At 43.2% G+C, this 144,179-nt stretch overlaps 3 protein-coding genes across 5 annotated transcripts; 1 reads left to right on the forward strand and 2 right to left on the reverse strand.

Annotated features, from left to right (window-relative positions):
• Nucleotides 1-870: 870 nt before the first annotated feature.
• On the reverse strand, nucleotides 871-73,935 carry RNASET2 (ribonuclease T2). 2 transcript variants are annotated; one of them, XM_054490547.2, is made up of 9 exons: nucleotides 73,790-73,935; nucleotides 27,181-27,241; nucleotides 22,567-22,622; nucleotides 20,701-20,758; nucleotides 16,572-16,642; nucleotides 10,809-10,922; nucleotides 5,962-6,007; nucleotides 2,913-2,987; nucleotides 871-1,158 (listed from the first exon to the last, which is right to left on the reverse strand). In XM_054490547.2, the coding sequence occupies exons 2-9, from the start codon at nucleotides 27,211-27,213 to the stop codon at nucleotides 955-957; spliced, it is 657 nt and encodes a 218-aa protein (XP_054346522.2). In that variant the 5' UTR covers nucleotides 27,214-27,241; nucleotides 73,790-73,935; the 3' UTR covers nucleotides 871-954. The 2 variants fall into 2 exon arrangements, with proteins under 2 accessions (XP_054346522.2, XP_054346521.2); XM_054490546.2 differs by lacking the exon at nucleotides 73,790-73,935 and adding an exon at nucleotides 30,596-31,599.
• LOC129038037 (putative uncharacterized protein encoded by LINC00596) lies at nucleotides 19,202-20,680 on the reverse strand. Its single transcript, XM_063666832.1, is given in 2 exon segments — nucleotides 19,202-19,860; nucleotides 19,862-20,680. Coding segments are annotated over 2 exon segments (507 nt in total). The 5' UTR covers nucleotides 19,979-20,680; the 3' UTR covers nucleotides 19,202-19,470.
• CEP43 (centrosomal protein 43) lies at nucleotides 61,088-117,193 on the forward strand. 2 transcript variants are annotated; one of them, XM_054490540.2, is made up of 14 exons: nucleotides 61,088-72,664; nucleotides 72,752-74,406; nucleotides 74,955-75,008; nucleotides 78,049-78,103; nucleotides 78,580-78,668; nucleotides 79,122-79,259; nucleotides 85,709-85,789; nucleotides 88,404-88,463; nucleotides 97,227-97,453; nucleotides 99,601-99,713; nucleotides 101,376-101,444; nucleotides 107,396-107,435; nucleotides 108,629-108,725; nucleotides 114,682-117,193. In XM_054490540.2, the coding sequence occupies exons 2-14, from the start codon at nucleotides 74,305-74,307 to the stop codon at nucleotides 114,754-114,756; spliced, it is 1,200 nt and encodes a 399-aa protein (XP_054346515.1). In that variant the 5' UTR covers nucleotides 61,088-72,664; nucleotides 72,752-74,304; the 3' UTR covers nucleotides 114,757-117,193. The 2 variants fall into 2 exon arrangements, with proteins under 2 accessions (XP_054346515.1, XP_054346519.1); XM_054490544.2 differs by lacking the exons at nucleotides 61,088-72,664; nucleotides 88,404-88,463 and having other exon boundaries at nucleotides 74,192-74,406; nucleotides 99,604-99,713.
• The last annotated feature ends 26,986 nt before the right edge of the window (nucleotides 117,194-144,179 follow it).

Raw genomic sequence — 144,179 nt, forward strand, 5'->3', positions numbered from 1 at the left:
AGGCCAGGAGACACAGGAGAAGACAATGCTAACAGGTTGTCTTAACAACACATGGAAAGCTCCACTGCACAGCCCCCAGACGCCTCACTCCATGAGCGAAATCCCTGCTCGGCAGGCCGAGACCATGGGTGCAGCAGTCTGCCTGACGTGACAGCCATGTCATCACATATCTAGAAGGTAAGGGTACCTCTGGTTCTGGAACACACAATGTAGGCACATTTCGCTGGGGGCTCCATGTACGTTTCTAAATACATATCAGTGCAGGGACCTGGCTACCCTCTGATAAAGAAGGAAGTGAGGCCTGACAGAAACTGACCTTCCAGTAACCCGGAAGAGACTGCTCTGATGGAGACAGGGGCTGGCTGCTCCGTGAATACACCCAAATCTCCTAGGGCAGGAGGGGCAAAGTCACTGTTCTAGGACACGCCTGTGACCACACCAGGCCTCCAACAACGGAGCTAAGGAACGATGTCCTGGGGCTCTGGCCACACAGAACAGACCCAGTCTGAGCTAGAGACACCCCCCAGGCCCACCAGGCATCAGCATGGGTTCCATGCGTGGAGCTCTTCGTCTTGACAGGGTCCCTGTGCCAAGAAGGCAACAGGCTCCGAGGGGAAAACTTGAGCAAGAGAGTCCCCTGAATGGGTGCCATCTGTCTAAATTCCAAGTATGCCTGCCTGATCTACCAGGGCACTGAAGAGCTTAATAGAGTAGAAAAAAACAATCTGTGAGCTTTATCCAAAGCACAAAACAGCCACTCAGGCGTGGGAGAGCTCCTTTCTCCCCGTGTACGCCACACGCACGCACTCTACATGGACCACAACATCCAATTCACAGGCATGGAGGGGAAACAGCAAAGCAAACAGAGACTTCACTTTGGAGTTGTTTTTTAGAAAGCTGCAGTTTGTGACTTTCTCTTGCTTTTTAAAACAGAATATTTCCCAAACTTGGGCATCAATGCTTGGTCTTTTTAGGTGGGGGATAGAAGACTGGGCCATCTTCACAGACCCTCAGACCCCGGCTCTCGGCGGCCCCATTTGCCAGCCAGACTTCCTGCTTGGGGGACGGCTGCTCCCCTGGCTCGGTGCAGTTTTGCAGCTGCTGGTCTTGCTTAGTGAGGCACAGTTCTATCTGACCAATTGTCTGTACTTCCTCATCCTAAAAGTAAACAATGAAAGACGCTTTAGAATTCAGATCTTGGATTATCATCAAGGTCTTATGATCATGAACTTGTAGAACTTGAAGATAACAAAAGCAGAGGCTCCACACCACAGGTTCAGGTTCCAAGAACGGACCCCTTCATTTAGCAGAAGGCTGATGTGCACTAAATTGGAATGGGTGGCCCCAGGTTGACAAGCTTGTGGGCAGTGGAGCTGGGCTCGGGGGTTGGATCTCCTGGTCACCACCAGAGGCCAGCCTGGTGCCCTGGTGAAAAGCCTCTGCTTTTAACTTAGAGAAAATTAACAAAGTTACACACAGATACAACAGCACTCAACATACCTATCAAGATATTAGGAGAAGAAATGGTTTTTGTAGGCCAAAAGGGCAACAGTACCCTATTGCTAAAAGAACAGGTATATTCTTGTTAAAGATCAGCAAGAAGACAAACCCTGTCCTAGCATGCTGTCAAGGAACCATGCTTGCTCACACACAGCACGTGCTCACACAGACACACATGCATGCTCACATACACAGATGTGCAGGCCTGTGCACACATGCAGAACATGCCCACATGTGCACACATACACACACAGCACATGAACAGGTTCATATGCACATGCACACAGAGGCACAGGCCCATGCACACACACAGCACATGCCCACATACATGTACACACATGCACACACAGGACATGCCCACATACATGTACACACATGCACACACAGGACATGCCCACATACATGTACACACATGCACACACAGGACATGCCCACATACATGTACACACATGCACACACAGGACATGCCCACATACATGTACACACATGCACACACAGGACATGCCCACATACATGTACACATGCACACAGAGGACATGCCCACATGCATGTACACACATGCACACAGAGGACATGCCCACATGCATGTACACACATGCACACACAGGACATGCCCACATACATGTACACACATGCACACACAGGACATGCCCACATGCATGTACACACATGCACACACAACACATGCCCACATACATGTACACACATGCACACACAGCAATGCACACATGCATGTACATACATGCACACACCACACATGCCCACATACATGTACACACATGCACACATAGCACATGCCCACATGCATGTACACACATGCACACACAGGACATGCCCACATACATGTACACACATGCACACACAGGACATGCCCACATACATGTACACATGCACACAGAGGACATGCCCACATGCATGTACACACATGCACACACAGGACATGCCCACATACATGTACACACATGCACACACAGGACATGCCCACATACATGTACACACATGCACACACAGGACATGCCCACATGCATGTACACACATGCACACACAGGACATGCCCACATGCATGTACACACATGCACACAGAGCAATGCACACATGCATGTACATACATGCACACATAGCACATGCCCACATGCATGTACATACTCACAATGCACACACAGCACATGCACACATGCATGTATACTCATGCACATACAGCACATGCACACATGAATGTATACTCATGCACATACAGCACATGCACACATGCATGTACACACTCATGCACACACACCACATGCCCACATATACAGACACAAAAGCACAAATGCAAGTCTGCCCCTGGGAACTGCATGGTGAAGACAAGGCCATCAGGAAAGTAGAGCCTGTCTTCTTGAGAAAAAAAGGAAGACAAAACATAGCTGTCCAACCTGGCTTGGTGGAAGGCACTGGATTTTGGGTATCACTCCATATACTCTGGCGAGGGCATCTTTAAAATCTGCAACCTGATTTTAAATACAAGTGTATTAGAAATTAAACTTCAACAGAAAAGATCTGACAGTTCTGGACTATCCCGAGCACAATAGTGGCAGGGTCCTGCTCTCCCCTGGCTGGCAGGGACGGGACCCAGCACAGGTGTGAGAATGATGCCCCCACCTCCACCAGCAAAGCAGAGGATGCTGTCAACCTGGGCTTCATCCCCAGACCACAAGCTGCTCGCTGAGGCTCTGTTTTTCTCTCTGCTCCTGTTTCTCTGGAGAGCGGAGCTCTCCTCCTCCCGGTGTCTTTCTGGGCCCCGAGCTGTCTCACCTGAAACGCCACCTGCTACAGTCACCCTCATCCACCAACAACTACTCTGCCTTTCGTGGCCCATACAGCTTTCTCAGCCCTGTCCACTCTGAAGTCTCTCTCTCCCCCGACCCCCTCCCCACGGTGGACACATTCTCCTTCACAGAAGAAAGGCCCTGGGACCCCTCAGCTACCGGTCCCGAAACTGCAAACCTAGATCCCCGTGTGCTCCAACCTCCTCTTGGACGAGGGGCCTCCTCCTCGCACTACTGAGGGAGTCCTCCCCCACTGCTTCTGCCTCATGCCTTCTGAGTCAAACCTCCTAGGAGGACACCTGCATCCTCTCAGCCTCGTGCTCTGGCTTTGGGGGGCACCGAGCTGGGGTCACCAGCTCCAGCAGATGCCTTTTACCCCTTGCCTCAGACACTGTCCACTCCTTCCACGAAGCTCTCCTGTGGGCTGCTCCGCTGACCGCCTGGCTGCCAGCTGCCATTCCTGCCCCATCTCCTTGGCCTCCTTCTTCTCCTTCCCTTACGGCGAGTTTTCACTGCCTTCCATTGGAAGCCGTCTTTTCCACTCCACGGCTTCCCTCCCATCCAGAACTCTCTTCCTGGACTCTGCAGAGTTCCAATTTGAACAGTGCAGACAGCTCCAATTCGAACTGTCCACGCAGGGTCTGATCATCCTCCCCTCTTGCCAAGCTTCTGACACCAGCAAATGTCACTCCTATAGAGGCCCGAGGCAGGACCTCTGCCTCTCCCATCCCCCTGTCCCAAACGGCCAAGTCCAAGCTCCCCACACTATCCCTTCCTCTCCAGCTGCATAGCCATAGGCCCAGATTCCCCCACCATGTGGCCTACTCGGAGGGTCTCTGTCCCTAGTCTCCCCCCAGCACCACAGGGACAGCAACAAGCAAACACCCCGGCCTACTCAGAGCTCAGCGCTGCTGGAGGATGAGGTCCTCATGTCTATGGCTCTCACCCGGCCCCTTCCCAACCCTCCTGCTCTGCCCCTGAGCCCCCTCAAGAGGCAACTGGTCCCGTATCTCCCAGCCCCCAGCCCCCAGCTCTGCTCCACTGAACCACTCCCCTCAGGGCCTGGACAGGCTGCAGGCCTCCATCTCAGCAACGTATTTCCCAGGAAATGTCTGGGTTGGCAGCTCTCCTGGGTGCTCCCGCAGCCCTGATTTTCCCATAAAACAGAAGGGTGGATAAGTGGCTGGATGCTGGATGCAAAGGCAAAACATCTCTCCTGATGATAAATCAAACTCCTTTCAAAGGACAGGACTCTGAGTATCCACCGTGCTGTTTCTGATGCCCAACCAAGCACCGTTAGCACCTGGAAGCAGCTCAGCAAATGTGTGGTCGCTGTGGCTTTTACCACCCTGGAGTCAGTTCCCTGAACACCAAGTTCTGGGCAAACATGGCAGGCACATTCCCCTCATCTGTTCGCACGAGTCCAGGTGAGGACGGTGAGGGCCCTGCAAGCGATCATCTTACGGCTTCCTGGGGTTGGGGTTGTGGGGGAGTCTGGAAAGGGCTGGTAGACTCCTTCCTCAAGTCCACTGCTCCCCACACCCTGGAAAAATGGCTGCACAGGTAAGCAGACACCACTGAGAGCAAAGACACTGTTGCCAATTTATTTCACAAACTGTCAAGATACCAAAATAATTGTTCAACATCCAGCCATCACCCCAGAACTACTAAAATCAGTGACTTTCAACCTTTTTCTAAATCCACAACCTGCGATAAATACGAAAACTATCTCAAAGAATCTGATATCTTTCTCTAAGGCAAGAGTCTGCAAACATTCTCCGTAAAGGTCCACGTTGTAAATATCCCGGGATTTGTGGGTGACACATTGGTCTCTACTGCAACTACACCATGGGAGCACAAGCATCCCCAGGTAATAAAGGAATACAATTTTGTTTACAAAAACAGGCAACCAAGAGTTGAAAACAACTACTTTTTCTTTTTTTTTTTAAGAGACGTGATCTGGCTGTCGCCCAGACTGGAGTGCAGTGGGGCGACCATGGCTCACTGCAGCCTCAAAGTCCTGGGCTCAGGCAATCCTCTGACCTTAGCCTCCTGAATAGCTGAGACCACAGACACATACTATCAGGCTCAGCTACTTTCAATTCTTTCTAGAGGTCTCACTCTGTTGTCCAGGCTGGTCTCGAAATTCTAGCCACAAGCAATCCTCCAGCCTGAGCCTCCCAAGGTCCTGGGATTTACAGGCGTGAGTCACCATACCTGGCCAAAAGCAACATTTGTATATGCTTACCAGCTAATAACATCTTGTCATGCATGTCTATAGTTTCTTTTACCATAAAACAAATCACAATTTTATCATGAAAACAAACCACAAACAAATATAAGACTATGTTATAAAAGTGAATGTGACTCTTCAAACTGCAGATTCCACCTACTCTGCCGGACCCTGAAGCACACGCTTCTCACAAAAGGAGCCGTGAAATCTGTGCTTCCAAATCACAGGTCTAAGCAGCCTTCAGCTCATACTCAACATGTGCAGGAAAATAAAATGCAAATAAAATCTGTTTAAATGATAACATTTAAGTAGGAAGGGGGTTTGCATTGGGGCACTTTACAGCCCATTGACTCAGAGGCTGAAATGGCCCTGCTGGAGGTCCCGGGAGATACACACGAGAAAAGAAGCAAAAGCAAGACTTACTTGGTAGTAATTGATGGATGGTTTTATCCCCAATTTTAGGAGCACACTAAAATTTAAATTAAAAAAAGTTAGCTGTATAACGAAGGTCCATTTTCCTTTCTTGTTCTTTTCAGATATCATATTTCATGGTAAAAATTAAGACACTCTTAAAGGAAAGTGCTTTTTTTCTATGACTTTATGCAACAAATGTGTCAACATGGACAGCAAATACATGGCTCCCAGTCCCCGCCTTCCCCACCCCTTAGCACACACACTAACTGCTCCAGGCAGGCACCCTTTCCAGTTCCTGACTCCTTCTGAGCATGGGAGCGCTGGGACCACCACCAAGTGCAGCTGGCACACACAGCACCACCCATTTGCCTCACCTGCTTTAAAAGACAGCAATTGAAATTGGATTCCAGGCTTATCCTGGTAAACTGCATTTGGTCAAATCTTTAAACACAGTCATGCTCCACATTACGACATTCAGGCAGTGAAGGCCTTCGTGTACGAGGGCGGTCCCATATGACCACATTTCTACTGTGCCTTTTCTATGTTGAGATATGTTTAGATATACAAATCCTTACCACTGTGTTACACACAGGTGCCTACAGTACTCAGTACAGTCACATGCTGTACAGGTTTGTAGCCTCGAAGCAACAGGCTATACCACAAAGCATAGGTGTGGCGTGGGCTAGGTAAGTGCACTCCAAGACGTTCACATAATGACAATTTTATACCCCATCACCAAGCAATACATAACCGTATGTTAAGTCCCTACAGCTTTCAACCACCTCCTAAAGCATTGCTACACAGAATCCTACCAAACTACCATATACAGAATTCACTTATTAAATTATAAAGGTACATTGTAAAAATTCTGAATCATTCCAGAAGAATATCCTAGTTCCCCATCAAGCCTTGGTAGAAAATTCTAGATCACGATCACAGAGTGGACACAAAGACTTAGACATCCTCTGTGGGCAATAACTTATTGTCAGACTCTCTTGGCCACAGATTTCCTGGAACAAGGACCGAGATGCCGGGCCAGGGTCCTTTCAGCCCCAGACATTGCCCGAACCTACAGGTCCTCGCCTACCCTAGCTGTTGGTGTTGTATGAATAACAGGTTTCAGACTTTGCAGTTAAAAAAAAAAAATTTAAACTAGCTTATTAATTTTTTAATATTTATCCTAAGTTTCAATGATCCTATTTTTGATATATTGAGTTTAATAAAATATTTTTGAAATTAATTTAACCTGTTTCTTTTTGCTGCTTTTAATGACGCTACTAGAAAATTTAAAATGACATCTGTGGCTCGTGTTACATGTCTATTGGGTAGCATGCTCCTGACTTGCGTGATCAAGGGAATAAGGCAAAGAGAGAAAGATGTGGGGAAATGCAGCACCTAGCCCAGCATCATGCTTTCTGCTGAGTTGAGATGAGCTCGACACTCATCCCAGGTCTTTATCTGTGGGTACTCTAGCATGTGCCATCAGCTCATCTGTGTCTATGGGAACCCTGAGAACTTTGCTTCAAGATGATTTGTGGTTTTTCAGGTTTGCTGCCTTCATATTATGAAGTGAAGAAAAAAAATGTTAGTTTTTTATTCTATTTTATTTTATTTTTTTGACAGAGTCTTGCTCTATGGCCCATGCTGAACTGCAGTGGTACGATCTCGGCTCACTGCAACCTCCGCTTCCTGGTTTCAAGAGATTCTCCTGCCTCAGCCTCCTGAGTATGAGTAGCTAGGATTACGTGCACCACCATGCCCGGTTAATTTTTGTATTTTTAGTAGAGACGGGGTTTCACCATGTTGGCCAAGCTGGGCGTGAACTCCTGACCTCGTGATCCACCCGCCTTGGCCTCCCAAAGTGTTGGGATTACAGGCGTGAACCACTGTGCCTGGACTGTTTCAGTTTATGATAATTTGAAAAGCCAACCTATGAGAAAAAGATAATTTGTGATGCCAGTTTACAAGGAAAAATGAGGGGGTCTTAAATTTTTACTTCTTAATTTTATCTTTAGATTAAAATGAAGGCACTAAGAATTATAGATTTCCCTTGGAGAAACTAAGAATATAATTTTCCTATAATTGTTCTTTATAGGTTTTAGCAAACATACTCTCAGTAGTGCTTTGCCTTCGCAGGCCCTCAGTGAACATTTACTGAATGAATGAATGAATGAATGAATGAATGAATGGAGGACGCAACTTTCCCATCTACAGCAATGGTAGGGCAGCACTGGGCTCTGCTGAATCCCTACAGGGACTCCAGGACTTAGAGTTTTGCAGGTGTTCTGTGTGTGTGTGTGTGTGTGTGTGTGTATACGTGTATGTGTGTGTGTCTTACTCTGTCTAGTGTTGCTATACAGGAATACCTGAGGCTGGGTAATTTATTAAAAAAAAAAAAAAGAGGTTTATTTGGCTCAGGGGTCTGCAGGCTGTCTGAGAAGCATGGAACCAGATTCTGCTTCTGGAACCTCAGGAAGCTTCTGCTCATGGCAGAAGGCAAAGGGGAGCTGGTACAAGATCACACGGCCAGAGAGGAAGCCAGGAGGTGGGGGTGGTGCCAGGCTCCCGTTAACAACCAGCTCTCTGGAGAACTGAGTGGGAACTCGCTCACCCCTGCAAGAGGGCATTAACCTATTCATGAGGGATCCTTCCCCACAACTCAAACACCTCCCACCTCCACACTGGTGATCAAATTTCAACATGAGATTTGGTAGGGATAAACCAACCACATCCAAACCATAGCAGGAAAGCTACTGAGTTTCAACAAGTGTAAGTAGGAGCCACTTAATAAACTATTTGTTGGATACAGAGATGAATTATTTAGATAATTGGTTTTAAAATTTTCGGCAGTATCTATTTATCCTTTCTCTGTTTGATTAAATGAACTGGTTTATGGAGTCAGCCTGGAAAACACCAGCACTCTGCAGCAGGGTCAGGACTGTGAGACCTATATTTTGAAACAGAGGGCATCTTTCTTGTCATCTCCAAAGTGGGTCCTACCCTGCCAGTCTTTCAGCAATGTCAGACTTTCTTTTTAATTGCAAGTCTCCTGTGCTCCAGGAGCTACCCAAGACACTCTCTTGGTTAATCCTCATAATGACTTTTTTTTTTTTGAGACAGTTTTGCTCTTTTTGCACAGGCTGGAGTGCAATGGCACGATCTCAGCTCACTGCAACCTCCACCTCCTGGGTTCAAGCCATTCTCCTGCTTCAGCCTCCCAAGTAGCTGGGATTACAGGCATGCACCACCACACCTGGCTAATTTTTGTATTTTTAGTAGAGATGGGGTTTCACCATGTTGGCCAAGCTGGTCTTGAACTCCTGACCTCCGGTCATCCACCCACCTGAGCCTCCCAAAGTGCTGGGATTACATGCATGAGCCACCACACACGGCCCATAATGATTTTTGAACAGCTAATTAGCTACATTTTTTGGGTGAGAAAATGTTTCCTAAAATATTGCTCTTACTGCAAGAAAGCAATGCTTCCTCTATTAAAAACCTAAGATTAAATTACATAGATCAAATTATATACACAAACTATATACAAATCAAAGTGTATAGGTCTGTGTACGTTTCTTAGTGTATGTACTTGGTAGTGCAGATTTTAAGAGCTAGAAGAGACTTCAGGGTTGAGGGCAACCTATCCACTTATTTTACAGCATGGAAAAAAGATCTAGAGGTTAGATACACAAATTGTATAACTAGTTAGTGTCAGAACCAGGATGAAAAGGCACACCTAATGCCACGAGCTCTGGGAGGTGATTTTTAAAAAAGTTTATTCACAGGGCATTCTTTGATGTAATCTTGATCCCCACTAACCGTGCCAAGCCCCTCTTCCATCAGCGCCTGAGCTCTAACCCACCCAAGTCGCAGCTGTTAGACCGCGTTTCATCAGATGACACAGCAGACCATCTGTGTGAGACGATTTTGTGCGTTGAGGAGGCAAAGCACATGTCTAGATAAGCAATGGAGATTTATTCATCTTTTAAGCAGTTTTGATTCAGAAACCTTAAATACAGCTGATTAGCTAAGGCTCCTGGTATTATTCTGATTTGAAGGAGAATTGCTCTAAAACAAGCTGCATAAATTCCAAAAGCAGCAACACAGAGGCTGTGCAATTGCCTGTCATGTTTTTCACAACGAGTTCACTGGTTTATTATGACCTCTTATGATGAAGGTCAGTGAGAGCAGCTAAGACACTGACACCCTGAAACGTCCCGACGGAGACGTAAGGGCACACCCTGGCTCTCTAGCAACCAGATTCGGACAGTGAGTGGGCTGGGTGTGGCACTCGGGAGGCACTTTGTTTTACAAGTCAACTGGCTCAAGTGGTGACAACATATTCCCCTTCTCAAGAATAGAGGTGAGGGCAGGCAGGGACGATTCAGGCAGGTTTGGGTCATTTCTGGGGCTTAAAGAACCCTGGCCCACATCTCTTTCCTGCCTGCTTGTTCCAGGAGCTCTGCGGCAAAGACCTACAGACTTCCTGAGGTTCCGTCTTTCTAAGGAAACGACCTGTTAATGTACTATCCTTCATCAGGAATCATGGCTGAGAACGGCACATGCCGGTTAGAGTCCTAGTTTTCCCTACAGCCGACTCTGATGATGAGATGGTGCCCAGATGGGCATCCCAATACTCTGCACCCACTCTGTGTGATCGTGATGTAGAATGATCCAGAAAGGCTTGGTAGGCCCAGAACATTCCTCAGGAATGATCCCACTAGCCGAATAGTGCACATGCAGAAGCTGCTGGAGGGCAGTGCGGTCTACACCCACTCCCCTGGATCCAGCCGTCAGGCTTGGGCGACAGCAGAGATCCCCACTGGGAAGTGCAGGTGGGGGAAGGGCGCACCCACCTGTTGAGGTCCAGCTCCCTGTAGAGTTCCAGGCTTCTGCCGAAGTACTTCTTCTGGGAGCTGAGCGCGTCCACCTGGGCGGCACAGGTCCCATGCTTTTCCCACTCATGCTTCCTGTGAGGATTAGAAAAAACCTCCACTTAGAAGTAGTGAAACAGGCTGGGTGCAGTGGCTCATGCCTGTAATCCCAGCGCTTTGGGAGGCTGAAGGGGGTGATCACCTGAGATCAGGAGTTTGAGACCAGTCTGACTAACTTGGTGAAACTGTCTCTACTAAAAACACAAAAAATTAGCCGAGTGTGGTGGCAGGTGCCTGAAATCCCAGCTACTCAGGAGGCTGAGGAGAATCGCTTGAACCCAGGAGGCAGAGGTTGCAGTGAGCCGAGATCACACCATTGCACTATAGCCTGGGCAAGAGACAAACTCCGTCTCAAAAAAAAAAGTGAAACTGATTCCCAATTAAAATGCTCAAGCATATTTTCTCTTAGCACAGACTATTCCCATGCAGTAGGCATGTCATTTCTTTTACAAAGTAGGAAGGATAAAATTCCTTATTTGCAACATAGGCAATTATTTCAATCCCCCACGATTAAATCATCAGTTTCAGTTCACGTCCACAATTACAGCTTGCTCAATTAACAACAAATCAAAGCTGAGAAAAAAGAACATGCTGCTGCCCCAACCCCCACTGATTCACAAAGCAACGTGTGGTCTCCTGCAGTGAGTGGGTGCTTCGCAGCCAGGGAATTTCGCAGAGTGGCACAAACTGTCATTTCTAAGCAACCAGCCATGGAAAGGCAGGACAGCTAATTACCAGGAAACACCTCAGGCCCATTTTCCATTTCAGCTTCTACAAATTATAGTTTAAGCATCCATTCTACATAGAGGACAATAAGAACAACTGAATAGCCTATAACCAAAGGGCTGCACATGAACAGCAATTTGTATTCCAGAAAAATGTGGTCACTGATAATGATTCCTGATATTTTACTGCAGATTAAAGGTTTACAAAAATCTTTCACATTCTTTATTTGGTTCTCAAAACTCTGCAAGGTGAAAATATCACTGCTAGTTTAGAGACAGGGAATGGAAGCCCAGAAGGGCCAGGGGACTTGCTGAAGGTCACTCAGAGCCTGCCCTTGAAGGCCACGCTCAACTCCAAGGTCAGCGCCCTTCCCACTGCACTGGGCTGCCATCCAATCAACTGCTGATGAGACTGACAGCCACCTTCAGAATGACTGGCGTGTCACTCAGATGTTTATCATCGTTAGCATGAAAAGACAAAATGGGAATCAGATTTCCTCAGCTTTATTAGTGATGAATTCATGACGTTTTAATAAATAACATTCATGCAACCACTTATAAAGCACTTATATGCAGTCTTAAAAATACAATCTAAATGTGCATTAATTCATTGGCAAAATTCATCCAAAATACTAGTTTTAAATAATTCCTATCGATTTAAGTCTCAGAAAGTGATGAAAAGTTGAAAACAGGAACAATAAAAGTGGATGAGTAACTGTCTTCATCTAGAAGACTTTCCAGAGCGAATTACCTGATAACTTCCTATATCCTATGAGGTAGAAAAAGGAGATTATTTTAAGCTAATTGAAATGTAACCTGAATTCCAGGTGACTTAGTTTCTATAAAACAGGGGTAATTCTGCAGGTGAGATGAGGTGTGCTGAGCCCTTCCACATGAATGAAAACAGTTCCTGGCTCAAAATAAACAGTAAATGTCAGCCATCATTATTCCTGGAGTAAGCTTAACTCAACAGATGTTGGAAATAGACTGATATTCACGGAGCTCACGACATTCACTCACACTTCACTTGGACTGGATCTTTTTTTTTAAGAATCAAAACGGTCAGTCACCAATGCGAAGTGACTCAGCGTGTTGCCCTCTGTGCTGAGAGATGCCCTGACTCACCCACCAAGCGCAGATGCAGCCAGGAGCGGATGTCCCTGGCTCACCCACCCACTGTCACCCGGCCCGCTCGGCCACAACAGGCAGCCAGTCCTCGGGGCTGGTTATGCCCAAAGACACATTCCATAGCACTGCTGTGACACCTTCCCCTGCCCAAGGAGCAGAGGTGGAGAAGCCAGAGGCCAACCCCCACGGAGTTAGTCAGGTGACTTGAGTGATAGGCACAGGACTGGGTGACACAGCCCAGACAGGAGCTCCTCCCTAGCTGATATTTTATATTTAGGAGCACTCAAAAATATAAATATTAATTTGTGTATGAGATTTATCTTTTTCATTTAGAACCAGTTTTTTTAAGTGTGTAATTCAACTATCAACCTGAAAAGTTAAAGTAAGTCATCTTGCCTTTATCGGAGCACAAAAATAAATGCATACTTTGCCCATACTGTTTTGATTAAATGCTCAAGACCCAGCTCACTGAAGGCCTTTACATGTTTACTGATTTATTTTAAGCCATTTGGTTAAAATCTGACAGACTCTATCATGGAACATTGTAACAACTGGAAAAATTCTCTTTCACTTAACTCAGTTACCATAAACTCATCATCTGAAGTACACTGTGAAGTGACATAATTTTTTTTCCTATCTTCTTCCATTTCAACTTATCATGGCCATTATTTTGTAGTAATTTTCTAGAACACAGGCTGTGCAGAACAGGTGACTGAGACCTGAAACATTCACCACCCGAATTTTCATTAAGAGCGGTTCTCTGTACTCGGGGTGATTCAACGCACAGATTGAGGGTCCATGAACCCTAAGGCCACTTCACTGCCACACCGATGAACCAGGAAGAGGGACATCACTTCCATTTCATTTTGTTTTCAAAAGCTTTCTTCTAAACTTAACTTTTAATTTTCCTGAAAATTAATCTTCCTACCTAAAATTTGATGGGTTGTAATCTGAATTATAAATTGCAATATTGAAGTGGGATAGAGAAAATAATTACCTTCAGTTAATATAATGTTAATACAAGGAATTCAACGTTATGTTCTTTAAAAAGCCATGATTTTAAAAGCTATCTTGAATTCAACATGGCATTTATGTCCTAGGCTTAGCTTCTGCTGAACTTAAAGGTGCTTCACTATGACTGAGGTCTCAGACTCACATGCTAAGTCTCTCTTTCTCTCCTCCCTAAGTCATAGGCATGAGATCATCATCTTAGAAGACAGCTTTTTTTTTTTTTTTGAGATGGAATCTTGCTCTGTCGCCCGGACTAGAGTATAGTGGCACAATCTCGGCTCACTGCAACCTCCAACCCCTGAATTCAATTGATTCTCCTGCCTCAGCCTCCCAAGTAGCTGGGATTACAAGCGTACGCCACCATGCCCAGCTAATTTTTGTGTTTTTAGTAGAGATGGCATTTTGCCGTGTTGGCCAGGCTGGTCTCGAACTCCTGACCTCAAGTGATCCACCTGCCTTGGCCTTCCAAAGTGCTGGGATTACAGGTGTAAACCACTGTGCCTGGTCTCTTTTTTCTTAATGTATTTCAAGACAGGACCACAATTTCCTTAAGAAATATTCTCTCCTGTCTGATATGGACTAATTCTTAGATATGCAAGCATTTGACTTTGTTGAGCCTCAGAAGAGAAAATTTGTATCTTTCTTTTATTTTTTTTTTTTTTGAGACAGGGTCTCACGCTGTCACCCAGGCTGGTTATCACCCCAGCTGATCACAGCCCATTGCAACCTTGATCTCCTGGGACCACAAACGCACAATACCACATCTTCCTGACTTTTTAAATTTTTGGTAGAGACGGCATTTTGTCCTGTTACCAGGCTGGTCTCAAACTCCTGGGCTCAAGCAATCTACCCGCCTCAGCCTCCCAAAGTGCTAGGATTACAAGCATGAGCCATTGTGACTGGCTGAGAAAAGTTTTAAAGCAAAGTAATAAATACCAAATAAGTTAGAAAACAGGCTTATAAGGTAAATTCCACTTGTTTCATTTGTTTATACACTGGAGAAAGGCACCAAAAATGCCATAACAGAATCATATCTCATAAAAGGTTGTTCAAACTGCTCAGCCCCAGAAGACAGATTCTGTTATCTTGCTTCCCACAGAGTTTCCACTTCAAGCACTTCATCACGCTCCCCACACCTGCTCAGACAGTAATCAAGCAATTCATCACACTCCCCACACCTGCTCAGACAGTAATCAAGCACTTCATCACTCTCCCCACACCTGCTTAGACAGTAATCAAGCAATTCGTCACTCTCCCCACACCTGCTCAGACAGTAATCAAGCACTACATCACACTCCCCACACCTGCTCAGACAGTAATCAAGCACTACATCACGCTCCCCACACCTGCTCAGACAGTAATCAAGCACTACATCACACTTCCCACACCTGCTCAGACAGTAATCAAGCACTTCATCACACTCCCCACACCTGCTCAGACAGTAATCAAGCACTACATCACACTCCCCACACCTGCTCAGACAGTAATCAAGCAATTCATCACTCTCCCCACACCTGCTCAGACAGTAATCAAGCACTACATCACACTCCCCACACCTGCTCAGACAGTAATCAAGCACTTCATCACGTTCCCTCACACCTGCTCAGACAGTAATCAAGCACTTCCTCACGTTCCCCCACACCTGCTCAGACAGTAATCAAGCACTTCATCACACTCCCCACACCTGCTCAGACAGTAATCAAGCACTACATCACACTCCCCACACCTGCTCAGACAGTAATCAAGCACTTCCTCACGCTCCCCACAACTGCTCAGACAGTAATCAAGCACTTCATCATGTTCCCCACACCTGCTCAGACAGTAATCAAGCACTACATCACGCTCCCCACACCCGCTCAGACAGTAATCAAGCACTTCATCACGCTCCCCACACCTGCTCAGACAGTAATCAAGCACTTCGTCACACTCCCCACACCTGCTCAGACAGTAATCAAGCACTTCATCACGCTCCCCACAACTGCTCAGACAGTAATCAAGCAATTCATCACTCTCCCCACACCTGCTCAGACAGTAATCAAGCACTTCATCACGTTCCCCACACCTGCTCAGACAGTAATCAAGCACTTCGTCACACTCCCCACACCTGCTCAGACAGTAATCAAGCACTACATCACGCTCCCCACACCTGCTCAGACAGTAATCAAGCAATTCATCACTCTCCCCACACCTGCTCAGACAGTAATCAAGCACTACATCACATTCCCCACACCTGCTCAGACAGTAATCAAGCACTACATCACACTCCCCACACCTGCTCAGACAGTAATCAAGCACTACATCACGCTCCCCACACCTGCTCAGACAGTAATCAAGCACTACATCACACTCCCCACACCTGCTCAGACAGTAATCAAGCAATTCATCACTCTCCCCACACCTGCTCAGACAGTAATCAAGCAATTCATCACTCTCCCCACACCTGCTCAGACAGTAATCAAGCACTACATCACACTCCCTACACCTGCTCAGACAGTAATCAAGCACTACATCACACTCCCCACACCTGCTCAGACAGTAATCAAGCACTTCGTCACGCTCCCCACACCTGCTCAGACAGTAATCAAGCAGTTCATCACACTCCCCACACCTGCTCAGACAGTAATCAAGCACTACATCACACTCCCCACACCTGCTCAGACAGTAATCAAGCACTACATCACACTCCCCACACCTGCTCAGACAGTAATCAAGCACTTCATCACGCTCCCCACACCTGCTCAGACAGTAATCAAGCACTTCGTGATGCTCCTCACACCTGCTCAGACCGTAATCAAGACAGCAATCAGAGGCTGGGACTTACCAGAAGCGGCTGCGATTGGGAAATGAGTGAATTACGTCAGGCCAGTATGCCTTCATTTCTGGCAAAAGATCCTATGCATTAAAAAATAAAATAAAATAAGTCTACGCAGGATCTTAATAATAAACTCAAAACCTAGAAGGTAAATTTGATAAACTGACACCAAAGAATTGAGCTCTGCTAATTAACAATACTTTGGTGAATAAAATAATCCTATACTTATTTTGTAGGAAGTGTTTGTTAAGATATATCTACAAGTGCAATTTGAGTAATCACAAAACTGCACATGAAAATACAAGCTCTTATAGGTGAAGGGATAAAGTGTACACCCAAACAATTGAATATTTTCAGCAACAAAAAGCAATGAGCTGTCAAGCCATGAAAAGACACTGGAGGAACTACAAACATATATTGCTAAGTGAAAGAAGCCAATCTGCAGAGGCTACATACTGTATGATTCCAATGATGTGACAATTTGGAAAAGGTAGTCTTAAGAGACAGGAATGAGATTCACAGTTGCTGGGGGTTCAAGGGGAGGAAGAAGGGGAGGTATGGCTCTGGGGGTTTAGGGCCAGGAGCTGCTCCAGACCACACTGGGTGGGACTTGCTCTCCTGCATTTGTCCAAAGCCACACAACTGCACAACACAGGAGTAAACCCTAATGTTAATGCTAAACTTTATTTAATAATAAAGTATCAGTATCAGTTCATTAATTGTAACAAATGTAACACACTATAGAAGATGTTAACGACTGGGAGATTTGAGGCGGAAGCGAGTGAACTGTCTGTAATCTCCATCCAATTTTTCTGTAAACCTAAAACTGTTCTAAAAACAACATTGGCGGGGCACGGTGGCTCACGCCTGTAATCCCAGCACTTTTGGAGGCTGACGCGGGCGGATCACGAGGTCAGGAGATCGAGACCATCCTGGCCAACCTGGTGAAACCCTGTCTCTACTAAAAATGCAAAAATTAGCTGGGCGCGGTGCCACATGCCTGTAATCCCAGCTACTCGGGAGGCTGAGGCAGGAGAATCACTGGAACCAGGGAGTCGGAGGTTGCAGTGAGCCAAGATTGTGCCACTGCACTCCAGCCTGGTGACAGAGTGAGACTCCATCTTAAAAAAAACAACAAAAAGAAAACCATCAATTAAAACAAACAAACAAACAAAGGACAAGCTCTCCGTTTCCCAGAGAAGAGCCTGTGTGAGCTGGGCAGCCTGGGCACCGGTCACGCTAAATCCAACAGAACTGGAGTTTACTTTTCAATTTCTACACACCCTCTACACCAAAAAAACCCAAAAAGGTCAGTAAAAAGGTGCTTAACAAACTTCGGATAACTTCACTTTCCTTCCCTTTCTCCTGTTTTCCAGCACCCTATATGAGGGTCCTTTTCTCACCTCATTTGTAACTCAGCCCCACCCCACAGCCCCTGCCTGTGTGGGCACAGCTCTGTCCCCCTCCTCTTCCCCTCCAGCCCCCCATCCCACCTCTCCTGCCCCACCATGCTGGCTTCAGCCCCATCAGCTCTCCGAGATGACCTAGGGCATGATATGATTGAGTGTGCAAACTGGGCTACTTCCGTTTGGGACAATGCAAAGTTGTTCCTACTGCTACACAACAAGGAAGCCAGGACTACTCTGAGGAGCAGCGGCTCACACCACCACAGACCCATGACCCACCCACGCCCCCACCCAAAAAGCATTTCAGCTTTCCTGTCCTGGATGTCCTGGGGATATGCAGTCCCATGGTGCCTCTTCTCAAATCTCTCCACTCCTGGGTTTCCGCCTTTCCCAGCAGGCACACATGCCCCTTTTCCCCTGGCTGTTAACACGGGGCTCCACCAGCACTGTCCCCTCCGCCCACCAGGCCCACACCTGTCAGCGCTGTCCCCTTAGCCCGCCCACATCCGTCAGCCCTGCCCCCTCACCCACCCACGTCCACACCTGTCAGCCCGGCTCCCTCACCCACCTACGTCCACACCTATCAGCCCTGCTCCCTCACCCACCCACGTCCTCACCTGTCAGCCCTGCCCCCTCACCCACCCACGTCCACACCTGTCAGCCCTGCCCCCTCACCCACCCACACCCACACCTGTCAGCCCTGCCCCCTCACCCACCCACATCCACACCTATCAGCCCAGCCCCCTCACCCACCCACGTCCACACCTATCAGCCCAGCCCCCTCACCCATCCACGTCCACACTTATCAGCCCAGCCCCCTCACCCACCCACATCCACACCTATCAGCCCAGCCCCCTCACCCATCCACGTCCACACCTGTCAGCCCTGCCCCCTCACCCACCCACATCCACACCTATCAGCCCAGCCCCCTCACCCACCCACGTCCACACCTATCAGCCCAGCCCCCTCACTCACCCACATCCACACCTGTCGGCCCGGGCCCCTCACCCACCCACATCCACACCTGTCGGCCCGGCCCCCTCACCCACCCACATCCACACCTGTCGGCCCGGCCCCCTCACCCATCCACGTCCACACCTGTCAGCCCTGCCCCCTCACCCACCCACGTCCACACCTGTCAGCCCGGCTCCCTCACCCACCCACGTCCACACCTGTCAGCCCGGCTCCCTCACCCACCCACACCCACACCTGTCAGCCCTGCCCCCTCACCCATCCATGTCCACAGACCCATGTCCATCCCCATACCTGTCATTTTGATTCACCATCCTCATGCTAACTATGCCTAAAGCCACCTTTCCTCTGACCCTGAAGATCCTCTATGACACCACCGGGAGGTCTCAAGGGCACTTCAAACTCAACGTATTCTGAAGTGGCCTCTTCATCACGCCTCCCCAGAGCCCATTCCCTCAGTGAGTCCTGGAGGAGAGGAGGAGAGTCTGTGGGAGGAGCTAGAGACAGCACCAGGCTCTGGGGTGTCCCTTCTAAGACTCATGGCAGTCCCCAGCCTCTTGGCTCATCCCACTGAAGGTCTTTATGGGGAGGAAAAAGAAAACAATTCCATTAGAACTTGTGGGCTGGGCGCAGTGGCTCACGCCTGTAATCTCAGCACTTTGGGAGGCTGAGGCAGGTGGATCACCTGAGGTCGGGAGTTCGAGACCAGTCTGACTAACTTGGGGAAACCCCGTGTCTACTAAAAATACAAAATTAGCCAGGCATGGTGGCGCATGCCTGTAATCCCAGCTACTCAGGAGGCTGAGGCAGGAGAATTGCTTGAACTCGGGAGGTGGAGGTTGCAGTGAGCCAAGATTGTACCATTGCACTCCAGCCTGGGCAACAAGAGCAAAACTCTGTCTCAAAAAAAAAAAAAAAAAAGAAAAAGAAAGAAAAGAAAAAAAGAACTTGTGATGGATTTGCAACTAATGACCTTGGGAAATGTACCATTCCTAGGAAGGACGCACGACTCCGCAAACCTTCAATTCTACTGCACATTTTAAAGAAGGCCCCAGTTACCACCCCCTCCCTGGGGTCCAGGACCAGTTACCCTGGTATATACTGGTTACACACAAGAACTGTTGGCACCCCTAAGGAAAGATGAGGGCGTGTGTGTGAGTGAAGACTCCGTATGACATATAAGGTATGGGTATCTCAAAGGAACACCTCTGCTAGTATCTCTAATAAATTCCCGCCCTGTGAGTTTTCTTTAATCAAGCTCTTGTACTGGAAAGGCCCAGCATGTCCACGCTGCTCAGAAACCCATCCACCAGATAGGACAGCCCCAGGCCTGTGCTCTCTGAGCCTCAGCTGTCTGGAGATGCCTGGCAATATAGCACACCGACCAGATTCCCATGGTGCTCATCTGACCCAGGAGTCCTGGGGCCTGGGACGAGGCGGGGCTGGCGGGCGAGCGTCAGGATCCGCACAGGGCTGGCATGGGGGAGCGTCAGGGCTTGCTCCTGTCGGAACCCCTCGCTCAGGCCCCTCAGGCAGTGGCTTGGGCACAGGGCAGGGGAGGGGAGGAGAGGGAAAAGGTCAGTTGGTGTAATTTGTGGGATTGAGATAACAATACTTACTAAAACAGCAGCAAGGGCTCAATCCTGGTGAATACATTCATGACCCCTTAATTTTAAAGATGACTTTGAAGGTACACTTGTGAAGAAAAGAGTTAATCTAGGTCAACACTCTGCAGTAGAAATATAATTAAAAGTCAATACCTTAATCTCTTCTAAATTGAAGGGCCAAGATCTATTACATCCTTCACTTTTATCGGGCCTGAAAATTCAAATTTAAAAAAGAAAATAAGAAGTATTAGTCTTGGTTGGGGTGGCTTCTACGTGAACTTAGAAAACACTTTCATTAAAGTCTGCAAAGAATAAAAAATGAAATTCTAATTGGGAATTCCTTATCCCATGCAGGATGCTTAAGAAAGAAGACGCAGGTAAGAGTAGTCAGAGTTCAAATTTCTTTAGAAGAGAAAAGAAATTGTGTTAAAGCGTCCAGGAGTAATGCAGACAGGCCGCTGCTTAGTAAAGGAAGCGCAATGGATGGCCTAGTAGTACCGAGGAGCGGGGACTCTGGGGTCACCCCCGGCTGGGTTGACAGCAACCTCTGCTGCTCCCTAGCACCGGGACCTAAGTAAGCTGACCCCCGGCCAATCTCTGCGCCACAGATCCAGCATGAGAACAGCGAGAGTCTGTTCCTTTCAATGGTGAGGAGGACTCCAGGAGATGACAGATAAAACATGTCAGAAAGTACCTGGCATATGGCAGAAGATCAGCTAGTAGCATTTTCATTTCATTTTCAGTAGCAAACGCACTTACGCTGTCTAGAACTTTAACTCCATCCTCACACATCTAATTCTGGACTTATCAACTCTGACTCTTGAGTGCTGCTTACTCCGCAAGGTCACCAACTTCCTAAGACCCCGACCCCTCAGAGCCCCAAAGAGGCCAGGGAGGAGAGTGTCTTCAGCGTCAACAGCTGGACCAGCATGTGAAACCCGCCTGATTCCATCCACTGGACCGGACAGCATTGCAAAGCTTCATTCCAGCCTCAGAAACGAAACGGCCATGATGAGCAGAGGCACAATCAGAGCATTTGCTAACAGCAGGGGAGAGGACACCATGCAAGGTCTAGGAAAGCCAGGAGCTCCAGAGACAGGAGGTCAAGGTTATCTGACCAGACAGAGAAGAAAGTGAAACCCGAAGCCAAGTACCTACATCCCAGTTTAACTTGTTTTCCACCAATCCCTTGTCCTAAGGAGCCAGGAGGCACCAATTAAGCTAAAAGGGCCCTTTTCAATCCCGGCATCGAGGCAGTGGGACAAAACCGGTCCTTCAGATGGGGCGATTGATGTGCACAGTTCAACGTCACAAGTATGTCCATGTTAAATAGAAAAGGATTTACTAAACAAAAGGCAGACAAAACCAGAATAATAAATGAGTGTCTCTGAAATGTGTACAAGAGAGATACGCACATTTATGTATTTTCATGTAGTTATTTATAATAAATCCCAAGAAAAGAACAAAATGAGAAAATTAAAATGTAGTGACCCTAACATGTACTGAGAATCTGTAAACACTATTTTAAAAAGTGTTATTGGCTGGGTGCAGTGGCTCACACCTGTAATCCCAGCACTTTGGGAGGCCAAGGCGAATGGATCACCTGAGGTCAGGAGTTCGAGATCAGCCTGACAAACATGGTGAAATCCTGTCTCTACTAAAAATACAAAAAATAGCCGGGTGTGGTGGGGCATGCCTGTAATTCCAGCTACTTGGGAGGCTGGAGCAGGAGAATCACTTGAACCTGGGAGGTGGAGGTTGTAGTGAGCCAAGATCGTGCCACTGCACTCCAGCCTGGGCAACAGAGTAAGACTGTCTCAGAAAAAAAAAAAAAGTGTTATTGTTCTATGAAGACAGAATTACAGAACGAGAGAATCAGGGTTCTGCTAGAAAGAACCTGGTCTATTGGATAAACTCCTAAAAATAAAAAACAAGAATAAATATTAAGACTACATTCAAGCTAGGGTTCCCAGTCAGCGAGCCTCTTCTGCCTAAGATTTAATTGTGTGAGACACTTGCCATAGTCCATGTATTGTCCAGTAATCCGGAGGGTCTCTACAGTCGTTTTGAATTTTCTACGAAGAAAATATAACAAGAAAATGATTGGCTCTTTATTTATTAAAATACACTTAGAAACCCTATTAAAATACATTTAGCAACTAGTTGCAACATATGCCAACGAGATACAGGTACTGTGCTAATAACACAAGCTAAAACCAGTGCTAGTTCATAATAAATTGCTTACAACAATACATCCATGAGGAAGCTACACTAGGGCTGGATGTTCTAAGCCAAACCTCAAACAACTGACTTAACAGAAACAGCCATTTTTGTTAAGCCATTCCTCAAATATTTGACTTAACAGAAACAGGTGTTTTTATGGGCCAGGCGCAGTGACTCACGCCTGTAATCCCAGCACTTTGGGAGGCCAAGGTGGGTAGATCACCTGAGGTCAGGAGTTCCAGACCAGCCTGGCCAACCTGTGAAACCCTGTCTCTACTAAAAATACAAAAATTAGCTGAGCGTGGTGGCACCCGCCTGTAGTCCCAGCTACTTGGGAGGCTGAGGCAGCAGAATCGCTTGAACCCGGAAGACGGAGCTTGCAGTGAGCCGAGATCGTGCCACTGCACTCCAGCCTGGCAACAGAGCAAGACTCTATCTCAAAAAAAAAAAAAAAAAAAAAAAAAAAGCCGTTTTTGTTAAGCCAATCTGATGGAAACACTCTCATTTGCCCAGAGATAATTTGCTTAACATATACCCGAAAATACATGTTTAAGGACAAAAGGCTGACAGTACCCTACTAAACTAAAGCTTGTTCAGGTACCAAGTCTAAATAGATTAGTGAAATAATAAGTATCAAAAAATTTGGAGCCAGAAAAATAAAAAGGTAAGAATAGGAGTATATCCTTAATCACCATCATATAGATAAAGTAATAGAGAAAAAAAAAGTCAGCATTTTTTAAGGACCTTCAAATTGTTTAGCCAAAATGGAGTTTTTCCAAAATAGTCATCCAGAAATATATGTGGGCTATGGGAGCGGATGAAGCACGGGGCATGCCTGGCCCAACACAGTGGGGGCAGCAAAGGAAAGCGCAAGTCTGAGCCCAGAGGACCCGCCCGGGCACCAGGGTCCATCCCGCCCAGCGCTTTCCCCGAATTTGCCTTTTGTGGGAGGCAGCTTCAGCTCACAGTTGATCTGGAAAGGAGGGGGAGTCTGGGTCAGCTGAGAGGTGTCAGCTACTGAACACCTGAGCAGCAAAACGCCTGGAAACATAGCAATCTCTAGTATTAGAAATGAGCTAGACTGGGCCAGGCGCAATGGCTCAGGCCTATAATCCCAGCACTTTAAAAGGCCGAGGCGGGTGGATCACTTGAGGTCAGGATTTCAAGACCAGCCTGGCTAACATGGTGAAACCCCGTCTCTACTAAAAATACAAAAATTAGCCAGGCGTGGCGGTGGGCTCCTATAGTTCCAGCTCCTCAGGAGGCTGACGCAGGAGAATAGCTTGAACCCGGGAGGTGGCGGTTGCAGTGAGCCAAGATCGCGCCACTGCACTCCAGCCTGGGTGATAGAGCAAGACTCCATCTCAAAAAAAAAAAAAGAAAGAAATGATCAAGGGCATAATCTGAGCCAGATAAGCGAAACTGCATTTTCATTTGTCAACAGAAAAATCAGTTGAGGAAGAAGAACAGAAAGTCCTTACTGCTCAGTGCTAGAGAAAGAGGGTCAGAGGCCAAAACCTGTAACTTCACCTCTGCCACTCAACTCTATCCCTCAGGGAACCTAGTTCAAAGCCAGAAGCTGGTCTCCTTTCCTGGAGGCAATGCGGAGAGCAAAGCCTGCACCTTTCCTGGAGGCAATGCGGAGAGCAAAGCCTGCACCACACGGGGCTCTGAGGGCTCTGCACAGCACTCAGTTCCCAGGCCTGCCTGCGTGGAGCTGTGGGAAAATCCAGGACACTGGGAACCCGACAGGCAAACTGAGCACCTTTGACACAACCATCTCATCAGAGGGGGCACCAGGGACAGCCCTCACTGCCTAGGAGGACACCTGGGCTGAAACAGAACCCCTCACCATGGCTGCCCAGTAGGAAATACACTCCTTAACAAGGACATTTTGCTACAGATTTTTTTTAAAATCTTGTTTCTGAAGCCTCAAGGCAAAGATGTGCCTCCACGCATATTTACATTCAGTGTGCAGGGACACACTCACATTTTGTCATGTAAATGCCTCCCTGAATGCAGAGGAGCCTGGTCTCAGGCCCTGGAGGCAGATCCTTCAGTGTGGGTCAAAGACAGCGCTTAAGTTCCAGCTCCTCCTCCACGGTCCTTCCTTCTTCCTTTCATAGGAACCAAGGACTCCAGCAATCCCTCACTATCTCAGAATGCCAGCTACACTCCCAACAATTGAAAGTTGGTGCCAGGCAGCTTCCGGCTCCTCCTGTCCACTGCCCCTAACCCAAGGCAAGGAAACAGCACCAGGAGCGCAACATTAAGTCTGCAAAACTGAAAACGGGGCAATCTCGTGTATAGAAATGAGCAAGAGCATAATTTGAGCCAGATAAGCAAAATTTCATTTTCATTTGTCATCAGAAAAATCAGTGAGGAAGTAGAAGAGAAAGTCATTACCACTCAGTGCTAGAGGCAAAACATAAAGCCTGTGTGCTCCTTACAGAATGTGGAGCTAGCTCAGCAACACGATCAAACACTTCAGAAGTGTGCGGTGCACACCAGGGTCAGCTTGATACACTGAGCAGGGTACGCCCTGAGGGGCAGATCCAGGCAGCGTCCTGGCTCTGGGTGCTCCAATGAGAAGGGCCTGGACACTGACGCCCTGAAGGGATGTGGGGCATGGAGCAAAACACAGCCAGATGATGAGGGGCCAGCCTGGAGGGCCGCGGGTGCCATGGGTGCCAAGCACAGCAAAGGAGGCAGGGAAGCTCTTGGTTCCTCTTCACTCACAGGACATGTTAATAAAATGTCCAGTAATGTCCAATACATGGAGGGATGTAGGGACCAGCCCTACAGGGACTGTGGGTTTTTCTCCTCATGTGCAGAGATGAGAGATCGTCAAAATAAAGACACAAGACAAAGAGATAGAAGAAAAGACAGCTGGGCCCAGAGGACCACTACCACCAAGACGTGGAGACCAGTAGTGACCCCGAATGTCTGGCTGCATTGTTATTTATTGGATACAAGGCAAAAGGGGCAGGGTAAGGAGTGTGAGTCATCTCCAATGATTGATAAGGTCATCTGAGTCACGTATCCACCAGACAGGGGGTCCTTCCCTGTATGGCAGCCGAGGCGGAGACAGAGAGAGGCCAGCTTACGCCATTATTTCTTCTATGCATTTCAAAGACTTTTAGTACTTTCACTAATTCTGCTACTGCTGTCTAGAAGGCAGAGCTAGGTGTACTGGTGGAACATGAAAGTGAAACAGGAGTGTGACCGCTGAAGCACAGCATCACGGGGAGATGGTTAGGCCTCCAGATGGCTGTGGGCAGGCCTGACTAATATCAGGACTATCCACAAGAGGTGGTGAAGCAGAGTCTGCTCTAACTCCCCTGGGGAAAGGGAGACTCCCTTTCCCAGTCTGCTAAGTAACGGATGCCTTCCCTAGGCACTGAAGCTACCACTAGACCGAGGTCAGCTAAGTAATGGTTGCCTTCCCAGGCACTGGCGTTACCACTAGACCAAGGAGCCCTCCAGTGGCCCTGTCCAGGCGTGACACAGGGCTCACACTTGTCTTCTGGTCAACCGTGCACCTTCAGCTCCTATCTCTGTATGGCCTGGTTTTTCCTAGGTTATAATTGTAGAGCGAGGATTATTATAATATTGGAATAAAGAGCAATGCTACAAACTGATGATTAATAATATTCATATATCATCATATCTGTAATGTATTTCTAGTATAACTGTTCTTATTTTATATATTTTCTTTATTATACTGGAACAGCTTATGCCCTCGGTCTCTTGCCTTGGCACCTGGGTGGCTTGCCGCCCACAGAGGGAAGAGACAAACTAAGGCTTGCTGTGGGTTGAACCGTGTCCTCCCAAAAGATATATCCCTGTCCTAACCCCTCCTCCCATCTGTGAACACGACCCTACATGGACACAGGGTCTTTGCAGATGTCATCAAGAAGAGGTGATACCAGATTAGGGTGGGCCCTAAATCCAATTACTGGTGTCCTCATCAGAAGAGACAGAGAGACACAAAGTGGAGAACACACCGTGAGGGAGAAGGCAGAGACTGGGGTGATGGGTCAGCCCAGGAACGCAGAGGACCATGGGTCCTTACTAGAAGCAAGCAGAGAAACGGAACAAACTCTCTCAGAGCCCTCCAGGAGGAACCAACCCTTCTGACCCCTAGGTTAAAACTTCCCCTTCCAGAATCATGAGAATAAATTCCTGAGGCTCTCAGCCACCCAGCTTGTGGCACTTTGTTACAGCAGCCCTGTGAAGCTCACACACAGCCCTTCTGGGGGCAGTCTCTGCAGGAGACACTGCCCACCCGCCAGAGCAATGCCCACCTCCTGCACCAGCAGCGTGGGTGCCCTGGACGGGCACGTGCACATAAACCCCTCTTCACAGGGCTCCCCAGGCCCCAGGGCCCGTCAAGGCAGAAACACTCACCTCGCATACTGTCTCAGGCCAGTGCTGAACCATAATTAGTTTTTTCCACTCATGGTTGTCACTGTTAAAACACAAGAAACTTGTTTTTCAAGAACTTTTTTTAAAGTTACAGAAAAAATTCATCCACCCATCCATCCCTTCAATCATTCATTCAGCACTGAGTGCCTGTGGGATGAGGAACACTGCCTGCCCTGCTGCTGCACACACTCCTGTGAGGAAGGTGGTAAACCCCTACACTAAGAAGGCACATGTGGTGGCGTCCAATGCTGAGTGGCAGAGAACATGAATAGGATAAGGGGAGGAGGGGAGAGGAGGGGAAGTGGAGGCAGGGCAAGCTAGGAGTGCAGCCAGGGAGGGCCTCACTGAAGGGAAGCCACTGAGCCACGAAGCACCTTTCTCCTAAGGATGCTCAAGAGAAACGCAGACCCACGATCCCTCCCCTGCATTCATGAAACCCATAAAAGCCTGAAACCTGGTAGTTTTTTGTAATTCATTTGGCAACAAAACATAACCTGAACTAGCATAACGCTATTTATCGTCACTACCCCAACTCAGTTTTTAGACTTCACTTGCTCCTCTGCAGAATTTGTGTCATTTGATTTTAGGGTGCTACTTCAGATGCCACCAGGACTGTTAACTTGAACACGGTATGTGCACCACATCATGAATGTTATTCAGGACATGGTATGCACGCAGCACTGCATCACACGTGTTACCCAGAACATGGGGCCACACTGGATCACAAACCTGAACACTGTGAAACTCATCTGACTCTAAGACTTCACAGAAGCCACTGTGGAGCTGCAGCTTATTCATGGGAGGAGGCCTCTAGCCAGAACTGCAAGACTTAATGAGACTGAAGTAAAAAGCGCAGCTTGCAAAAAATACACATGGAAAAAGCCAGCAGCAACACAGGAATACAAGTCAAGCAGACACTTCAGGATAAATCAAATTTCAGAAGAGAAGATTCCAAGTAAAAAGATCAAGTTGTCACACATTAGCTTTTGTAAATAATTAAGTCCTGTTGAATTTGTATAGAATTTATAGTTAAGATGGTATGAAAACTTAGTTGTACATTGGAACTAATTATGCAAGCTCTCAGTATAAAAGGAAAAAAGGGTTCAAGCGTGGTGGCTCACACCTATAATCCCAGCACTTTGGGAAGCAGAGGCGGGAGGATTGCTTGAGCTCAGCAGTTCAAGAGCAGCCTGGGCAACATGGTGAAGCCCTGTCTCTACAAAAATCAGCCAGGTGTGGTGGCATGAACCTGTAGTCCCAGCTACTTGGAAGGTGCTGAGGCAAGAGGATAGCTTAAGCCCAGGAGGTGGAAGTTGCAGTGAGCCCAGATCACATCACTGCACTCCAACCTGGGCTACGGAGCCAGACCCTGTCTCAAAAAAACAAACAAACAAACAAAAAGGAGGAGCTGCAGGGTGAGAATTAGAGCTGGTAAAGCATTTTTTACCCTTGGGTGCAAAAACCCTATTTTACATAGACAGAAACTGAGGCTGGAAAGCTTAGCAACACCCAGAAGTGAGACTATCAATATGCTTACAACAAAACTACCAAGACTCAGACGTTTCTAACTAACTCTCCATCTAAAACCAGGGAGAGTGGTGTGACTGCAGGAGACCCCCTCCCACACACGTGCCCTCCTCCCCTATTCATGGAGAAAGTAATGGAGAAGCTAAAGAAAGTCAAAGAAGAAAGAAAAATCACCAAGGTCTCAAACCCAGTTAGAACTTGGGAAAATGCCCGCTGACCTATGAAGCCCTGGTGGTCTGAATCAACCATGTTCTCGCAAATCTTGCCTGCTCAAGTTTGTCCGATTATATCAGCTGCATGAATTATGGGCTGGGGTGGGGGATCCACATATGACAGCCTGTTTTATGCCAACGTTTACTTCCAGCCAGACATCATTCCAAGTACATTCTGTACCTTAACTGATTTCTCCTGAAGCCAACTCTATGAGGCAGACTGTTACTATTTCTACTTTACAGACGAGGAAACTGGAGCGCAGAGAGCTCAAAGGTCCCACACCTGGGTGTGAACTAGCAGTTCCCACTCAGCCAGCACGGGCCAGCACGCCACAGACTTCCCCAGTGAGAGGCTCTGAACCTCATGGCCAATAAATAAGGACATAAATGTAGGTCTTTTTCAGAAAATACACTTTCTGGAACACTGAAATATAATGCTACCTTTTAATGTATATGATTAAAAATATATATCTAAGGTGTTTAAAAAGTAAAACCCTGGCTGTGTGCAGTGGCTCACGCCTGTAATCCCAGCACTTTGGGAGGCCGAGGCGGGCGGATCACCTGAGGTCAGAAGTTCGAGACCAGCCTGGCTATTAAAAATACAAAAATTAGTCAGGCGTGGTGGTGTGCGTCTGTAATCCCACCTACTCAGAGGCTGAGGCAGGAAAATCGCTTGAACCTGGGAGATGGAGGTTGCAGTGAGCTGAGGTCACGCCACTGTACTCCAGCCTGAGTGACAGAGCAAGACTCTGTCTAAAAAAATAAAAATAAATAACAAGTAAAACCCACCTTTTCCACACCTGCTATGTAAGTAAGAAATCCTTCTATTAACCCGATCATTACCCAAATAGAAGGAAACATGGTATTCAAATATTGATATCTTCCACAGAATTAAAGTCGGAATTCTTTGCAGCACCGCCTGTTTACCCCTAATTAATCTGGGCGGCTGCCACACACACACACACACACACACACACACACACACACACACGGAGGGCGAGCCAAGGGAAGGGATTCAGAACAGGATACTCAAAAAGAGGAAGAACAGTCGTTTCACCACCCGCCGCAGTGAAAGCTAAAATTAAGTGTCCCCTCCAGGACTTCGACCTCTGAGAGAACTTCGAGTGCAGGAACAGTGCTCCACCAAGCCTGCCACCTGCTTTGTCGCGTCCTAGGCTGGGAGCCGTCTGTGGGATCAGTTTCCAGTCCAGCTCCAGGCTGGAGCGTACCCAGGACCTCACCCTACCCCCTACTCCTTCCCAGGGGTCACCCCGGGGAGTGTTCAGGGCTCCCCCCCAACCCACTTCTTCCCAGCAGTCACCCCGGAGCGTTACCAGGGCTCCCCCCAACCCACTCCTTCCCAGGGGTCATCCCGGGCGTGCTCAGGACTCCCCTCATCGCACTCCTTCCCAGAGGTCACTTCTGAGTGTGCTAAGGGCTCCCCCCAACCCACTCCCTCCAGGGGTCACCCCGAGGCGTGCTCAGCTTCCCAACTCCTTCCCAGGGGTCACCCCGGGGCGTGCTCGGCTCCCTCCGCCCTCCCCAGTCGCTGCCCGGGGCTCAGCGACCGCCGACCCCGACAGCTGCAGCCTTCACCCCATGGAAAGCTCTAGGACCCGGCTCCCACGCTCCCCACTTTACCTCACAAGGTAACTCACCGCAGGCGCTTGTCTGCACCGCCCAGGCAAAGCAACGCCAGGTAGAGGCAGCCCAGCAGGGCCCCACGCAGGGCTGCAGGGCGCATGGTGCCGACCCGCGGAGAGGACGCTGCCAGCTGCCCCTCCGGCCCCCACTTCCCACCTGCGGCCGGAGGAAGACTTCCGGGAGAAACGCTGTCTCCGAGACCCCGCGCCGCCACGCTCCCTCCGCTGCAGCAGCGGCCACCGGGAGGAGCCCTGGGACGGCCTAAACCAGTGTCTCGCGGGCCCCGCGCCGGGCTCCGGGAATGGCCGCAGCAGCCCTGACGATCCGGGCCCCTCGGAGCTCCCCTTCAGGGTCGTGCACCAAGCGCGCACGTCCCGGGCTCTGCTTCGCGACCCACAGCGACCCCAGCTCCTCCGCGCTGCAGCCACCGTCCGCCCACAACCACGATCAGTTGCCTTCCTCCCAGCCCAGGGCGCCCGGCGGGCCGGCACCGCAGCAGAGAGCCACGCCCCCAGGACGGCACGCCCCCGCCGGTGGACACGCCCCCCAGAACGGCACGTCCCCGCCCGGCGTTCACGCCCCGCCCCGCGGTTGGCTCGGAGAGGCGGAGGCCGGAGCAGCTCCGCGGGCCTTGCGGCCGTGTCAGGCGGCTGTGTTCCTTCGCCACGCAGGCGCCCCGCGCCTTTTCCCGCAGCTCTGCGCCACTCCCCCACTCCCGGGTCCGAACTAACCTGGACCACCCGTGAGGACCGCCCTCGGGGGGACCGCCCGTGTCTGCGCCATCCCCCGCCAGCAAGTGGGCGTGCGGGCCCCAGGGCCACTCTACGCTCCAGGGACAGCCCCCAGCCCAACCCGCGCACCCCGCAGGCCCGCGGTCCGTCCGCGCACGCCGCACCCGCTTTCAAAAACTGCGCCTTGCAAGCTGCCTGGGGAGCTCCTGACTGCAGATGGTGCTTGGCCGCCCAGGCTCCCCGCAGCCTCCCGCCACCTCGGCGCTCCACTGCGCAGCCCGAGGGACGGCTCCAGAATTAGGAGGGGACCTACTCGGGCCACTCCCCTGGAAACCTCTCCAGTCTCCCCGTGCTAGGTGCTGGGAGCACCAACATTCCTAGAAGGGCCTGGCCCTCACCCAGCCCTGGGCCTCACCTGCCCCTCCCCGCGGGCCCCAGGAGCCCGGAAGTCATCTCTGTGGGGGCAGCAAAGAGCCGCCTCGGGGCGCGACCTGGGAAGTCATCTTGTGAGGGATCCCCTCCCAGAGGGACGGGCCACCCCCCACGGATGAAGGGGACTTCATGTCAGCCCCACCTTGGCGTAGCCAGGCCCAGTCCCATAGGCCCGGGCTCCTCCCCCGACACCCTGGCCTTCCCAGCCCTTCAAAGGCACGGGTTTCCCCGCAACCCCCGCCCCGCCCACGGGCTGTGCACCCGGCCTTGTCTCTGCAGATGTTTCTCCTTTCTCCCTTCCCTGTCCGCACACCCACAGCTAGTTAAGGCCATTCCTATTTACACGTCGAGTAAACTGCGCCTTCCTCGGGGTCCTCCGCCACTGGTAACTGTCTAAATAGCAGGTGGGCCTGTAGCCCGCTGTCCCACAGGCCTGGACCTTGCCTGCATGCATTACCATTTTTTGAAACAAAATATTTAAATGATTGATCTGTCTTTCCCTCGACTGCAAGGCGAGGCACGTGTCTATTTTGCCCACCTTGAGTCCCCGCCACTGAGCACAGTGGATGGGGGACAGTCAGTGCTCAATAAAATGCCACCTGTGGAACAAATGGGGAACGGCTGACACCTCCTTAGCTCCTCCAGGACCTCCTACAGGTCATGGTGTTATTCTCGTTCTCCTTTTCCCTAACGACTTATTTGTTTCTTTCCGGCTCCTTTCATTCCTTCTTCTCAAGAATATAGGCACACGCCACAGTTCTTTTTCTCTTTTCTTTTAAGCTAAAAAAATAATGTTCTTAAAAGTACTTCCCAGAATCCTCATTTTCCTTTCAGTCACAGTCCGGTCTGTTTAAACATCCCCTTGTCAAGGAGGGCTGTTGTGACCACTGCCAAATATAAAGCAAATCTGGATTCGGGGAGGAGTGGCGTTATGAGGACCATTATTGCAGGGGCCTGGGGGTCTTTTGTCTCTACTAAAAATACAAAAATTAGCTGGGCGGGGGTGGCACGCGACTGTAATCCCGTAGCAGGAGGAGCCGCAGACAAAACTTCTCAGACACCGAGCTATAGAAGGAAGGGCTTTATTCAGCTGGGAGCATCGGCAAGTTACTGCCTTAAAATCCAAGCTCCCCGAATGCACAATTTCTGTCCCTTCTAAGGGCTCACAACACTAAAGATTTCACATGAAAGCGTCGTGATTGATTTGAGCAAGCAAGGGGTATGTGACGGGCTGCATGCACTGGTGGCCAGAGAGAAACAGAACAGGGCAGGGAGTTTCACAATGTTCTTCTATACAATGTCTGGAATCTATGAATAACATCAGTCTCTAAGTCATGAGTTGATTTTTAACTACTAGGTTTAGGCCAGGCAGGCCCAGGTCCGGTTTTGGGCCTGGCGCGGGGCTGCCTGTCTTTGATTTCACTTCCTTGTTTTTTTCTTAAAACAGGTACTGAGTATAAAACAATATAAAACAACATGAGAGGTCTCTCTCTTCCCTCAATCCCAGCTACTCCGGAGGGTGAGGCAGGAGAATCGCTTGAACCCGGGAGGCAGAGGTTGCAGTGAGCCGAGATCGCGCCACTGCACTCCAGCCTGGGCGACGGAGTGAGACTCCGTCAACAACAACAACAACAAAAAAACAAAGAATGAAAGAAAGAAGAAAGAAAGAGAGAGAAAGAACGAACTGGGAATGGAGAAGTGGGATGAGAACCTGCCTTCATAGGACATTAGATCAGAGAAGGTTGACCCCGTGGCCAGCCTGTTCTCAGGGGGGACTGACTCAGGCCAAGATGAGGCCAAAGGTCCTCAGCCTTGGGGCAAGAGAGGAGCCTCACCAAGTTTGCTTAACAAGTGTGTTATTCCTATTGATTTGGCTCATCATTGATGAGGCGAAGAATGGGAACTGGAGGATCTGTGTCTGGCTTTGTCCTAGGTAATGGGTAGGGGGTGGAGTGAGGGGAGCATCCGTCACTTTTTTTTTTTTTTTTGGAGACAGCACCCAGCCGCATCACTCTTATCACTCTTATCTATGTTATGTGGGGAAGAAGGGGGTCTCTCGCAGCAAGTCATTTTCCACAACTCACAGAGAGGAGATTTTTATCAGATAAATTCAGCAGTGTCCTACCCAGCCTGAAGGAGCTACCCAGTCATTTCCTGTTGCACTTCCTTGTTTATTTTCGACACAGCTCTCCCCACCCCTGAGAATTCCTGTCACTTCCTCCTGTACTGCCCACTCCTACTTCCCCACCCCCACGTCGGAAGCTAATGAGGAGCTTCAGGCCCCTCACTGGCATGGGCCCCACCAAGACCCCATATCTCATTCCGTATTCACAATTTTACCTTCTTGTTCTTAAAGAAGGACATCCAAATGGAAAAGCTCTCAACCCCCCAAAACTTGGATGTGAACCTGGAGCATCTGTCATCTGTCTTGTTCACTACTTGTCCACCTACCAGGATCCTAAACAGAACCCTATGTGGGAAAGAGGCGGCGGCTGTAAAGGCTGGCTTTGGCTCCGGAAGCTGCCCAGCTTTACAGAAACAGGGCTCCAGCATCAAGCAGGTGGTCAGGGGCCAGAGTGGGAATTACATTGACTCCCACAACGTAGTGTAAAAGGGTACAAACTATGAGGTTTAAAAGATGCTGCTGGCTTGTATAGAAACATGTCCTCAGGAGAGGGGAGGCTGACAGGATGGCAACAGCCATGTCTATGAACAGACATCCTTAAATCCTTGTTAATTCTGAAGAGACCAAGATACTTTCACCACACAACCTCTTTTTGGCTTTAGCCCCAGGTTTCCTGTTTCCATGCCAGCTTTTCCTGGGTTGTGCTACAATAATACACCGCCCCCAAATCTCAGTGTCTCACTTCAACGGAAGTTGATCGTTTGTCATCCATTTGCTCACATTCCATGCTGGCTATGCGTCAGATGCCACTGTGGTCCACGGTCTTTTTCACTCTGGAACCCAGGCTGTAGGAACAGCCCATATCTGGCGCTGGCCATTCCAATGGCAGACCAATGGCACAACTACACAGTTTAGGATTCTCAAGCTCTAAAAAGCTTTGTCACACTTGAAAGAATCTCACCTTAAAAACTCCTTTGCATTCTGAATTACTTATTTGCTGAGAAAGAGAGGCCAGCTGCTGGGTTTTTCCCTGCTCTTTCTCTTCTTTTTCTTTTTCTTTTTTTTTTGAGACAGAGTCTCACTCTGTCAGCCAGCCTGGAGTGCAGTCAGTGGCACAATCTCGGCTCATTGCAACCTCCGTCTCCCAGGCTCAAACAATTCTCCTGCCCTAGCCTCCTGAGTAGCTGGGATTACAGGCGTGTGCCACCACATCCGGCTAATTTTTGTATTTTTAGTAGAGACGGAGTTTGACCATGTCGGTCAGGGTGTCCCAGCACCTCTGGCCTTGCCATGCCAGCCTGGCCACTGTGGTACACATTTTGTGGAACTCTTTTATTCTGAGCTGTGGCCATGACAAAAGGAGGACAGGAGAGAAACAGAAAAGACCAGTCATGTGTTTCTCACAATATAATTTGTTCTTCAAGTGTGACTTAACTGATGGAACCAGAGGGAAAAAACTTTTTGGAACTGGACAGTAAGAATAAATCAGATCAAATAGCATGCTATTATGAAATGTGAAGCAAAGCAACATATTACATTTAATCATGGATGTCAAATTTTCAAAGCATATTTACTCTGAAAAAGGAAAAGAAAAAAAACCCATGAGTTTACACACACACACACACGCACACACATACACACACATACTCATATACACGTGGATATTAGGCTGCTTAGTTGAGCTGTTTTACAATTATTTATCTTAAAAAATAAGCAAGGCATTTTAGACTTCTGAGATTTTACTACATAACTGAGCTGTTTTACTTTAGATAAGCCCTTCTGCCTTACAAATAATAGTTTAATATTACATTAACAATTAATTTTGGCTGGGCTCGGTGGCTCACATTTGTAATCCCAGCACTTTGGGAGGCTGAGGCAGGCTGATCACCTGAGGTCAGGAGGTCAAGACCAGCCCTACCAACATGGTTAAACCCAGTTTCTACTAAAAATAAAAAAAAAAAATTAGCCAGGCATGGTGCCAGGTGCCTGTAATCCCAGCTACTTGGGAGGCTGAGGCAGGAGAATCGCTTAAACCCAGGAGGCGGAGGTTGCAGTGAGCCGAGATGGCGCCACTGCACTCCAGTCTGGGTGACAGAGCAAGACTCCCTCTCAAAACAACAACAACAACAAAAATTTAATAGATATTTAATAAGTATTTTTTTAAAAAAATAATTTCAACTTTTATTTTAAATTTGGGGGTACATGTGCAGGTTTGTTACAGGGGTATACTGCGTGATGCTGAGGTTGGGGGTATGTTCATCCTGTCACCTGGGTAGTGAGCATAGTATCCTATAGTTAGTTTTTCAACTCTTGCTCTGCTCCCTACCTCCCTTCTACAAGTCCCCAGTGTCTACTGTTGCCATCTTGTCATCCATGGGTAACCAGGGTTTAACTCCCACTTAAACGTGGGAGTTTAAGTTTTTTTTTTTTTTTTTTTTGAGACGGAGTCTCGCTCTGTTGCCCAGGCTGGAGTGCAGTGGCGCGATCTCGGCTCACTGCAAGCTCCGCCTTCCGGGTTCACGCCATTCTCCTGCCTCAGCCTCCTGAGTAGCTGGGACTACAGGCACCTGCAACCATGCCCGGCTAATATTTTGTATTTTTAGTAGAGATGGGGTTTCACCGTGTTAGCCAGGATGGTCTCGATCTGACTTCGTGATCCTCCTGCCTCAGCCTCCCAAAGTGCTGGGATTACAGGTGTGAGACACCGTGCCCGGCTGCCTAGCTAATTTTTGTATTTTTAATAGAGATGGGGTTTCACCATATTGGTCAGGCTGGTCTCAAACTCCTGATCTCAGGTGATCCACCTGCCTTGGCCTCCCAAAATGCTGGGATTACAGGCGTGAGCCACCGGGCCCAGCCTAGCTCCCACTTTTAAGTGAGAACATGTGGTATGGTATTTGGTTTTCTGTTCTTGCATTAATTTGCTTAGAATAATCCAGCTGCATCCATGTTGCTGCAAAGGACATGATTTCATTCTTTCATTATGGCTGTGTAGTATTCTTTGGTATATACATACCACGCTTTCTTTATCCGGTCTACTGTGGATGGGCACCTAAGTTGATTCCATGTCTTTGCTATTGTGATTAGTGCTGTGATGAACGTGAGAGTACATGTATCTTTTTGGTAGAATGATTTGTCTTCTTTTGGATAGATAGCCAGTAATGGGCTTTTTTTCTGGGTGAAATGGTAGGGTTTTTTTGTTTGTTTGTTTTGAGATGAAGTCTTGCTCTGTCGCCCAGTCTGGAGTGCAGTGGCACGATCTCAGCTTACTGCATCCTCCACCTCCCAGGTTCAAGCGATTCTCATGCCTCAGACTCCCGAGTAGCTGGGATTTCAGGCACCCGCCACCATGCCCAGCTAATTTTTGTATTTTTTAGTAGAGATGGGGTTTCACCATGTTGGTCAGGCTGGTCTCGAACTCCTGACCTCAGGTGATCCACCCGCCTCAGCCTCCCAAAGTGCTGGGATTACACGCATGAGTCACCGTGCCTGACCATGGTAGTTCTTTTAAAATTCATTGAGAAGTCTCCAAACTGCTTTCCACGGTAGCTGAACTAATTTACATTCCCACCAACAGTGTAGAAATGTTCCTTTTTCTCCACAGCCTTGCCAACATCTGTTGTTTTTTGACTTTTTTTTTTTTTTTTAAACAGGGTCTCACTCTATCACCCAGGCTGCAGCGTAATGTCGTGAACGTTGCTCACTGTGCCTTGACCTCCTGCACTCAAGTAATTACCCTACCTTGTCCTCCCGAGTAGCTGGAACCGCAGGTACACACCACAGCGCCTGGCTAATTTTTAAAAATTGTTTGTAGGCTGGGTGCGGTGGCTCATGCCTGTAATCCCAGCACTTTGGGAGGCCGAGGCGGGCAGATCACCTGAGGTTGGGAGTTCAAGACCAGCCTGACCAACCTGGAGAAACCCCATCTCTACTAAAAATATAAAATTAGCTGGGCATGGTGGTGCGTGCCTGTAATCCCAGCTACTTGGGAGGCTGATTCAGGAGAATTGCTTGAACCCAGGAGGCGGAAGTTGCGGTGAGCCAAGATCACGCCACTGCACTCCAGCCTGGGCAACAAGAGCAAAACTCCATCTCAAAAAAAAAAAAAATTTTTTTTTTATAGAGATGGAGGCCTCACCATGTTGCCATAGCTGGGGTTTTTGACTTTTTAATAATAGCCATTCTGGTTGGTGTTGTGGTTTTGATTTGCATTTCCCTAACAATCACTGATATTGAGCATTTTTTCATGTTTGTTGGCTGTTTGTATCTCTTCTTTTGAGAAGTGTCTATTCATGTCTTTTGCCACTTTTTAATGAGATTATTTGTTTTTTGCTTGTTAAATTATTTAATTTTATGGTAGATCTTGGATATTAGACCTTTGTCAGAGGCAAAGTTTGCAAATATTTTCTCCCAATTCTGTAGATTGTTCACTGTGTTGATAGTTTCTTTTGCTGTGCAGAAGCTCTTTAGTTTAATTAGATCTCACTTGTCAACTTTCATTTTTGCTACAATTGCTTTTGAGGACTTGGTCATAAATTCTTTCCAAAGGTCATTGTCCAGAATGGTGAGTCCTGGGTTTTCTTCCAGGATTCTTATAGTATGAGGTCTTTTAAATATTTAAACCATCTTGAGTTAACTTTTGGTGAAAGATAGGAGTCTAGTTTCATTCTTCTGCATATGGTTAGTGAGCTATCCCAGCACTATTTTTTGAATAGGGAGTCCTTTTCCTATTGCTTATTTTTGTCAACTTTGTGGAAGATCAGATGACTGTAAGTATGTGGTATGCTGCTTCATTTCTGGGTTCTCTACTCTGTTCCATTGGTCTGTGTGTCTATTTTTGTACCAGTACCATGCTGTTTTGTTTACTGTAGTCTTTTTTTTGTTTTGTTTTGAGGTGAAATCTTACTCTGTGGCCCAGGCTGGAGTGCAGTGGTGCAATCTTGGTTCACTGCAACCTCCGCCTCCTGCCTCAGCCTCCTGAGTAACTGGGACTACAGGTGTGTGCCACCACACCTGGTTAATTTTTTATATTTTTAGTAGAGACGGAGTTTCACTATGTTGGCCGGATGGTCTAGATCTCTTGACCTCGTGATCCACCCAAGTCAGCCTGCCAAAGTGCTGGGATTACAGGCATGAGCCACCGAGCCCAGCCTACTGTAGACTTGTAGTATTGTTTGAAGTTGGATAGTATGATATATCTAGCTTTGTTCTTTTTGCTTAGGATTGCTTTAACTACTCAGGCTCCTTTAGGTTCCATATGAATTTTAGGATAGTTTTTTTCTAATTCTGTGAAAAAATGATGTTGGCAGTTTGATAAGAATAGCATTAAGTCTATAGATTACTTTGGGCAGTATGACCATTTTAACAATATTGATTCTTCCAATCCATGAGCATCAAATGTTTTACTCTTTGTTTGTGTCATCTATGATTCCTTTCTTTTTTTTTTTTTTTTGAGATGGAGTCTCGCTCTGTCACCAGGCTGGAGTGCAGTGGTGCGATCTCAGCTCACTGCAACCTCTGCCTCCCAGGTTCAAGCGATTCTCCTGCGTTAGCCTTCTGAATAGCTGGGACTACAGGTGTGCACCACCATGCCCAGCTAATTTTTCCATTTTTAGCAGAGTCGGGATTTCACCATGTTGGCCAGGATGGTATCGATCTCTTGACCTCGTGATCTGCCCATCATGGCCTCCCAAAGTGCTGGGGTTACAGGAATGAGCCACCACACCCAGCCTCATCTATGATTTCTTTCAGCAGAGTTTTATAGTTTGCCCTGTAGAGATCTTTCACCTCCTTGGTTAGATGTATTCCTGGATATTTTATTGTTTTTGTGGCCATCATAAATGGAATTGCTTTTTTTTTTTTTTTTTTTTGAGATGGAGTCTTGTTCTTGTTGCTCAGGCTGGAGTGCAGTGGTGCAATCTTGGCTCACTGCAACCTCTGCCTCCCAAGTTCAAGCAATTATCCTGCCTCAGCCTCCTGAGTAGCTGGGATTACTGGTGCCCACCACCACGCCTGGCTAATTTTTGTACTTTTTAGTAAAGACAGGGTTTCACCATGTTGACCAGGCCAGTCTCGAACTCCTGACCTCAGGTGATCCGCCCGCCTTGGCCTCCCAAAGGGCTGGGATTACAGGTGTAAGCCACTGTGACTGGCTTTTTTTTTTTTTTTTTTGAGACAGAGTCTTACTCTGTTGCCCAGGCTTGTGTGCAGTTGTACCATCTCAGCTCACTGCAGCCTCCACCTCCTGGACTCAAGCCATCCTCTCGCCTCAACCTCCTGAGTAGCTGGGATTACAGGTGCCCGGCACTACACCAGGCAAATGTATTTTTAGCAGAGACAGATTTTCGTCATGTTGGCCAGGCTGGTCTCGAACCCCTGACCTCAAGTGATCTGGCCACGTCAGCCTCCCAAAGTGCTAAGATTACAGGTGTGAGCCACCACACCTGGCCCTGGAATTGCACTCTTGATTTGGCTCTCAGTTTGTACATTATTGGTGGATAGAAATGCTGCTAATTTTTGTGTCTTGATTTTGTATCCAGAAACTTCACTGAAGTCATTTATCAGTTCCAGGAGCCTTTTGATGGAGTCTTTGTGGTTCTCTAGGTATAGAATCATATTATCAGTGAAGAGAGATACTTTGATTTCTTCTTTTCCTATTTTGATGCCTTTTATTTCTCTTGACTGATTGCTCTGGCTAGCCCTTCCAATACTACGTTAAATAGGAGAGGTGACAGTGGGCATCTTTGTCTTGTTCTGGTTCTCAGGGGGAATGCTTCTGGCTTTTCCCCATTCGGTATGTTGGCTATCAGTTTGTCATAGATGGCTCTTATTATTTTGAAATATGTTCCTTTGAGGCCTAGTTTGTTGAGGGCTTTTATCATGAAAAGATGTTGGATTTTATTTGAAAGCTTTTCCCATGTCTATTGAGATGATCATATGGTTTTTGTCTTTAGTTCTGTTTATGTGATGCATTACATTTGTTGATTTGTGTATGTTGCTGCTGGATTTGGTTTGCTAGTGTTTTGTTGAGGATTTTTCTGTCTGTGTTCATCAGGGATATTAGCCTGTGATTTTCTCTTTTTTTGTTGTGTCTTTGCCAGGTTTTGGTATTAGGGTGATTCTGGCTTTGTAGGATTAATTAGGGAGGAGTTTCTCCTGCTTGATTTTTTGGAATCATTTCAGTAGGATTGGTACTAGCTCTTCTTTGAACATCTGGTAGAATTCAGCTGTGAATCCATCTGGACCAGGGCTTTTTTTGTTTGGCAGGTTTTTTATTACTGATTCAAGTTTGGAACTTGATATTGTTCTGTTCAGGGTTTCAATTTCTTCCTGATTCAATCTTGGGAGGTTGTGTGCTTCCAGAAATTTATCCATTTCCTCTAGATTTTCTAGTTTGTGTGCATAGAGGTGTTGATAATAGTCTCTGAGAACCTTTTGTATTTCTGTGGTATTGGTTGCAATATTGCCTTTGTCATTTCTCATTGTGCTTATTTGGATCTTTTGTCTCTCTCGTTTTCTTTGTTACTCTAGCTAGTGGCCTGCTAGTCTTGTTTATCTTTTCAAATAACCAGTTATTGGTTGTGTTGATTCTGTGTATGGATTTTTGCGTCTCAATTTGGTTTAGTTCTGCTCTTTTAGTTACTTATTTTATTCTGTTAGTTTTAGGTTTAGTTTGTTGTTGTTTTTCTAGTTCTTCTAGGAATTATATTAGATGGTTAATTTGAGATCTTTCTAACTTTTTGAGGTAGGCGTTAAGTGCTATAAACTTTCCTCTTAACACTGCTTTTGCTGCATCCCAGAGATTTTGGTATGTTGTATCTTTGTTTTCATTTATTTAAAATAATTTTTTAATTTCTGCCTTAACTTTATTGTTTGCTCAAAAGTCATTCAGGAGTAAGTTTTTTAATTTCCATGTAATTGTGTGGTTTTCAGAGATCTTCTTGGTATTGATTTCTATTTTATTCCACTGTGGCCCAAGATTGTGGCTGGTATGATCTTGATTTTTTGAATTTATTGAGACTTGCTTTATGGCTAAGCTAGTGATCAGTCTCGATGTATGTTCTGTGTGCAGATGAGAAGAGTGGTTGATCAGTGGAGTGTTCTCTAGGTGTCAATTAGGTCCAGTTGGTTGTGTCCAATTTAAGTCCAGAATTTCTTTGTTAGTTTTCTGCCTCAGTGACCTTTCTAATGCTGTCACTGGGGTGTTGAAAACCTCTGCTACTATTGTATGGCTGTCTAGGTCTTTTCATAGGTCTAGAAGTACTTGTTTTATGAATCTGGGTGCTCCAATATTGGGTGCATATATATTTAGGACAGTTAAGTTTTCTTGTCTAATTGAAATCTTTATCATTATTTAATGCCTTTCTTTGTCCTTTTCTACTTTTGTTGGTTTAAAGTCTATTTTATCTGATATAAGAATAGTGACTCTGGCTTTTTTTTGTTTTGTTTTCCATTTGCATAATAAATATTTATCCAATCCTTTACTTTGAGCCTATGGGTGTCATTATGTATGAGATAAGTCTTTTGAAGTCAGCACTCGGATAGGTCTTGTTTTTTCAATCCAACTTGCACTCTGTGCCTTTCAAAAAAAATAAAGATAGGATCTCACTTTGTTGTCCAGGCTGGTCTCAAATTCCTGAGCCGAAGCAATCCACCCACCTCAGCCTCCCAAAGGATCACAAGCATGAGTCACTGTGCCTGGCCATGATATTCTTTATAAAATTTTATTTTTCTTGATACAATTTATTTTGATTTTCTTTATAAAATTCATCTTTTTGTCATTAAAGTCCTGTTTTGTACTGTCATACGTTTGACCTCAAATTCCATATCAGTTAATACACATATTGCTACTCCTGCCTTATTTTGTTAAAGGGAACCCTGGTTCTTTTTAGTTGAAATTTGTATTTAGAGGTCATAGTCCTGGTCCAAGGGGTGCTTCTTGCCCCTGGGTTGGTCCTTGTTTCTAACACTTTTCAGCAGATAGAGCTAGGAAACAAAATTTATTTGCTAATTTGTTCTATTTATGGTTTTTTTCTTTTTCTTTCTTTTTTCTTTTTTTTTTTTTTGAGATGGAGTCTCACTCTGTTGCCCAGGCTGGAGTGCAGTGGCGTGATCTCAGCTCACTGCAACTTCTGCCTCCCAGGTTCAAGTGATTCTCCTGCCTCAGCCTCCCGAACAGCTGGACTTACAAGTGTGTGCCACCACGCCTGGCTAATGTTTTTGTATTTTTAGTGGAGACAGGGTTTCACCATATTGGTCAGGTTGGTCTTGAACTCCTGACCTCAGGTGATCCACCTGCCTTGGCCTCCCAAAGTGCTGCGATTACAGGCGTGAGCCACTGCGCCCGGCCTTGATTTATGTTTTTTTAAAAGAAAATATATCATGAGTCCATATTGACGTTTATAAATCAAATTCAGGAATAAAAAGGCTTTCTTATTTTGTTTCTTATTTTGTTTTCTTATATTGACATATCTTTGCATTTTCCTTTAATCTCTTTCAAGCATTTGGCCACAGATTAAAAAGTGGAGTCTCTTTAGTCTAAAGGCTATCTTGTTCCTTCTTCAAAATATAGTTAGTCATTAAAGTAATTTACTTTTACTCTTGGAGCTGATTTTGGCTTGGGAAGCTAGTTAAACCACAAAATTGTTTACCTGGACTAGATTAAGATGATGACTTATGACTTGTCTTCACTAGCTTGAAGTAAACCAGATGTCCTCATCATTTGGCTTTCATTATTGTCCTAATAAGCCTGTGTGTGGGATGGCTAATTGGCTCATCACAGTGTTAACCTTCTGTACATGTCTGTTAATATCAACATCAAACAGAAGCATCGGGGGAAAGAACATTAAAGGCAGGTACAGGGGAAGAGATTGAAGGTTGCTCCACAGCAGACAAGGAACAGGAATAGAAAATGCACCAGAACGCAAAGCCAGCCATGGCGCATGGCTCAGAATACTAGAAATTAGGCTTTTCCCCAGTCTAACATCTCTACTGGTGTGCTAACCTTTCATCTTAGCATCTCTGCTGGTAGTTTCTGCTCCTTCTGCCCTTCACATCCTCTTCATTTGCCAAAATGCAACTCATATTTCATCTTTTTCTTGAAACTTAGCACAATCTAAGCTGATCTGGATCAGCTACTTCAAAATGGAGCAGGGGTGGGGGCTCCAGCAGCAGCAAGAGCAGTTTCAGAACTAAGGGCGTCAAATAAGGAACAGATGTGGGTTGTTACAGATTGGGAACGGATGTGGCTTACAGATTGGGAATGGATGTGGGTTACAGATTGGGAACGGCTGGAAGGTTGTTTACTGTAATTACGGGCAAGGAGGCAAGGTAGTTAGGCTTTGAAAATAAAGGACAAGAGGAACCTTTGAAGAGGAACTCACTGTTTCCAACAACGTTTAGAATCTTGCTAGGATACAAATGCAAATTATTTTTGTCTCATAGAAAAGATAATTTCTGAAGTTAAGTTTTAGTTCTCTGAAGGTGCATTAACCAGTTTTGTATCTATCAATCTCATTCCTCATCTTTCTTCAGAAAATAAACAATGTTTCAGGTTATCTTTGAACTAGCTTTATCACCTGATTTTTTCCACATCAGTATTAAGTCTTTGACATGCACTTACATTGCATCCTCATACATTGGTATGAGGATTGTGTTTTACAACTTCTTGAAAATTATACTTTGATAAATAAGGGAACCATGACATCTGGAAATCATTGCAGCAGGTAGCTTTGTGTGCACCCCTCCAGCCCCCAGGAGAAGCAGAAGGCACCTGTCAAGAGTAAGGGTTGCACACTGGGGCAGAGGGAGGAGTACAGAGGAGCCTTCCCTTAGCAAGATGAATCACTTTTGAGAGAACTCACCTAGGTTACTGTAAGCAGCCCCACTGTCTAGGGACAGAGACATTTCTTGTTGACATTTAAAAGAAAAACCTATACATCCTTGATATGGAGGCTTCGGGTGGGACAAACACCAGGAGCATTTCTGCCCCGGGTCTGCAGGGGTGGGAGGGATGGTGCTCTAGGACAAGCCGAGCCCAAGCACTGGGTAACATCGCGGCTGAGCTGAGCAGTGAAAAGGGAGGGCTATCTCTGTGGCAATTTTGAAACAAGGTCACAAATTATTGGACCCTCTTTTCATGGAGAGATGGGGCCTGTGTTCCATCCTTCTGAATCTGGTAGGGCTGTGACTGCTATAGCCAACAGTGTATGTCAGAAGGGACCCTAGGTGGCTCCCATAAAGGTCCCATCATAAAAGTCCCACCCTGAGCGCAGGAACACTCACCCTCAGAGCCCTGAGATGACCGCTGTGAGGTGTCAGGTATAAAGAAGCCCAGCCACACAGACAGGCTGCATGCAGGTGCACCAGGGACAATCGTAGCTCATCTCACCCTTGGGTGACCCCAGGGCAGGCATGTGAGTGAGGAAGCCTGGGGCCTGCTCTGGCTGCACCAGTGACCTCAGACACTCAATTTTTTCCAGCTGAGGCCACAAACATCATGGAGCAGGGACCAGCCCACTCTGTCTCCTAAGAATTCTTGACCAGCAGAATTCATGAATATACAAAGCTTTGGGGGTTATATTTTAAATAACTTCATACTGAATAAAGTTGACCCTCAAGATCAAGATTCAATCTCAGCATTACTAACACTTTGGGCTGTAATTCTCTGGTGTGGGGTGGGTGGGCGCACTGCCTTGTGCGCTGTAGGATGTTTAGCAGTATTGCTGGCTTCTATCCACCAGATGCTAGGAGCACTCCCTACCCAAGTTGTGACAACACAAAATGCCTCTAGACATTGCAATGTCCCCTGAGGACCAAAAGCTTCCAATCGGGAACGACTGGTCTAGATCCCTGGCCTCAAATGCTCCCGGACACCTGCCACACACCCAGTTTAGGAAGCCAACTGTGGCTGGCATTGCACCGTGGTGTAACAGGTGCCTGGGTCCTTGTAATCTCCCAGGATAGAAATCAAGAGAGATCACCAGACATAGTAGCAAAGAGAGTTTATTTTAGCTTGTGCACAAAGAAGTCAGCACCAAGAAGGAAAAACGAATAGGCTACTCCTCAAGGGTAGTGTGTGGGTTGGTTTTATAGGACCTTTCTCTGTGAAGGGTTATGTCAGGGCATGTTTAGGAGGGTTTTTCTAGTGCTTGAGTACTTACTGGCTTAACATTTTTTAAAAAACACATTGTGTGCAGTAGTAGCGTTTTAAATCTCAAACTCCTGACCCCAGGTGATGCACCCAGCTCAGCCTCCCAAAGTGCTGGGATTACAGGCATGAGCCACTGTGCCCTTCCTACATTTCTATTTTTATTCTACCAATAATTTTTTTTTTTAAAGTCAGCTTGTTTAGCAAAGTTATACTTAAGTCAGGTGAACTTGAAAATTGCTTTAACTTATTTACTTTATTTATGAGTGCTCTTTTAGTTATAAGCCAATTTGGTAGACACAATGCATAACAATAGGTGTACATACAAATAAACACATCTAGACATGTAGACCCACACATAAATGAAAAACCAACAGCTTGGAACCTTAGCTGTGAGACAGCAATACAAGCTTGTTGGCATTTACTTTGTCCCAATAGATAATCCAACGAAGGCTGTGAACCAAAATTTCAGGTAAAGCAGTCTCCATGGAGCTTGATTTTTCAAGACCAAACCTCTCCAGATTCCAAAGAACACTGGGACCAAACAGCACCAAGGAGCATGTCATATGTTAACCAGGCCCCCTGCTTAGAACAGCAGCACCAAAGGCTGGATACATGCAACACCATCCCACTTTCCCATTCAACAGGAAACTCCAGATTCCAAACTATACTGGGGCTAAACAGTATTGCAAACCTGAGAGAAAATTCTAAGGGGGGCTTAGTACTAGACCTCAAAACCTCTGCCGAGAGCACCCCCTTTGGAGAGGTTGAGATTTGGAGGATCCTCAGGGTGTCCCCCTATGGGGTCCAAAAGACTGTAAGACATCTCTGACCTTTCTCTGCATTTTTCCCTCCAGAGCCTACTATGAGCTTGATAAGCACAGCCCTGAACTGTAATGATACATAGGAACTGGATGCTGGGTGGGCTTTTTTGTCCTTAGATAGTTGAATAGGACAAGGAAAGAACTTAGCATAAGAAAAGGTTTAAGTCACCTGAAACAAGTGTGAGTTACCACCGCCACCATAGGGATCAGGGACCACACCTGGAAAAGATAAAAAAAAAAATGTCATTCCCCCTTCCGGTTAGGGCAATTATTCCCATTCACTCTTTGGCCTTCAGGCGATACCAGGGAGTGACCCCAGTGAATTGCCCTCAATTTCCAAGAAGCAACTAGGAAACAGCCGCTAAAAGACTGAAAAACAAACAAAGGAAAAAAAAAAAAAAAAAACCCACTCAGGTCCCTTAAGTGAATAGGATGGTGGTGGTTAGGCGCCTCCACATGGAAACCCCTTATTTCACTGGTCACAGCCAGAAACCTGCAGTTGCTTCCATGTTTCTGCGCTTCCCACCAAGCGTCCTGAGGTGGAAAGGAACAGAGAGAGAAAGATGTCCCTGTATGTAAAAGGAGAAAGGAGAAAAATAAATCCCAAACTTTGGGCCTACCTTCTCCTGGCTGGCTTGCCAAAATATGTTACCGGTGGAGGGTGTCCAGGTTCTTGGTGTCTTGAACAAAGAATTGGACAAAAGGCACAAACAAAATAAGGAAGGAATGAAGGGATTTATTGAAAATGAAAGTACACAGCTGGGCACAGTGGCTCAAGCCTGTAATCCCAGCACCTTGGGAAGCTGAGGTGGGTGGATCACCCTGATGTCAGGAATTCAAGACCAGACTGGCCAAGATGGTGAAACCCCGTGTCTACTAAAAATACAAAAATAAGCTGGGCGAGGTGGCGGGCGCCTGTAATCCCAACTACTCGGGAGGCTGAGGCAGAGAATTGCTTGAACCTGGGAGGCAGAGGTTGCAGTGAGCCAAGATCAGACCACTGTACTCCAGCCTGGGTGACAGGGCAAGACTCTGTCTCAAAAAAAAAAAAAAAAAAAAGAAAAGAAAAGAAAATGAAAATACACTCCACAGTGTGGGAGTGGGGCTGAACAGAGGGGCTCTAAGGCCCTGTTACAGAATTTCTGGGAGTTTAGATACCCTCTAGAGGTTATATTCCATTGGTTACTTTGGGTACACCCTGTGTAAATGAAGAGGATGAAGTAAAGTTACACAGTCTTTTACTTGGCGTGCGCCCTATGGAGAGGATATTTCCTGTAATAGTTGAAGTGTTAATCGCCCTTATGTTCCCTGCTTCCAAAACCTATTTTCCTGCCTCAGTTTGGATCTGTGTTCCCCGACCAAATCTCATGGGGAATTGGAATCCCCAGTATTGGAGATGGGGCCTGGTGGGAGGTGATTGGATCATGGCGCAGAGTTCTCATGAACACATTAGCAGCATCCCCCCTTGGTACTGTAAAGTGAATGAGTTCTTATGAGATCCGCTTGTTTGAAAGTGTGGAGCACCTTCCCCTTCTCTCTCTTCCTCCTGCTCCAGCCATGTAAGATGTCTGCTTCCCCTTTGCCTTCCACCATGATTGAAAGTTTCCTGAGACCTCCGGAGAAGCAGAAGCTGCTATGCTTCCTCTACAGCCTACAGAATCGTGAGCCAATTAAACCTCTTTTCTTGCCAGGCGCGGTGGCTCACGCCTGTAATCCCAGCACGTTGGGAGGCCGCGGCAGGTGGATCACGAGGTCAGGGGTTTGAAACCAGCCTGGCCAACATGGTGAAACCCCGTTTCTACTAAAAATACAAAAATTAGCAGGGTGTGGTGGTGGACGCCTGTAGTTCCAGCTACTGGAGAGGCTGAGGCGGGATAATCGCTTGAACCCGGGAGGCAGAGTTTGCAGTGAGCCTAAAAACAAACAAACAAACAAACAAAAAACTCTTTTCTTTATAAATTAGCCAGGTATTTCTTTAGAGCAGTGTGAGAACAGACTAATGCACGGTGATCATTTGGATCTAGCTGCAAAGAGAAGTTTGACGTTTGCATTCATTGAGCCCTTTTAGAAAAGATCAGGCAGCTAACTGTTGGCAAGGGTATAGAAATTTGTGTGCTGGAAATCAAAAGGCCTGAGTACCTGTCCATATTTCCTGCAACTTGAGGGATCTCTGTATAGAAATTGAGAAAGAAAAGAAACTTTATCCGAGGAATGCGAGCCTGCTATAAATTATAGACCCACAGAGGCATGAGAGTGAGGCAGCAGTCCATCCCACCTCCCCCCTTGAGCTAAGTAATCAGCTCTTGAAGCTGCTTGCTATGTGGGCTCTAGACCAGCTGCCACCACAAGCAGCTATCAACTAACCAAGCAAGGCCACTCACTGGACACCATATCCCATACCCCACAGTTCACCAATGTATAGTCAATTGTTAATCAATCTTATTTGTCTAACCAACGGGAATTCCTGACAAACAGCTGTATCAGCCCACCCCCTGTCCCTCTTATTGCTTTGGAAAACCTGCTTCTAACAAAGGCCGAACAGAGCTCATATCCAAGGTGACCTGGGTCTGAGTCTTCCAGGTGGCTGTCCTCTCAACTCGGCTCAAGTAAACTTTTTTTAACTGTTATTTTAGGTTTGGGGTACATGTGAAGGGAAACTTGCATCACGGGGGTACTTGTCGTACAGATTTTTTCATCACGCAGGTACTAAGCCCAGTACCCAATAGTTATCTTTTCTGCTCCTCTCCCTCCTCCCACCCTCCCCCATCAAGTAGACCCCAGTGTCTTGTTTCCAACCTATGTTGTTCATGATTTATCATTTAGCTCGCACTTACAAGTGAGAACATGTGGTATTTGGTTTTCTGTTCCTGTGTCAGTTTGCTAAGGATAATCGCCTCCAGCTCCATCCATGTTCCAGCAAAAGACATGATCTTGTTCTTCTTTATGGCTGCATAAACTCCTTAAAATTATATTTTGTGGCTGGGTGTCCTAGCACTTTGGGAGGCTAAGGTGGGTGGATCACCTGGGGTCAACAGTTCAAGACCAACATGGTGAAACCTCGTCTGTACTGAAAAATACAAAAATTAGCCGGGCATGGTGGTGGGAGCCTGTAATCCCAGCTACTCGGGAGGCTGAAGCAAGAGAATTGCTTGAACCTAGGAGGTGAAGGTTGCAGTGAGCCGATTGTGCCATTGTACTCCAGCCTGGGCAACAGAGCAAAAACTCCGTCTCAAAATAAATAAATAAATAAAATAAAACCAAAGTATATTTTGTGCCTCAGTTCCTTCTTTTAGGTCAACAAAATAATAAATTATTTATTGGCCGGGCTCAGTGGCTCACGCCTGTAATCCCAGCACTTTGGGAGGCCGAGACGGGTGGATCACGAGGTCAGGAGCCATCCTGGCTAACACAGTGAAACCCCGTCGCTATTAAAAATACAAAAAATAGCTGGGCGTGGTGGCGGGCGCCTGTAGTCCCAGCTACTTGGGAGGCTGAGGCAGGAGAGTGGCATGAACCCGGGAGGCGGAGCTTGCAGTGAGCCAAGATCGCGCCATTGCACTCCAGCCTGGGCGACAGAGTGAGACTCCATCTCAAAAAAAAAAAAAAAAGAAAAAAAAAAGAAATTATTTATCATTATTAAATAAGAACCCATGGATGTAATGCTGCTGTGTGCAAACCTAAACGTCAGTCATATCGTGGAGTAGAAAAAGAGAAAGTTGAAGTTCTAGACCCAGCTTTGCCCCTTACTGGCCTTGGGTTCTGGAGCAAGCCACCTGGTCTGAAAGTGGCTCTCCTGGGCTATGACAGTGCATAGTACAGCCTGCTCTGTAGGGCTCACCAACCTGCAGATAGGAGCAAACAAAGCCATGCACAGGAAGATGCAGGCAATGCACGGTGTTAGTAAAAGACCATCTCAGAAATAGGTGCCACTGTTTTCCTAAGCCCAAATGGACTAATCAGCCCAGACAGCCCCCTCACTCATACCCATGTTGAATCAGTCCCAGAAACACTGTCAATTCCAACTAAGCAATGTCCCTTGATTCTGCACTCTCCTCTCCAGCTGCAGGACCAGTGTTGTGGGTTTCTTTTACGTGCTTGAGAAACACCTCATACCTTGTTGCATAAACCAGTGATGATGTTGTCATGCCCACACATTGTGAGGGTCTGGAATTCTAAAAAGGCCCAGTTGGGATAGCTGCCATTGCTCCACGGTGTTTGGAGCCTCTGCTGGGAAGACTCACTTGGTTTCAATTTGTTCAAATGGCTGGGCCCTGGGACAGCTGGAGCTGGAGAGTGCACATACTGGGTGAGCCCTTCCTCCCACATGGGGCACTGGGCTGGGATGGCAGAAAGACAGGCCCAGCTGAGATGGTCAAACACAGCCCCACCCCCATGTGGCCTCTCATCCCCCAGAACCCCCCATGTGGCCCCCCAACACAAAAGTCCCCCCATGTGTCCTCCCCTCCACCAGAGTCCCCCCAGCATGGGGGGGATCTCTGGGATCCTTCTGAAGTAGCAGCTGGATTCTGAGAAAAATCTTCCCAAGACGGGCCTCCAGGGAATCAGCACTCCAGCCATTTTCCAGCCTCCTTGAGTCACAGGATATCACCTCACTCTGCTCAGTAGCTGGGGGCATCGCCTTTCTTTCTTTATCTTTTTCTCTTTTTTTTGAGACAGAATTTCACTCTTTTACCCAGGTTGGAGTGCAGTGATGCGATCTCTGCTCACCACAACCTCTGTCTTCTGGTTTCAAGCGATTCTCCTACCTCAGCCCCCTGAGTTGCTGAGATTACAGGCACCCGACACCACGCCCAGCTAATTCCACGCCCAGCTAATTTTTGTATTTTTAGTAAAGATAGGGTTTCACCATATTGGCCAGGTTGGTCTTGAACTCCTGACCTTGTGATCCGCCCGCCTCCCAAAGTGCTGGGATTGCAGGCGTGAGCCTCCGCGCCCAGCCCGCCTTTCTTTTAATGCTTTGATATCTGGCAATTCCTTTTCTTATTTCCCTGAAATGAATGCCTGGCTTAGAGTAGGAAATGAACTTGTTGAGTGAATAGATTGGTGAAATGACTGCAGTGCTACCATGTTGAGAAACATTTTCTTTTCGGTCAGCATACACATGTATGTGTATATGTTGATGGGGGTGTGGGGTAGGTGTATATATGCATGTGCACGCCCATTCATGTATATCTTCCAGGCACTGTTTTGCAGGACAAACTCGATGACAAATAGAAATTCCTCTCTGAATTTTTCATCCTTAGGCATTTTTACAGCATTCCTTTCTATTTCTATCCTGGCTTAGACATTGGAGCAGTTCTTAGGATGCTTGCTGCAGCCAACAGACAAAAGGAAAAGTGACTTCTCTGCACTTTATGATTTACATCAATTTTATGTAATTAAAGTAATTTAGAGCTGAGTTTCTGAGCTTATAATTAGAGTTTTAAAGCTTATGTAAAGCTGCTCTTTCAAGGAGAATTACTTCTTAGATGTAAGAGCAGATTTGGACAGAAGCATTTGGATTCTGTCAAAAGACATTATTTTGTGTGTATCTGCCTACTGTGAATACCGACACAACTTCCACACTAAATTATGACTATAGCTTCTTGAAATGTCACCAAAAACAATGTGATAAAAATGCAAGAATATGTCCTGTTTAGTGATAACCTCTATAGTGAATTTCATTGGGTAAAATTAAAATAATCTACAGGAAGACTGTACTTATTTATGAGTCAGTTTCGAGAAAACATTCGGAGGAAATGATTGAGTCTTTTCACCCTCAATTTGGTGTTTTAAAATGCAGGCAATTATCATTTTTTCGGTCTCTTGGGAATTTAACTATTACACAACTTATTATCCCATACAAGTATTCAAATATGAGGCTGACTCACATATACTGTTTCACGTTATTCTTCTTTTAAAATTGAGAAAATTATTGAATTAAAAATTCATAAAATACTTTCAACATTACTGTATTTCTACCAGTTTTATTTCTTCTCATTAAAAATCCAAACCATTAGCCTTTTGCAGAGAGCTAAGAGTTGACTCTATCATACAGCTAGGATATATATTTACGTGATTTATCCTGGAGTTGACTGCATGTGATATATTAGAGGTACTCTCATTGAGAATGTTTGTTTTGTGCCATGCGTGGTGGCTCACGCCTGTAATCCCAGCACTTTGGGAGGCCGAGGGGGTGGATCATGAGGTCAGGAGTTCAAGACCAGACTGACGAACATGGTGAAACCCCATCTCTACTAAAAATAGAAAAATCAGCCGGGCATGGTGGTGTGCACCTGTAATCCCAGCTACTTGGGAGGCTGAGGCAGGAGAATTGCTTGAACCCAGGTGGCAGAGGCTGCAGTGAGCCGAGATTGCGCCACTACACTCCAGCTTGGGTGATAGAGCGAGACTCCATCTAAAAAAAAAAAAGAAGAATGTTTGTTTTGTCTTAAATAACTGAACTAAACATATATGTATATACATGATGTTTATATAGAAAGAAGGGCTAGAGAAATACCCTGAAAAAAATTTCCTTTTACTTATTTTCAAATGTTTTATAATGAAAACATCCTACTGTTATAAAGAGAAATATCACTTAAAAATTAAAATCCAGAAATGCAAAACTATATCATCTGGTTTCTTCACGTCAATACAATTAAAATTCATACTTCTGGCCAGGAACGGTGGCTTGCACCTGTAGTCCCAGCACTTTGTGAAGCTGAGGCGGGCGGATCACCTGAGGTCAGGAGTTTGAGACCAGCCTGGCCAACTGGTGAACCCAGTCTCTACTAAAAATACAAAAATTAGCCAGGCTTGGTGGCAGGAGCCTGTAATCCCAGCTACTTGGGAGGCTGAGGCAGGAGAATTGCTTGAGCCTGGGAGGTGGAGGCTGCAGTGAGCCGAGATTATACCACTGCATTCCAGCCTAGGTGACAGAGTTAGACTCTGTCTCAAAAAAAAAAAAAAAAAAATCATACTTCTTAGCTGTTCTAGGATGCTAGGCACATTAAAGGAGTAAGACTTGGTTACCGATTGAAAATAAGTCATAAAATTCTGACCAGTAGGACAAAAGTATACACTTAAAAATGTTAAATCAAACCCAAAAGTTAAAATCTTTTGAGCTGTATGAAATGGCTGATTATCTATCAAAATAATGCTTTTGGCTGGGTGAGGTGGCTTATGCCTGTAATCCCAGCATTTTGGGAGGCCGAGGCAGGTGGATCACTTGAGGTCAGGAGTTCGAGACAAGCCTGGCAAACATGGTGAAACCCCGCCTCTACTAAAAACACAAAAGTTAGCCGGGTGTGGTGGCAGGCGCCTGTAATCCCAGCTCCTTGGGAGGCTGAGGCAGGAGAATCGCTTGAACCTGGGAAATGGAAGTTGCAGCGAGCCGAGATCGCGCCATTGCACTCCAGCCTGGGCACCAAGAGCAAAATTCTGTCTCAAAATAATAATAGTAATAATAATAATGCTTTCATTGACTGCAAAATTAGTTCCTTTGTCATGACATTTGGGAAGTCAGTATCTTTGTCACGTGAAAACTACTATAAAATATACATACTAAACATAAGAAGCTAGCAAAAACTAAAGAGGGTAAGTATAATATTTATTTCACTTCATACATTTTAACTTGATGAGGAAACATTTTTATTATTTTATTTATTTTTTTGAGATAGAGTCTAGCCTTGTTGCCCAGGCTGCAGTGCAGTGGCATGATCTTGACTCACCGCAACCTCCGCCTCCCAGGTTCAAGCGATTCTCCTGCCTCAGCCTCCCAAGTAGCTGGGATTACAGGCTCCCGCCACCAGGCCTGGCTAATTTTTGAATTTTTAGTAGACAGGGGGTTTTCTCCATGTTGGCCAGCTGATCTCGAACTCCTGACCTCAAGTGATCCACCTGCCTCAGCCTCCCAAAGTGCTGGGATTACAAGCGTGAGCCACCATCCACGGCCAAATCCTGGTTTTCAAAACAGAGAGGATAACACAATTAAATATATCATATGATTATTTATTTGCTTTAATTGACATTGCACACACTCATTCTCAGAATAATGATGCCATCACTATCACCCAAAATGATTACTGAAAGGCTAAAAAGACATTTTTCATATGCTCTCCCAGTGCCCTCCTCGTATGTCTTCAGAATGGTGGTGTATCTACATTGTCAAGTCATGGATCTGTTGCATACTAGCTTCTCTTTTTTGAATCCATTGATGTACTAGGAAATGTTTAACAAGAGACTCTCCAGAAAAAGGGGGAAAAAGCCCTGATTCATAGCATTTTGCAGCTTTCCATGGAGTAAATACTTTCACCACTGGTGAGCTATCAAGGTGACATTATTAAATGTGGATTTCGGGAAAAGATGTGCAGAAGCTGACCCTATCTCCACCATTTGATACAATCGATGTAAACAACCTCAAAAGCATAGATAATTGTAAAATGTAGTAAAATAATTATGAAGCAATGTGTTTTTAGTGTTTACTGTTCTTAATATAATTTATTTAAATGTATGTACATTTATATACTTTAACTGTTCATGTCTATGTTTAATAACCAACTCATAAAATTCTTGAAAAGTTAATTGGCTCTCATAAGCTTGTCCAAATTGCCTCCAGCAAACAGCTGGTCATATCTATAGCTGTATCTACCTACCCACCCACTCAATATTTGCCATCTGTCTTTACGTCAATGTCTCTGCAGTCATTGTGACTGTTTGAAACTTGTTCACTAGTAGATTCCTTAGAAATAGCTTATGGTAACTGTATTTCCTGAGTCTTTGCATTTTGGTAACAGTTTGCTGCTTTTATACTTGAAAATTATTTTGGCTTATCTTTACTTTCCTCGAGTATCTTTTTTCATTTTATTTTTTATTTTTATTTTTTTAATTTTTTTTGAGACAGAGTCTCACTTTGTTACTCAGGCTGGGGTGCAGATCATAGCTCCCTGCAGCCTCAACCTCCTGGGCTCAAACGATCCTTTCAGCTCAGCCTCCTCAATAGCTGGAACTACAGGTGCATGCCACCATGCCTGGCTAATCTTTCGTAGAGATGGGGTTTTGCCACATTGCCCAGGATGCTCTTGAACTCCTGGGCTCAAGCGATTCACCTGCCTCAGCCTCCCAAAGTGCTGGGATTACAGGTGTGAGCCACCACACTCAGCCTGAATATGTAACTCCATTTTGTTCTGACATAAGGCATTGCTGTTGAAAAATCTGATGTCAAACTAATTTTCTTTCAAAATGTCACTAGATCTTCTTTTGGTGGGGAAAGGAACCCCAAGAAATTTTATTTCTTCCCTCTTTCCCTTTCTTCCTTCTTTCCTTTCTCTTCCAATAATTTTACTAGAATGTCTTGGTATTGGATATTTGGACTCCATTTTCCAAGGTGTATAGATAATCTTTCAATATGTCGTTTCAAGTATACGCTTATTTCAGGAAACTTTTCCTGAATTATACATCTTGTTTGTTTGGATCTATTCCTGTTTATTTTATTTATTTTATTTTTTTGAGATGGAGTTTCGCTCTTGTAGCCCAGGATGGAGTGCAATGGCATGATCTCGTCTCACTGCAACCTCCGCCTCCCAGGTTCAAGCAATTCTCCTGCCTCAGCCTCCTGAGTAGCTGGGATTACAGGCCTGCACCACCACGCCCGGCTAATTTTGTATTTTTAGTAGAGAAGGGGTTTCTCCGTGTTGAGGCTGGTCTTGAACTCCTGACCTCAGGTGATCCGCCTGTCTCGGCCTCCCAAAGTGCTGGGATTACAGGCATGCGCCACCGTGCCCAGCTGATTTTATTTCTTTAGGAACTAATATATCTGTGTGTGTGTGCACGTGCACATGTACACATGTGTACAGAGTCTTCCTTGCCTGTTTCCTGTATCTGTATATCTGTCATTTCCTTTTAAATCTTTTTCACCTTGTACTAATTTTCTACTGCTGCTGTAGCATATCACCATAAATTTAGTGTCTTAAAAAACACATTTATTATCTTACAGTTTTGCCTTTCAGAAGCCCACCATGGGTCTCACTGAGCTAAAACCAGGGTGTCAGTAGGTCTGGATTTCATTCTGGAGGCTTTAGGGCAAATGTTTTCTTCCCTTTTCCAGCTTCTAGAGGTAGTACACATCCCTTGGCTCATGACCACTCTCATCCATCCACAAAGCCAGCAATGTACCATTTCTCAGACCGTTTCTTCCATAGCTGCATTTCCTTCATACCACGGCAGTCGACTCTCCACTGTTAAGGACCCATGTGATTAGGCTGGACTCAGCCAGATGATCCAGGATCAGGCTTCTCTCTTGAGATCCATAATGTAGTCACATTTGCTGTCACTTTGCCATGTCAGGTGACACAGGCACAGGTTCTGAAGATTAGGATGGGGACATCTTTGGGTGACTGTTATCCTGTACCACACGTCTCTTTTATAGCCTCATATTTTTTCATCTTTTAATGCATTATCAGTTCTGTTTATTTGCTCGTGTTTCTTTCTCTCTTCATTTCTGATATGTTTTTAAAATTTTTACTTCTTTTCTGAGTTTGTCATCTCCTTTCTGTATATTTCTAAATCTGACACGTCATCTTTTCATACCTAATGTCATTTTAGATGTTTATTAACTTATTTCAAAATATTTTGGTTTTCATCTGTTTTGAAGCCATGGCTTCTGTCATAATTTATTTTCTATAGAAATTATTTTTTATTCTTTTTCTTCATAATGACTTTGTATGGGATTTACCCTTAATTTTTTTGGTACTCATCTTCATGTAATGCTAGTTTTCCTGACTTTTAGAAAGGAAGACTTAATTAGGGTAGTTTTTCTAATTTCATGGCGCTCCTTTTTCTTTATTGATTCATCTCAAATTCAATAACAATTCAATAAGTTGGCCCTTGATAAGCTGATTCAATATCTTATCTGGATGAGAAAAGGCCTAAGAATAGCCAAAGAATTCCTGAATGAGAAGAATAAACGAAAGATTGCCCTATCAGATGTCAAAACATATTATACAGTTTTAATAATTTAACACTGTTATTAATGTAGTTATGGAAACACATACAAATGAAACAGAATGGAGAACCCAGGAAAAAAACTGACATATATCAAGCTGATTTATGTTAGTGTCAGCATTGTAGCTATCTGGGTAAAGAAGCGACTCCTCAATATAAGAGATGCTGAAATAATTGGTTATGTATGTGGGAAAAGATGAAATTTGATACCTCCCTCACTCCATACACTAAATTCCAGGGAGATTAAGGATTCAAATATAAAAAGCAACACTTTTAAACTTTCAACAGAATGTACAGAATAGTATTTATAGACAGTAAGTTTGGTTTCTGAATACCATTCTCCACTAAAAGGAAATAGAGATCCGTGGAGAAATGGCTGGCTCCAGAGCTGGGAGAGGAAAGACCACGGGACTCTGTAAAAGGACACAGGAGTCAGAAGGACACCAGCCAGGGCTGGGACAATCTGAGCAGCAAAATAAACAATAAAAATAATGGATTATAACTCACTGAGTAAAATAGGAGTCTATACACCAAACTGATGTAAATAAATAAATAAAACAAGAAGGAAAAGCTCTTGTTTAGAGTAGATGCCAACTAATAAATGTAGATGTTATGATGAAGTAAAACAAAACAATGAAACCTTACTATTTTGCAGCCATCTTATTAGTAACTGATTGAAGAAAAAAATTTTTTTTTTTTTTTTTTTTTGAGATAGAGTCTTGCTCTGTCGCCCAGGCTGGAGTGCAGTGACGTGATCTCAGCTCACTGCAACCTCTGCCTCCCAGGTTCAAGCGATTCTCCTGCCTCAGTCCCCCGAGTAGCTGGGATTACTGGTGTGCACCACCAAGCCCGGCTAATTTTGTATTTCTAATAGAGACAGGTTTTTGCCATGCTGGCTGGGCTAGTCTCTAACTCCTGACCTCGGGTGATCCACCCACCTTGGCCTCCCAAAGTGCTGGGATTACAAGCATGAGCCACGGTGCCCAGCCAAGAAAAAAGTTTTCAATGGATGCTATATTAGTTACCTACTGCCATGCCACAAATTACTCCAAAACTTAGTGGCTATTTATTATTTATTTTTGGACAGTTTTTGTGGGACAGGAAGTTGGGAATGGCTTTTCTGGGTGATTCTGGCTTGGGCCTACTCATGAGATTGCAGTCCAGATGCTAGCTGAGGCTGCAGTAATCTGAGGGCTTGGTCAGGGTTATGGGAGTACCTCCACGGTGGCTCACTTACATGGCCATCGGCAGAAGGCCTCATTTCTTCACCATATGCACCTCTCCAAATGGCGACTTGAGTATCCTTACGACATGACCTCTGGCTTCTCCAGAGCAAGCGCTCCAAGACAACAAGGAGGAAGACACAGTGTCTTTCTTTACAACTTAGCCTCAAAAGTCAGACTGCATCACATCCTCAACATCCTATTGGTTACGTAAGCCATTCCTATCCAGTGTGGGAGAGGACCACACAGACATGTACTTATTAGGAGATGGGATCACTGGGGCCATTTTGGAGGGTGGCTACCAGATGCTAAAGTTGGTGGAGAAAAGTTTGATGAGGGAGAGGATATTCGCGTAGTCTCAAAGTGTCTCATATTAATTACAAAGAGGAAATAACAGTTGTACGATGAAAAAACCTCACACATGCCACTTAACCAAGTGGCCAAAATTGGTATCACCAATAATGGGACAAACCAACATCACGGGCTTCTTATCCAAGTAAACATCATGTATGTGGTATTCCTGCCAAAAATGCATAATGTAAATCTAATCCAGAGAAGACACTGGGTAAACCCTAACTGAAAGGCATTCTACAAAACACCTGACCTGTACTCTTTTAAGAACAGCAATGCTCCAGTAGACAAAAACAGGCTGGAACCACTCCAGGTTAAAGGATACTAAAGAGATGTGACAAATGATGATACAGACTGAATCAAGAACTTGGAAAAAAACATGACTATTAAGGACATTATTGGAGCAGTTGGTAACTTTTGCACATGAACCGTGGATTCGTTAACAGTAGCTTTGTGCTCACCAGTTCACTGATTCCCTGAGAGTTGCTTGTTAAACAGCAAAGCATGTTTTGAGCTGGTTGTTAAGCTGTTGATAACCTGAAATCAGCCATCATGAGCCACTTACCATGGTATTTTGGGAAAACTCTCTCAAACTGTGTTTTTCCTCTGCTCACAACAGCAATCATCAACACAGAAGACTCCTGTGACCATATGTGTGGGAACTTCTCCCCACAACCAAGAGGCAGACACAAGCTGGGACCTCCACCCAGTTCCTTCACTATCTATCTGGAAGTAGCATCAGATCCCACAGATGGAGGGCTCAGACCCCAAGACTGCCCTCACCCCCAGATATCAGTTGCAAATCTGGGCCTCGGGAACTTCTGATTGAGCTTCAAGTTGGGGTTCCCACGACCCCCTCTTTGGGTTTGATTGATTTGCTGGAGTGGCTCACAGAACTCAGGGAAACACATTTGCTGTTTTACAATAAAGGATATTACAAAGGATACAGATGAAGAGATGAGGTGCAGAGGAAGGGGCTCAGAGCTTCCATGCTTGGGGCGCCACCCTCCAGGAACCAGGAACCAGGAACCTCCATGCTTTCAGCTATCCGGAAGCTCTCTGAACTCAGTCCTCTTGAGTTTTCATGGAAGCTTCATGACGTCAGCATTCCTTCCCCCAGTGTGTACGGCAGGACCCTCTCTGAAAAGTCTTAAGACGCACAGTTGGAAAGGTGGGAGAAGATGGAATCCTGCCTTGGGGCAGGTGAAAGGAGGGCAGGAGAGAGATTCTGTTTCTTGAGGCCTGCCCCTGCGGCCTAACACACCCCACATTTTAATAAAAGACCGTAACAAGGGCTATGGTAGTTATGAACCAAACTAAACCATCACACATGGGAACTGGCAAATGTTACAAATCAGGTCCTCTCTCCCTCTCTCCCTGTCTGGACAGTGCACCAGCTTGCCACTTGGCAACGGTATTATAACAATGCTGTCTCCTGATTTAGATAAGTGTAATGTGTGGAGTAATGGTCTTATTCTTAGGAAGACGTGGTAAAGTATTTAAGGGTAAGGGGATCTGATGTCTACAACTTAATCCCAAATAGTTCAAGATAGATAGGTCAATAGACTGAAAGAGAAATTGATCAATAGATAAAGTTAATATGGCAAAACTGTGACAACTGGTGTATCTGAATAAATAGGTCTTTGTAGTATTCTTGCCATTTTTCCTGTAAGTTTGAAGTTTTTTCAAAATAAAACGTTTTTTAAAAAACCCTCCAACAGCTAACGTTACCTGGGTTATTAAGTCTAATAAACATGACTGACTTGCCCAAAGTCATATAGAACATTAATGTTTGGTCCAAAGCTATCATGACACCTTGAAGTAGCCTTTTCTGAAAATATTTTAAATTTCTTTAAAATTTCTTGTGATCAAATTAATGTGTGAATATTTTTTATATCTAAAAAATAATGTTACACGTAAACTTTGAAATTAAAAACTAACTTGGTATTTTGTTTGGGCCTGATAATTCCTGGCTGTAGGGGCTGTTCTGGACAGTGTAGGGTATATAGCAGTATCTCCGGGCTCTGCCAACTAGATGCCCGTAGCAGAGTGTCCCTCCCCCTACCCACAATCAAAATGTCTCCAGACCTTGTCAGATGTCCCCGATACAGTTCTAGAGTCAGTGTGATATAACAAAGTCAAAAGGGAAAAGAAGGCTGGTCACAGTGGCTAAGGTGGGAAGGTCGCTTAAGCCCAGGAGTTCAAGGCTGCAGTGAGCCGTGTTTGCACTACTGTGCTCCAGCCTGGGTGACAGAGCAAGACTCCTTCTCAAAAAAAAAAAAAAGGAAAAAGAGGTAAAGAGGTTGGCAATATGTGCAATATACATACATATGAAAAAAAATTTAAAGAGACCAAGGGTTTTTCCAATGGGTATATCCCAAACTTTGTCTTGTGTGTGTGTTTAATCCTTTTGTGCTCTTAGAGTTATCTATTAAATCAGTCCAATATTCTATTTCACACACATTTTAGAGAATGAATTTATAACCATTTTTGGAATTTAAATAGTACTTCCATCTAATGGTGTTAATCAATTAATTCCAGCCCTGATATACTGGCCAGATTCTGAGCCTGAATGTCAGATATTGAAGTAATGGGAGTTAAAATAGTGAGTCTAAAGAGTGAGTTAACCACAAATCAAAGTAGTTCTTCAAGAAGGAGCAGTACAGAGCTTCCGACACATGGAGAATGTGCATTTCCAAGGTTTGAACGTACCATATATGGCTATGGTACCAGGCCTATGGCTTTTGAACCAATGAATTTTTTGTATACATGCACTTAGCAAAACAATAATTACATTTATAAAGGGGGCCAGGCATTGTAAAGCTAAATAAATAACAAAATCCTGAGAGAATTAGTAGAAGAAAACACTTTCATATTGTTCTCAGCATTTATTTTAAAACATCTAATTTGAAGGTATCAATTAACATAGCCAGTTAACTGATAATACTAGCTATCCATTTTCCCTCTAAAGCAGCCTCGTTGTCTGGGATATCAGCTGAGGTTTTTTGTCTCATGGCCACAGAAATCAAGAATGCAGACACACAAAGGGTGAAGTTAGAGAAGTTTAATAGGCAAAAGGAAAAGGACAGCTCTCTCTCACAGAGAGAGGTCCCAAATGGGTTGCTGTGCTGCAGTAAAATGTAAGGGTTTTTATAAATGAGCTAGTAGGGAGTGGGTATCTTACCTACATAGGGCATGAAAACCTGGTTAGGACCAGGTGTGTCATCTGTATAGAGTGGAATCTCTGGCAGCCCCCACCCCATTCTTTTCTCATGCAGGCAGGCTCTTAGCTTGGGCTACTCCACACTGCCCATCTCCTTCCACCTTGCGTGTGCTAACAAGAAGAGGGGGAGTTTCCATGCCTTGTCCCGGCTACCTCCTTGCAGCTGCAGGCATTCCCCCCCACCCCACCATGCAAGCTTCTAGCTAACCTTAGTGTGTCCCTGTCCAAAAACGGGGAAAGGAATGTGCTCATTAAAGCCTACTGTTTTTACTGGGACCCATTTATGTAAGTTTGGTGATTACCCAAGAAACTCTCCCTCTGTGCCGGAGATGTTTATCTACATTACACAGTCCAATCTTCCAGGCTGCTCTTTGTTAAAAGAGAAGTGATTTATTTGAACTGCCTGTGGTTAGAATGGAAGCAACTTCTGAGCTGGTTTTTGTCAGAAGGAAAGCTTTTGCCAGGGACTCTTTCACCCTATCTACCTACCTAAATTATTTCTATCTCCTGTATTGCCTCTACCCATCTTAGTTCTCTGGCTGAGGTCCTGTAAATTAGACTGGCCAAAGACAGGTTTGTAGCATGACGAGCCGCAGACAAAACCCCTCAGACACCGAGTTGTAGAAGGAAGGGCTTTATTCAGCTGGGAGCATCGGCAGACTCACATCTCCAAAAACCGAGCTCCCCAAGTGAGCAATTCCTGTCCCTCTTAAGGGCTTACAACTCTAAGGGGGTCCACATGAGAGTGTCGTGATCGATTGAGCAAGCAGTGGGTATGTGACTGGGGGCTGCATGCACCGGTAATTAGAGTGGAACAGAACAGGACAGTGATTTTCACAGTGTTTTTCTTTTTCTATAAAATGTCTGTAATCTATAGGTAACATAACTGATTAGGTCAGCAGTCGATCATTAACTACCATGTCCTGCCTTTAGGCAAAGAAGGGGAAGGCAGAGTTTTTCTTTTATTTGTTTCTTCTCAATCATCTTCAGCTCAAAATAATCCTTATGCCAAAGAAGCGTATGTTAGGGTGGCATATTCTGGTGTAACATCTTTGTCTCAGCAGACAGTGAAAAATAATTTAAAAAGCCACCTTCTCTGCCCGTTGTCCTGCTGCACACTGCCCCCTGGTGGCCATCGTTTTGACTGTTTTTGGTAAGGTAGCTTTTCTTTTTTTTGCTTTGAGACGGAGTTTCGCTCTTAACGGCCCAGGCTGGAGTGTAATGGCGCATCTCGGCTCACTGCAACCTCCACCTCCCCAGTTCAAGCGATTATCCTGCCTCAGCCTCCCAAGTAGCTGGGATTACAGGTGCCTGCCACCACACCCCGCTAATTTTTGTACTTTTAGCAGAGACGGGGGTTTCACCGTGTTGGCCAGGGTGGTCTCGAACTCCCGACCTCAGGTGATCCACCCGCCTAGGCTTCCCAAAGTGCTGGGATTACAAGTGTGAGCCACCATGCCCAGCCCAGAATGACCTTTGCTATCTCTTGCCTTCTGCATCTCTTCATTCAATCATTTTCTCTTAGTTTATTTAATTCTAGTCAATTAAATTAAATTCTATAAATATGGAGAGAAAGCAAAATATCATGAAAAGAGCATGAGTTGAAAACCAAATAGACTTGGGTGGTTCATCTCAGCTGCTACCTGTGTGTCTGTGGGCATACTACCTAGCTTATTGGAACACTGTCTTATCTGTTAAATGGAGTTGTTTAAAAATAACTCAACATGCTCAGATTATGGAGAAAATGAAATTAGGTTGTATATTCAAAACAACTAATAATAGTTAATATTTTTATGATGTTACGATTGAGATTTTGAATACAATCTACTATCTAGCTATACATATTCACATCTACAGAGATTTTCATCCTAATTTACAAACAGAAAACTGAGGCAGAGAGACATTAGCTAACTTGCTACGGTTAACATAACTAGTAAGTGGATTTGAACCCATGTAATGTGGCTCTAAAGTCCATGATTTTAACCACTACACACAACCTGGTAAATCCTTGTTGAAATAAGAAAGCAATTTCAGTAAGTTGTACTGTACCAAAAGAAATGTGGAATTCATCTCTTTTCACAACATGCTACTGTCTTTTGAACATTAAAAAAAACTAATAGGCCATTGAGAACCTTATTTATTCACCACCACTACCTAAACTATCCTAATCTTTATGGGAACAGGATAGATGACTTCAATGAGAAAGCGTTAATATTACTGAGTGCAGACTGAAAGACTATCTCGATGATTAAAGACACATTTTCTTCTTCTTTTTTTTTTTTTTTTTGAGATGAAGTCTCATTCTTGTTGCCCAGGCTGCAGTGCGGTGGCGTGATCTTGGCTCACTGCAACCTCCGAATCCCAGGTTTCAAGTGATTCTCCTGCCTCAGCCTCCTGACTAGTTGGGATTATAGGCACGCGCCACCACACCCAACTAATTTTTTGTATTTTTAGTAAAGACGGGGTTTCACCATGATGGTCAGGCTGGTCTGGAACTCCTGACCTCGTGATCCACCTGCTTCAGCCTCCCAAAGTGCTGGGATTACAGGCATGAGCCACCATGCCCGGCCTTCAATTTTTAACATTTAAGAAAAAGTGACATTCCAAGAATATGCAAGTGGAAAGCCAGAAAGCATTTCCCTTATCCTGTCCTGAGTTTATTCTCATAACAATCTAGTTATTTAAAAACTAAGTTACTGGAACATATTTGTGATTAATTTTATGTGTCAACTTGACTGGGCCATAGAGTGCCCAGATACTTGCTGAAACATTATCCTGGGTGTGTGTGTGAGGGTGTTTTGGGATGAGATTAACATTTAAATGGATAGCCTGAGTAAAGCAAATTGATCTCCCTAACATACCAGTGAGTCTCATCCAATCAGTTGGAGGCCTGAATAAAACAAAAAAACTGATCCTCCCTGAGTAAGAAAGAATCTCTCCTGCCTTCTGGTCTTTTGATTGGGACATCAGCTTGTTTCCTGCCTTCAGACTCAGACTGAAACATTGACTCTTCCTGGATTTCAAGCCTGCTAGCCTCTGGACAGGAACTATGCCATCAGTTCTCCGGGGTCTCCAGCTTGCTGGCTCATCCTGTAGACTTGCCAGCCTCAGTGATCTTGTGAGTCAATTCCTTATATGAATCTCCTTATATATATACCCATACACATACATATATCGTATTGGTTCTGTTTCTTTGGTAAACCCTAATACAATATTTATATTTCTTTGTTTTTTTTTTTTTTAGACAGGGTCTCACTCTATCTCCCAGGTGGGAGTGCAGTGGCGAGATCATGGCTCACTGCAGCCTCAACCTCCCAGGCTCAAGTGATCCTCCCACCTCAGCCTCCTGAGTAGCTGGGACTACAGGCCACGCCATCACGCTTGGCTAATTTTGTATTTTTTGTAGAGAGGGGTTTTACCATGTTACCCAGGCTAGTTTCAAACTCCTGAGTTCAAGCAATCTGCCCACCTCAGCCTCCCAAAGTGTTGGGATTACAGGTGTGAGCCACTGCCCCGGCCAATATTTATATTTCTCAAATGCATCCTCTTTTTTCCATGTTCACTTGTGCAATTTTAGTTGATGTCCTTCTTAATTCTTTCCTGGACTATTGGAATAATTTCCTTGTTCCAGTGTCAGTACATCCAATTCACCTGTCCCCTCCTTGCTTCTGGAGTGCTCTTTCTAAATACAAATAGGCTAATGACATACTGCTTTTAAACTTGTTTAGCACGCTATTTCATACCTTCAGGATGAAAGTCAAATTCATTAGATTGGTGGATAAAGTCCTTCCCAATCCAGTCATTTCTTCATCTCCAGCCACGCCACACTACCTCCCACTTCTTGCACAGAGCAATCTGCCTTAGCCTCTTGGTCTTGCACTCTTGTATGTTCAGTTACTTCTGCCTGGAATGCCTCTTTCTTATTCAATCAGGAAATTCTCATAACAGGTGTGTGTCTGACATTGTGTCACCTCCTTAGCACACACCTTGGATTTACCTCCCTGAACTCTAGGGGTGAAGGAGTTGGGGGTCTTTTTCTATCCATTGCCTTCAATTGAGCATACTCGCAGGGTATGTTAATTCCTTGGCACTTTATGTCTTCCCAAAATGCAGGCAGAGCAGGCTGTGGTGGACAAAGAAAGCTGATAATGCAAATAACTTCAGGTGCTGGCAGTTGGAAGTTGGCCCAATGTGCAGAACGTTCTGTTCAGGGGCATATGGGCTTGGCCTAACCGATCTGTTATAGCCCTAATATTATGCTGTTGTTGGTTTTTCAATCAATGCACAAAGTTGGAAAGATATAGAGCTGACCCTGAACAACAGGGGTCTGAACCAGTGTGGGTCTACTTATATGCAAATTTTTTTCAATATATACAGTTGGCCCTCCATATCAGTGGGTTCCACAACTGAAACCAAGAGTAGGTGGAAAATACAGTATTCTTGGAATGCCAATGGTCATATCCACAGGTTCCACAGGGCCAACTGTGGGACTTGAGTATGTGTGGATTTTGTTGTATACGAGAGGTCCTGGAACCAATCCCCCATGGATAACAAGGGATGTTTGTAATTTTATTTACAAAAAGAATGCAAATTCTTGACAGACTAAAAATGAGAATGAAACTGACAAAATTAGGAGGGGGAGGAGAAAAGACAAGAGAAAGTAAGAATGTACCAATTCCTCACCTCTCCTAGTAGGGAGCCAATACACAGTGTGTAAAATTTATAAATAATGATTTAGGTAAACAACCTAAAGTCATGAAAGCTTCTAGCAAAACTAAAAGTAATACAATTTTTTAAATTAGGAGTTAAGAATAAGTTTTTGTCCCTTTGAAGGATTTTCAGCTGGTGAGTCAAGATGTATATGTACAGTATTTAAGGTTATAATGAAAAGAACCAGAAGAACTAAAGCCAGAAATTGTTAATTGCAGTTGGGTCTAGGATATGGTAACAGATAAGGTAGGTGGGTAGGTAGGAAGAGTAGGGGGGAGACCTTCACTTTTCTTTTAATATGTTCCTCCCTTTTGTTTGGATTTTTAACGATTATTATGCATTATTTCCATAACAAACAAATGGAAATAAAGTGTAGCTTAACTACAAAAAGTAACTTTTAGAACACCCTTAACAAATATTTTGCAGGAATCAAATGAGGTAGGATCTATACAGTACGCATGAACATCAAAAAATGATCAGGACTTCTTAAGTCAAGTTAGTAAACTAAAAGATAATAGGCATAGGATCCAAATTACAAGGGGGAGGAAGTATGTGTGTGTATGTAACACATCTATGTACAGTTGACCCTTAAGCAACATGAAGTTAGGGGCACAGACCCTCACAGTCAAAATTCCATCCCCCAAAACTGTACTAACAGCCTACTGTTGATCGGAAGTCTTACCAACAACATAAACAATTATCACTTTTTTTTTTTGAGACGGAGTCTTGCTCTGTCACCCAGGCAGGCGTGCAGTGGTGCAATCTTGGCTCACTGCAACCTCCGCCTCCTGGGTCCAAGAGATTCTCCTGCCTCAGCCTCCCAAGTAGCTGCGATTACAGGCACGCACCATCACGTCTGGCTAATTTTTATATTTTTAATAGGGATGGGGTTTCGCCATGTTGGCCAGGCTGGTCTCAAACCCCTCGTCTCAAGTGATTCGTCTGCCTCAGCCTCCCAAAGTGCTGGGATTACAGATGTGAGCCACCGCACCCGGCAATTTTGTATGTTACATGTGTTATATACTGTATTCTTATATTAAAGTAAGCTAAAGAAAACGTTTTAAGGAAATCATGAGGAGAAAATACATTTACTATCCATTAAGTGTAAGTGAATCATCATAAATGTCTCCGTCCTCATAATTTTCACCTTGAATAGGCTGAGAAGGAGGGGTTGGCCTTGCTGTCTCAGGGGTGGCAGAAGTAGAAGAGGTGGAAGAGGAGGCAGGAGAGGGAGGCACAATAAGTGTAAACTGATGGAGATATGTCATAATTTGTCTGACTTTTTTGCTTTTCCATTTCTCTAAACATGTTTCCATTTAGCACCAACTCTTCTTCCACCATTTGCTTTAGATTCAGTGCCTGTTTCATAGAAAAGTCCATGTTATAAGAGAAGTCAAAAGCCATATTGAATAAGTGGAACCCTTCTGCCAGATTGTCTAATGTCAATTTGTTTTCTGGCACTGCTTCGTCTTCTTCCTCATCGTCTGGCACTGGGTTCAGAAGGAGTCATCTCCATTAAGTGGTCTTCTGTTAATTCCTCGGGTGTGGTGTCTCTTAGCTCTTGAATTTCTCCAAGATTCGTATCTTGAAACCTTTTTTTGCCATATCCGCAATCTCTTTCATGATTTCCTTGATTGGCTCTGTCATAAATCCTGTGAAGTGATGCAAAACATCTGGAGTTTCCTCCAGCAGGAATTTGTTTGGGCTTGATGGCTTTTCATGGTTTTTTCTGAAACAACAATGGCATCTTCAACGGTGTAATCCTTTCAGACATTCATGATATTCTCTCAATTGGGGTTCTCTTCCACAGAGTACTGTGCGTAATGATCCTTAAAGTCCTTATGACTCCTTTTTCTAGAGGTTGAATTAGAGGTGTTGTGTTTAGGGGCATGTAGACCATTTCAATGTGTTTGTATTGAACTCATGGGGCTCTGGGTGGCCAGGGGCATTGTCCAATATCAAAAGAACATTAAAGGCAATCCCTTACTGGCAAGGTACTTCCTGACATTAGAAACAAAGCATTTATATAACTGATCCAGAAAAAGAGTTGCTGCTCAGCCATCTTGCCGTACAACCAAAAGAGTGGCAGGCGGTGTTTCTTTTCCCTTCAAGGCTCAATTTTATAGATAAGGGTAGTCCTGATCATAAATCTGGCTGCATTTACACAAAACAGTACAGTTAGCCCATCCCTTCCTGCCTTGGATCCTGATGTTCACTTCTCTTCCTAATAAATGTCCTCTGTGGCACTATTTTCCCCCACAATAGGGCACTTTTGTTTGCCTTAAAAACCTGTTCAGGCAGATATCTTTTCTCCTCAGTGATTTTCTCTATTTTTTATTTTTATTTTTTATTTATTTTTTTTTGAGAGAGTCTCATTCTGTCTCCCAGGCTGGAGTGCAGTGGTGCAATCTCACTGTAACCTCTGCCTCCCGGGTTCAAGCGATTCTCATGCCTTAGCCTCCTCAGTAGCTGGGATTACAGACGTGCACCACCACATCTGGCTAAATTTTGTATTTTTAGAAGAGACAGGGTTTTGCCATGTTGGCCAGGCTGGTCTCAAACTCCTGGCTTCAAGCAATCCACCCACCTCAGCCTTCCAAAGTGCTGGGATTACAGGCGTGAGTCACCAAGCCTGGCCTTTTGTCCTCAATAATTTTCTTAATGGTGTCTGGGAACTCGTCGGCTGCATCTGGGTCAGCAGAAGCTGCTTCTCCTGTTATCTTGACATTTTTTGAAAGCCAAACCTCTTTTTAAAATTATCATACCATCCTTCATCTTCCTTTTGCTTTGTCAGATAATGACTTCACTTTTTCTTGAATATTAGATTATATAGGTATGCCTTTCTTATAGCAATCCTGCACCCACAAAAAGCTGCATTTGCAATATGAGATAAAAAGGTATTTCCCAAAAAGTGCAAGGTTTTCATGCTTGTTGGTGGAGCTGCAGTGACGGCTTCATAAACTTCCTTTTGTTTTTATACCACAGTCCTTATACTGGATTCATTTATCTTAAAATGGCAGGTGACCTTAGCTGCAGACCTCAATCTACAATACATAGCAAGCAATTCAACTTTTTCTGTAATGTCATTAACTTTTCTCTGATTCTTGGGAGCATTTCAAGCACCACTAGTGGCACTTCGTAAGGGTCCCATGGTGTTACTGAAGGTTTACAGTACTGCACTAAACACAACGAGAAATATGTGAGAACCTCAAGAGCTTACCTTTTACTGTGATATGCAATGTACTGGAGAGATCAACTGCTCACTCAGAGATGAATGTTACTTGGAATTTTTAGCCAATACCAGCAACACTGAAGCTCACTGCAATAGCAACAGGAGGTGGCTACAAAATCATTACAGTAGTACACCATGTACTACAGTAAATTTGATGCAGTTATTATTTAATATTGCATCTTTACAACTGTTTACACTTCTCTTGAACCTAATGGGTGCCATGTAACTGTCCGTTTGTATGTGTAAGTTTTGATAAATTTTAACTTTTTATAACAGGCTTGTATATATTTTATGATAGTAAATAATAAAATAGCCTAGTATCTACATATATTTTATGCATTCATGACATATCTAGCTTTTTCTTTTCTTTTTTTTTTTCCATATTTCTTGGCTAAGCGATTCATCTGTGAGGTTTTTCACAAAATTGTTGCCATCGCCAAAAATATTCCATTTACTGAAAAAAATCCACATATAAGTGTACCCAAGCAGTTCAAACTAATGTTGTTCAAGAGTCAACTGTATAAAAGGTATTAATATGTCTGGAAAGAGATATGTTTCCAATTTAACAGACACTACCAGTGAGCAGAAGAGTTGGGCTAGGCAGGAAACTTCAAATTTTCCTTTTTTACTTTATATATTCTATTTGTATCTCAAATTACAACCTGTGGACCACATTTATTAGAAGAAAATGCAGATTCCTGAAACTTCCTGCAGACCCCATGAGTGACAATCTCAGGGGGATGGAGTTCCAGAATCTGCTTTTTTTCATAGATGTTTCCTTGTCATTCCGGTGTATATCTGAGTTTCAGTAGCACTGCTAATCAGTTGTTTGGGGTTCTCTCTCCTTCACCAACATGTTCTTGCAAAACTAACCAAACACATACAAAGCGCAAACAGTACAATAGTGCACTGCACCTTCATGACCCTTACCTCTTCCCGCCTCTTCCCACCTCTTCCACATGTGATATGTGTGTACATACCCACAGACAGAAACACAGAGACATGTTTGGAAGCCAGTGTGGATGCCCTGTGATCTGTGTGTACACGTGACAAGTGCATACACACACACATACAGGAACACAGAGACGTGTTTGGAAGCCAGTGTGGACACCCTGTGATCTGTGCATACACATTCGACACCTGCATACACACTCACAGACAGAAACACAGAGATGTGTTTGGAAGCCAGCGTGGATGCCCTGTGATCTGTGCATACACATGTGACACGTGCATGCACACCCACATACAGGAGCACAGAGACATATTTGGAAGCCAATGTACGCCCTGTGATCTGTGTGTACACGTGACACATGCGTACACACGCACATACAGGAACACAGAGACGTGTTTGGAAGGCAGTGTGGACGCCCTGTAATCTGTGTGTACACACATGACACAAGCGTGCACACCCACTGACAAGAACAGAGACCCATTTGGAAGCCAGTGTGGGTGCCCTGTGATCTGTGTGTACACGTGACACGTGCATCCACACCCACTGACAAGAACACAGAGACACATTTGAAAGCCAGTGTGGATGCCCTGTGATCTGTGTGTACACATGTGACATGGGCGTACGCACCTACAGACAGAAACGCAGAGATGCATTTGGAAGTCACTGTGGATGCCTTGTCATCTGTGTGTACACATGAGACACATGCATACACACCCACATACAGGAACACAGAGACACGTTTGGAAGCCAGTGTGGACGCCTCATGATCTGTAAGTACACATATGACATGTGTATGCACACCCACAGACAGGAACACAGAGACACATTTGGAAGCCGGTGTGGATGTCCTGTGATCTGTGTGTACACATGTTACACGTGTACACACCCACTGACAAGAACACGGAGACGCATTTGGAAGCTAGTGTGGACGCCCTGTGATCTGTGCATACACATGTGACACGTGCGTGCACACCCACTGACATGAACATGGAGACCCATTTGGAAGGCAGTGTGGATGCCCTGTGATCTGTGGGAACACGTGACACGTGCGTACACACCCACATACAGGAACACAGCCACATTTGGAAGCCAGCGTGGACGCCCTGTGATCTGTGTGTACACATGCGACAGGTGCGTGCACACTCACAGACAGGAACACAGAGACGCATTTGGAAGCCAGCGTGGACACCCTGTGATCTGTGTGTACACATGCGACAGGTGCGTGCACACCCACATACAGGAACACACAGAGGCGTTTGGAAGCCAGTATGGGCAGCCAGGCCCTATCCCAAAGCGGCGGGCAGGCGTCTCCTAAGAATGGTTCTTGGACACACCTCTGAAAGGAAAATACAACTCGGCACCGCAATTGACTCGGCCAAAGGAAAAAAACTTAAGCTGAAAGCTGAGTCCTGCCCGAGGGAGCCTTTCCTTTGGCGCCTGAGCCGAGGGCTTCAGGGAGAGGGTCGCGCATCGCAGCGCAGCCGCCCGTCTTCCCGTGGCTTCCCTAAGGCCGTGGCTGCTGCTCCTTTCCGCCGGCCACGCGCGCACGGCCTTCCCCTCCCGCCCACCCTGAGGCGCTGAAGCCCTCGACGCCGTCCTCGGGAAAGGCGCGGCCACTGCCCGTTTCTGATTCCCGTTTCCTTCCTCCGGGCGCGTCCTTCACCGTGGCCAAATCAGCCTCTCAATTGCTGGAGCCCGGCCTCGGACACTTCTCGGCTTACGCCGCCATACAGTGGCGCACCCCGAAACCCCGCGACCGACAGCTCGGCTGCCCTTGCGCACCTACACTCTCCAAGGCAGGGCTCGGTCCGGGGAGCTAGTTTCGCCAAGGCGAGGGGCGCGGGGCAGCCCAGGCGGCCGGATGGGTACCAAGAGGGCGCGTCAGCTCCGGCGGGACGCGGCTTCCAGGGCCCGGGAGGGGTGCGGGACTCTCCGCCGGCGCCTGGCTGTCGGCGGAGGACCGCGGGGCAGGAGGGAGTGGAGACTGCGGCCCCAGCTCTGGCAGCGGGGAGCCCACCCAACGCCCTCCTCGGCCCTCGGCTCTTCCTGGGGCCATCCCGCCCCTGCCCCTCGGCCTGGCACCTTTCCGGTTAGCCTCGGAGGCCGTGGCCGGGCAGGGTCCGTTCGCCTGGCTGGGGGGCCTCAGAACGTTATTTCTGGGTGACAACCTGCAGGGCCTTCCGCCCCTCGCGACCTCTCGGGAGTCCCTTCCCCGGCGCCCCCGGGCCTGCAGGTTCGGTCTCGGGTCCTCCTTACCGCAGTCCACCCGGCTTTAGGCTAGTGGGCTTTAATTACGTCGATAATATGACTCCGGCGATCTTGTGCGGCGATGGGATGCGGCCGTGGGCGGTGGAGTCCAGGCGGAGTCGGCTCTCCACACGCGAGGGCGCCTCCTCCTCACCGCTCGCCGGCTTCAAAGCTCGCGCCTCAGGCGACGGCAGCCAACGGGTTGCCGGCTGGAGGCCCCGCCGATGCCCCGCCGATGCCCCGCCCCCACGCCTCGACGCCCCGCCCCTTGCGTGCCCACCCGCGCCCCGCAGCGCCGACCCTAAGTTTCGGCGCTCAGTGGTCCGGTGCTCCCCAAGGCTGGGTGCCCAGAGTCAACCCCGAGGTCTCTATGCCCCGCCTCCCGACGCCAGGAGGCAGGGCCAGCGCGCTGGGCGCGGGGGCGGGGCTTTGGCTGCGTCAGCCGCGTAGCCCGCGCGCGGAGCGGACCCTGCTGCGGCCGTTGGCCGTTAGCGCGGCTTCGGCGGTTGTCTTGGAGAAGCAAGATGGCGGCGACGGCGGCCGCAGTGGTGGCCGAGGAGGACACGGAGCTGCGGGACCTGCTGGTGCAGACGCTGGAGAACAGCGGGGTCCTGAACCGCATCAAGGTGAGGCCGGAGGCTGGGGCCGGGCCTGGCGGATCCGCAGGGCCTGCCTGGACAGCGGGCGTCACAGCGGTCGCGGCGAGGAGGCCGCCTCCCTGGCGAGGGGCCGGGGCCGGCGGGCACTGGGGGCGCGCCCCGGCATGGCCTCCGTTCTGCCCGCCCCACAGAGGGGGTCGGTTCTTTCGCTTGTGTGGTCCGGGAGGGCACCGCGGACTGGGGGCGCCTTGGCCCGTCCCCTGCCGCGTTCCGTGGGGGCGGGACCGCGGGGCCTGGGGCCACACGGGCGGCCCGCAGCTGGGCCCTGGAGCGCGGCCCCAGCGTCTCTTCCTCAGGCTCGGGCAGGATCCGCGGCGGGAAAGCAGCGCGTCCAGCCGAAGCCTGGGGGTCGGAGAGCTTGTGTGACTGAGAACGTTTCCGAAGGCGTTTCTGGCCTTTGCACCTGCCCGCCCAGCTCGTTGGCTTGCTCGTGTTTGTTGCTGGCTAAATGTGAGCCTGTTGTGAAAATTGTCTTGAAATGACAATTTCTTGTTTCTTAACTTTTTTTTTTTAAGGCTGAACTCCGAGCAGCTGTGTTTTTAGCACTAGAGGAGCAAGAAAAAGTAGAGGTATGAAGTTTCCAGATTTTAACATGGCTGTATTCGTTAATACTTAATTTCGGATTCATTAAAAACCGTCTTAAAAATAGTTTATAGTAACGTATAGCTAGGGATAATTTTGAACTGTTAAGGATTATATTACTATTGAGAGAGAGCCAAAATTATTCTTTTTTCGTGTAGCTTTTGAATTTGGGTGTAATCTTAAGGTACCACAGTAACTCATACTACTGCTTAATCTGAAACAAAAGGTCACAGGAGTTTCTTGAAGAAATGCTTCCATTGTCAATGTGTTAAGTGCAGGTTCACTCAGATCCTTTAGTAAGCTAATATGTTATTAATCCCTATGAAACGGGGTATATAGTATGCAACTTTTCCCAAAATTATCTGACCACTCAATTATTTTGACAACGAAAAAGACAGTGATTATTTTAAAAGTGCAACCACTTCTCTATATTTAAGTGGGTAATTTAACTTTTTCCGAGTCCCACCAACCATCCTGAGTAAATATTCTGGAATTTTTCAACAAGAATAGAACCATCATCAAAGTCTTAAACTCTTGCTGTATGACAAATCAGTCTCCTGGCCTCTCACTTCTTTAGACCTGTATACCTAATCTCTAATTTCATCAAAATCTGCAGTTCTTTGCCCTTTCCATGTCTGTGCAGGCGTCAGTCTTCTCTTGGCGGCATTTTGCTCTGGACCCTATGGGTCTGGACCCCTAATTACCTTGCCTTACAGTCAGTCATACGTGGTCTGGAAGAAATCTCAATGGCCATTTAACGCAGCAAACTAACTCTCTTCCCACTTTGCACATATGTGCTCCTGGAGAAGAGTCAGTCGATCATGTGGATTGCTGATGTTGCAAATTGGCAGGTACCAACCTGGTTAGGTCCTGAGCAGCCCCAGCAGCTCTCTTCTTCACCCTAGCTGTGCAGTAGCTTTCTGTGTCACCCTTGCTTCTTCTCTCTGAACACATGGTCTTGTTGCTTCCTCCACAGGGAAGGTAGAAGCCGTTAGATCCTAACTTCATGGACTCCTCTCCTATCCCTCGATCTATTGCTCACCTGTGAAAAGGCTTGCCTGTGTCTGTATTTATCTGTACCTCTTTCCTTACTGCTTTAGAAGAAGAGGCTCTGTCCTGTCCAAGAATAATCACTGTCTTGTGTATACTTTCAAGTCTTTAATTATTTACTGTATCTTTGACCCCTTCCTTTTCTGGTGGCTTTTCTTTTGAGCTTGAAAACATGTTTGAATAACTATTAGGAGTAAACTGTTTTCCTTTATTCACATTCTGCTTTTAATACCACTGTGTTTTTTTTCCTTCACAACCTGGTTTTGACCACTCCTTGGTTTCTTCAGCATGATCTTTTTCCTGTACAGCTGACTGAGACTTATCCACAGTTGTCATTCTGTACTGTCTCACAGACTGACCTTATTCACCCAGTAACTCCAGCCCTGTAACTTTCATGCATATTTCTCTCCTGAGCTTCAGACCTGTATGTTAAACTGCCCACTATATTATGCCCTTAATGGGACCATCATTTATCTGGCAAGAAATCTAAGCGTTTCTTAGGCCTTGCTCTTCTTTCCACCTGCTCAGTCATCATCTGGCTCTGTGTCTGTCAGGTGTGTATCTGAAGTGTCCCCAAGGGAGTGCTCTGCTGCCTCCTTTGTGCTTGTTTTTCTTTTCTAGATTGCTTTATCCCCTTCCTACTTGCCAGTCTCCCTTTCCGTGGTGTCCCTCACCATCTCCCTGAAGTCCTTTTTCCACATTGCTCCTAGATTGGCTGTTTATAGTACACATCTGATCTTGTCCCTCCATTCTCTTTAAATATTTCAGTTGACTCAATATCTTAGAATTCCCTGAACCAGCCTACCAACTACCTTGAGGATCTCTCCTCTCCTTGTCTTTTATTTTAACAACTTTATTGAGGTAAAATTGACCTATAGTAAAGCTAAAGTAAATATGTACAGTTTGATTTTTTAATAGTTAATTTATGCAGCTGTGAAATGATCACCACAATCAAGGTACTGCACATATCCTTCAAACTTTTGACCTTCAAAAGTTTTCCTTGTGCCCCTTTTGTAACCCTCTCCCCCACCCCAAACCTTTTTAAGAATTATATAAATGGAATCGTATAGTAGGTACTCTTTTTTTTTGGTCTGTTTCTTCAACATAATGCATTTGAAATTCATTCATATTGTGGTATGTATTAATAAATCATTTCATTAATACATTGTATAGATATGACAGTTTAGCCATTACCTGCTGACAGACATTTAGGCTGTTTCCAGTTTTTGAGTATTACAAATAAGGTTTCTGTGAACAGTCACATACAAGTCTTTGCTTGGATCTGTGATTTCTCTTGAGAAAATATGTAGGGGTGAAGTGACTAGGTCACATGCTAGGAATATTTGTGACTTTTAGGAAACACTACCAAATTGCTGTCCAAACTCATTATGCCATTTTGCATTCCCATCAGCAGTGTATGAGGCTGCCACTGTAGCAGCAATTAATGTGGTCTTAAGGAAGCTTACCCATGTGCTACCTACTGTAGCCTGTTCTCAGCAACAATCACAGGCTTGATGGTCTAGGAGTATTTTTTCCATACTTATTCAAATAAATGTATAATTACAAAAATAAGTTGGCCTATGGGCCACATAAGATCATCTCACATTTCATGGATAAACTGGGAATTACAAGTGTATAATTAAATTCCTGTTCATAGTAAGTATGCTATAAATGGTACATATCTGAGATGACAAAATTTTTATCAAACTTCATATATTTGAAATAATGAACAGTTGTTGACATTTAATTGTATTTCACACATTTAAAAATTAAAAATAAATACAAATCTTCATATATGGTTTTGTTATATTAACTTTGAGAAATTACTAAATAGCACAAAGTAAGTCCTGTAGTAATTAACAGTTATAGAATGGATTTTGTAAAACCATAATTTTATCGATGAAAACGTTGAACTTTATATTTTATAGTTGTTTTTAGGGTAAACACATGACACTTAAATTTTTTTTTTTTTAACAGAACAAAACTCCTTTAGTCAATGAGAGCCTGAAAAAGTTTTTAAATACCAAAGACGGTAAGAGGTTCAGTTTGTTCTTGTTTATCTGTCTCTGAATTTTTGAATCTTGATACCATTTGGGAGAAATCAGGAATTTCAGGGAATTTTTTTATGTCTTCAATTGTTATAGGTCCTCATTTTAAAATAATATTTTATTGTACAACAATTGTGTTGCTATTACATATTTTTGGACTTGGGATGTTGTTGCTTAGAGCCAGTTTTACTACAGAAAGCCAATATTAACCATTAAAAAGTGAAACACTGAAATCTATGAGATGATTGTCTTACAGTTAGTTACAGACTGATGATCCCAGTGAAAAAATTAGGAGATTGAGATTTTCATTACTTAATCATATTATTCAAAGAGGAAATTTGTAACTTAAAAAATGTAGAAACCTTTCTTCCATTAATTTAGTGTATCTATTTCATAATGTTAATTAAAAAAATTCAGTTTTTAAAGATTTGCTCACTTACCTTTTTCTTGATCTTTATAGGTCGTTTAGTGGCTAGTCTTGTTGCAGAATTTCTTCAGTTTTTTAACCTTGACTTTACTTTGGCTGTTTTTCAACCTGAAACTAGCACAGTAAGAATAATGATTTTTACATCTATCTTTTGAAACCTTCTTTGATACAAATGAGTTAATATTAAGCTGAAAGTTAATAGAATTTGACAACTGATAGTTTTTTACATTTAGATTATTTTTGGTAGTTGATTATCTGTTTTTCTTAAAAGCCATATGAGCTTTCAGATAGCTGGCACCAGTGTTGCTGCTTTGTGTTACTTGAAAGCTTGCTAATAAAAGTGTTACTATAGAGTTAATTTTGATACGATGTTAGATTGCACCTGTTAATGGAAACTTTGAAGGTAGAGGCTCTGTAAAAGAAATAGGCATAATTTTTAAAAATAGTCATTTCACTCATTAGTAAGACAGTCTCTGAGTTTAAAGATGTCTTTAAACTCTGAAAATATTTTCTTTACTCCTTGAGAATAACTTCTGCTATTTTTTTGTGCACTTGTATTTTAACTTCTTTTCTAGCTGCAAGGTCTCGAAGGTCGAGAGAATTTAGCCCGAGATTTAGGTATAATTGAAGCAGAAGGTACTGTGGGTGGACCTTTATTATTAGAAGTGATCAGGCGCTGTCAACAGAAAGAAAAAGGGCCAACCACTGGGGAAGTAAGTAGAATTCTGTGTTATCTTTTTCTATTTTAATTATTGGCTACTTAGTTTAGCCATGCAGATTAGTGCATATATAGTAAATTACGGTTTTCATACTAGAAGATATTCCTTAAAAACAAAATGAGATGCATTCAGATTGTATCAATGCAAATTTTAATGAAAATTAGGAATGTGCTGACTCTGATTCTGTGGCATATCTTTTCTGGTTTTTGATCCTCAAGAGTGTTGGGTCATGAGCTAAACTGTCTGGAACAAATCCCAACTCCTCGTTGCCTCGCTTGATCCTCCGTTCATGCCATACTGTGTATGAAGTGGGCTCTACCAGGCCCTACCTTGGTGTTCTGAGGTTTCTCTGCATAAGCCAACAGAAGCACTCAACTTGCTATTATTTTTATTAAAACATCTTAGTTAAATATAAAAGGACTGAGGACTGATTTATAGGATAGTTAATAAATTTTTGGACTTAAAGGCCTCTTTAGGCTTAAAACTAAGCTGTTGATTTTGCTTTAAACTGTTTAGAAATAGTTCAAACTTACACTTTTTTTTATTAGTACTCTTCATCTCTTAACCTTTTTTTAGAAATTGTGCTAATGAGATTAATGATATAATTTTATTTTCATACATTAATTTTACATAAAGATACTCTGTTTTATAGATACAGGCAACATCTGTAACTGTTCCAGATATTTGATTAAATGTGAGCTTTTAGTCAGAAATTGATAGGTAAGAATGTGGAGGGCTGTATAGGTTTCCTACTTATTTTCTTTGGTGAATCTCAGAGGATATTTTCTATTAGAATTTTTGAAAATTGATAAAGCTTGCCTGAGTACTAATTATGTGTAAGGCATGGTAAATAGACTTTGTGGGTACTATAAGATAAAATATAAGAAACTTCTGTGTCTCTGAATAGCGCAAAGCTATTTAAGATAAAATGTGCTCAAATAAGGAAATTAACATTTAAATAACAGTTTATGGAGGAATTGTCATTTAACACATTATTTCCAAACATATTATGAATAGTTTAGAGGAGGAAGCGATTGTCACATGCCAAAATTTTATTGAAGTCAATTTTAAAGTGAGAGTAGGATGTCAGTTTTGGGGTGAGGATTGGGAAGGGTGTTCCGAGAAGTTGGAATGGTGCCAGCCAAGTGTGGAAGCAGGAGAGCATAGCCAGATCCTGGGCTGGCTGGGAGTGAGGTGGCTCGCCCAGAGCACAGGTTGTCACTTCAGCTTGTGCATATAATTTCATTCCTTCATTTATCAATATTCAGCAAGCCTTTATTGTGTGCTTGTTTAATAGATACTGTGCTGGGTACTAGGCAATCAAAAACAAACTAAAGAACCCAGTCTCCTGGGGCCAGCAGTCTTCAGGTCGTGATGACCTCTGTTTATTGGCTCTCCCCTCTCGGCTTCTGTGGCCCTGAAGAACTCTCTTCTCTTTCTAACTGCCCTTTCATTTTCTTTTCTGTTTAGTAGTTGTGCTGTTGCTCACCTCATTGCAGTGGTGTTTATGCATATTTTTCTGTCTAGATTGATCTTTCTTCCTTAACATACCACTAGCATGGACTCTGGAACCAGGTTACTTGGGTGAAACCCCAGCTCTGCTACATTCTAGCTCTGTGAGCCTGCAGTCACTCAGCCTCCGTGTGCCCAGCTTCCTTATCTGCAACATGGAGATCACAGAAGTATCGCGCCTACAGGTCTGGAGGGGTCTAAGGAAGCAAGATGTGTGAAGCTTTGAGCACAGTGCTTGGCACGGAGGACTCTGTGTGTTATTGTAGTAGGCATCAGTGGATTCAATTAACTGTGAATTGAAAATATTCGGATAGGCTGAGCGCGGTAGCTCATGCCTGTAATCCCAGCACTTTGGGAGGCCGAGGTGGACGAATCATGAAGTCAAGAGATGGAGACCATCCTGGCCAACATGGTGAAACCCCATCTCTACTAAAAATAGAAAAATTAGCTGGGCACGGTGGTGTGTGCCTGTAGTCCTAGCTACTTGGGAGGCTGAGGCAGAATCACTTGAACCCAGTAGGTGGAGGTTGCAGCGAGGCGAGGTCGTGCCACTGCACTCCAGCCTGGCGACAGAGCGAGACTCCGTCTCAACAAAAAGAAAAAAAAAGAAAATATTCAGAGAAAATACAAGAAAAGAATGCAAATATAGTAGAAAACTGTTTATATAGCACTTACATTGTATTAGATATAAGTTATTTAGACATGATTTGAAGTACATAAGTTATATGCAAATATGTCTTTTCACATAAGAGACTTGAGCATCCTTGGATTTTGGTGTCCGCAGGGGAGTCCTACAACCAATCCCCTGTGGATACTGAGGGACGACTATATTAGTATTACTGTTTCTTGTTTTTGTATGGATGACTCTTTAAGTTCAGTGTAGTCTGCCTAAGCCCAGCTCAGTCCTTTATCCTAGCTCCAGACTAGAATTTCCAGCTCTTCACAAAACATACCCCCCTGGATAACCCAATAGTACATTCGAATCCTGTGTGGAAAAACTTACTTTCTTCTCTTTACCTCTAAAAGGTAAAAACATAAAGACAAAAGCAAATCCCACCTTACTCCCCGCAAATAACCCTCTTCCACGTCTTCTTGCTCCCTTCCGTGTTTTGGTTGATTCTATTCCTGTGGCTCCTTGGTTTCATCCCGAGGAGCCGCCTCTTCACATGTGTTCTAGATTCAGTTCTTCTGTCAGGAAGGATTCACTCTCCACCTTGCACCCAGTAGCTTTGGTAACAGGCTGTGGAAGAAAGAGGAATTGATGGAGGGCTTTCTCTTCTCTGCTAGGTAGGATGTGTACCTCAAAATGAGACCCAGTAGGGCTTTCTGTTCTCTGCTAGGTAGGTTGTGTACCTCAAAATGAGACCCAGTAGCATTCCTGTGTAGTGGGTGTGATGTGAAAATGGACACAGAATCACTGTTCTTCAGTACTTCATTCTGACTCGTGGATTTGAGGCCTTCTCTGAAGTTTGCCCTGACTTTTTCATAGCTGTGATTCTGTCAAATAGACCCAGGATAGGAATTCTATATCCTCAAAAGGTAGTTGTTTTACTCCCCCAAGTTGCTGAACCAGTAAGTTGGGCATCTCATCTCCATTTTTTGCTAGTTTTCCCTTCCTAATATCTGGGTATTTAATTTTAATAGTTTGTGTGTATGTATATAAACAAATAGATAAAATATTTAAAATAGAGACCTCAAAGATGTATGTTTTGGCCCTTCATTATTTATTAGTGTTTTCTATTACTTTGGAAGAAAACCTGTTGTTTATAATGAAATAAAAAATTAGAGCTTTTATTAGCTTTTGACTTTGACTGTAGAAAACGAGCTATAGGTTAAGCTCACTGAACTAAATTACTGATGCTTTTTACCAAAACTGCATTTTAACCACCTCAAGAATTAGGTTGCTGTGCCCCAGCCGCTTTAACTTGACTTCTGTTTGGTTTTATTGGACGCTCCCCAGCCGTAGATAATTAAAGCCCTTTCCTGTTTTCTGAGCCCCTCAATGGATCATTTTCATCTCCTTCAGCACCTCTACCATGTAGGTCCTTATATCTGTCCAGGATCATTTCTTCCTAAGGGTTCTCATGCTTTCAGTCTGTCATTCACTGTTGCAGAATTATTTTTAAACTTCAGCCCTTCCTCTGTTCCTTTCTTCTGTACGATTGTAGTGACTGCACTGCTGACTCAGGAGTCCCAGATTCTTCAGCCTTTATGAAATTTTCTGTGTGATGTGGCCTTAACCTGTCTTTCTAGCCTTATGCCTTTTTTTTTTTTTTTTTTAATGTGGAGCCTTGTACTTAAGTCAGATTGAACTTTGGACCTACTACTTGAAAGTGGCTTGTGTTTTTTCTCCTTCTCTTATTTTGTTATTCTATCCTCCACTTGGAATTATACTCTTTCCCCTTCCCCAGCTGTAGAATTTTGTCAGTCAGGTTTTCTCCTCAGCTGCAACTCTTGTTCTTATTCTCTCCTTACTAGAAACTGCATGTAACTTAGTGCCTCCTTCTGTCAAGTTGTAGTAGTGATCTGCACTGGTTACACATGGAAATTTATTGAGGACAAGGGCTTTATCTTCATATCTCTTACACAGTCTAAAGCATTGTGATTTTTTTTTTTTTTTTTTGAGATGGAGTCTTGCTCTGTTGCCTAGGCTGGAGTGCAGTGGCGCGATCTCGGCTCACTGCTGCAAGCTCTGCCTTCCAGGTTCACGACATTCTTCTGCCTCAGCCTCCCGAGTAGCTGGGACTACAGGCAGCCACCACCACACCCAGCTAATTTTTTTTTTTGTATTTTTAGTAGAGGCGGGGTTTTACCATGTTAGCCAGGATGGTCTCAATCTCTGACCTCGTGATCCGCCTGCCTTGGCCTCCCAAATTGCTGGGATTACAGGCGTGAACCACCGCACCCAGCCGGCATAGTGATTTTTAACATACTGTTCACAGTCAATGGAAGCCTTTGAAAATTCGAAGAGGAATACCCATTTAGAAGATTTGTGGAGGTTAGATTGGTAAAATATGGAGAAGTTAGCAGACTAGAAGGAAGTGGAATACATAAGAACGCAAATCTAGACAGGAAGTAGCAGTAAGAATAGAAATAAGTGGACATACAGGCTAGGCATGGTGGCTAACACCTGTAATTCCAGCACTTTGGGAGGCCGAGGCAGGCGGATCACTTGAGGCCAGGAGTTTGAGACCAGCTTGGCCAACCTAGTGAAACCCCGTCTCTATTAAAAATATAAAAATTAATGTTGGGCGCGGTGGCTCATTCCTGTAATCCCAGCGCTTTGGGAGGCCAAGGCAGGTGGATCACCTGAGGTCAGAAGTTCGAGACCAGCCTGGCCAACATGGTGGAACTCCATCTCTACTAAAATACAAAAGATTGGCCAGGTGCGGTGGCTCAAACCTGTAATCCAACTTTGGGAGGCTGAGGCGGGCGGATCATTTGAGACCAGCCTGGCCAACATAGTGAAACCCTGTCTCTACTAAAAATACAAAAATTAGCTGGGCATGGTGGTGTGCACCTGTAGTCCCAGCTACTCGGGAGGGCGAGGCAGGAGAATTGCTTGAACCTGGGAGGCGGAGGTTGTGGTGAGCCGAGATTGTGTCTCTGCACTCCACAGAGCGAGACTCTGTCTCAAAAAAAAAAAAAAAAAAAAAAAAATACAAGTAATTAGCTGGGCGTGGTACTCGGGAGGCTGAGGCAAGAGAATCGCTTGAACCCGGCAGTCGGAGGTTTCAGTAAGCCAAGATCTGGCCATTGCACTCTAACCTGGACAACAAGAATGAAACTCTGTCTCAAAAAAAAAAAAAAAAAAAAGTCGGGTGCGGTGGTGCATTCCTATAATCCCAGCTACTTGAGAGGCTGAGGTGGGAGGATCACTTGAATCTGGGAGGCGGAGATTGCAGTGAGCCGAGATCGCACCACTGCACTCCAGCCTGGGTGACAGAGTGAGACCCTGTTTCAAAAAAAAGAAAAAGAAAGAAATGAATAGATAAAGATGACCTTTTGAGAATCAACAAGACTTGGTAAACTAATATTTTGGCATGGGGCAAGGTCATAGAAGGCAGTAAGAGAAAAGAAAAGCTCTCAAAGGCCAGTTTAAGGATTTTAGCCTAGAAGATAATATCACCACCAGAAATAGTGGGACTGAAGAGGGAGAACTGAAGTTATGAAGAGCAGCACATTTCCGTATTTAAAAAGTTACAGTCAGTCATAAAGGGATTTTTGTAACAAAACAGCCAGTATTTACTATGTACAATGTCATAGAGCTTGTGCTGGTAGTGGATGAATTGTAGGAAGTGATTTTCATTTAAGAAACATTTTAAAAACCTCCTCCTTTGCGTTAACCACAGTGCTCAGAACCCTGTGGTGACAGGGCACTGGGCAGCAGATGCAGATGACTCCTGTGGAAGTTGGGCTAGAACAGGTGCTTTGCATTTTGGAAAAAAAATGTGTGGAAGTAGAAAACTGGAAGAGTGAACTACTATTTGAAGGGGTAAAGTATTTTTAATGAAAGTTGTTATTTGGTATTTTTTCTTGAGAGAAAATGAAGTAGGGAAACAAATTCAAGGAGAGCAAAAAGTAGATCTTAGAGAATTACAGGGTATTATTTGTCTGGAGAGTAGGGAGAAGGGAAGTGAGGAGGTAAATGCTGGAATGATAGACCTGGGACAGATTTCAGTGGAGAAAGACAGTATCCTGTTCAAAGTGAATGAATGAAATATTTTGCAGGTAATTAGAATCTAGGGATGTGTAGAAGGTTTTTGAGGGGGTAAAATTAGAGGAAAATCTAAAAAGGATGGTTACTTTAATAAGAAATAAAATACCAACATTGTATAGTGTTTTTAAATGCTAAAATTCTATTGGAGTGTAATTGGTATATTTGTGTTTTATTTTTAAATGTATTTTAATTTTAAACTAAAATATTTTAGGGTGCACTAGACCTATCTGATGTACATTCTCCACCAAAGTCACCAGAGGGAAAAACAAGTGCACAGACAACACCAAGTAAGGTGAGTTAGCTGCAGAACACAGAAGTCATGTCTGGATTTAACTCCAGAGGGCTCTGCTTTTCTCTGTCTAGTCTTTCTTGTTACAAGTTGTATTGTTTTATATAAACACATGGGCTCTTTAGTTTCTTGAAGGTGCTTTTTTTCCATTAAGTATACATTAAAAAAAAAATTTTGCTTTGTTGGTAGTTGTTTGACATTTGTATCGTAGAAAGGAATGTGCTGGTAAGTAACAGAATCATAGAATATTTGGATTTATTTGGTACTTTGGACATTTTCTCCTATTAACAAGGAGATTTACTTACTTTTCATTTATAAATTCCTAGCTTGAGAATATTAAGCTAGGAGTATGTATTATAGGATATAATATTGAATGAATATTTTAGACTTCTAGATGGGTGATGAGATTCAGAATTGTAAATCATGATGGTTTTTAATATACATGAGCTGTTTTGATAGAATTTCTAAGAAAATGTATATACTTTGGTTACATTTGTGTGTGTATGCATGTGTCCATCTGTTTGTGTGTTTATGAGTTGTTAAAGGTAAGACTTGATTTCAGAGATTAAGCATGATGGGAAAAAAAATGAGCTGTATACTTTGAATTTAAGATCCAGGATATGTAGGAATGGATAGAAAGATGATTGTCAGGAAATTTGTTTTCTCAAGAGCATAGCATGAATTGGTAGTCCCAGGCGGTCTTACCAAAGGATAGGTTTGGGTCTGTTTAGTCTGTTCAGGCTGCCAAGTACCATAGATTGGGCAGCTTACAAACAACACATTTTTCCTCACAGTTCTGGAGGCTGGAAGTCCAAGATCACGGCATCACTATGGTTAGGTCTGGTGAGGTCCCTCTTCTAGGTTGCAGAGAGCTGTCTTCTCATTGTGTCCTCACGTGGTGGAAAGAGGGTGAGAGAGCTCTCTGGGGTCAGGGCCCTAATCCCATTCACAAAGGCTTCACCCTCATGATCTGCTCACCCCCCAAAGGCTCCACCTTCTGATACCATCACATTGAGGGTTAGGATTTCAACATAGGAGCTGGGGGTTTGTGGACTACACAAACCTGCAGTCCATGACAGGTCAGGTTTGTATTCTTTGACTGTCCCTTTGATTTTCATCCCATAGGAATAGAGTGATGCTGTGGAGTCCATCCCAAAAGATGAGGTCCCATGTGGGTTTATGGTGGTGGATCGACTCTCAGATACAGTTGCATCTTTTTAAATAGATGAACTTCGAGGACATAGTGATTATACTACAAGATACCTTTCTTTTTTAAATGTCTAGGCACAGAACATTGCTGAACGATTGCTGTTATTTTTTGCTTGTTCTTTGATGTTGTTGCTCCTTTTTATTGTTTAAGTTTGGAAAACTAAAGGAATTTTATACTTCATTTCTAACCAAGGAAACAACTATTGTATTGTTTATAGTTGCTCCTTCTGAGATTTCTAGTTGCTGTAGGGAAGGCCTTTTTTTAAAATATTTTTTTCCTAAATTATTTCCTAAATAGCCTCATAGGAGGCTATAACTACCCAGTGATAGAATAAGGTCATGAGTAAATTTTTAAAATTTCTTTAAATTAATTGCAAATAAAACAGCCTATGTAAGTAAGCTTTACTTTTCATGAAAATACCTGGCTTTAGAAAAATTAAAATTAATGAATATTCCAAAGTACTTATCAGTACCTATAGCATTTGACTATTTGGAAGCTCTTTTTAGCAAATTATTACTGTTTTTAAAGCAAATTAGCAATCCTAACCTTCTATATATAATGTATGTCTTCAGGGTAAAATATTAAAGTCTATTTTACATATTCTTATTCTCTCTGCATACATTTTAAGATCTAAGAATTATAATGAGAATCTCAATGTTTTAAGTCAGTCAGGAAATGATGCTGTGAGTTTTTCCAGAGAAGGGGGGACTGTCCTGAGGCTGCTTTAGAGAACAGCATTTGTCCTAACAGCTGTCTCTGCCACCATCCCGTTATTCTAGTTTAGTCCCCATAAACCCACTTCAGAAATACCCTAGATAGTCCTTGTGTAGGGTTGCATCTGTTCTAAGATAAACCCTTATTTTGGCACTTAAAATGCAATTTCTCTAGTACTAAAGGACCTGGATTTGGGATCCAGTACTTTCCCTACCGTCTTCTTGCTAACTATCTCCTACTGGCACCCAATCAGCCTTGAGGGCCCATGGAGAATACTCTCCAAGAGTAGGGTCCAGCCAACCTTTAGGAACCAGCTTTGTGTGCTCCTGAGAAAGGTCAGATGAGGTCAGGACAAGTCTTCAAGGAAGTTGCCTAGGAACTCAAGTGAGGCTTATTTAGAATGCTGCTAAAATGTAGCATGAAAGAGGTGATTCTCCACCCAGTAGGAGCTGAGCAGGTGGAGGCTAAGGTATCTATGTTTGACCTGGTAACTATTGGAAACAGTAAATATGAGGTAGACCACTTCAGGAATAGAATTAAGAGAGGACCAAAAAAGCAGGCCTCACAGAATATATTAACTAGATGTTCCACTTCGGAGACATTTTTCAGTAGGCATCTTTGTTTGGTAATGAGTTAGTTTATTTTTAAAGATTTCTATTTTGTGGTAAAATCTCATTTTATTCTCATGCTCAGATACCAAGGTATAAAGGACAAGGTAAGAAGAAGACAAGCGGGCAGAAGGCTGGTGACAAGGTAACATGCATGAGGGCAGAGGAGAAAAGCAGCCTGTGGGCATCAGGTCTCGACTCTGGGGCCTCCTGGAGCGCTGGGCTCCTGTCAGGTTGGGTTCTCAGTTTTCTTATGAAATGTCACTTGAGGCTGGGCTAGGTGGCTCGCGCCTGTAATCCCAGCACTTTGGGAGGCCAAGGCGGGAGGATCACTTGAGGTCAGGAGTTCAAGACCATCCTGGCCAACATGGTGAAACCCCGCCTCTACTAAAATACAAAAATTAGCCGGCCATGGTGGCACGCACTTGTCATCCCAGCTACTTGGGAGGCTGAGGCAGGAGAATCGCTTTAACCCGGGAAGCGGAGGTTGCAGTGAGCTGAAATCGTGCCATTGCACTCCAGCCTGGGTGACAGAGTGAGACTCTGTCTAAAAAAACAAAAAGTAATGATGGCATGAAATAAAAAGTAAATTTCACTGTCAGTTTTTATCCAGGTGAAAATCATACTGTTGAATCTTAAAACCACGCTCTCAGTTTTACTTTGAAAATTCCTGTTTTGTTGGCAATTAGAGTTGAAAATACGTATTTTTCTTTTGAATGGATGATTATATAGATGTTAGTAACATTGTGATTTTTATTTGAGGAAAGTAGAACATCAAACTATTTTTTGAATACGTACCTATTGATAAATTAAAAATTAAATGTATTTCCTCCAAGACATTTTTGTGTTCTGTCATTTTTCAGACAATTGCACATTTGTGACCCTTTATTCAGGGCCCCTGCTCACAGTAGACTGCTGGGGGCCAATGCTGCATACTACCAAGGCCTTGGCTGCTTTTTCATCCTCCCCTAAAGATCACAAAAATTGACTAATCCAGTAGATTAGCTGCTTATGAAATTTAAATATTAGAAGTTTTAGAAACATTATCAGTACAGTTTTTACATCTACTTGGGATAAGACAAAATATTTAATTATCAGTTCTGTGAGATTCATTAGTCCTATGTTGAACTTTGGTTATGTATAGATTTTTTCACTAGGTTGAAAATCTTCAAACTTAAAGCTTTTTAAAAATTCCACCTGTTGTGTTAGATGGCTTTAGTTCTAGTAGTTTCAAAGGTAAATTCCTATTACTGTATTCTCTTTCTGTTCACACTGTTATTTATGCGTTATTAAACAAGAAGATGCTTTAAAATAATGATTTAGTAAGTTTTTTTTTTTTAACATTTACATAGTGAAAGTTATTGTGTGTTAATGCTTTGGGCGACACATTTAACACAGTTCTAACTTAAGGAGTTGATAGTTTAATTGGAGATGAGACATACCTTAAGTAAGATATAAAACTTCTTAATAGATTTTAAAAATCAGTTTCTTGGACTTTTCTAAAATTTAAAAGCATATTAGTATGAAGTTTTTATAATCTTATTGCTGTTGTGGGTTTCAAACAACTTAAACATTTTCAAGAAGTTTATACATAGAGCCAAGGCATCCTAAGAGATGTGGTTTTCACTTTGTGTGATGTGAAGTAACTGTGATGGGCCCAGACTTTAGCTTTCGCTGTACTTTGGGCAGAGTGTAGTGTGTGCCCTGACTTGAGAGGGGATTGAAGAACCTAGGTGGGCCCATATCCCAGGATTTAGTCCGTAATTTGGGTCTCTTCTGTTTCATTATTGTGTTCCTGAAGCCAGGATGCTTCCTCAATTATTTGGAAACCTTTTTCCCTGTACATTTCTGATCTTGTTTCTGAACTGCCTTGTGAGAAGTCTGTATTGTACCCCATGTGGCCTATTGCCAGCCTTACTTATATGGGTAAGCCCTTAGCTCTTTGTTCCCCTGCCTTTCTGCTTTGCCTTGTGCATGCAGTGAGTTCCCAGCAGCCTTAACATTCTCAACATCTTCATCATCCAGATGCTATGTTGCATGTGGTGGTTGAGGTTGTACACAGCAAGACTCCCGATGGGGCCATCCGCATGGTAGGTGAGTGGCATCTCCCAAGGTGTGCAAAGCCATCGTGGGAGCCCTGCCTGTCCTGTAGACGTGAACTGGGCACGCGATGCAGGAGGGCCCAGGGTACTGCTGCTCCCAGAGCTCTGGAGCACTGATCAGGAGTGTCGCGTGTGTCCGGTTGCTTTTGAATGCAGGAGGCGACAAGTACTAGTGGCTCATTCAAAGACCCTTGGCACTTTCTTCGGGAAGCTATATTCATATTATAAATAAACTTAAAAAAAAATTCATATGTATAGTTAGAATTGATTTGTAGGGTTTTTGAACTGATGTAACTTGGGCAAAACTGAAGTTCTTATTTTTGTTGTTGCTGAGAGACAAGATAAAAATAAAATAAAGATTAAAGAAAAGATTTGGTATACAAGGAGTATAAATATGAAATGGGAGGGCATTTTAAAAATGAATTAATAATTTTGAAATATATATTAACACTTGCTGACTTCCAAAGTATCATCTGTGATAATTTATCTCATTGTATTCCATTTCATTGTACCAAACATCCTAATTGTTTGAAAAAAAAAAAAAGTATCAGAAAATTATAACAGACTTTTGATAGGCCCTACTAGCTTAGGTTTTTACCATTTAGTTGGAAATGTTGAGTAAGATTTATATTTTTTTTGTTTTTAATATTTAGAATTAGTTGCTCTTTATCATTGTATTAAATGTAATATGAAAGATCATCCTTTCTTCTTACAAATAGTTTTCAGGTGTCTTTTTGTTTTTAGAGACAAGGTCTCACTCTGTCGCCTAGGCTGGAGTGCAGTGGTGCGATCATGGCTCACCACAGTCTTGTCTTCCTGGGTCAAGTGCCCACTTCAGCCTCTTGGGTAGCTAGGACAACAGGTGCATGCCAGCACACCTGGCTAATTTTTTAAAAAATGTTTTTATGTAGAGGCAGGGGTCTCGCTATGGTTGCCCATTCTGATCCTCAGCTGTGGGGCTCAAGTGATCCTCCTGCCTCGGCCTCCCAAAGTGCTGGGATTACAGGCATGAGCCACCGTGCCTGGCCCAGTTTTCAGGTGTTTTAAAACTAACATGTATTGAGATGCTTTTTCACATTACATGTAGGTTTTGGGGCATATGTTTTTGTATCTTTGGCAGTCACCTCAGGATTTTCCAAACCAGGCGTTACCATTCCCTGTCACACTCTCACACCATCCTGAATGAATGGATACATGGATGCATGAATGTTCCCACGCTTAGCCCTGTAGTAAAATTACTTCTCTAAATAATTCATTAGTAAGTCATGGATCAGAAACTGTCGCTGGCGGGGAAAGAGGTGGCGGGCAGAGGCATGGGTGGGGAAGAGAATTAAGTACAGTCAGCCTTATATCTGCAGGTTTCATATGTATGCTTTCACACCTGCAGTTTCAACCGTATGTAAATGGAAAAATGGTTATAAAAATAATAATACAAATTTTATTTATTTTTTATTTATTTATTTTTTTGAGATGGAGTCTCTCTGTTGCCCAGGCTGGAGTGCAGTGGCGCGATCTTGGCTCACTGCAAGCGCCACCTCCTGGGTTCATGCCATTCTCCTGCCTCAGCCTCCTGAGTAGCTGGGACTACAGGCACCCGCCACCAAGCCCGGCTAATTTTTTGTATTTTTAGTAGAGATGGGGTTTCACCGTGTTAGCCAGGATGGTCTCTATCTCCTGAGCTCGTGATCCACCTGCCTTGGCCTCCCAAAGTGCTGGGATTACAGGTGTGAGCCACCGCGCCTGGCCAATAATAATACAAATTTTAAAATAGTGGTATACAACTTCTACATAGCATTACATTTATTAGGTATTACAAGTAATCTAGAGATGATTTAAAGCATATGGGAGGATGTGTGTAGGCTATGTGCAAATACTACAGCATTTTATGTGAGGGATTTGAGCATCCTCAGACTTTGGTGTCTGCAGGGGTCCTGGGTACTGAGGGACAACTGTATTGCATGAATTTTTTGAATACTTTTGCAAAACAATAATATTTCTTTGACTGATGTTTCTCCCACATGAACAGTTTGGAAAAAATTCTTTTTTTTTTTTTCAGGTTCTTAAGACAGTCTAGTGATACAATTCAGTTTTTGACTACTGAGAAATTAAGGTTTTTCACTGTGAAACTTCTCTAGTGCTGACTTTTTGTTAATCTAGAAATGATTGGCTTCTTTATTATATGAGTGTACTATTGGATAATTTAAATATATACTAAAGCTTTCTTATGGCTACACTATAATTTCCCATAGAGCTTATTATTAGTCTTGAGCTCCAGCCAAGAGAACTTAATGACCGTTGTAGTGCTGTGCAATAGGTCCCTCACTTTTATGAAAAGACAAAACTTGTTGTAGTTTTTTGTTATAAATGACTTGATTTGTTTCCTAGGGCTGATGTAATATAAATACCAATATTGAGTGGCTTAAAACAACACATGTATTGTGTCACAGTTCTAGAGGCTTAAAAATGTGAAATCAAGGTGCCCGGAGGGCTGTGGCTCCTGTTCTAGCTTCTGGTGGCTGCTAGACCCAGATGCTGTTTGGCTTGTAGATGGATTACTCCAGTCTTTGCCTCCATCTTCACATAGACTTCTCCCTGTGTTTCTCTGTGTCTCTTCCCCCCAACAAGGATACCACTCATTGGGTTAGGACCCAGGGCCACCCTACTCCTTGAATGGGCTCATCTTAACTAAATACGTCTGCAGTGGACACTGTTTCCAAATAAGGTCACACTCTGAAGTACTGGGAGTTAGGGGTTTCAACATACTTCATTTGTGGGATACAGTTTGTCCCATAATTTCTGTGCTTGTCCAGAGAATGAATTCTAAGGCATTGCTGTGATATGTGTGTGTGTGTGTGTATTTTTTTTTGAGATGGATTCTCGCTCTGTCGCCAGGCTGGAGTGCAGTGGCGCGATTACAGCTCACTGCAACCTCCAACTTCCTGGTTCAAGCGATTCTCCTGCCTCAGCCTCCTGAGTAGCTGGGATTACAGGCACGTGCCACCACGCCCAGCTAATTTTTGTATTTTTAGTAGAGACGGGGTTTCACTATGTTGGCCAGGATGGTTTCGGATCTCCTGACCTCATGATCTGCCTGCCTTGGCCTCCCAAAGTGCTGGGATTACAGGTGTGAGCCACTGTGCCTGACCTTATATTTTTTAAATCTTATTTGTTAGTTTTTAAACAATACTTAACCTTAGTTATTTAGCTTCATTTTGAATCTTCAACTTAGCCAAATCCAGGTGATACAAAACCCAAGTAACTGAAGTTTATGTATGTAACATAAGTTCGTCTTAACTCATGATAAGGGTTTTTAAAGCAGATTCCAGGGAATACATACGTATACAGATGGTCCCCATTGTTACAACAGTTTGATTTATGCTTTTTCGACTTTATGATGGTACAAAAGTGATATACATTAAGTAGATACCATATGTTGAGTTTTGATCTTTTCCCAGGACAGTAATCGGTGGTACGATTCTCTCTTGGGGCCAGGCAGTGACGTTGAGCCATGGCTTCCAGTCAGCCACATGGTCACGAGGCACTCTGATGCCAGGGGACTGAATAGCCAGCATTTTTTGGATATTGTGTTTTTGCGCTTCATGTCTATGAAGTGCCCATTTTCAACTTTGTGATATTTTCACTTGACGGTGTATCAGGTGAAGCGCTGTTGTGGGTTGAGCATCTGTGTACACGCATACATCTGCTGTGTACATGGAGGAACCATTGAAACTGCTCTCAACGTTTTCAGTACTTTGGTTTTAATCTGCAAAATGTGTTGATGACAAATCTTTCTCCTCTTCATGTAGATTTTTTTAATAGTGAAGTTTATTTGGAATTAAGTTTAGTGAATTCATTAATAACCTAGTTGGTAATGGTCTTTTGGCAAAAATGAGCCATAGTTATAAAGTAGTAACATGTTACTGTGTGGTTTAGAACTTGATTTTGAGAGCAGTTCCAAAGCAGATTGTTTCAGAATTTATTTTTCCTCCTTGGATTAAGAGAACTATATTTTTAAAATAATTCTGTTATGTTTACAAGTATGTGTTGTGTAATATAGTAATGCCCTTCTCCGTAAAACTTGTCTTCCTAAAACTGTCTTTCTGTCTATAGCAGGGATATTGGTCAAACCTGTCAAATAATCATGGATACCTACTAGTTGCTCAGCTTTGATATTAGATAGTTCATTATGTGGATTTAAGTTACGTTGGCAGTGTGAATTCTTGGGGAAATTAGAATAATTATTGTTTCTCATAATGTTGCTTTACATTTACATTTTTCAGTTTCTTTCATGCCAGTTATTCTTTGGCACTTTCTCTTGAGTGTTTAGAAGGAGAGAATCTGTCATGGCCACAGGCTCTGTCATTGTACATATGTTTAAATATCACATCAGGGTATTTATTTCCAAATGCATATTCTTTTAAAAAGATATAAATCCATTATTAAAACAGTGTAAAAATCAGAAATTACAACTGGTGTGAATTACATAATACTTTTCTATATTTGATAATACCAGGAAAACGTCAAGAAAGTTGTTAGGAAATTTTTGAAAGTTTCCGTCTCTTTGAAAATATGTTGTCTAAAATTATAACTTGGTATTTATTTTTTCAGACATCTCTTTATAATCATTAGTTTATATTAATAACATGGAATGTATGGCTCTCTAGAAGGCAATAAAATTTGCACAGCATATATCTTGCCTACTGTCAACTAGTCAAGACCTCTACCTGGTGTAAAGATGTAAACGTATATCATAAGACATGCATAATGCATTCTGTCTGTACCCATATGAAAAGTGAAACCATCCTTCAAGAGCGTCTTGTTCGGTAATGTCTAACCCAGACTTTGGTCACCATGCTTCAGTAGTTACTACTCTTTAATTCTTTCTCAGCCATCCATCCCTTCCTAGATATAATTTGATCTGAAAAATATGAATCTAGTTCAATTCTTGAGGAAACTCATGCCTAGGAAATTAATTTACTTAAGATTACATGGGCCTTGCATGGTGGCTCATGGCTCATGCCTGTAATCCCAGCACTTTGGGAGGCCGAGGCGGGTGGATCACTTGAGGTCAGGAGTTCGAGACCAGCCTGGCCAACATGTTGAAACCCTATTTCTACTAAAAATACAAAAATTAGCCAAGCGTAGTGGCACGTGCCTGAAATCCCAGCTACTCAGGAGGCTGGGGCAGGAGAATTGCTTGAATCTGGGAGGTGGAGGTTGCAGTTAGCCCAGATCGCCCCACTGCACTCCAGCTTGAGTGACAGAGCGAGACTCTGTCTCAAAAAAAAAAAAAAGATTATATGACTGGGTATAGTTTGTGCTTGTAATCCGATAAACCCAGCTACTTGGGAGACTGAGGCAGGAGGATTGCTTGAGCCCAGGAGTTTTAAGACCAGCCTGGATGACATAGTGAGACCCTGTTTCTTAAAAAAAAAAAGAAAAAGAAAGAAAAAAAAAGATGGAGTTAATAATTTTGGACTACATTCCAGATTCCTTGTTTCAATTGAGTGCTTTTTCTAGTACTCCACAGGTATTTTACACAATACTGCTCTCTTTAGTACGCAAGGCTGAATTTTGGGAAATTGCCATTTTTAACCCATAAAGACCACAAATTCATTATAATTTAGCTTAATAGCATAAATATTGAGTTAACCTCTGGAATCAGGCTTTGACTTTGATATTGACCTTACCACTTAACTACCTGGAGACTTTGACAAGTGACATAAATGTCTGTCTCTGTGTTTCCTTATTTATATCCACAGAGATAAAGCTATCTCCAGATCATAGGGCCATTTTGAAGATTAAATGAGATAAGGTGAAGCATTTGAATGTTCTCCATAAATGTTAGCTGCTTTTATTATTACTAGCATTATTTTTTGTTTTCATTATTATTATTAACATAGACCCGTCTAAGGGCAGAAAGAAATCTGACCAAGAATGGAGTGAAAGTTGGCTGTGAAGGTTAGGACTCCCTGAAAACAGAAAAGAAAAGTGGTAACATCACTCTATATCCAAGGGCATGGATAAGGATGATTCAGAATTTTTTTATAACATTGATGTTAATATACATAGGGAAATACACACACACACACACACGTATATATGTCCATGGACATCAAAATGAGGTATAGGTTAGGAAGTCACCCTGGAAGTCAGAATTGAGATAATTATTTTGATTAGCAAATGTTTATGTTAGAAACACGAGTGGTTGAAGGCAGCATCTTTCACCTTGATGCCTGTTGTGTTTAGCACTGGATAGAAAATTGCTATTTTTACTGATGACTACTTTAATGCTTGGTTCATTCATATGAAATAATCTTTCTTTTCTCCTTTAATAGTAATGGTCTCTCCTGATTTCAAGTTGAAAATGTATTAATTTAAGATAATTTATGAAGCAATGACATATGGAAGAGGAGATGGGAAATTGTTTCTCAATGGGAAAGTGTTTATAAATGGGATAGGTATACTAAAGGTATTTCCATTTAGGAAAAGAGGAAAGGAATGGTATTAATATATTTCTCTAATATTTTTCCCCCTTTGAAAGTTTGCCATGTTAGGAATCCTGGGGATGGAGTGATGAATCATGGCATTGCTTTGCAGTTCACGCTGCTGAGAGCTGCCCCCAACACACGCACACACCCACAGACACACACACACACACACACACACAAAGGTTGCACACACACACACAAAGGTTGCACACACACAAACAGGTTTGCTTATGCTCATGAGACTTCTTTTATTATTGAAAATATCTTAAAAGTTTTATCTCACCAAGGAGGCCTTTTCTTTCCCTCTCTTTCTAGAAGGCCAATGATGAGGCCAATCAGAGTGATACAAGTGTCTCTTTGTCAGAACCCAAGAGCAAAAGCAGCCTTCACTTACTGTCCCATGAAACAAAAATTGGATCTTTTCTAAGCAACAGAACTTTAGATGGCAAAGACAAAGCCGGCCTTTGTCCAGATGAAGATGATACGGAAGGAGATTCTTTCTTTGATGATCCCATTCCTAAGCCAGAGAAAACTTACGGTTTGTGAGTAAATGGTTTTTGAGCTATGAGACTAGGGGTTTAAAAATAAGACAAATGTTTTCATTTTATAGTTAAAAAATAATGAACTATGGATGGTTTATAATGGATCCATAAATCTGACTATGCGTTGTTAATGCCTTTCATGTTGTAAAACAATCCCAGGTTTTAGAAAAACCTAGACATGATTTATTCCAACATGTAAGTGTAGATTGAGTGTCAGCCACTTGCCAGGGCTGTTCCAGGGTGGGGTGCAGCAATGATAGAAGAGGGAAGACTCCTGCCCTCAGGAAGCTCATGCTCTGGTGACAAAGTCAGGCAATGAGGGTTATGCTGCGGTGTGTCGGGTGATGAGAGCAGAGCAGTGATGGGAGCCCAAGTGTGTGGTCAGGGCAGGTGCATGTCAGCTGTCCAAATTGGAGGGGGCCTCACTTGGAGGTACCCAGTGAGCAAAGAGGAGGTAAGGGAGTTGCCGTGGGTTGATGGAGCTTTGGGGAGAGGAAACAGACAGCAGGGAGGCGAGTTGGGGGTTGCAGAGAGAGCAAGATGGGGATCGGATGAGGTGGACTCAGAGATGAGGGGCTGAACGGCTTTCCTTTGAGACTGGAAGCCCTGAGGATCTTGATCTGGCGTACATTACAGAAGGATCCCGAGGTTGCTGGGGAAGGTTGGACTTAGAGTTTCCGGGTTGGAGGCCGTTAATGATGGAAAAGGATTTGCCAGTAAGTGCTAGAGAAAAGTAATACGCAGAGCGGCATCACGGTTTTTAGCCTGCAAAACTAGAAGGTTGGAAACACATTAGATGAAGAGTGGCAAGAGCAAGAGTGGATTACACAGACAGGTGGCATGACAGCCTGGAGGCCCCTGTCGCTGTACTAAGTTAGAGAAGATTGCTAGTGGAAATCCAAAGTAGGCTATTGAGTATATGCGTTGGGATTGATGGAGAGGTCTGGGCTGGAGATGTAAATTAGGAGTCATCAGTTTGTAGATAATGTGGGGTGTGGGAAACTACAGAGGATCACCAAGGAAGCAAGTCCTGCACACCTTGAGGCCAGAGTGGGGAGCTAGAAGCAGCAGAGGAGATGGAACCAGGAGAGTGGTGTCTTTGGAGGTGGCGGTAGGGAGGAGTAGCTGTATGATGCCATTGGATTTAGCCATCTGGAGGTCAGTGATGACCTTGACACAGTTTTGTTGGAATGGAGGAGGGGGGTGCGAGGCAGGTTAGAGAATTAGAGTGCGTTCAAGACAGATAGGAAAGGATTGTAGATGAAAAATAGTTTTCTGATGAGTTGTAAAAGTGTGCAGAGGAACGGGATGGTGGCTGGAGGGGCAGGATTTAGGGCTGAAAAACATGTTTAGGTGGGAGAAATAACAGCATGTATGCTGACGAGAGCTGTTCAGCTTTAAAGATGGAAGAATTAATGATGTAAGGGAGTGAGAGGAGAACTCCTGGAGGGCTGCACAGCAATGGAATCCCATGCAGGGGCTTGTGTTTGCTGGAAAAGTGGAGAGCGTGTGGGTCTCATTGTAGGCAGGGGGTGGATATGATGGTGGCACCTGTGCAAGCTGTCACCTGAGTTCATAGTTGAGTGAGGATGGAGGACGGAGGTTGGAGATATGAGGAAAGTGGAGAAAGCATGAAATCTTTCTATAAGAAAGTAAGGCGAGAAGGGACTGTGGAAACCCGGAGGGTTGTTGGGCAGTTTTAGAGGTCCCCTTGAGGTTAGTGGTCATGACTTTAAGGGGAGTTCATCAGCATGGCTGTTTGTGGCTTCTGTAAACAATATTTAATCTGAGAGGTGGCACTTATTTGCTAGTAAACTCCTATATTGTCCCTTGGCTGCATGTCTGGGTAATGGAAAAGGGCTTCTGAAAAAAATCACAGTGAAGAGGTCAATTTAGTTTATATCAAACAGAATTCTAAAGAGAGGTGAGCTGATTTCTTACACCCTGGCTGTGCTGATTGTGGTTGATCTGTAGTTTGCACTCCCTTGGTATACTTTATGGTTTTGAATCTTTAAAGTGTATATTCTTGATTTCCAGCCACTGCGCATATAAAACATCTTTAAGTTGCTTTTGTTTCTATGGCAGAATAAAAGTGTTTAGTGACAGAACGTTAAGAGCACCGATTAACTGTCCTTGTTTCTTGTTAGGAGGAATGAACCTAGGAAGCAAGCAGGAAGCCTGGCCTCACTCTCAGATGCACCCCCCTTAAAAAGTGGACTCAGCTTCCTGGCGGGAGCCCCTTCTTTAAAAGACTCTGAGAGTAAGTGCCCAAAGATGTGGACTTGAATACTCGGGATATTTTTTCTCTAATTAAGCACTATATGATTATTGTTGATTTTTTTTTCCCAGGAAAATCACTAAAATAACCTATCATTTTATCACTCAAAGATATTTCCTGTTAATATTTTGTTGTGTTTTGTTACTTCTAATGTGGTCATATTTTATATGTTGTTTTGTATTCTGGCCCTTCCTATACCTATATACCATCGGAATACTTTTGAGAAGTTGACTTTTTAGCTGATTTTTATTATCTATAGAAATATAATTTTTAAATCGTCTCTCCTTTTTTGGACATTTACAATGATTTGAGTTGGATTTACTTTCAATTAATTTTTAAAAATTTGTTTGGTGATACCACAGTAAGTATCATAAAATGTTAAATAAAAAATTATTCTGCAGATCATTTTCAAGAAGAATGACCTGACATGTCATCGTAAATGCAGCAGAGCTAAAGAGCACTGGTTACACATGGAATAGTCTAGCTCCGGCACCAGTGACTTTCCCACCTCTCCCCACACACAGTGATAGGAATTTAAAAAGCATAGCCCTGAACATGTAGGATGGGCAGAGGTCCTTTGGAAACCGTATCATAGTAAATGTTGTATTTAATTAGCTTAGTGTTTCAGCGCACGTGTACCTCTTTTGAGAAAGTTTCCTAAAGTAGATTCACTAAGAATTTGCAGTATGCGTTTTGCGTAACTGTCCAGTATTTCCGAATCTTTTTGTATTGCTTGATATACTGTGGGACTTCCTAGGGCACATAAGAGAGAGCTGGCCCGTTGCTTCTCTTAAACCAGCCATGTATTTATAATGTCCGCATCCCTTCCCATTTGCTTCTTTCCCGTGGTTACTGCCACCTGTAAGAAAGGAATTCAGGACATCATGAACATGTCATTCTGACACTGATTAGAGAATGATCATGTAGAGAGGACGTTGAGAACAAAGGACTAAAAAACCAGTGAGGATGTCACTTTAGTAAGTGAAATAGCAGTTGCACTGAAGAAAAATTTAGAAGTTCAAAGGAAAAATAAGACTCATGAAAATAATTAACAGTAGTGTATGAATTCATACCTAACAGGGCTGTTTATGGAAAGTGATGTCTTATAATGAGGCAAAAAATGTTTTTTGGTGGTTGTGTTCCAATAAAGTAGTATTGTTTATGGTTTTAAAAAGGGATGTAGCCGGGTGCAGTGGCTCACGCCTGTAATCCCAGCACTTTGGGAGGCCGAGGTGGGTGGATCACCAGGTCAGGAGTTCGAGACCAGCCTATCCAACATAGGGAAACCCTGTCTCTACTAAAAATACAAAAATTAGCCGGGTGTGGTAGCACACGCCTGTAGTCCCAGCTACTTGGAGGGCTGAGGTGGGAGAATCGCTTGAACCCGGGAGGCGGAGGTTGCACTGAGCTGAGACCGTGCCATTGCACTCCAGCCTGAGTGACAGAGTGAGACTCCGTCTCAAAAAAAGGGTTGTGATGCATAGCTTAAGCGTTCATTAATCGCAATTTATTTTTTCCTTAGTTTTAGGTTATTATGCTCCTGTCATAAAGAAGCCCCATATTGAACAACAACAAAAATTGATGTGGTTTGGAGACTGTTGTATTCTAAGTCACTCTAATGCTAATATTTTCTCCTGTTCACAGGTAAAAGGGGAAATACAGTTTTGAAAGATCTGAAATTGATCAGTGATAAAATTGGATCACTTGGATTAGGTAATTAGATTTCTAGTTTATGTGTTGATGGTTTTAAAGTGATTATTTTTAGGATAAGGTTGTAAAAGAAGTGACTCTGTTTACCTACGCTGAGCACCTTCCTGCCGCTGCTCATTCAGCAGGTGTTTGAATGGCTTTTACGTGTTCAAGATTACACGCTATGCGAGAGATGGCTACAGCAACAGCCATCATGTCCTCGTGTACCTCTGTCTTCATGGAGTTTAAATTCTGGTCAGGAAATATGAACATTAAACAGGCGTCTACAGATATTTTGAGTGTAAAAGGGTCAGTATATATGGGTATAGAAATGGCTAGTAGGTTACCTTTGTCCAGTCTTGGCATTCAGGGAAGACCTCTTATCAGAAGTGACTTCTGTGTAGAAGCTTCATGGTTAAGTAGGTGTATAAGAGAGAAGGGAAGATATTTCAGTTCAGACTGAGAAAAATTTGGGCAGAGGCAGAGCCATTTGCTAGATGCTGGTAGTACATGGTCCAGGCCTCAGAGAATTCAGTCTAATGGGGAAACAGACTTATTGAAAGAAAAATTGTGAGATGTGTTCAGTTCTGTTCTATGGAGCAGAAGTTGGTAAGCCTGCCATGTAAGTACATTCATTACTATGGAAGTAAGAGTGTCAATGTGAACATTACTGAGCCCTGGGCCATATGTTGAGAGCACAGTTCTCATTCAGTGTTCTGTTCTGTGCAAGACTGTAGCAGGGTGACAGGCATACTTTAGGCAAACTCATTTATGTAAAGGCAGACTTGCTGACCTGAAGGAAATGGTGCAGCCAGGTCCTCAATGGCCACTTCCTATGCTGTCTGTGGATGTGATGGGATCGCTTCCTGGTCTGTAATCACTCACACATGGAAGCATTGGAAGACAGCTTCACAGGCAGGCTGGGGAGAGAGAAAGCTGTGTCCCCATGTGCTTTTAAAACCCAGCCCTGTCCGAGGGGCAGCTCCGAGAATGCCCTTCCCTCTTCTGGAGAGACATTCTGGATAGTGCAAAGAACTTGGGCTTGGAGTTGAATAGAAGTGACATCTCAGATGTGGCACTGATTGATGGGTAGTGTAGGGAGATAAACTAAACTGCTATTTCCTCATCTCTTAAGTGGAACTAATAACATCTGCCTCGTTTTAAAGAGTAAATAGGATTTAAATATCTCTTCATATGTAAATTAAAGTACAGTGCCTGGCATGGTAGGTGCCTAGTAAATGTTAGTTTTCTTTTTATGTTACTTTGTTCCCCCATTTGCAGAAGAATAAATGTTCCCTGAGCTGCCCGGATTCTTGTTCCACATAGTGCCCTGGAGTCCTGGTAACTGTGCCGCCGTCTGCAATTTGTGCATCCTTGTTGCTGGCTGGCCAGCTAGGTGGGCCTGCCCCCTTTCCCTCCGTTGTGCTTTTCCTGTCAGCTGTGGTCGTGGTTGCCATTAGATGTTCTTTTCCACTCAACCTCAATGGCTAACTGCCACCAGAGGCTTTACTCCTGACCTCTGCACTGTGATGGCTGCCCTGTCCCCTTTGTGTTCTGTTTTTTTTTTCACTTTTGTGGTGTTTCACTCTGTTGCCTAACCTTTTAGCTTTTTTCTCTGACTGCTCTATTCTCTTACCAAAGTGAGGGTTTTCCCGCCTGTTTCTGAGTAGGGAGCTGCTGAGAATTCTCATCCTTAGGAGGGAATGTGGTTGCTGGGGCTGCAGAGTTGCTGGGTACAGGCAGGAGGGTGGTGTGCTCCTTCACTTCACTTTGTCTTGGGACTTAGGCATACGTCGGGTTGGAATTGGGGTAGTTATGCAGGTGAGAACTACCAGTTCACTAGCTGGATGTTTGTCATTTAGCTAGGCATTAAGATTCAGTAGAAATAAAGTTTTATTTCGTTTTGCAACAATGTTGTTTTCTGTTTGGGTTTTTTACATTTTAAATGTACAGTACTCTAGGTATTTTGAGTAATATATAGACAGATGTTAGTGGACCAGCCTAGGAGAATAATGATGTTAATGATAAGTGCCTGGCACTGTACCAAGGAATTATTTTATTTAATTCATATCCTATGAGGTAGGTCTTATTACTATCTCCATTTTTACAGATGAAGAATCTAGGTTAAGTAACTTGCCCAAGGTCATGCTGCTTTTAGAGTCCTGATGCATCACACAGAGCCCTCACCACTGTGTTTTACTGCCTGTATGTTATTTAGACATATTGAAATAATCATTTCAATGGGAACATAAATTCTGAGTTCCAAAGAAATAATCTACAAATAAAGCTTTAGAGCACAATCTGTTTTAGTTTGGCAGACAAATATTAATTAAAGGTGCCCAAATGGAGTGTTTATAGATAGGTTCTTTGCATATTTAAAGCAAGAGTTGCTAAGCTTTTTCTGTAAAGGGCCAAATAGTGTATATTTTAGCCTTTGTGGACGGCATGTACTGTCTCACATAGTCTTTGTGGGTTTTTTTTTAAACAATCTTTAAAAATGTAAAAGCCATTCTTAGTTCACAGGCTGAACAAAAGCAGGTCATCAGCCAGAGGCAAGAATGAAAGTAAGGAAAGCAGAAGGCTGTCAGGAAGTCCAGGCCAAAGATGACTGGGGTAAGGGCAGATAAGACAGAGGGTATGGGATGGGGAGGAGAGACTGTCAAAAAATGAAGAAAACAAGAATCCTTGGCCTGAGGGCCAAAATTTGCTGACCCTTAAAGTAATGTAGTACAGGTTGAGTATCCCTTAATGCAAATGCTTGGGACCAGAAGTGTTTCAGAATCTAGATTTTTTTGGATTTTGCAATGTTTGCATTTTTCTTACCAGATGAGCATCCCAAATCTGAAAATCTGAAAGTCCAAAATGCTCCAATGAGCAGTTTCTCTGAGCGTCACGTCAGCACTCAGAAAGTTTTGGATTTCATTCAAGTTTGGATTTCAAATTTTTGAATTTGGGATGCTTAACCTATATGTATTCTGTTAATCATTTTGACACTGGCTTAAATTATTGTAATACTAAACAATACATAACCAAGAAGTCAGAATCTAATGTGTTATAGCACATTATTCAGTAAATATCTTTGTCTCATGTGTCTGTCTGAAGAGACCACCAAGCAGTCTTTGTGTGAGCAACATGGCTGTTTATTTCACGTGGGTGCAGGTGGGCTGAGTCCGAAAAGAGAGTCAGCAAAGGGTGGTGGCATTATCATTAGTTCTTACAGGTTTTGGGATAGGCGGTGGAGTTAAGAGCAATGTTTTGGGGGAAAGGGGTGGATCTCACAAAGTACATTCTCAAGGGTGGGGAGAATTACAAAGAACCTTCTTACGGGTGGGGGAGAGTATAAAGAACTTTCTTAAGGGTGGGGGAGATTACAAAGTACATTGATCAGTTAGGGTGGGGCAGAAACAAATCACAATGGTGGAATGTCATCAGTTAAGGCTATTTTCACTTCTTTTGTGGATCTTCAGTTGCTTTAGGCCATCTGGATATACACATGCAGGTCACTGGGGATATGATGGTTTAGCTTGGGCTCAGAGGCCTGACAAATCTTGTGTTTTGAATTGGCTACAAATGCTGGCAGGTGGGGAATCCAGTTAGCTTCCTTTAAATCCACATTGCAGCCACAGCTGTCCTCGCTGTCTCAGCTCAGTGTCCACCTCTGCTCTCCTCACTGGCCTTCACACATAGGAACACTATGATGGGTCCTTGGAGGCTGACATTTTAGTAGCTGCCACTGCTGGTTTTACTTAGTGCTTGCAAACCAGCCACATACGTAGTTTGTTTAATCGGATTTCCACTTCTCCTTCTTGGCCCTGACAGTGCCTGGTTTCTGTCAAGCACTTGCAGCCCTTTAACCTTTGAGGCTACAGTGGAGTCGAGCTCTTGATTCTCAAGAGGAGAGGAAGCTCCTGACTGCTTATGATCAGGGATTTCCAGTTCATTACTGGGCAAGGTTTGGATGTAGCAGTAACAAGGATTCATGTTTTCTTCATTTGCTGATATTCTTCCCACCCCATGTCATCTACCCATCTGTCTTATCTGTGGGACACCTGCCTTGACCCAAGCCTTTACCCCTGTTATCTTTGGCCTGGACTTTCTGACAGCCTTCTGCTTTCCTTACTTTCATTGTTGCCTCCTATACACACATTTCTTCTGGCGTGGTACGATTATCTCTGGGAAAACAGAAGTGAGATAGTGCTTCCCTGCACTTTTTCACTCCTGTCTTCCCCCACCCCACCCCACCCCAGACAGCTTCCCTTTGTATTCAGGCTAAGATCCTTATTGCAACCAACCAAGCCCTAATGATCCGGCTTCTGCCAACCCCTCTGATCGCCACTCCTTTTTTCTTCCTCCACCCATTCTGTCCCCCAAATTCATTGTTTTATGGTTGTATGGCTTCCTTACTGGCGGTTTTTAAATTTGTTTTGAGACGGTATTTTAAAACTGAAAATTTTAAAAATAAAATAAATTTTTAATTTTTGAGGGGGTCTTGCAATGTTGCCCAGGCTGGTCTCAAACTCCTGGGTGCAAGTGATCCTCCTGCCTTGGCCTCCCAAGTAGCTGGATTACAGATGTGCGTCACTGCTCTGGGCTGCACTGGTGGTTTTTCAAACCACCGCACCCTCCCCCACCTCAGGGCCTTTCACATGTTTCCTCTTCTTGGAACACACTGTCCCCAATAATTTGTACCTCTGCAACCTAGGTTTCCACTCAGTTGCTACCTTGGAGTTCTTCCCAATTGCACTAGCAGTATTTGGTTTGTTCCACTGTTCCTCTTCACTAGAGTGTTTGCTCCTTGAGATCAGAGATACTATCTTAGTCATTGCTATACCTCTAGGGGACCTAGTCTTCACTCACCTCCTTGATAAATTAATCATAGGATTTGGCTGTAAGAGAATTACCTTGTCTAACTGTCTGGACAGAGCTCAAATCCCCTCAGCAGTCTGACCGATTTAGAGACAGTCCAGCCTTAATCTGAGGGAAGATTGAGGACAAGGCCCGCAGGGTCTTCGAACGGCTCTCTGTCATGCCAGGTCTTCTTTTTGTGATCCGCATCTTCTGCATGTGGCTGTACATACTTCCTGGGTCTTTCAGAGGCCATCCATTCACGTTTTAAGTTGTCTCTCATGTGCCTCCAAGTCTGCTTTTAGGCTGACAACGCTTTTTCCTTATCTAGCCCTCAGAAGTCCTGGGAGGGAAGGGCTGCTGATTTGCAAATTTGTCCTTTGTAACCTTAAGTTGATCTGAAGGTGCCCACTCTGTCAGAGGCTCATGGTGCACTTTGAGAAACTGGTAACACTGCCTCACTATTCACCATCCCACCTTCATTCAGTTGCCTTTTATTAAGATATTACTGTGGACCAAGGTATCTGTTAAGCACATCATGTACCTGAATCCTTATGTTAACTCTGATTGGTGTGGCTTTGGCTGTACGTCAGAGCTGAGGACATGGCCAAGAAAGGGCACCTCACATTCCCAGGTCGCAGAGCTGTTGAGTGGCAGGTCTGAGGCCTGAGCCCGGCTCTGTCTGACTGAAGGTGCCCTTATTTGCTGTGCTCTATGGCCTCTTCATACCTCATGAGTGTTTTTTAACTTTTATAACAAAACAATTAGCGTGTTGAAAACGCTCAGTAGTTCCTCTAGTACCTAGAGGGGATTGATGATGACTTGCTATTGCTATACGCCATTAAGTCAAGGGACCTTATTAATGGTGAGTGTGCCCGATGTTAATTGCCTTAGAGTACCTGGAGTAAAGATGAGGTGTTAACCACATTTTATAGTCACTTGTAACAGTTTATTCTTAGGTATTTCATTTGTCATTTGTCTTCATATTATATATGCTTAAAATGTTATTTCTAGTCTGGGACTTTTTAAATGATGCAATATAATTAATTTTTTTTAAGGAAATGTGTGTTTAATGGTAGGTAAATTGTGACGCACGTTAGATATAACATATCTTTTCTTAAACTTATCAGGAACTGGAGAAGACGATGACTATGTTGATGATTTTAACAGGTAAGAAAAACTATTGGGCAAATATATAAATATATACATATTTGTAAACAATTTCCCAACATAGACAAGACAAAATTACATTTGGTGCTTATTTTAGTGTATTTGATTCTGTTGTTCATATTGATTGAAGGTGAAGAAAAGAATCCAAAATTAAATATTTGATTTTAGAGCATGTTTTTGATTTTACATTAGAATATAGACAGTCACATTATGTTCAGGAAACTTGGTAAGAAGAAGAGAAACATTGAAGAATTAACTGAGAAGTTGTTTAGAAGCAGTTCAGTTGCCGTGTCATAAGTGCTGATTTTCTTTTCCTTCCATACCTTTTTGTGGCAGGAATTGTCTCCATTTGACTTAAAATAATTATGCTCTCAAATTAGTCTTTTGATTCAGATCACATTTCCTAATATGTGGATATGTGGTCTGCCCTAGTAAGATTGCCATTCTTTTTTGAGATAGAGTCTTACTCTGTTGCCCACGCTGGAGTGCAGTGGCGCGATCTGGGCTCACTGCAACCTCCTTCTCCTGGGTTCAAGCCATTCTCCTGCCTCAGCCTCCTGTGTAGCTGGGATTATAGGTGCGTGCCTTTACGCCTGGCCAATTTTTGTATTTTTAGTAGAGACGGAGTTTTGCCATGCTGGTCTTGAACTCCTGACCTCAAGTGATCCACCCACCTGGGCCTTCCAAATTGCTGAGATTACAGACAAGAACCACCGTGCCCTGTCGATTCCTTTCTTATACACAGAAAGATAATATGTAATGTAGAAGTAATATTTGTTATGGATATGATTCGAAATTTTAAATTAGATGCCTGAAAAATTTATTTAATTGACAGGTTATCTTTCCAATTGGAAGTCTGTATTTTTTTTTTTATAATTTATTATACAGTTTTTGAGAAAGAGCATGATGTAGTAGATGAAATTGTAAAAATCTGGGTTTGTTTCTTTCTTGCTATTGTGACCAAAGTCACTGCTTTGAATCTCCTCATCTGTTACATTGACTTGACTGCTGCTGCCCTTGCTACATTATTTTAAGGGTCAAGCAAGAAAATATGTATGAAATTAATTATAGTTAATATTATATTTTACTTAAAGGATTAAAAGAAATATCTGAATGTTTAAAGAATGGTAGTTAATCTCTTTAAATGTTTATTTTCAGAGTTCTTATTTTTTTTTTTCCCCTTCTGAAATTAGTACCAGCCATCGCTCAGAGAAAAGTGAGATAAGTATTGGTGAAGAGATAGAAGAAGACCTTTCTGTGGAAATAGATGACATCAATACCAGTGATAAGGTATGGTGTTCTGCATTTCCCATAGAGTGCTTTTTTTTAACCTATTTGTTGATTTACTGTAAAGCTTCAAAATTCATACTAATTAGTAGAAAAACAGTTGAAAATTATGAAAAGTCATGACAGAGACCTGGCTCGAGTTTATAAAGAATGTCTTTGATGAATGTGTAAGATTGGTTTTGGTTGTCACTTCCTTTGGTAGGCAGGTCTCGCTGGTGAAATGCCTGAGGATTATTCCTGGGGCACTGGGATTGCTGTGGATTAAGAGGGATCAGGGTGGGTCAGGCCTAGTGAGAATTGACTACCTGGTGTCATAGGTGGAAGTCAGTATAGGGCACTGTGATCACAGGAGGAAGCTGAGCCTGGAGTGCAGAAAGTGTGGTCGTCTTGGCCAGTTGTGACATCTGAACATGCAAGCCAGGCTGGGCTAAAATCCACAGGAGACAAGACAGTAGGCCATAAAGTTAGAGTCCGTATTTGAGATCCAAACTTGACCTTTTTATGTGGGCGGAGAACAGAAGATCCTTCGATGGTGAGCTGTAGCATTGCAGGGTCACCTGTCAGTACCCACATCAAGCTGTCCCCAGCTCAGACAAGTCTACCAGTCAGGTTGGAGGTTGCCATGGCTGGGTGGGGACTTGCTTTCCGGAACGAGGTGGGATTCTCCAAGCGCTGTGATTGTCACACAGGGAGAAGGCCTTTGAGAGAGGTAGCGTTTACAATGCAACCACACAATCTAAGTCAGCGACATCCGTGTTTGCATTCTTATTCTTTCATATATTTTCTTAGTTAAGCTTTAACCTTTGACCCTCAGTTTCTTTACTTGTAAGATGAAAGTATTAATACCTATGTGATAGGATTATTTTGAAGGTTAAATGATAATATATAAAGCACTTCTCTAATTCCTGATGTATTATACCCTTATAATTATACATTTAGCTTTCTCTTTTCACCCTGCATCATCCTAAAGAGGCCTGAAAAATGCTGCTTTAAAGTTATACCAAAGAAACTATGAAGGATTCTTTAAATATGAGGTAGAGGACTCGAATAAATGACTGTTAAACTAGGATTTGTGAAATGACGTGGGTTGAAGAGGAGGTGTGGCATCCCTTTGCCATTGGGGGCCTTGGATGGCGTCCAGGAGTCTGGGCTTTGTTAGACTGCTTCTCACTGGGTCCTACTCACTGGGTTTGGCACATCAATGTTCCTAGGAGTTTTCACTTAAAAGCTTAAATTTAGATAATTTTGCCATTTACATAGAATGGACTTTGACAGTCAGTGTACTTCATTAGGAAGCATTTTCTAAAGCCTTCTGTGCAGAGAATTGAAACTGGGCACCTGGGGAACACAAAAGCATTTGAATTCTTTGCAGTAAGAATACAGCAGGCAGTTTGGTCACCTTTCAGCCAAGGTGACCAAAACCAGTGTCCATTAAGCACCTACTATTTAGAGGACACAGGGCTGGGGATGTGGGAGTGTGAGGAAGGAGATAGCTCAGTGGAATGGGCAAGTTCTGTAAGTTCATCACATCTGGGTTTGAGTCCTGGAGCTGCTACTTACCACTCACAAATTTGGCCAGGTTATTTAACGTTTTTTTTTTTTTTTTTTTGAGACGGCGTCTTGCTCTGTCGCCCAGGCTGGAGTATGCAGTGGCACGATCTCAGCTCACTGCAAGCTCCGCCTCCTGGGTTCACGCCATTCTCCTGCCTCACCCTCCTGTGTAGCTGGGACTACAGGTGCCCGCCACCACGCCCAGCTATTTTTTTGTATTTTTTATAGAGACAGGATTTCACCGTGTTAGCCAGGATGGTCTCGATCTCCTGACCTCGTGATCTGCCTGCCTCGGCCTCCCAAAGTGCTGGGATTACAGGCGTGAGCCACCGCGCCCAGCAAGTTATTTAACTTTTGGGGCCTTGGGTCTCACATCTGTTTTGCAAGAGAGATGGTGGTAGTGAAAATTAGAGGTAAGCGTGTAAAGCATATAGCTCAGTGCTTAACAGAATAGGCATTCAAGAAATGGTATCTAATACTATTATTGATTGTAGTCACAATAGACATTTCTGTCGTAGGCACAGATATGGACTTCTTCCCTCAAATTTATGCAGGATCAGAGAGAGAAAAGCCATGTACACAAACATAGGAAAGTCAAGATAAAAAGTGACAAGTGCCATAAAATGCCAGTCATTCATGGGCCATGAAAATTCAGAAGCAGGAACTGATATTTGACTGGGATTTTGAAAGATGACTCTGACTTGGTTCTGCGAGGGCTGAGGAGGAACATGGTAAGCGCCATGAGAACAGAAGGGAGATCCCGGGACGTGTCAGTGCTGCCCTGATTCCAGAGCTTCACTGGAGGGCGCTGTGTGAAGAGACAGAATGTTGGGAGGAGCAGGGTTGTTAGAAGGTGACTTTGAACCAGAAATGACAGAGGATGAACTAGGAGCAGAGGCCCTGGGGAGGGTAGTCTCTGCATGGGAGCCAGCACGAGCAAAGACATAGGTAGATGTTGGAAGAAGAGGGCCACACGTTCCTAAGGGACAGAACATAAGTGTGCATCCCAGGTTTCTGTTAATGCATAGCAATCTAATTCAGCAAACGTGAACATTTACACTTCATAAAACTTTTCAAAATCTTACAAAAAGTTCCCGTCGATTTGTATGAAGCTTGCTATCACAGGGATCCTTTGTTTCCCTTTCAAGACTCAAAATGTACGTTTTAGATATTTTTATTTTGTGATGTAAAATCTATTTTTATAGTTTTGAACTAAGTTGGTCCCTTTGAGTTCTTATTCTAAAACTAATGAGGCATGAAAGCCGCCTTTTTTTTTTTTTTTTTTTGAGACAGAGTCTCAGTCTGTTGCCTAGGCTGGAGTGCAATGGCTGGATCTTGGCTCACTGCAGCCTCTGCCTCCTGGGATCAAGCAATTCTACCTTAGCCTTCTGAGTAGCTAGGACCACAGGCATGTACCACCATGCCCGGCTAGTTTTTGTATTTTTAGTAGAGACAGGGTTTCACCTATGTTAGCCAGGCTGGTCTCAAACTCCTGGCCTCATGTGATCCCCCCGCCTTGGCCTCTCAAAGTGCTGAGATTACACACGTGAGTCACTGTACCTGGCGGAAAGGCTTTATTAAATAGCCATTTATTTCTAGTTAGCTTTTGTTCATTCAGTTTTCTTTCTTGGTAACTACCTTAAATGAAGCTGTTCTTCTTGGAGTTTCTGGTTATTACTGTGGTCTTTTCTTTGCCTTAAAGCAAAACTAAATTAGTGACCTCCAATAACTGAATTATCTAGATTAAGATCGTTTTCAGTCCGTGATTTTTCCTGTATTCACTCTTGTCTGTAGTTTAGCATTGGTATTAATACAACACTCAATTACTTTGTAAACGAAATGGAATACCTTACTGATTTCACTCTGTAATAGTGATGGGAGGAGAAAATTACAGTTCCAAGGTATCAGAGTCTGTTTTACAATCTGTCTGCAAGCTTTTCTGACTTTTCAGTTTTTGTGTAAATTGGATTTGAATTGAATGCATAAGAACTGTAATTAAGATTCCTAGTAATTTTCTTTGTGAGATAGTTTTACAGTAAGACTATGGACCAAGAGAAAGGGCAAGGACTTATTTGTTGAAAAGGATTGTACTTATAACTTAAATTTCTGAATATCCGAAGAATAACAAAATGAGAGAATATGGGGGGGGCAGATGAACAGACACATAAAAGCATCTCACAGTATCTCGGGATGGAACTGTTGCATCTCTACAAGATGTTCCTATTCTTGCGTGTTATTATCTGGCCCAGGTGTTGGCACACTTGTTCTCTAAAAGGCCACGTAGTGAATATTTTAGGCTTTGCAGGCCGTAACTACTGCACCTTGCCATTGTATGGAGAAGACAGCCATAGATGATGCCTAAGAATGTGGGTGTGGCTGTGGCTGTGGCTGTCCCCTGGTCTGTCGCCACAACGATGAGTCTAGGTGGGACTGGGAAGGTTGGGTTCTGTCCTTGTTCAGCTGTCAGTGGGACCTGCCCAGCTGTATGTGCTATATTCTGGAGCCTGTATCTTCACCCGTGGTTTTTTCCTTACTTAAGAAATGTTTTCCCAGCCTGCATTATGCTTATATATCTATTAATATTTCCTTTCTCCATTATCATAAGTTGTTTATACAAATGAATAGATATAAGTTGGCTAATAGGTTAACTTTCCAGTTTAAAGTAGTTTAAACAGAAGTAAAAATCAGTCATTTCTTACAACACTTTGTGAACCCGGGGCTGGGAGTCTGAGACTCCATGGGCCGTCGTGTCTGCCCTTCTGTTTTTACTTCAGCCTCCAAAAGGACTCATGATCTGGCTTCAGGTGGCACAGTGTTAAAGTGTGTCACACCATGTCGAGTTTGATGTTAGAAACTTAACGTTCTATACCATCATATGAAAACATAAGAAGGGATAGTTTCCAGATTATACATTTTAAAGAATTTTTGTGAAATTTAACGTGGGTAAATTATGGTTTTAGAGTTAGCAGTTCATAGAGTGGTACTTCCTGTGAACAGAATCATACATTGGGACTATGCTCAGGTAAAGAAGTTTAATACAATTTTTCACTAATTTGTTTCTTAGATTAAATTGGAATAATGTCTAAGATATGTTTTATTTTAAATTTTCACTTGAAATATTTGAGAGTAATCATAAAACATTGGACTCAAAAGATTGTACTAACTTATTAGACATGATTTTAGGCAAATCGCTTCTCAACACAGGTTTAAATATGAGTTGGTTTATGAAGTATAAAGTAATACTTTAATTACAGCAACAGTTTTTTTAATTTTTAGTTTTTTTATTTCTGATTTCCATAGGTTTTGGGGGAACAGGTGGTGTTTGGTTGCATGAATCAGTTCTTTAGTGGTGATTTGTGAGATTTTGGTGCACCCATCACCCTAGCAGTACACACTGGGCCCAATTTGAGCCTTTTATCCCTCACCCTCCTCCCACTCTTTCCCTGGAGTCCCCAGAGTCCGTTGTATCATTCTTATGCCATTGCATCCTCATAACTTAGCTCCTGCTTGTAAATGAGAAGATGTGGTGTTTGCTTTTCCATTCCTGAGTTACTTCACTTAGAATAATGGTCTCCAGTTCCATCCAGGTTGCTGCAAATTCCAATATTTTGTTACTTTTTTTTTTTTTTTTTTTGAGTTGGAGTCTCGCTCTGTCGCCCAAGCTGGAGTGCAATGGCACAATTTTGGCTCACTCCAAGCTCTGCCTCCCGGGTTCAAGCGATTCTCCCACGTTCAAGCGATTCTCCCGCCTCAGCCTCCCAAGTAGCTGGGACTACAGGCACCCGCTATATTGTCCAGCTAATTTTTGCATTTTTGTAGAGACAGGGTTTCACCATGTTGGCCAGGCTGGTCTTGAACTCCTGACCTCAGGTGATCCGCCTGCCTCAGCTTCCCAGAGTGTTGGGATTGCAGGCATGAGCCACTGCGCCTGGCCTATTTGTTCCTTTTTGTGGCTGAGTAGTATTCCATGGTATGTATATACCACAATGTCTTTATCCACTTGTTGATTGATGGGCATTTGGGCTGGTTTCATGTTTTTGCAATTCCAAATTGTGTTGCTGTAAACATGCATGTGCAAGTATCTTTTTCATATAATGACTTCTTTTCCTCTGGGTAGATACCCAGTAGTGGGATTGGTGGATCAAACAGTAGTTCTACTTTTAGTTCTTTAAGAAATCTCCACACTGTTTTCCATAGTGGTTGTACTAGTTTACATTCCCACCAACAGTGTAAAAGTGTTCCCTTTTCACCACATCCTCACCGACATTTATATTATTTTTTGATTTTTTGATTATGGCCATTCTTGCAGGAGTAAGGTGGTATCTCATTGTGGTTTTGATTTTTTAAAATAACTTAAGACTACTCACATTCTGACACTTAATTATTTTCTTTCTTTTGAACAACAAAGCTTGATGACCTCACACAAGATCTGACTGTATCCCAGCTCAGTGATGTTGCGGATTATCTGGAAGACGTTGCATAGACACGAAGAAGAAAGTATTCTAATTAACAAGGACAGAGGACTGACCGGTTCCATTTTTTTTTTTTTTCCAGACAATCACTCAGCTGGAATGTCTGCTCTTTATTGGTGCCTTGCATTTCAAAAACACTGCAGATATTTTTTAAAAGTAATTTTCATTTTACTAAACAAAATACTTCCTATTTGAGCCCATGTGTGGAAGATTTAATATTCTTAATTTAACTGTACATTTCTTTTTGGAAATTGATGATCTACACTCAGTTTCATTACAGGGAAGGAACCCATGAAAACATCAGTGTTAAGAGCATGATGAAAGGTGTCAATAAAGCCGTAGGATCGCACAACCCTTTGTGTGTGTGGCTGCTGGTACGTGTGATCTTTGAAAACCTTGGCTTTAGCCCTCTGGAATCAGAGCTTACCCACCATAGTATATTTTGATATTAGGTGGCTCTACACATAGTTGGCAAAATGACTTGGTAAATTTGTAATACTGAAGTATATTAGTAGAAGTTAAATTTGATGTGTCAACTTTATTTTGTATTTCCTTCCATTTGGAAGGTTTGTTAGACCATTAAGGTTATATTAAAGTACTCTTTTGTGTGCTATTTAGTTTTGCTTGTTTTAAAGAAATCTAGAAGTGGTTATGAGTTTTAATTCATAGAATTGTCAATAACATAACATTTGCAATTGTCATTCCTCCTGTTTTAGTCGTAGGTTCTCTTCATTATAATTTATTATTTGTAAAGATTCCTTGAAACATATTCAGTACCAAAATGCATCTGAAACCATTAAGCAGTGCTTTTATTTCAGATCTGTAAGTTAATTGTATTAAAATCCAAATTGGAATGAAATAGTAGTAATGGCCTAAGACCATGTTCAGTTTGACAAGCTTTATATACTGTACATAATTTCATTGTAACCCTTAAAAAATAGAGCCAATAATAGAATTTCCGCAGTCTCATTTATACGGTTAAAGCATTATTGCTATTATGTAGGTCACGGACATTTATAATACTAAAGTATTTTAAAATGTGCAAGTAGAAAAAAACAGAAAGTGATGCATGCATATTTATATATAAGTAAAGCTAGGATTGTGCTGTTTTTGCACTTTATAATTTCAATTAAGTTGTAGCTTTTTACTACAAGTTACCTTTATTAGTAAAAGGAGCAAATTAGACCTAATTCATTGATCTCGGTTAAGTGAGCAGACTGCATGACTTGTGTAATGCCAGTTTCTCATTTCATATTAGCCTAAATATTACAGAAATTACTCCTTGGGCTCTAAAATGTAGAGGGAATGAAAATGTAAGGATTAAGGCTGGGTAACAGAATCTGGCTTTTTAAAATTTAAGTGAAACTGAGCTGTAAACATCAAGAGGAAGTAGGACATAAACTGGGCCGGTACAGCCTGGAAGCCCTGTGTATTTCTGCCCTCCGTCTGTGAGCTGCTATCTCACTCTCCTTCAGCTCTTCATGTCTTAGTAAACAGCACCACGTGCAGATGTAATCTTGTTGCAGTCCCCCAGTGTGGTTGTTATAAAATGCATTTCTTTGTAAGTCATCTCTGTAAACAGTCACTTTCTAAAAGCACTATAGTTCTGGTCGCCTGGAATCTGGATCACATGTATGATTTATTTTTAATATTTGATAGGAACTAGGTTTCAGTGAAATGATTTGAAAGCATAGCAGGATGTGGCTTTTTAAATTTATGAAACTTTCGAACAGTAGCAACTGAAATTTGTTACTTTTCTGTTATGCAGAGTATCAGACCTTTTGATAATATTTGGGAGGGTAAGAGAAATATGCCAAATGTGAAACTTTTTTGTCAGCACTACATGCATCTTTTTTTTTGCGGGGGGCAGGGGGGACGGAGTCTCACTGTGTCACTCAGACTGGAGTGCAGTGATGTGATCTCGGCTCACTGCAACCTCCGCCTCCCGGGTTCAAGCGATTCTCCTGCCTCAGCCTCCTGAGTAGCTGGGATTACAGGTGCACACCACCACACCCAGCTAATTTTTGTATTTTTAGTAGAGATGGGGTTTCACCATGTTGGTCAGACTGGTCTTGAACTCCTGACCTCGTGATCCTCCTGCCTTGGCCTCCCAAAGTGCTGGGATTACCGGTGTGAGCCACTGCACCTGGCCAGTACTATATCCATTTTATTGAATAATTTTGAATGACTTAAAGTTCAACTATGAAAAAGCTTTCTTTTCACATGTACTTTTTGATTAGGTATTATCAACTTATTAAACTTGAAGATGTGAAGTGACAGGTTTTGCATGTGATGAGTGTTTTCTGTTAAAAAATAAATATTGAAATATTAACCCATGAAATACATTTTTATGGTAACCTATGTTTTACAGTGGAGTTTTAAAAATGCTAGGTCTTTCATTTTATTGATAACTACAAATGAATAAAAAGCATTTATTCTCTTTGTTGATATTCGGTTGTGCTTTTATACTTTATGTTGGATGACAGCCTGTGGGCAGTTGTGTAGATGCCGCCATTAGTCCCTGCCTCATGCTTGCCCACAGCTCTTCCTCCCCTCCTTACTTCCCTCTCCTGCGCATGCACCAGAGCTGGGCCAGCCCACTGCCGCACAGCCTCTGCACCTGAGCTTGCCAGAGCCCTTCCTGTCTCAAGGTGTGATACTTGCCCCTCCTTGTCTGGAATGTGCTTCCCCTAGAACTGCATGAAGCTGGTTTGTTTCAGTCTCATGTTGCAAGATGCTTCCAGACCTAAGGGAGATGTCCATTCTCCTCCCTGTCGCTGCCCCACCGCTTCCATGTACCCCTTTTATTCATCTCAGCATGCTCTGCAATGGTCTTGCTTACTGTGTGTGTATGTGTGTGTGTGTTTTAACTATGAGCTCGAGAGAACAGGGATTTTCTTTTAAAACCGCTGTGTACCTGGCACAACATTTGTCCCCTAGTATGAGCTCGGTATCTTTGGGGCTGGAAACAGGCTTGAGCACTGACATGGGGCCTGGAGAATGTGGTTTCTGGCTAGGCAGCTGCGACAATCTACAAAATCTGGGGGGAAAGCTGTCGTTACCCTAAACCTGGAGAGGTCCTAGGTTCAAGTCTGCAGGAAGGGGATCTGGTTCAGGAGAATGCCGTCCTGGGAATTTGCCCCACCCACCAAGCTCAGCTGGAGCAGGGCCTCTGAAGGAGGTGCCCTCTGTGTGGCTCTGCTGTGGTGTTGCTTCATGAAGGACATGGGAGGAGGGCAGGACAGGAGAGGCAGCTCATCCTGGGGAAAAGTACACCCAGCCCAAGTTGGAGCCCTCCTGTGGCACTGGGTGGGGAAGGATTCCCGCCATCAGTTCTCTGTCCATGGGTGCTAGTCTCACCCCTGCCCTCCGAGCAGTCCGTGCTCCCAGTGTCCCTGTTCTCTTTTTTTTTTGAGGTGGAGTTTTGTTCTTGTTGCCCAGGCTGGAGTGCCATGGCGCGATCTCGGCTCACTGCAACCTCTGCCTCCTGGGTTCAAGTGATTCTCCTGCCTCAGCCTCCCAAGTAGCTGGGATTACAGGTGCCTGCCACCATGCCCAGCTAATTTTTATAATTTTTTTGTAGAGACGAGATTTCACCATGTTGGCCAGGCTGGTCTCAAACTCCTGACCTCAGGTGATCCACCCGCCTCAGCCTCCCAAAGTGCTGGGAATACAGGTGTGAGTCACGGCGCCTGGCCTAGTCTCCCTGCTCTAGGAAGGGACATGTTTGGGGAGAAAATCCAGGGCAGCTACCTTTGTAAGTTGTCCTAATGCTGCGTTCAGAGTTCCACACGTTCAACAAGCATCTGACATTTAAGGAAAGTGAATAGCATGTCATGAAAGACAGATGAACAAAGAACTGGTCTTGAAAAAAATGTAATCAGGGAGCAAGATAATTCAAGAACAAAAACCTGTGAAGGACTGAATGTGTCCCCCAAAATGTGTATGTCGAAACCTAATCCCACATAGGATGGAATTAGGTGGGGCCTCTGGAAGTTGATGAGATCATTAGCGCCCTTATAGGAGGCCTGGGAGAGCTGCTTTGCCCCTTGCAGCGTGTGAGGACACAGTGAGGAGGTGTTGCCTATGAGGAAACAGGCCCTCCCAGATGGTGAACCTGCCAGTGCCTTAACCTTAGACTTCCAGCCATCTGAGCTGTGAACACTACACTTCCATTCTTTATAAATTACCCAGTCCAAGGTACTTTAGGAACCTGAATGGATTAAGACAAACCTGATTATGCCACTCCGAGATTTGAGGTAACATTTGAATCTAAAAGAGGCTGTATGAAAGAGGTTATAATCAAAACGATTTTTGACTAAAAAATTGTTGGCCTAAGATAATTCAGTAGCAGGGCTGAATAATGGGATGACTCAAAATCAGTAACCTCAAAGGCAATTTCAGAGAAATCTCTATGTTTAGCAAGAAGACCAAGATGACAAGATGAGCCAAGAGACTTGGCCAGAGGACCTCCAGGCTGACAGTTTCCCCGAGGAAGTCAGATTGGAAAAGTGTCCTCAGGTTCAAGGAAACCTGGGTGTGCACTGGGTGAATGAGAGTGGCAGACAGAAGGAAACAGCAAGGCCTCTGAAGTAGGAGGGACAGCGGTTTTGAATGTGAAATGTATGCCCTGATAACATGTTTTTAAAAATGAATCTTGCTGCCCTTAGAAAATGAACCCCCGAACAAGGTAAGGTTGAGCTGGCCCCTTGTGTCATCGGACTTTGTGTTGTGGCCCTGCCTGCAGAAACGTGTGCTCCGCTACAGCCCTGGGAGGAGGAGCGAGCTCCCAACTCCTGCTCCACTTCTAGCACATGCTGTGCTTGGCCACTTCTCTGCCTGCTAGTTTAACAGCTGCACTGGGCAAGATTTGCCCTCTGCACACCAGACCGGCTTCCCAAGAACCAGGGAAGAGGAGAGGGCATGCCTGGGGCCTGAGCTTAGCAGGCTGGGTGAAGGCAGGAGGTACTGCATGGAGGAGCATGGACAGTGGCATGCAGCAGGCCAGTCATTCTGCTGTTTTAGCTGGAGGTTTGTTTTTGGAAGTTTATAGAATCACCAGATTTGATGATGAAACTTTTTTTCCATAAATGTTTAATTTTCAGACACTTGTATTTTTTTTTTCTTTATTTTTTTGAGACTGAGTCACTCTGTTGCTCAGGCTGGAGTGCAGTGGTACTAGCTCGCCTCACTGCAACCTCTGCCTCCCAGGTTCAAGCGATTCTCCTGCCTCAGCCTCCCAAGTAGCTGGGATTACAGGTGTGTTTCACCATGCCCGGCGAATTTTTTTGTATTTTTAGTAGACACAGGATCTCACCATGTTGGCCAGGCTGGTCTTGAACTCCTGACCTACGGTGATCCCCCCCCGCTTCCCCGCCCCCAGCCTCCCAAAGTGCTGGGATTAGAGGCATGAGCCACCGTTACCCAGCCCTGTATTTTCTTTAAAAACCAATTTTGGACCCGGCGCGGTGGCTCACGCCTGTAATCCCAGCACTTTGGGAGGCCGAGGCAGGCGGATCACGAGGTCAGGAGATCGGGACCATCCTGGCTAACATGGTGAAAACCCATCTCTACTAAAAATACAGAAAAAAAAATTAGCTGGGCGTGGTGGTGGTGGGTGCCTGTAGTCCCAGCTACTCGGGAGGCTGAGGCAGGAGAATGGCATGAACCCAGGAGGCGGAGCTTGCAGTGAGCCCAGATCACGCCCCTGCCCCAGCCTGGGCAACGGAGCGACACTCCGTCTCAAAAAAACAAAAACAACAACAACAACAACAAGAAAACGATTTTGGCATGTTTTATAAGTTGCCAGACTATTGGATATACATCTTAATCATACTTTGTTTGAAATCCTTTGTGGTTTCTAAAGCACTAGTAGCTTTCTGAAAGGAAGATTTTTAATGAATGAAGCACGCTTCATCCTGCACATCCCCTCCTGCCCCAGCACCCCTACTGCCCATGCGCCTCTCCTGCCCCAGCACCCCTACTGCCCCAGTGCCAGGCCTTTTCTAGCAGCTCCCATGGGTTCATCTCTGCTGCGGGCATTGCTCCACCAAGGGGTAGTGCGCTCCCTGCAGGTAAGTGGTGGAACTTCATGTTTCCCTCTAGTTTTCTCTTTACATTTTAACATACACTATTATGTGTAAATATATTAATTATATATTAATTACATTTATAGAGGTTGGGTATATATGGAAGATCATATCTGAGCGTGAATTACATTCTCCAGTATTTTTATTTGTCATGATTTATTGCAGGGTTCACTTATTTGATCTACCCCAACTTATTTAACACACATTTCCAAGAAAATATCCATCACACTAGAAAGAAAGAAAGAAAGAGGAAGGAAGGAAGTGAGGGAGGGAGAGAAGGAGAAAGGAAGAAAGGGAAGGAAAATGGAATGGAGGAAGGGAAAAATGGAAGGAGGAAGGAAGGAAGGGAAAGAAAGAAGAAAGCCATTTGTTCCTGCAAACCTAAACCTCTTTGTAGTAAGTTCTGGCAGAAGGTGTTTCTGGAGTTAAACTACAGGCTTGGAAATGGAATTTCTTAGCCTAATTTCTAAATTGGAACTGCTTATGCAAATTAACACTCCATACGTTTCAACAAGCAGTTGGCTGATTTCCTCTGTCCACTCCGCCAGCAGATGCAGAGGTGGCCCCATCCTGTGATGTGCCACCACATCCCTTTTCAGTGAGGGGCTTTGTTGGCTGCTGTGGGCATTCTCATGGCCTCTCCAGGGATGGCCTCCACTGTAGAGACCTATGTCACCAAGGCCAGGCCCTCCCAGGGGGCTCCATCCAACGACCATTCTGCCTCAGAGTAAGAGGCCCAGCACTCTCAGCCTGAGTCCATTCTGGCTCCAGAGCTCCCTGAGAGCTTGCCTGGCAAGTTCCTCTTGCTATTCTAGCTTCCAGCAGGCGTTGATTTCTGGGGCACTTTTGATAAACTCCTGGCAGGAAACTCAATCTCTAGGGGTCAGAGTCCACTTCCTGGGGAGCCCAATCTGTGACCCCTGGGAGTGGGGACCATGGAAGCGCTTGGCTCTCCAGCATGTGCTGAATAGGGGTGCTGTCTGTAGTGTCCACGTGGAAACCTGGCTGGGAGAATGCCTGTGTGCTCCGCGTGGGGATATAAAGGTGTGAGCAAACCTTCTTCAGGGAGGGGATGTTCAATGCGATATTTGAACATTGGGACCTGAAAAACTGATGGGCTGATGGGGTCTGCCCATGATTGGCAGCCCTCGCAGAATCACGAGGGAAGAGCACAGGCCACCCTAGATGGGAGGGGTCCCCTACTGGCAGGGAGGTGCTGTGGGGGCAGCAGGCACGTGCAGGAAAACGGAAAAGCAGAGTAATTGAATGTAAATCATGCAACTCCACTACAGTGGTTAGAAGCCTGGATGGGCAACTTGGCTGAGTGATGTTGGGCAAATTATTTAATGTCAGTATTCTCAGTTTTCTCATCTGTAAAGGGGATTAAATACTTCCTTCCCTTACAGGGCTGCCCTGGTCTTAAGTAATGCCTGCAGAGAGCTTAGCATTGTTCTTGGCAAGCCACTAGTACTCAGTAAATACTATTTTTATTAAGAAGGTAAGATTCACAGGACTTAGTGTCTTAACTAGATGTTGAGAGTAAAAAGAGAGAATACTTCTCGGATGATTGTTCAGTTTCTGATGAATATCTGTTCCCCTTTCAAAACCTAATTCAGATGTCACTTCCTCCTCGAAGTTCTCGCCCCGCCCCGAGCTACTGTGATGTATTTTTATGACCTGGTAGCTTTTTTCTCATATCCCTATTAGTGGTATTGTGGTAAGAACATGAGACACAGAATCAGAAACCATGGATTTCTGGTCTTGACTCCACTACCACTCAGAGGAACCTCACGGTGGATGCCATAAGAGTTTACACTGAAAAGGATTTTCATGACAACCTGCATTTTCATTTCGTTCACAAGAGAATTATGAGACTAGAAAAACAACAATTCTTAGTATACCACAGACTGTGGTGCCTAGGAATAACAGACAAGCTTTAACTCACACGATGAGCATCTTTATTTAGCTCTGCTTTTAGATATCTGCATGATAAAGATGAGTGATCCAACATTAGAAATCATCTGGACATTAAAACTGAATTGTAGGCAAGCGTGGTGGCTCACACCTGTAATCCCAGCACTTATGGAGGCCAAGGCGGGCAGATTGCTTGAGCTCAGGAGTTTGAGACCAGCCTGGGCAACATGGTAAGACCCGTATCTCTACAAAAAATATAAAAATTAGCTAGGCATCGTGGCCTGTGCCTGTAGTCCTAGCTATTGAGGAGACTGATGCAGGAGGATCATTTGAGCTCAGGAGTTTGAGACCATTCTGGGCAATACGGTGAAACCCTGTCTCTACAAAAAAATGCAAAGATTAGCCGGGCATGGTGGCACATGCCTGTGGTCCCAGCTACTCGGGAGGCTGAGGCAGGAGGATTGCAGGAGGTTTGCTTGAGCCGGGGAGATTGAGGCTGCAGTGAACTGAGATTGATAGCATCACTGCACTCCAGCCTGGGTGACAGAGTAAGACCCTATCTCAAAAAAAAGAACTAATTGTAACAAACTATCTTTCAAATTATATCAAAACAGTAATTCATAAATTCCATGTTGCCCAGAGATCGTGAGGAGTTCTTCTATGATTTGACAGTGCAATTACTGAAGGGGAAGACACCTTCAGTAATTACCATGCAAATACATGGTAAAAATATTCAAATTATTACTGATTTGACACAAAATATTGATGTAAATAACAAAACTGTAATATGCCATTATGATGACATTAATGAAAAATTGGTTAATGAATGTCATTGAAAGAGCGTGTACATCACTAAATGTTCTTAGTCACTGAAAGTGTGAAATATCCTCTAAACTCATATGTGGAAAAAGAACTTGAAAAAGGTTTCCAGAAATGTGACAATTCTAGCACTTTCATGACATTTTAAAAAAGGGATTGTAAAGACTGATGAAACCCTTAAAGCCTCTCAAGAATTAAAAATCATTTTTGATCAACAGAGTAAACTGATTTTTTATCTCTGTTGAAAGATATTTTTAAAATCATTGTCCTATGGAAAGGTCATATCAGAACGTTTGCTGTTCAATGTAGCACAGATGTATCAAAAAGCCATGCCAGGCAGTTACAGATATCTTAGTTTTCTGGATTTTGTGACGTTTGTGGTATTTGTCAGATTTTTAAAATTTGTGATTTGTTGGGATTTGTTCCTCATTCACAGGTAATTTTATATACTTTTGTATTCACTTTCGAAAAGAAGGCAACTCTAAATTTTATGAACTTCAAGTGCTATAAAACAATTACCACAGTAAATTTTGAAAAATTCACCCCAAAAAGAAACCTTGTACCCATCGGCAGTAACTCCCTATGCTCCGCCATTCCTCTCAGCTCCCTGTCTGGCAACCACTTCCTGTCTCTTCAGAGTTGCCTCTTCTGGACATTACATATAAACGGAATTATACACTATGTGGCCTTTTATAACTGGCTTCTTTCACTTAGCATAATGTTTTCAAGAGTCATCTGTGTTGTAGCATTTGTCAGTACTTCATTTATTTTTGTTTCCTAACAATACTCCATTGTAGGGATTGACCACACTTTATCCATTCATTGGTTGATGGACATTTGGGTTGTTTCCACTTTTTTTGCTGTTGTGAATAACAGTGCTAAGCACATTCATATGCAATGTTTGTGTAGATATATAATATGCTTTATTTTCTCTTGAGTACATAAAAGTGGAGCTTCTGGGTAATATAATAACTCTATGTTTGGTATTTTGAAGAATTGCTAAATTGTTTTCCAAAGCAGCTGCACCATTTTATATCCCTACCAGCAATGCATGAAGCTTCCAGTTTCTCCACGTCATCACGAATACTCCTTATTATCTCTCTTTTTAGATATAGACATTCTGGCAGGTGTGACATTGTATCTCCTTGTGGTTTAGATTTGCATTTGGAACATGTCTTATGTGCACTTAAAAATATTAATATCTATTCTGCTGTTGTTGGGTAAACTGTTCTATAGATGTTGATATGGTTTGGTTGTGTCCCCACTCAAAATCTCATCTTGAATTGTAATCCCCATAACCCCCATGTGTGAAGGGTGGGACCAGGTGGAGGGAATTGGATCATGAGGGTGGTTTTCCCTACGCTGTTTTCATCATAGTGAGTCTCACAAGATCTGATGGTTTTATCAGCATCTGGCATTTCCCCTGCCACACTATGAAGAAGGTGCCTTGCTTCTCCTTTGCCTTCTGCCATGAGTGTAAGTTTCATGAGGGATCCCCAGCCATGCTGAACTGTGAGTCAATTAAACCTCTTTCCTTTATAAATTACCCAGCCGCGGCTATGTCTTCATAGCAGTGTGAGAACGGACTAATAAAGGTGTTTTTTAGGTCTCGTTATTGTATCGTTCACGTCTTTTATTTCCTTGTTGATCTTACTCTTAGTTGTTCTATCCATTATTGAAAATGGGGCATTGGCCAGGCGTGGTGGCTCACGCCTGTAATCCCAGCACTTTGGGAGGCCAAGACCAGCAGATCACTTGAGGTCAGGGGTTCAAGACCAGCCTGGCTAACATGGAGAACTCCTATCTCTACTAAAAATACAAAAATTAGTCAGGTGTGGCAGTGCGTGCCCACCTGTAGTCCCATCTACTTAGGAGGCTGAGGCAGGAGAATTGCTTGAACCCTGGAGTCAGAGTTTGCAGTGAGCTGAGATCATGCCACTACACTCCAGTCTGGGTGACAGAGTGAGACTCAAAAAAGAAAAAAAAAAAAAAAAAGGAAAGAAAATGAGACATCAGATTTGTAAGTTTCTGACAGGTTCATTTTGCCTGCTGCCCAGATAGAGCCGATTTATGAGGACAGGGAAATTGCAATAGAGAAAGAGTTTAATACACGTAGAACTGGCTAAACAAGAGACTGGAGTTTTATTATTACTCAAATCAGCTTCCACAAAAATTTGGAGGCTAGGTCTTTTCAAAGATAGTTTGGTGGGCAGGGGTTTGTGTACTAAGAAACTAAATGTTTCTTGTGTACTAAGTCAGCTTCTGGGTGGGGGCCAGAGGACCAGTTGAGCCAAGAATTCAAGAGGTACAGGTTCAAGTAGGGCCATCTGGTTGTCAGAAATGCAAAAGCCTGGAAAGTCATCTCAAATGTTAGGTTCTACAATAGTCAAGTTATTTATAGTAATTGGGAAAGTTGCAAATCTTGTGACCTCTGTAAAAAATAGGTGGTCATCTTTACACCTATATCTTAGCAGAATTCAGGCCCCTCACTTCCTCCTAACCTGGTAGCCTTTCATTAGTTTTACAAAGGCAGTTTAATTTTGGGGGGCAGGGCTATTATCATCTAAACTATAAACTATAATCACTTGTCCCAAAGTTAGCTTGGCCCATGCCCAGGAATGACCAAGGGCAATTTGGAGATTAAAGTCAAGATGGAGTTGGTTAGATCAGATCTCTTTCACTGTTATAATTTTCTCACTGTTAAAATTTACAAAGGCAGTTTCAAAATCTGAAACTTTTATTGTTAAATTATTTATTTATTCCTTTAGTTCTGTCATTTTCTGCTTCTTATATTTTGGAACTCTGTTGTTAGGTGCATACATATTTATAATTGTTATCTCTTCCTGATAGATTGGTATTGTAATCACTGTAAAATACACTATTATCATTGTAAAATATTCCTTTTTATCTCTAGTATTTTTTGTCTGTTTGACTTAAAGTCTATTTTTTTTATATTAGCATAGCTATTCTTGCTCTTACTGTGGCAATTTGTATGATACCTTTTTATTTTAGCCTATTTATATCTTTGAATCTAAAGTTTGTCTCCTGTAGATAGCATATAGTGGGATAATTTTTAGTTCTTTTGATTGGATTGTTTAATTCATTCATTTTTAGTGTTACTATTGATATGGCTGGATTTGTGTCTGCAATTTTAATTTTTGTTTTCTATATGTCTCGTGTTTTTGTGGCTTTGCTTCTTCTTTGCTTTCTTTTGCATTAAGTATTTTCTAGTTTAACAACTTAATTTCTTAAATTATTTTAGGTATATTTTTACATATTTCCTTAATGAATGCTTGGTGGCTCACAATCTCCTTCTCAGTTTATCAGAATCTACTTAAGTTTATACTAACTTATGTCCAGTGAGATAGAAACACATTTCTTCTTTATAGCTCTAGGTCCTCTTCACTTGTTTTTGTGCTATTATTGTTATGCTTACTACCTCTGTGTATGTTACAAGCCCAAGAATACTATTATACTTATTTATATAATTTTATGTTTTTTAAAGAAACTGAGACTGGAAGTGAGGGAAGTAGGGCGCGCAGGAAGGAAGCAAGAGGAAGGAAAAGTGTGTGAAAGGGGGCTGCACCTCCTTTAGTGGATACCCTGAGCTTATTTCCAGGGGCCTTTGTAAATTCCCAGTGACAACTCTTTGGAAGATGAAATCCCCCTCTTCCCTGCATCTTATTAGAACAGTGTATCCTGGAGGACATCACTTGCCTTTCACCAGGTGACCCTATACCGGAGGCAGAACTTCTCGATTGTGCGGATTTCAAAATGGCTCCACGTACTCATAGTTTTCATGACAGACTTCATTGCAATAGTCAAATACTGCTCCACTTACTGCAGTTTCCTACAATCTGGGTTTTGTTCAGTTGAATTAAATAAATTTTATGCACAAACCTTTCATGGCTGTCTGTGATCTTTTAAAAAATGTGAACATGTACAGGATGATAAGTTCTAAGGATGTATGTTCTGCAAAGCCTCAGAGCAGGAAGTAGAAGTACACTTGTACATTAAAAGATGAATATGCTTTTGGAGTTTGGACTCCATTTTCTTTTTTCGTTCTTTCTTTCTTTCTTTTTTTTTTTTTTTTGACAGAATGTTGCCCTGTCCCTCAGGGTGGAGTGCAGTAGCGCGATCTCGGCTCACTCCAACCCCGCTTTCCGGGTTCAAGTGATTCTCATACCTCGGCTTCCCGAATAGCTGGGATTACTGGTGCCCACCACCACGCCTGGCTAATTTTTGTATTTTTAGTAGAGACGGCTTTTGCCTTGTTGGCCAGGCTGGTCTTGAACTCCTGACCTCAGGTGATCCACCCACCTCAATCTCCCGAAGCACTGGGATTACAGGCATGAAACACCACGCCCGGCCTGGACCCTGTTTTCTACATTTTAGTACACATATTCCTATAGAGAGATGTACATAACCCACTGACATACTGGGGAACTTTTGAAATGTAACCTTTCAAAAACTGAAGCTTAAGAAACTTTGTTTTGTTGTACTCTGTATCAATGGAGGAGGCATATGTTCTATAATTGATAATAGTTAATGAATGTCTGCTGGGCTTCATTGACCCATACATTACCTTAAAATCAAATGATGATTTCTTAAAGTCTAGGGAACATTCTGAGTTTTAAGTGCTAAGCTAGAATAGGTGTTAAAATGAGCCTTTGGAAAAACAGTTTGTCAGTTTGCACACATCTGTGTTTTAGGTGCAATAGCAGATAAACACAGTACATGAACGAATGAGTAATCATGGGAAATAAGAGGTGGTCTTGTCTAAAGGGAAGTACTGCGGGCCATGGTCGGAATCCTAGGGTTCTGGATTCTGCCATGCCACTCGCTGGCAGCCTGGTTGGCTTCCCCGGGCTCCACCTTTCACCAGCGGGAGTGGAACTGTTTCTCATTGTTTCCACTCTGGGCTGTTGGAGCCCCAGGGCTCTCAGGGTGTTTCAGGGGGCTGTGGACAGGGAGAGGGACGGCACTTTTTTCCTAAGATTTACAAAGAGCAATTCTCCTTAAACAACTGGTTTAGGGAAAGCTACTGGACTAAGTTCTCCCAGCCCCAACTTTCTGGCACTTTAGGAACTGTCCATTTCCACCGAGTGGCTGGCCTCCGTTAGGATTGCAGTGAGCAAGCTGCCTGGATGGTGCAATCAGCTGGGAAGGAAAGCAAAGCTTCTAGAGAAGACCAGTGGGACCTCTGTGTTGCCAGCTGAGCGTGTTCTGAGGCAACATCAAATCCTGATGCTCTGGCAGACTGTTCAGGCCTCTGTTAGAAGATAAGCGTGCCTGCTCATGTCTAGGGAAGCTGTGTTCAAAGTCAGTGAAAGTGATGACTAAAATTATTTAATATCTTAAAAGCACCTCCTCTCCCAAAATGCTAAAACTACTTTGTTTTTCTACTTGTAGGTAGGTATTTAAATAAGATCATCTACATAAAATACTAGTAGCAAAAAGAAAAAATAGGTCATTTATCCAGCTCATATTTTCAAGTCAAACCACTTGAGTTGTGGCAGTGGTTTATCAGCAGCTATTTCCACCTCTTTGAAAAAGAGAAACAGAAAACATTGCCATGGGCTTAGAAAAATATTTGGCGATGCATCTCCTAAGAAACAGTGGAAAGCCTTTCATTTATTTTTCTTTCTTTTCTTTTTTTTTGAAACATAGTCTCGCTCTGTCGCCCAGGCTGGAGTGCAGTGGCGCGATCTCGCCTCACTGCAGCCTCTGCTTCCCAGGTTCAAGTGATTCTCCTGCCTCAGCCTCCTGAGTAGCCGGGATTATGGTTGCGCTACCATGTCTAGCTAATTTTTGTGTTTTTAGTAGAGGCAGGGTTTCACCATGTTGGCCAGGCTGGTCTCAAACACCTGATCTCAGGTGATCCGCCTGTCTTGGCCTCCTAAAGTGCTGGGATTACAGGCATGAGCCATTGCGCCCGGCCTACATTTATTTTTCTACTGAGGAAATAAATTAAGGGCTCAGAAGACTTGGAAAAAAATATAGGTTTTTAGAGGAAAATAGTGTTTAAATGAGCAACTTTATAAGAACAACTATTTGGTTGATTTCTCGAGGTGAAGTAAAGATGGAGACGGAAAGTGGCAGAGCCCAACAGAATGTGAAAGACAGCATCCAGGGCCAGGAGGAGAAAGTTCAACAAGGAGAGGAGGAGCTGGAGACGGGAGGAGGAAGAGCAGGAGAGGACACGCTGGACAGGGTGCGGGTGAGCCCACTGCGAGTCAGTGCTCCCAAGGGGAAAGAAAGCGAACGGTAGTGGGTTTCTGCGCTCATTGCAATAGTTGGGGTTTTTTGGCTGCTCTTATCAGAAGGGGCTATCAACCGATATTGCTGCCATGACATTCATGTGTCACCACCACGCGCAATACCCTTATCACTTCTATCAGTGATTGACTTTACTGTATTTATTAGTCACAGAAGCCTCCTGGGAGGAAATATTCTCAACTGCACTGGTGTGGAAAAAATAATCTCTTCTTGTAAGGTGCTTGCTTCAGGACTGAATAAAATCCAGTAGAGTTTCCACATCCTAGTTCTGAGAATACTGTAATACATATGGAATACAGTTATTCCTGAGCACCCATGGGGCTTGGTACCAGGACACCTGAGGATACCAAGTCTTTCATATGAAATGGCATCATATTTGCATATAACCTATGCAAATCCTCCTGTGTACTTTAAATCTCTATTATGATATCTAATACAATGTAAATGCTATGTAAATAGTTGTTTACTGTTTTTTAACTTGTATTTTTTTTTATTGTTGTATCACCTTTTGTTTTATTCTTTTAAAATATCTTGGTCTATGATTGGTTGAATCCACAGATGCAGAACCCATGGATACAAGGGCTCACTGTATATGCATAATATATAGAAAGCATAATATATACAGAAATGAATGCTTAACAGATTATTTTTATAGGTGATGTTTACTTCCCAACCTAAATAATTTTCTAAAACTGAGCTGAAGATTTTCAGAATTCTCAGAGATTTATTTGTGTATTGAAAAAGGAGCTCTATATTTATATATACATTAAAAAAAATTTTTTTTTTTAGACAGAATCTCACTCTGTCGCCCAGGCTGGAGTGCAGTGGCATGATCTCAGCTAACTGCAATTTCTGCCTCCTGGGTTCAAGCGATTCTCCTGCCTCAGCCTCCTGAGTAGCTGGGACTACAGGCATGTGCCACCACACCCGGCTAATTTTTATATTTTTAGTAGAGACGGGGTTTCACTATGTTGGCCAGGCTAGTCTCAAACTCCTGACCTCAAGTGATCTGCCCGCGTCGGCCTCCCAGACTGCTGGGATTACAGGCATGAGCCACTGCAGCCGGCCGCAAAACCTTAAGTTATATGAAATATTTAAATTATCTTGATAATACTTAAAGCCTTCCTGTGAGATGGAATATAGAGCCAAGCGGTATATTCTCAAGCTCTAACTGCCAGGATTCCTAATTGTTTTCTACAAAGCATAGTATTGCAGACACTATTTAATATACCATATGTTCTCATGAGCATATGAGAACATATCTATATTTGCAGAATGAATAACTTTTCCTTAATTGTGTGGGCTTGAAGAAGAAGTAGAAATATAGGCCACCATATAGTGCACACCAGAATAGGAAGCCTTGCAGAAGATTATCTTGCCATTTCTCTCCAGGGTAGCTGAATGTTCCACTGTGGTTTGACTTCTGTGGTTTCAGAGCTAATGTGTGCACTGAGAGTGTGTACTATTATGTAACAGCAACCATACTGTGGATGTGCTTGTCTGTCAGTGCCCACTCATACTTGGATAAAGTAAAACCCTGGTTAATGAGCTGACTCAGAGACGGGTGCTCTCATTAATTGAATTTTCTTCTTAAATGAAAGATTTGGAAACTTTATTATTGAATACATATTTAAAATGCAAGTACATTCATTAGTACACTTCATAATTATTCTTTAACGATTTAACTTTTTAATGACTTAAGACCTTTTATTAATCAGGGTCATCATCCTAAATATCAGTTATTGTTTAATACCTCAGCTGTTGCCATAGGAGAGAAGAGAAAGCCCTGCATGAAGCCTCCCAAGGCTGCTGTTTCCCAGCTGTTAACTTGTTTGTGACCTTTGGGTTACCCTTAGTCCATACAGAATGGGGGAACCAGGAGTGGGAAAGAGCCTGGGTGCTGAATTACTGTGTGGAGCAGATTCTCCTCCTCAGAAAAGCTGATTAGATGATTGGGTTTTTATGTATGTAAGAAGGTTCTAGTGTGCTTAGTCACTGAGATTTTAACTTACACCTCAGTTAACATACATTTTCCATTTTCTAAGAATCATAAAATATCAGGCTAAATGTGTGCCAGGACATTCTCAGCAAAGAGAGAAGACACCAAGAAAACTAAGTGGAAATTGGAACTAAAAATTCAATAAATGGAATAGATTCTCACTGGTTGGGTTTGTTGATAAAAAGAGCCAAACTGTAAAATACTTGAAGAGGGTTATTCTGAGCCAAATGTGAGGGACCATGACCCATGACACAGCCTCAGGAGATCCTGAGAACATGTGCCCAAGGTGGTTGGGTTACAGCTTGATTTGGCACATTTTAGGGAGACAGAAATTACAGGCAAAGACATAAATCAGTACATATAAGGTTTATATTGGTTCAGCCCAGAAAGGGGGGACATTTCAAAGTGGAGTGGGAGGCTTCCAGGTCATAGGTAGATTCAAAGATTTCCTGATTGGCAATTGGTTGAAAGAGCCTAATGAGTTGAAGTCAGCAGAAATAAATGTTTGGGGTTACGGTAAAGTGGGTTGTGGAAGCCAAGATTCTTGTTATGTAGATGAAGCCACCAGATAGCAGGCTTCAGAGACAACAGATCATCAGACTTTAAAAGTTGCCAGGCTCTTAGTTAAATCTCTCTGGATCAAAAAAAGACTGGAAAGGGAAGGGGACTTGGTACAGAAAGTAAAGGAATGAAATGACCTCGTAAAGATGTTTCTCGTCTTTGCAAGAGACAGTTTACAGGGCCACTTCAAAATACGCTGAAGAAATATATTTTGGAGTAAAATATTTTTTGATTTCTGGAGTAAAATATATTTTGATTTATTTCATAGCCTGCTATGTCATGTGATGTGGAATTTGGTATCTTACTGGTACAAAGAGCCTATTTTGTTATTCTTAAGGTCTCTGTTTTGGCTGGGCATGGTGGCTCACGCCTGTAATCCCAGCACTTTGGGAGGCTGAGGCAGGTGTATCACCTGAGGTCAGGAGTTTAAGACTAGCCTGGTCAACATGGCGAAACCCCGTCTCTGCTACAAATACAAAAATTAGCCCGGTGTGGTGGTGGGCGCCTGTAATTCCAGTTACTTGGGAGGCTGAGGCAGGGTATCACTTGAACCCAGGAGGTGGAGGTTGCGGTGAGCTGAGATTGCGCCATTGCACTCCAGCTGGGCATCAAGAGTGAAACTCTGCCTCAAAAAAAAAAAAAAAAAAAAAAAAAAAGCTCTATTTTATTGTTAATGCCAGTCAGCTGTGCCAGAACTTCAAAGGGAGGAGAGTATAATGAGGCATGTCCCCCTGCCCCACCACTCCCCCTTCACATCATGGCCTGAACTACATTTTCAGGATTTTTTGGAATGCCTTTGGCCAAGAGAGGGAGTCCATTCAGTCGGTTGCAGGGTTTAGAATTGCATTTTTAGTTGACAGATTCAAAAACACAACAAAGATAAAAGAGGAATGAGTCAGCTAACTTGAAGACACACCAACAAAATTATCAAATTGAACAACAGAGAAAGAAAACTAAAAAAAATGAACAGAACCAGATAATTTTGGATTACTACCAAAAGGCTTAGCATTCGTATTATTGGAATACTAGGAGGAGGTGAGAAAGAATGAGTACAGAAGAAATATTTAAAGAAATAATGGCGAAGAACTTTCCAAATCTAGCAAAAACGCTTAAACCTACAGATTCAAGAACCTCAGCACCCCCAAACGGGATAAATCCAAGTAAATCCATGTCTAGATACATCAGGATCAAACTACTGAAAACTAGACAAAAAAAAAGTCTTGAGAACAACCATAGTAAAATAATTCATTACTTATTAGAGAAACAAGGATTCAAACGGATGCTGATTTCTCATTAGAAATCATGAAAACCAGAAGGAAATGACAAAGGAACTGTCAGCCAGAATTCTGTATCCAGGGACAATGTCTTCCAGGAATGAAGGTGAAATCAAGATATTCCCAAATTAAGGAAAAGAAAGAAAATCCGTTAGTAGGAGATCTTTTCTAAAAAACTGCTAAAGAAAGTTTTTCAGACAAAAGAGATGTATTATCAGAGAAAAACATTAAACATCAGAAATGGTAATTATATAAGGAAATATAAGACTATTCTCTTCGGTTTTAAAAATGATTATGATTTGATGGTTGAAATCAACAATTACAATATCTGTTGGGGTTTCCAATGTATGCATCATATGTAGATGTAATATGATGAATTATTTTTACTCCTAACACTTCTGGCACTAAATACATGTTTTTGTTTTCACACCAGCAACCAATTCTCCAACTTGCTGGATACCAACTAGGTGTCCAGCAATTCAATTTAATTCTGACACTGACTACCTAGAGTTAGTGTCAAAACCCACAGGTTAAGGGCCCAGTCCCACAAGAATGTCCCACTTCAAATTTTAATCACAACTTCCGGTTCTTCCATATTTCTGACCAACTGGCTCCAAATCGGGAATTTTCATGACCCCCTGCCACTTGTAGTCAATAATTTGCTAGACCAGCCCACAGAACTCAGGGGAAACAGTTTATTTACCATATCATTAAGTATGCAAATAAACAGCCAGATGAAGAGGTACATAGGGAAAGATCCAAAGGGGTCCTGAGCATAAGAGTTCCTGTCTTCATGGAGCTGGGGTGCACCTCCTATCTGGAATGCGAATGCATTTGCTGACCTGGAAGATCTCCAAACCTTTTTACTAAGGGCTTTTGAGGGCTCTCCTACAAAAAACATGATTAATTAAATCTGGCCATTGGTGACTTAGTATCCACCTCCTCTCCCTTTTCCAGAGGTTGGAGGGGGAGATGGAGCTGAAAGTCCAACCCTCTGATTATAGAGTTGTTTTGTCTGATAACCAGGCCCCATCCTGGAGCCATCTGGGGGCCTACCAAGAGTCATCTTACTAGCATAAACTCAGATATGGTTGAAAAGGGCTTATTGTCAATAACAAAAGATGGTTCTCCCACTCCTATCACTCAGAAAATTACAAGAATTTTAGGAACTCTGTGCCAGGAACTGGGGATAAAGACCAAATATATGTTCTTTATTATATATAGCTGGACACCCAGTTGGTGTCAGAAGAGTTGAAATATTGGTCACTGGTGTAGAAAAAGCCCACATATTTGGTGTCATACGTGTTAGAAGTAAAAACAATGAGAGATAAAGGTACCCATATGATGCTTAGGTTTCTCCATTTAACTTGAAGTGGTAAAATATTGATTCTAAGTAGACTGTGAAAATTTTCTTAACTATATGTAATGTACTTCCTTGAGTAAACACTTTTAAAACTATGAAAAAATACATAGTTAAATATACAACAGATAAATATAGTATGCTACAAAATGTTTGTATAATCCAAAAGAAGGTAGAAAAGAGAAAACAAGATGAAAAACAGAAGATAAAACAAAACAAATAACAAAATGGTAAACCTGAGGGCAAATACCTCAATGCTAACAGACATCTATAGAGCACATTAGCCAAAAACAAAATATACATTTTTCTGTATATATACATGAAACCTTCTCCAGGATAGATTATATGTTAGGCCAAAATCAAACTTCAATATATTTAAAAGGACAGAAATAACACAAAGTATATTCTCTAGTCACTTTTGAATAAAATAGGAAATTAATAACAGGAAAAAATCTGGGAAACTCACAAATATATAGAAATGTAAAGACACACTCCTAAATAACCAATGGATCAAAGGAGAACTCAAAAGGAAAATCAGAAAATACCTGGAGATGTATGAAAATGAAGATAAAACACACCAACCTTATGGAATCCAGTGAAAGCAGATGAGGGCTTAGAGGACAATTTATAGCTGTAAATGCTTGTATCAAGAAGGAAAAAAATAAATCAATAAGCCAACCTTCCACTTAAAGACACTGGAGAAAGAAGAGCAAACTAAATCTAAAGCGAGCAAAATGAAGAAAATAAAGATTAAAATGAAAATTAATGAAATAGAGAATAGAAAGACAATAGAGGAAATCAATAAAATTAAAAAACTGGTTCTTTGAAAAAAAAATCCAAGAAAACTGACAATCCTATAGCTAGACTGGCCATGAAAAAGAGAAGATTCACATTACTAGCATCAGAAATAAGAGAAGACATTACTTCTGACCTTGACAGAAATACAAAGGGTTGTAAAGGAAGACTGTGACAGCAATTGTACATCAACAATGAAATAACTTAGATAAAGTGGGAAGATTTCTGGAAAGATATAAACTGCCAAAACTGATTTAAGAAAATATCAAAAATCTAAAAAGAATTATAATAATCAAGATTGAATAGCTAAGCAAAAATCTATCCACAAAGTAAAGCCCTGTATCAAGTGGTTTCACCACGGAATTCTACTAAATTTTTTTTTTTTAATGAACACTAATTCTTTACAAACTCTCCAAAAAAGAGGAGGGAATACTTTACAATTCATTTTATGAGGCTAGTTGCCCTGATACCAAAACCAGACAAAAACCTCATAAGAAATAAAAACTAAAGATGAATATATCTTATGAATATATGCGGACATCGTGAACAAATACTAGCAAACCAAATCCAACAACATATAAAAGGAAATATCCACCATGACCAAGTGGAATTTTTATCCCAGGAATGCACAGTTGATTCAACATTTGAAAAATCAATTAATGTAATGCATAATAACAATAGAATAAATACAAAAATTACATGATCATTTCAAAAGATGCAGAAAATACATTTGGAAAAATCCAACACTCTGTCATAATATAAATACTCAAGAAACTAGGAATAGAAGAAAACTTCCTCAACCTGATAAAAGGTAACTATAAAAAACCCACTGCTACTATTATCCTTAATTGTGAAAGCATGGATGCTTTCCCTCAAGTTGAGAAACAAGACAAGGATGATTGCTCTCTTCGCTTATATACAACATTGTTCTAGAAGTTCTAGCCAGGGAAATTAGGCAAAAATAAAAAAAAATAAAAGCCATCAGTTTGGAAAGAAAGAAATAAAACTGTAGATGTTATGATCTTGTATATGTAATAGTCTAAGGAATTCACTTTAAAAAAACTATTGGAACTAACAAGTTCAGCATGGGTGCAGGATACAAGATTAATATACAAAAATCAATTGTGTATTTTTACACATTTGCAATGAACAATCTGAAAATGTAATTAAAAATATTCATTTATGATAGCATCAAAAATAAATTCTTAAGAATAAATTTAACATAAAAATTGCAAGACTTACTATACTCTGAAACTATAAAACATAATGAAAAATCAAAGATCTAAACAAAAGGAAATATATTTCATATTCATGGATTAGAATACATAACATTGTTAAAATGACAATGCTTCCCAAATTGTTACACAGGTTAAAAGCAATCCCTATCAGAATCACAGAGATTTTTTGCAGACATTGACAAACTGTTCCTGAAATTCATATAGAATTGGAGGGAATCCACAATAGCGAAAACAATCTTAAAAATGAGGAATAAACTAGGACTCATACTTCCTGATTTTAAAATTTACTACAATGTGATGGCAATCGAGACAGTGTGGTACTGGCATAAAGATAGAAATACAAATCAATGGAATAGAATTGAGAGTCTGGAAGTATATCCATACATCTATGGTCAACTGAGTTTTGAAAAGGGCTCCAAGACCATTCAATGGGGAAAGAACAGTCTTTTCAACAAATTATACTAGGTGGAATGGATAGTCACATCCAAAAGAATGAAGTTTGATCCTTACCTCACACTGTGTAAAAAGTTAACTCAAAATAGATCAAAGATCTAAATGTAAAACAAAACAACTAAAACTCTTAGAAGAAAACTATTAGTTAGGGTTCTCTAGAGGGATAGAATTAATAGGATGGATGTAGACATAAAGGGGAGTTTATTAAGGAGCATTAACTCACACAATTACAAGGTGAGGTCCCACAATAGCCCATCTGCAAACTGAGGAGAAAGGAAGCCAATCCCAGTCCCAAAGCTGAAGAACTTGGAATCTGATGTTTGAGAGCAGGGAGTATCCAGCATGGAAGAAAGATGTAGGCTCAGAGGGTAAGCCAGACTAGTTTTTTCACATTCTTCTGCCTGCTTTTATTCTGGCTGAGCTGGCAGCCGATTAGATTGTGCCCACCCAGAATGAGGGTGGGTCTGCCTTTCCCAGTCTACTGATTCAAATGTTAATCGCCTTTGGCAACATGCTCTCAGACACACCCAGGAACAATACTTTGCCTCCTTCAATCCAATCAAGTTGACACTCAGTATTAATCATCACAAGTCCACCCCTTGTCAACTTGAACCCATACACATCTCCTGAAATCATACATAATCTGCAAATAAAGACAATAATAAGGTAATAATAATTATGCCTAACATAATACAACTATCCTTCATACAACCAGAAATACACCAATCCCCAATTCAAATGCTATTACATAAAGTTAACAATACTTAAATGCTGATATGAAGTCAATAAATCTTATGTCACTAAAGGAAAAAGGAAATACAATGAAGATATTTTCTTTTTTTTTTTTTTTTTTTTGAGACGGAGTCTTGCTCTGTCACCCAGGCTGGAGTGCAGTGGCGCGATCTCGGCTCACTGCAAGCTCCGCCTCCCAGGTTCACGCCGTTCTCCTGCCTCAGCCTCCCCAGTAGCTGGGACTACAGGCACCCGCCACCACACCCGGCTAGTTTTTTTGTATTTTTAGTAGAGACAGGGTTTCACCATGTTAACCAGGATGGTCTCAATCTCCTGACCTCGTGATCCACCCGCCTCGGCCTCCCAAAGTGCTGGGAATCAGGCGTGAGTCACCACACCCGGCCAATGAAGATATTTTCTTAGTACAAGTGTACACATGCACAAACGTGTTCTTAACGAAGGAGGAAATACTCATGACAATTATAGTCCTTGTTTTTGCAGCTGGTCATGTGGTCATAGCTGGTATTGATGATTACCTTCTTCTACTACCCATTTTGTATTCCCTTTGCCTTCAGCAAGCACCTCAGGAGGTCGTGGTTTTTTTCCTGGTGGAGTGACCCAAACCTTCATTCCTGAAGAGTCTGAGCCATTTATAGTCCTGCCTGGATTGGGCTGTTGTAGTTTCCCATTGACCTTAATCATAGGGCATAGTAATACTAAGAGATGCCCTAATGGATCTCCTGTATTCCACACATACTCTTCCTTACCTCCACGGTGGAGTGAAATTAGTAGTGAAATTAGTAGTAGACTAATTTCATCTTGATAGTTCGAGTCAATCACCCCAGCCAACACTGTAACTCTCTTCTCTTAGCCTGTTGACTTAAATGTAGGAGTAGCCCAAAGTGTCCAGGTGGCAATCTTAACTTCCAGTTTAATGGAATTGTTGTTATGTCTCCTGGTGGCAGTGTTCCTTCCTGTGGCACTAAGACCACTAGGCCAGCAGGATGTAATGTGGGAACAGGAAGCAAAAATTTTGCTAGTGGATCACTAGGGGTGATGGTGAGTGGTGTCACTTCCACTTCCACTCCTTGATTCCTAGACTTGTGAATTGCAGCTATGGGAGAAACAGTACCATACATTGGATGCTGATTCAGAGCATACACGGCCTTCTGGAGAACTTTGCCCTGGCCCTGCAAACTATTGTCACCTAGTTGGCATTGTAATTGTGACTTCAAAAGGCCATTCCACTCTTCTATCAATCCAGCTGCTTCAGTATGAGGGGGAACATGGTAAGACCAGTGAATTCCATGAGCATGAGCCCACTGTCACACTTCTTTAGCTGCAAAGTGAGTGCAATGCTGTGTGGAATACTATGACAGTGAATAAAGCATTTTGTGAGTTCACAGTTGGTAGTCTTGGCAGAAGCATTGTATGCAGGATAGGCAAACCCATATCCAGGGTAAGTGTCTATTCTGGTGAGGACAAACTACTGTCCTTTCCATGATGGAAATGGTCAGTATAATCAACCTGCCACCAACCAGCTGGCTGATCATCCCAAGGTATTGTGCCATATTGAGAGCTCAGTGTTTAGATTAGATTGTGCCCATTCAGATTGAGGGTGGGTCTGCCTTTCCCAATCCACTGACTCAAATGTTAATCTCCTTTGGCAACACCCTCACAGACACACCCAAGAACAATACTTTGCATCCTTCAATCCAATCAAGTTGACACTCAATATTAACCATCACAAACCATACAGAGAAATCGTTACGACTTTGGATTTGGCAAAGGATTTTTAGATATGATACCACCAGAAGCATGAGGAACAAAAGAAAAATAAATAAATTTGACTTTATCAAAATTAAAATCTTTGTGACCCAAAGGACATCAAGAAAAAACACGAAAAGTACAACCCAAAGAATGGGAGAGAATATTTGTAAATCAAATAAGGTACATGCATCTAGAATATATAAATAACTCTTGCAACTCAATAATAATAAACCCTAAATAATCCAATTGAAAAATGGGCATATATCCGAATAGATTTCTCTAAAGAAGATAAACAAATGGAAGACAAGCACTTGAAAAGATGCTTGAATATTAGGGAAATGCAAATCAACAAAATACAACTTCCTATCCACTAGGATGGCTAGAATGAAAAGGTCAGATAATCACAAATGCTGATAAGGATATGGAGAAATCAGAACCCTCCTACACTGCGCTGAGAATGAAAAATATTGTAGCTACTTTGGAAAACAGTTTAGCAGTCCCTTAAATGATTAAACATAGAGTTACCATACGACCAAGTAATTCCACTCATAGCTATATATCCAAGACAAATTGTGAAGACAAATTGTGATATTGTGAGATATATATTTGGTATTTGATCCAATTTCCTGGCATACAACTTCTAAAATCCTTAGTATCTCCAAAGTGATGTCTTTTTGTCTGCTAATGACTGACTGATGGTTGGCTTCTTCTAGGTAGCTTCAGGATGGGGGCTGGTTAACAGAAAGACCAAGGCAAAATTAGGAGGTCGAAACTTTCAGCTCACTCCTAGCTCCAGGGAGGGGAGATGGGCTGAAGGTTAAGTTGATCACTGGTGGCCAACAGTTTAATAAATTGTCTACATAATGAAGCCTCCAGAAAAACACAAAAAGGACAGGGTTTGGAGAACTTCTGAATTACTTAGCATGTGGAGGCTCCTAAAGAGTGGAGCACCTGGGGAGGGCATGGAAGCTCTGAGCCCATTCCTCATACCTCACCCTATACATCTCTTTATCTGTGTCTTTTGTAATATGCTTTATAATAAACTGGTAAATCTAAGTAAGTGTTTCCCTGACTTCTGTGAGCTGCTCTAGCCAATTTATCTAATTTAAAGAAAGGGTCATGGAAACCTCAACTTAAAGTTGGTTGGTCAGAAGTTCCAGAGGCCCAGACCTGCAACTGGTGCCTGAAGGTGGTGACAGTTTTCTGGGACTCAGCCATCAACCTGTGGGATCTGACACTACCTCCAGGTAGAGTCAGAATTGAATTGGAGGACACCAGCCCACTGCAGAACTGATTGCCTGCTTGGTGTGTGGAGAAAACCCTCCAACATTTGGTCACAGAAGTCTTCTGTGTTGATTGTGGTTATGCTGTGAGAACATAGAAAATAAACAGTTTGTGTTTTTTCCATTTACAAATAGCATGACCACACAATAACTGCTACACGGATGTTTACAGCAGCATTATTCATAATAGCCAACGGTGGACACAGCCCAAACGTCTATAAATGAAGCATGAAAATAGTGGTATATCCATTATTTGGCCAGAAAAAAGAATAAGTTACTGATACATGCTACAACTTGGATGGAACTCAAAGCCCACATGTATATATCCATTCCTATGAGAGTCCAGAAAAGGTAAATCTATAGAGACAAGAAGTAGGTTAGTGGTTGCTGCTTAGGAATGGTGGGGGTGAGGATAAGGTGATGAGTGCTAAAGGGTATGATGTTTCTTTTTGAGATGAAAATGTCCTAAAGTTGACTGTGGTGATGGTTGTACAACTCTGAATATCCTAAAAACCCACTGAATATGTAGTAGAAACCGGGTTTCAATATGTTGGTCAGGCTGGTCTCGAACTCCTGACCTCAAGTGATCCACCTGCCTCGGCCTCCCAAAGTGCTAGGATTTCAGGCGTGAGCTACTGCGCCATGGTGGCAGGCACCTGTAATCCCAGCTACTCGGGAGGCTGAGACAGGAGAATAGCATGAACCCAGGAAGCTGAGGTTGCAGTGAGCTGAGATTGCACCATTGCACTCCAGCCTGGGTGAGAGGGCAAGACTCCGTCTCAAAAAACAAAACAAAACAACAACAACAACAACAAAACCCACTGAATTGTATAGTTTAAGTGGAAAGACAAAAGACCAAGCAATTGTATGGTATGCAAATTATATCTCAATAAAGTTGTTAAACCTAACCCTAAAAACAAAAAAAAGCAAAAAATAAAGAATGAAAAAGATATACTGTGTAAACACAAATCAAAAGAAAGCTGGGTGATTAGTATCAGACAAAATAGATTTCAGAGCAAAGACAATTACCAGGGATTACAAGGGACATTACCTAATGACAGAAGTGTCAGTTCACCAAGAAGACACCTAACAACAGAACTTTAAATTGCACAAAAGAAAAACTGACAAAATTGAAGGTAAAGAACAAATTCACAATAATAGTTGAATATTTCAACATGCCTGGCTTAGTAATTGATAGAACCATAAGCAGACAATCAGCAAGGTTAAAGAAGAGGCAAACAGCATCACCATCCAGCTGGACCATATTGGCGATTGTGGACCACTCCACCCAACAACAGCAGAATAAACGTGCTTTTCAAGTGCACATGGAATAGTCACATACACAGAGCACATCTTACGTTATTAAAAGACACTTAACAAATTTAAAAGAACTGAAAAATATGAAGTATGTTTCTGACTACATAATTTTAAATCAGAAAATAACTAAATATTTTATTAATATTATCACAAGATAATATTCTTTAAATTTTTTTCTATTTTAATAGTTTTTGGGGAACAGGTGGTATTTGGTTGCATGGAAAAGTTATTTAGTCATGATTTCTGACATTATGGTGCACCCATCATCCAAGCAATGTACACTGTACCCAGTGTGTAGTCTGTTATCCTTCAGCCTCTCCCACCCTTTCCCCTGAATCCCCAAAGTCCATTATATCATTTTATTCCTTTGCATCCTTATAGCTTACTTCCTGCTTATAAGTGAGAACATACAATGTTCAGTTTTCCATTCCTGAGTTAGTTCACTTAGAATAATGGTCTCCAACTCCATCCAGGTTACTGAAAATGCCATTATTTTGTTCCTTTTTATGGCTAAGTGGTATTCCATGGTAAATACATACCACATTTTCTTTATCCATTTGTTGGTTGATGGGTATTTAGACTGGCGCATAATTTTGCAATTGTGAATTGTGCTGCTGTAAACATGTGTGTGCAAGTGTCTTTTTCATATAATGACTTCTTTTCCTCCAGGTAGATACCCAGTTAGTGGGATTGCTGGATCAAACAGTAGTTCTACTTTTAGTTCTTTAAGGAATCTCCATACTCTTTTCCATAGTGGTTGTACTAGTTTACATTCCCACCAGCAGTAAAAGTGTTCCCTTTTCACCACATTCCCACCAACATATATAATATTATTTTTTGATTTTTAAGTTATGGCCACACTTGCAGGAGGAGTAAGGTGGTATCTCATTGTGGTTTTGATTTGCATTTTCCTGACAGTGATGTTGAGCATTTTTTCATATGTTTGTGAGCCATTTGTAACCATTTGTGTATCTTCTTTTTGAGAATTATCTATTTCAGTCCTTTGCCCACTTCTTGATGGGATTATTATTTTTTTCTTCTGATTTGTTTGAGTTCCTTGTCGATTTTGGATATTAGTTCTTTGTCAGATGCATAGTTTGTGAATATTTTCTCCCACTCTATGGGTTGTTTGTTTACTCTGCTGATTATTTCTTTTGCTGTGTAGAAGCTTCTTAGTTTAATTAGGTCCCAACTGTTTAGTTTTGTTTTTGTTGCATTTGCTTTTGGGTTCTTGGTCATAAACTTTTTGCCTAAGCCAATATCTAGGAGAGTTTTTCTGATGTTATCTTCTAGAATTTTTATTCTTATTTTTAGGTCTTAGATTTAAGTCTTTGATCCGTGTTGAGTTGGTTTTTGCATAAGGTGAGAGATGAGGATCCAGTATCATTCTTCTACACAGGGCTTCCCAATTATTCCAGCACCATTTGTTGAATAGGGTGTCCTTTCTCCACTTTATGTTTTTGTTTGCTTTGCTGGAGATCAGCTGGCTGTAATTCTGGGTTCTCTATTATTTGGCTTTATTTCTGGGTTATCTATTCTTTGCCATTGGTC

The sequence above is a fragment of the Pongo pygmaeus genome, chromosome 5 (genome assembly GCF_028885625.2).
Source record: "Pongo pygmaeus isolate AG05252 chromosome 5, NHGRI_mPonPyg2-v2.0_pri, whole genome shotgun sequence".
Lineage (NCBI taxonomy): Eukaryota > Metazoa > Chordata > Mammalia > Primates > Hominidae > Pongo > Pongo pygmaeus.

Excerpts from the sequence above, each read along its gene's own strand:
- RNASET2 (XM_054490546.2), bottom strand. The coding sequence starts at position 30,681 with ATGCGCCCTGCAGCCCTGCGTGGGGCCCTGCTGGGCTGCCTCTACCTG. Across the intron at positions 20,759-22,566 it reads TGGACAATACATGGACTATG|GCCCGATAAAAGTGAAGGAT; the intron begins GCAAGTGTCTCA and ends TTGAATTTTCAG. Across the intron at positions 1,159-2,912 it reads AGTGCCTTCCACCAAGCCAG|GATGAGGAAGTACAGACAAT; the intron begins GTTGGACAGCTA and ends GTTTACTTTTAG.
- CEP43 (XM_054490540.2), top strand. The coding sequence starts at position 74,305 with ATGGCGGCGACGGCGGCCGCAGTGGTGGCCGAGGAGGACACGGAGCTG. Across the intron at positions 74,407-74,954 it reads GGGTCCTGAACCGCATCAAG|GCTGAACTCCGAGCAGCTGT; the intron begins GTGAGGCCGGAG and ends TTTTTTTTTAAG. Across the intron at positions 97,454-99,600 it reads CCAGAGAAAACTTACGGTTT|GAGGAATGAACCTAGGAAGC; the intron begins GTGAGTAAATGG and ends GTTTCTTGTTAG.